This window comes from Bactrocera tryoni, chromosome 1 (assembly GCF_016617805.1).
Source record: "Bactrocera tryoni isolate S06 chromosome 1, CSIRO_BtryS06_freeze2, whole genome shotgun sequence".
NCBI classification, from domain to species: Eukaryota; Metazoa; Arthropoda; class Insecta; order Diptera; family Tephritidae; genus Bactrocera; species Bactrocera tryoni.
Window position 1 is genome coordinate 24,569,864 of NC_052499.1, and position 121,896 is coordinate 24,691,759.

The 121,896-nt window shown below is 34.7% G+C and overlaps 8 protein-coding genes across 19 annotated transcripts; 4 read left to right on the top strand and 4 right to left on the bottom strand.

Moving 5' to 3' along the window:
* Positions 1-8,743: 8,743 nt before the first annotated feature.
* Positions 8,744-14,912, top strand: LOC120775103 (cryptochrome-1). Its single transcript, XM_040105120.1, has 5 exons — positions 8,744-9,284; positions 13,126-13,478; positions 13,533-13,649; positions 13,706-14,508; positions 14,569-14,912. Exons 1-5 carry the CDS (start codon positions 9,146-9,148, stop codon positions 14,798-14,800), a joined length of 1,644 nt encoding a protein of 547 aa, XP_039961054.1. The 5' UTR covers positions 8,744-9,145; the 3' UTR covers positions 14,801-14,912.
* Positions 14,913-21,576: 6,664 nt separating this feature from the next.
* On the bottom strand, positions 21,577-58,355 carry LOC120775341 (phosphatidylinositol transfer protein alpha isoform). Of its 3 annotated transcripts, none has more exons than XM_040105496.1 (8): positions 34,776-34,813; positions 29,476-29,506; positions 27,972-28,083; positions 27,713-27,864; positions 25,165-25,242; positions 24,267-24,376; positions 23,787-23,966; positions 21,577-22,371 (listed from the first exon to the last, which is right to left on the bottom strand). In XM_040105496.1, the coding sequence occupies exons 1-8, from the start codon at positions 34,796-34,798 to the stop codon at positions 22,233-22,235; spliced, it is 825 nt and encodes a 274-aa protein (XP_039961430.1). In that variant the 5' UTR covers positions 34,799-34,813; the 3' UTR covers positions 21,577-22,232. The 3 variants fall into 3 exon arrangements, with proteins under 3 accessions (XP_039961430.1, XP_039961423.1, XP_039961441.1); XM_040105489.1 differs by lacking the exon at positions 25,165-25,242 and adding an exon at positions 26,071-26,151; XM_040105507.1 differs by lacking the exons at positions 25,165-25,242; positions 34,776-34,813 and adding exons at positions 26,071-26,151; positions 57,394-58,355 and having other exon boundaries at positions 22,233-22,371.
* A 2,263-nt stretch (positions 58,356-60,618) lies between these two features.
* LOC120769719 (phosphatidylinositol 4-kinase type 2-beta) lies at positions 60,619-79,304 on the bottom strand. Of its 3 annotated transcripts, XM_040096862.1 has the most exons (8): positions 78,554-79,304; positions 77,525-78,422; positions 63,672-63,790; positions 62,980-63,110; positions 62,647-62,842; positions 61,935-62,576; positions 61,712-61,851; positions 60,619-61,573 (listed from the first exon to the last, which is right to left on the bottom strand). In XM_040096862.1, the coding sequence occupies exons 1-8, from the start codon at positions 78,722-78,724 to the stop codon at positions 61,495-61,497; spliced, it is 2,376 nt and encodes a 791-aa protein (XP_039952796.1). In that variant the 5' UTR covers positions 78,725-79,304; the 3' UTR covers positions 60,619-61,494. The 3 variants fall into 3 exon arrangements, with proteins under 3 accessions (XP_039952796.1, XP_039952812.1, XP_039952804.1); XM_040096878.1 differs by lacking the exons at positions 77,525-78,422; positions 78,554-79,304 and adding an exon at positions 67,228-67,503; XM_040096870.1 differs by lacking the exons at positions 77,525-78,422; positions 78,554-79,304 and adding an exon at positions 63,887-64,004.
* A 399-nt stretch (positions 79,305-79,703) lies between these two features.
* LOC120781982 (N-acetylglucosaminyl-phosphatidylinositol de-N-acetylase) lies at positions 79,704-83,725 on the top strand. Of its 2 annotated transcripts, XM_040114157.1 has the most exons (5): positions 79,704-80,011; positions 80,128-80,609; positions 80,742-81,032; positions 81,228-81,321; positions 82,092-83,725. In XM_040114157.1, exons 2-5 carry the CDS (start codon positions 80,150-80,152, stop codon positions 82,273-82,275), a joined length of 1,029 nt encoding a protein of 342 aa, XP_039970091.1. In that variant the 5' UTR covers positions 79,704-80,011; positions 80,128-80,149; the 3' UTR covers positions 82,276-83,725. The 2 variants fall into 2 exon arrangements, with proteins under 2 accessions (XP_039970091.1, XP_039970088.1); XM_040114154.1 differs by having other exon boundaries at positions 79,704-80,609.
* Positions 83,726-84,847: 1,122 nt separating this feature from the next.
* Positions 84,848-90,715, top strand: LOC120782012 (protein spartin). 2 transcript variants are annotated; one of them, XM_040114178.1, is made up of 4 exons: positions 84,848-84,970; positions 86,883-87,512; positions 89,107-90,041; positions 90,098-90,715. In XM_040114178.1, exons 2-4 carry the CDS (start codon positions 86,892-86,894, stop codon positions 90,330-90,332), a joined length of 1,791 nt encoding a protein of 596 aa, XP_039970112.1. In that variant the 5' UTR covers positions 84,848-84,970; positions 86,883-86,891; the 3' UTR covers positions 90,333-90,715. The 2 variants fall into 2 exon arrangements, with proteins under 2 accessions (XP_039970112.1, XP_039970107.1); XM_040114173.1 differs by lacking the exon at positions 84,848-84,970 and adding an exon at positions 86,608-86,818.
* Positions 90,716-93,327: 2,612 nt separating this feature from the next.
* Positions 93,328-104,093, bottom strand: LOC120781996. 2 transcript variants are annotated; one of them, XM_040114164.1, is made up of 9 exons: positions 103,722-104,093; positions 101,795-102,058; positions 99,951-100,171; positions 99,806-99,870; positions 99,129-99,670; positions 95,165-99,065; positions 94,868-95,038; positions 94,678-94,802; positions 93,328-93,772 (listed from the first exon to the last, which is right to left on the bottom strand). In XM_040114164.1, the coding sequence occupies exons 3-9, from the start codon at positions 100,042-100,044 to the stop codon at positions 93,637-93,639; spliced, it is 5,034 nt and encodes a 1,677-aa protein (XP_039970098.1). In that variant the 5' UTR covers positions 100,045-100,171; positions 101,795-102,058; positions 103,722-104,093; the 3' UTR covers positions 93,328-93,636. The 2 variants fall into 2 exon arrangements, with proteins under 2 accessions (XP_039970098.1, XP_039970103.1); XM_040114169.1 differs by lacking the exons at positions 101,795-102,058; positions 103,722-104,093 and having other exon boundaries at positions 99,806-99,884; positions 99,951-100,008.
* Positions 104,094-104,588: 495 nt separating this feature from the next.
* On the top strand, positions 104,589-110,982 carry LOC120782481. Of its 4 annotated transcripts, none has more exons than XM_040114775.1 (2): positions 104,589-104,731; positions 109,777-110,982. In XM_040114775.1, exon 2 carries the CDS (start codon positions 109,878-109,880, stop codon positions 110,262-110,264), a length of 387 nt encoding a protein of 128 aa, XP_039970709.1. In that variant the 5' UTR covers positions 104,589-104,731; positions 109,777-109,877; the 3' UTR covers positions 110,265-110,982. The 4 variants fall into 4 exon arrangements, with proteins under 4 accessions (XP_039970709.1, XP_039970711.1, XP_039970712.1 ...); XM_040114777.1 differs by lacking the exon at positions 104,589-104,731 and adding an exon at positions 104,766-104,789; XM_040114778.1 differs by lacking the exon at positions 104,589-104,731 and adding an exon at positions 105,402-105,537.
* Positions 110,983-113,799: 2,817 nt separating this feature from the next.
* On the bottom strand, positions 113,800-121,379 carry LOC120777994 (mitochondrial pyruvate carrier 2-like). 2 transcript variants are annotated; one of them, XM_040109658.1, is made up of 5 exons: positions 121,362-121,379; positions 119,448-119,789; positions 119,338-119,378; positions 114,945-115,299; positions 113,800-114,871 (listed from the first exon to the last, which is right to left on the bottom strand). In XM_040109658.1, the coding sequence occupies exons 2-4, from the start codon at positions 119,608-119,610 to the stop codon at positions 115,042-115,044; spliced, it is 462 nt and encodes a 153-aa protein (XP_039965592.1). In that variant the 5' UTR covers positions 119,611-119,789; positions 121,362-121,379; the 3' UTR covers positions 113,800-114,871; positions 114,945-115,041. The 2 variants fall into 2 exon arrangements, with proteins under 2 accessions (XP_039965592.1, XP_039965582.1); XM_040109648.1 differs by lacking the exon at positions 121,362-121,379 and adding an exon at positions 121,283-121,300.
* Between the last annotated feature and the right edge of the window lie 517 nt (positions 121,380-121,896).

Consider the following 121,896-nt stretch of genomic DNA (forward strand, 5'->3'; position numbering starts at 1 on the left):
GATAATTTTACGCTTTGGGCCGGCGATTGGTCACAAAGATCCTGTGATATCGCACCAATAAACTTTTTTCTGTGGGGTTATGTAAAGTCTAAAGTCTTTGCGGACAATCCCGCTTCGATTCAGGCCTTGGGGCAAAACAACACGCATATCATTTGAAAGTTACCAGTCGAAATACTTGACCGAGTCCTCGAAAATTGGACTCAACGGATGGACCATCAGAGACGTGGCCGCGGCCAATATCGGAAAGAGATAAACTTCAAAAAATAAATGCCAAAGAATGTTCTTTCGAATGATAAAATATTTCCCAATAAAATTTGAAGTTTCTGTGTTTTTTTTTTTTTTTTAAGAAGTAGAAAACATTGAAATAGATCACCCTTTAGATATATAGAATTTCGTACCAATCGTATATTTTACAGCAATACTTTTATGACCAGAGTCAAAAAACGAGAAATTTTCATTACATTTGACTTTTTTGAATTACTTAGCAAATAAAACTCTACAGATTTTGCCGCTCCTATTATCATAACTGTACTCCTGTGCACCCTCTAGCGTTTAGGGCTTTGTCTGTTTTCAATTGATGAGCGCAAATCAAATATGCCATTGAAAAGGTAAATATTTACACAGGTATATATGTACTTGCATACATAATATATGTATGTATTTGTTTTTATATATTCTTACGCATACATATTAATTTGCACCCATACAGGTTTCGCACAAGTTTACACATACATATACACATCTCAGTTTGTATATGTGTGGAAGTGCATTCCTGTTTTTGTCATTCGTGCAACTGACATTTGTATACTTTAACTTGCATTTCATTATTTATTATCTTTTATTATATTGTAGTTGTTGTTGCATTCATATCCCATTACTGTATGCTCAAGAGATTAGCTTCTTCACAATGCCATACACACATACTTATGTATTTGTATTTGAAAAGTGGTTTAAGGGTTCGATATTATCCGACAATTAGGCAAACATTCATCAATTTATGTGTCCTATTAAAATAAAGGGTGTTATTCTTATCTCTAAGAATTTATGGTTTTTATCGTTAACAGCCGCAAATAATAATATTGGGTTTTGCGAGAGAGCTTAGAACACATTTCGAATGTCTCAAGGCTGTAGAAATCAAATCTAGAATTTAAATTTATAAAAAACAAAACAAAATCTAAGGATTCGGTGCAGGCAAATATGTCCTTTATTGGAGTGAACAATAAGCATAAGACTTTACTATGTTGATTTACCGTGCGATTCTGTACTGTGATACAGTCTCAAGTCTCTAAATTTGAGATTTTTGCTATTCTGTAAGTGACAGTCACAAAATCTATTACATTTCATTATTCAGAGATGTTTTTAAACTTGAAACAAAATAAATATGTTGATAACAAATATTAAATTTTCTATAACATAGTCGAAAAACCATAATTATCAATAAAAATAGAAATATATGTTGACTTTGTTTCATAATATTTACGAAATTTATGTAAAATTGATTTACTTTTAACCTTTTCGTGTTTGAGTTGCTTACAAAATATAAAAAAACGACAATCGATTAATGTCTCTATTCAGTATATTCAAAATGGCAGACAAGAGTTCTTTTTGGTTTTGTGACCTGCTAACTACCAGGTCTCAAATTTGAAGCAATATTTTGAGACTAACGCTAGAGACTGTTTAGTGAATAGTAACTAGTCACAAATTGAGATTTTACCTCAAAATCTCTCAAATAGACACTAGAGACTGGTTACAGAATCCCGCTATTAGAAGGGATCAGATTTCCATATATCTCAAAATAAGCACCGATGCATTTTTTTATGCAGTCTTCAAAAATTTAATAAGTTCACAATGGTATTTGTCTCGTTTCAGTTCTTTCTTAATAGAAATGCATTATTCCACAAGAATACTTTATAAATGATGTTCCATTTCGAGATTTCCTTCGTTTTTAAATAAAAAAACATAGAAACTTCGAATTTAGTGGGGAATCTTTATTATCATTCGAAAAAATATTATTTGGCATTTAGTTATCATTAGATTTTCTCTTCCAAACGTCGGCTCAGATGATCCATCCGTTGAGTACAATTTTCGATGACTCGTTCGAGCATTTCGAATGGTAACTGGTGAATGAAACGCATGATGTTTTGCTGCAAGGTCTGAATCGAAGCGGGATTGTCCGCATAGGCTTTAGACTTTACATATCCCTACTGGAAAAATCTAACGGTGTGATATCCCACGATCTTGGTGGCACAATCGACAGGCCCAAAACGTGGAATTATCTGCTCGCCGAAGTGTACTCTCAAGAAGTTCATTGATTGATGCGATGTGTAAGAAGTTGTGCCGTCACGATCACGAGCTTCAATTTCAGACATCAAATAGTGGGTTATGATGGTGCGATAACGGTCGGCATTCACTGTTACGTTCGCACCGGCATCATTAGTTGAACCTCACCAGTCCGTGGTGTTTTCTGGATGAAATGGCAGATAATGAATATCTTGAGGTTGCTCTTCATCCCAAATGTGGCAATTTTGCTGGTTTATATATCCATTGAGCCACAAATGGGCCTCATCGCTGTACAAAATTTGGCTCGAAAACGTCGGATCTTCCTACAACTTTTCAAGAGTCCATATAGCGAAATGATGTATCATGGGTAGGTCGAGCGGCTTCAGTTCTTGCACAAGCTATATTTTATACGCTTTCAATTCAAGATCTCGACGTAAAATACAAAAAGTCGTTCAATACTTCAGTCAATGTTGGTGCGAACAGCGTGGAGTCGTCACTTCCCGCATTCGTGGACATGATCTATTCAGTCGAATATTATCCAATAATGAATGCTGAGTCTAAAGACAGTTGATGGTGTTGCAAATAGTACATTCAGGAGACCGATTATATTGACCACAATTTGAGCAAAGCGTGCGAAACACATTCTTTACAGAACGTAAAATTTCGTAATAAAGTTGAACGAATTTTAAACGTTATTCAGACGTAAGACTTTCCATGATGAAATGTCAAATAATACTGAACAAAAATAACGTGACACCTTGCTATTGAAAAAAATACCTCAAATTGGATCACCCGTTATTTGAATTTCTCCGATCCTTCTAAATTAAACCGCTTTGCTTTGCTAAATAACAATGTTACAGTTAATGGAGGTATCTCAACGCGTTTTGGATAGACAATATAATATGGTCAGGTTATTTTAATGTTTTTTGTACACGTATGCTTTTTAATGGCAAATGTAATATTAGCATAATTTCTGTAAATATAAGTTTTTCTTTACTTCCCAATCTAATTGTTTCCTGTTTTTTCCTTAGTGTGACTTTAGTGTTTCCGTTATTATGCGTGTTTTTGCTATAGGATCTGCGTAGTTTCAAGAAATGGTATATCAAGCTTCTAAGTTCTTTCCATTTTCTTGACGATTTCCCTTGTATAAAGCAAGGACTCGTGACAAGCCTTACCGAACGGCCCCCAGCATTTCCTTGTGTCAGTTTAGCAGATCGAATAAAAATTGCTAAATCAAGGTTACACGTTACGGTATGTCACTATAAAAATTTAAAGTTACATTTTTCTCCAAAAAAATCAAACAGTGATCATATTTTGCTAAGTGAAATATGTTTTTTTTTTTTTTAATAAATTTCATAAAATGAATTTTTAATATTCTGGGTTAAATACGTCTTGAAACCGCAGATTAAATCAACATTTTTCTCCAGTGTAATAGTGCTTTAAAGACCAATGACTTCACTCACCCTTCAACTACATTCCTCACAACGCTTCGCTGCTCTAAAAACACAGAAACGGAAAACATATGCGACCGTTTCTAGGACGCACTTGTCACAACGTTCACGGTCAGTGTTACAAATAAGTTACAACTAAAGATTCACTGTGACACGTGACATACTTACATACGCATGAATACTTGCCATACTCGGAATTACGAATGAGTTTTGCTCATTGCAGAACAATTGACGTCAATTGTGAATGTTGCAGAATATAAGAAAAAAGCAACGAGAAAATTAAAAGTTATGAGCACAGAAAAATAGTCAAAGATAATAGAAGTATACATGTACCTTTCTATACACTAACAATGGAAGATGCAAAAGTTGTTAAGAATAAAATTATACCCAGAGGTATTGTTTAAAATAAGATTATAGTCAGAGCTAAGTATATTATAGTTATTCAATCTAATGCTCGCTAGCAACAAAGTATTCACACGTTATGTAGCACTCGTATTGTGTATAAATCACTGAAATTCGTAACGGAAAACTGTAAAAATATTTTAAAGAAGTTTATGCAAAATTGTATCTGTTTGTTTGAGTAATGAAATAATGCTCAACCCAAATAAATTCAGCTGGTACGCATTTATCACTCTTTAAAGATTAAACCGCGTTTGTCGCACCTCACTGAAACATATCCGATATTGAGGTCTTCTATTTCACAGAGTATTATTTCGTCGGTCGCTTACATAACAACTGAGCTAATTTAATTAAATACAAAGACTCTCATTTGCGGTAAGTTCTCCCTTTTTCTGAAAACCATCTAAATTGGCATAGACTAAGTTTGTATTTTTTTATTTGATTTTCTTTTTTTTTGACTTGCACTTCTGCTCTCTAAGAGAACTCATCATCACCTCGGTAAAAGGGAACTGTGGGACGGCATTTTTAGCTTTTTATATACAGCTGCAAACGAAGCTATTGGTTTTGGGAAAATGTAGCTGGAACTATGAGGAGTGTCGTGTCGCAGTGTTATAACCGAGGGTTGGGATAGATACCGAGAGTTCAAGAGGGAAGCGAAACGCATTTGCAGACAAAAAAGAGAGAGACCGGAATGCGTGAGTCCGAAGAGCAAGCAGACGTAATGATCGAAAATTCTACGAAAAGATACGGCGACTAACAGAAGGTTTCAGGACCAGAGAATACTCTTGTAGAACTCCCAGAGGTGATCTAGTAACGGATGCCCAGAGCATACTAAAATTATGGAGAGAATACTTCTCCAGTCTGTTGTATGGCAGTGAAAGCAAAACACCAGGGGCTGGTGAACCCGACTCCCCAGTAGATGACGATGGAGCGGACGTTCCACTGGCCGACCATGAAGAAGTTCGAATAGCAACTACCCCTTTGAAGAACAACAAAGCGGCGGGGGCAAATGGATTACCGGCGAAGAGTAGAAAGTTGACAGTCATAACTTCGAAGTCGTAGATAATTTCGTCTTTCTTGAAAAATCCAACGCAGACTCTTGCCAACAGGTGCTACTTCGAATTGAGTGGGCAACTGTGAAGTAAAGTCTTCTCTCGACGAACAAAGACTAAATTCCATAAGTCACTCATTATACCTGTCCTGCTATATGGTACAGAGGCATGAACGATGACAACATTTGATGCGTCGACGTTACGAGTTTTCGAAAAAAAGATACTACCGAAGATTTATGGTCTTTTGCGCATTAGCAACGGCGAATAACACATCCGATGGAACGATGAGCTGTACGAGTAATACGACGACTTTCACATACTTAGTTCAGTGAATTAAAAGATAGCGGCTACGCTGCCTGGTATGGATGAAAACACTTCAGCTCTGAAAGTATTCGGCGCAGTACCCGCCGTTGGAAGCAGAGGAATGCGAAAACGTCCACTTCGTTGGAATAGGACCTAGCTGCACTTGGTATCTCGAATTGGCGCCAAATTGCTAACAGAAGAAACAACTGGCGCAATGTTGTAAACTCAGCTATAATCACGTAAGCGGTGTCTACGCCAATAAAAGAGAAGAAGAGAGGGCACCAAAACTTATATGGATTGCTACTACGATCACTGCCGAGTGAGGTATAATCATATCTCATTAACAACCAATTGTTCCGTTATACAAATTTGCGATATAATCGTTTATAACCGCCAAATTGACCTCTGAAATAACCAGAAAATAACATGAAATTTTGTTTTACTTTTTGCCTCAAAATTAATAAACTGTATAATCAGTGGCATCATGATTAAATTGTCATAAAACATATATCCCATAAATCCATTTAGTCATATAACACATAATTCAAACTATATACTATATAATAATATTAATTATATTACACCACACTTATGAAAGATATACCATAAAGCTTTTAGTAGTGCGCTTATGACTTTGATTTCTGCTTATTTTCGCTGTAAAATTTTCCTCACTAACATTTCCTCCGAAGCAATACTATATGTACCGATAAAGAGGTTATTTGTAGGATTTCACATCATATCATAAATTCAAGTCAAAGCTCGGTAAATCTGCTGTCAAAAGTTACATGTGCAGTATTATTAATAATATTAGTGTGTGTATACTAGAATATAGTGGTAAGAGAAGAACGTAGCACTAACAGCTGTTGCTGCATATGCAATTACAAGCATTTATTTTCTTTTATACACATTCTTATACATAAGTATATATGTATAAACTTTCTCAAAAGTGCCTGCATTTAGATTTGCAACACCCTGTAAGAAATAATTCCTCTAACAAATTATTATTTTTCTTTTGTATTTGTCTGCTGTTGCCGCTTTTTTCACTTCTATTTGGCTTTACTGAGATCTTTTTATAATTCGCATATTTTTTAGACACTTATACCTACAAAATAATTTTTTTAGACGAAAATTCAATGTATAGGTTATGAATTTTTCATTTCGTTTGCTGCATATTTTTTGCAAAAATCTTAATAATTATAAATTGGTAAAATTGTGTAAGAATAAATGATGATGTATCTTCTATGCATAGGTACATATATAAAATATGCGGTACATACATATATATGTATATCAATGTCGACATGACAAGAATGAATATTTAAGGGATAATATTTTTCATAGACTTGATTAACTTACTGTGAAAAAAAAAAAGTGTATAGAATGAATTATAAAATCGAGTGAATGAATTATAAATAAAACCTTTCTTTCTCCTAGTAAATGTAAGGTTAGCATTGATATGTCTTTTCGAGTAATGTTTCTCTCTGGTAAAATTAGTTTAATTCTGCATCGGTATTTTTTGTATTCATATTCATAGCTTTTCGTTCATATTCAAGTGATTCACACCAAACCAAAACTACGCGTGGAAATATCGCAAAATCTCGAAAGTAAGTCGTTTACAAATTCTAACACTTGCAATGGAATTCCTAATGGGTAGGTGCACAGAGTTATTGTATGCAATGTGAATACAAATTGCATATCATAACGAAAAGTTTTGCAAATTTCGAATTTATACTCACTCTAAGCTACTCAAACTTAGAAACTAAATACAGTTTGAGAGGGTTCGCTCTCATACTTTATTCTCATGGATATACTATATGTATTCATGTATACGAATTCTCTTGAACTATGCATTAGATAAATTCAAGCATACCTACTTGTAGTATGAATATTAGATATGGAGTAGTCATTTTCAAGACCACATAACTCAAAGTAATGAATTTGTGAAAATAGAAATTTCGTAAACTACAACAAGTATTAACTATAAATTGCAATTGCAGCATGTTGTAAATATGTAAATAAAAGCCTATAGATATAGTTGGAAGCAATCTTCTTGCAAGATTTTTACATATTGACGAATTAAAAATAAATTTGAGTATTAGGGTGATACTATTACATAATTCCAGGTTAGCCTGATAGGTTTATATTAGGTATAAAAATTTACTGAATTATTGCTGTCAAAATAAAAACATCTGTGTGACTTCTACATTCAGTATACTTCGGCAAATTATGAAGGTTTGAAAATAATAGAAATTTCTTCATTTCTTTCTTTCTTCATTATTCCAACGATTTTTTTTCAGAGAGCCAACATGCCACCATGTAAAGCAATCACATACCCTGACGGCACCTACTCCGTGCTTCACTGTTTCTTTAACATGGTTCCTTTGGATGGTGTCCCCTAGGGCAATGCCAGCAATATTGAAGACTGAAAACGATTAAATTGGATTCCTTACTTCTGAATATGGAACCAACTTTACCGCAAATGATGATTGTCACAGGCAAATTGTTTTATGTTACTTACAAGTATTGTTGAACTATCACATTATTGAAGAAAACGTTTGCTAGAGAACATTAATAGGAAACGAAAAGCTAATCACTTGACATTAAGGATTATGCCGTATCAAAGGCTGAAGTATCTGCCTCCAAATTATTACTTCCAAACATAAGGAGCAGATAATTTGGCTATAGAGACGTTGAGTTTGACTTCCTCAAATATTAGTATCGTACAAGTTAGCGCATACAATTCTAGCTGCCTTCTGACTAAATAAATAGTAGTTTGTAAGTTTGTCTCCCAAATATACTCAAGAGGTTTTTAACAGCGTCTACGCTTCTGCGCTAACTTTTAGTACTAGTATGGTGAAAATCTAATTTAGACTTTGGTCCATTTTGAACAGTAGTACAAATTATGCTCGTATGTACCGCATATCGGAACATTTTCGCAATTTAACGTTACAATGCAAACAACATTTTTATTGCCATTCTATTCACACACGCCCACCCACCCACTCATACGCTCCAGTACATCTGGTATACAAGTTTTTCAAAATAATTTAATAGAAACACTCAACAACTGGAGAGGGTTGAGAAAAAACGTGCAAAAATAACACAATACAACACAATACAAAACTGCCAGCACTGAGGGTTAGAAGCAGAAGCTCTACAAATTAGAGGGTGACTGCGATGATATAGTTTGCGCAAAAAGTTTACAAACTGCGACGTCAGCACAACCACTATAAATGGGAAACATAGAAAACTTGCAGTGTGTCCAGCGCTAATTGCATTTGCCAACAAGTGGCTGACGCGAGAAGGTCGCCCTTGAGTGAGCGCACGATTGGCAAAAACGGAGCTGCAATTTCAGTTGAGAGCTAGTAAACCGAACTAAGAGTGCAACAGCTTATTATTATCAATACTCGACAGTAGTTGAGTGCGATTTGTATTGCTGATTACGGACAAGTGCAGTGGGAGAGCGCTGGAACAGCCAACAAAAGCGGAAAATGCAATAAAAGCGTGTTCAAAGCGAGATTAATAAAAAAAAACATAACAAATAAGTTATTATTTCATCGCTGTGCTGTAATATTTCATCGCTGTGCTGTAATATTTGTGTATATTGAGTAAGCGCAGTTGACGTGTGAGTGAGTGCAACAGCAGCGAAGCGTTGTGAAAATGGCGAAGCGAGCGAACGTCATGTGGTTCCGCCATGGGTTACGGTTGCACGACAATCCGGCGTTGCTGGAAGCCATTTCCGACAAAACTGAGGGTATTGCTTTGATACCGCTATTCATTTTTGATGGCGAAAGTGCTGGTAAGTGAGCTGGTGTAAGGAATAACAAGAACAGGTGAGAGTAAAAGATCTCGTGACTGATCTGACACAAACTCCAATGTGTACAGTGAGGGGCCCAAAAAGAGAGTAAGAGATCACGTGGCTGATCTGACACAAACTCCACACAAGACACAGAGTACAAGTTTGTGCTTCGTGTATTTATATCTGCATAACAATAGTTGTAGCAAAGAGAATTTAAAAAGTTTTTATCCACGAACATGAACTAAGAATGTTCAATTCGAAGCAAATTGGTTAATAATACAAAAAAAATAACAAATTCTAAATAAAATCTAATAAACTAAAACAACTTGCATGAAGTCGATTTTGTCCCATGCAAAACACTTTATTCAAGATTCAACAAATTCTGTACAAACACGTCCAGATTCGTTGAAGTCAATCGGTATTGTTCTAACCTTTTTTTGACGATTGACAACAAATTCTCAATCAGATTGAGATCAGTATTTTGGGTTGGTCACTGCATTAGTAAGAAACCAGCCAATACTTCACGATTGTGTTTGTTTGTTTTGGGTCGTCAACCTATTGAAATATGACTTCTGCTTTAAGACAAGCGCTCCTCTCCACAAAATCGGATATACATATGTATGGTTCTGCAAAATATGCAAATTATCTTCTTTCCTCTTTATTTCATAGATTGATTGTAGAGGTGCAACATGACACCATGTAAAGCAAACTCATACTCATTATATTAGTTTTATTTATTTTCTTCTTAGAATTTGGTATTTTATTTTACCCTGTTTTGTTGCGAGAAGTTCACTGGATAGTGATGCAACTCAACTAGTTCACTTTCTAAATGCATCTTTATGAAGGGGTCTCAATTATATGGTCGTCGGATTAATCTTCAATTCTTGTACAGTTAAACAAACAACACAGACTTTTTTGGCAAATTTTTAGTGAGTTATGCGACGCTCTTTAAACTTTACGATGCCAATGTCGCCGCACTATCATATTTGTCTTTCACTTCAAAATTGGGCTCGTTCTCGGCAATGCTGTTGTCGCTTAAAACATATACCCGGCACCCTAAGCCCTGGCACCGGCCATTTTTAGGTGAAAACACAAATTTGGTATGTAACATTGCTCTAACATTTTTATGTTACCTTGTGAAAATGGGCGGAATCGGACCCCAGCTACGCCTATTTCCCATGTAACAAAATTTTAAATTCCTTCTAATTCTTTCCTCTCGTGTGTACAAATCAAAAAGCAATTAATATAGCGGGATAAAACTTTGCAGAAATAATTCTTTTAGAATGGGAGGCATATTCTTGGCCAAAAATTGTCCAAAACCTACAGAAACTCTTGAAGCCCCCAAGTACCGATTACTTGGACCCCAGTAACCTCATTTTTTATCAAAAATATTGGTCAATGTGTGACATAAGTAATGCAAATTCGGAGATTATCCTTCCTTGACGATCGTATGCCTTTCCTTTGGCTCTCATATACCTAATATAAATATTTTTGAATTTCCGGGTGTAAAGGCCAATATGTGAGTTATCTTAATAAAATTGAAAGGGTATGTTTTTCTTATACGGTGCGTTCAGAGTGAATATAATCGGGTGAAAAGGCGCGCTAGCCTACATATAACTAAGAGGCCTCATGTACCTGAAGATACTTCCCTGGCTTTAATCTTTGCATGTTGCAGATGTATAACCCGATCTTAGCTCTACCTCATATACACGAATAATGAAAGTTTGAACCGATTTCATGGATTTATAGTACCAATTTAAATTATATTAACTGTAACATATGGTACTTAACTTAACTGCGAGGTGCGTTCCAAAGCAAACAGGACTTTTTGTATCTAGTGCCCCCTGTTGGCGCCATCTATGTATATGTCGACTGGTGCGTTAGATTTGCTATCTTTATCGATTGTCCAGTGAGAATTTTATGGCATTTCATTGATTGGAAGTGAAGTTATTGTGTTTTGTGAACGAGGGCAAGACGAAATATCTCCAAACATCAAACAATCAGTAATTTCGTCTATTTAGGAACCAGTATTAACACCACCAACAATGTCAGCCTGGAAATCCAACGCAGGATTGCTCTTGGCAACAGGTACTACTTCGGACTGAGTAGACAATTGAAAAGTAAATTCCTCTTTCGAAGAACAAAAGCTAAACTCTGTAAGTCGCTCATAATTCCCGTCCTGCTATATGGAGCAAAGGCTTGGGCGATGACAGCAACCGATGAGTCGACGTTACGAGTTTTCGAGAGAAAAATTCTGCGAAAGATTTATGGTCCTTTGCGCATTGGCCACGGCGAATATCGCATTCGATGGAACGATGAGCTGTACGAGATATACGATGACATCGACATAGTTCAGCGAGTTAAAAGACAGCGGCTACGCTGGCTAGGTCATGTTGTCCGGATGGATGAAAACACTCCAGCTCTGAAAGTATTCGACGCTGTACCCGCCGGGGGAAGCAGAGGAAGAGGAAGACCTCCACTCCGTTGGAAGGACCAGGTGGAGAAGGACCTGGCTACGCTTGGAATATCCAATTGGCGCCACGTAGCGAAAAGAAGAAACGACTGGCGCGCTGTTGTTAACTCGGCTATAATCGCGTAAGCGGTGTCTACGCCAATTAAGAAGAAGAATGAAAATAATTATTCCGTACATGCGGCCTAAGTTGACACTGTGATCAAAAAATAAAGTGAGATGATTATCGTTAAGTGGTACACTACAAAGTCTTTCTGCCAGTTCGAACTGGCCAAGCTATTCGCCTGAAACGACCGTAATTAAGGGTGAACAATTCCTACACTCATATCAAACGGTCATGAACATAGTTCTTCAATATTTTTTTGCCAAAAAATCGACTCATGTTATTCCACACCTGATTTGGCTCGGTGCGACTTTTCGCGAGGAGAAAAAAACCGAATAGAAAAAGGCCTTGAATGCTCTACTGATAAAGACCTTTCCAAATGTTTCAGGGGCTGAGAAAAGTGCTAGCAAAAGTGTGTTTTATCGAACGGAGATTACTTTGAAGGGAATGAAATTGAAATGAACAACGACGCTACTTATGTTTTCACTGGAGTAACGACTACGTCATGGTTGAAAAAATTTGCAGAAATGTTATGGATAGTATACATTTAGCACAAACATAAGTATTCGGTTGCGAAGTCATCGAAAACTTGCCTGATACGAGCTGTTTATCCACCATCCATCTGTTATTAACGACATCTTCAAAAAACTTAAAGAAACAGGGCTTGAAATAGTCGTGTGGGCATCCAAGAGATAGCAGAGGATCTCAATATTTCTTATGGATCGACACATTTTGTTTGACTATTGTGTCAGTGCCCGACTCGTACTTTCATTTTTTGCAAAAACTGTGTCGGAAAGAAATTGCAAATCAGATGCTAGACAGTTTAGCTGAGGTCTCAAATTCTTCAAAAGCGGCATTACTTGTGACGAGATGTGAGTTTATAATTACGACATCGAAAAGTCTAATCTAACGAATGGCGCTCCAAAAATAAGCCGAAATCAAAAAAGAACAAAATTCAAGGAAGGCACAGAAGGCCATCTCAACCGAGCCAATAACAAGTGTATGTAAAATTGGATTAATCTTTGGCGTGCTCTAATTGGCTAAATAGCCTATTTTGAAAAAAGATTTTTTTTTAAGTATTTGAAACGGTTTTTTGTCAATTCGGGTCAAATTTGATCAGATGTCTGTTATCTTTAATACAAGCAACCCTTATTTGAACTACATATTATTATTTGAGTAAACAATTTTCGTGTATCCGACTTTTAAACTAATTTAACAAAATTATATAAATTAATTATTATTAATATAAATATTCGTCCCTGCCTTAGGTACCAAAACAGTGGGGTATAATCGTATGAGCTTTCTTCTCAACTCTCTGGCTGAGATTGATAAACAGTTAAAAGGCATACGCGGCGCAAGTGATATTGCAGGCAAACTATACTTGTTCCAAGGCAATCCGACAACTGTATTCCGTCGTCTTAATGAGTACTATAGGTTAAATAAAATTTGCTTCGAACAGGATTGTGAACCAATTTGGAATCGACGTGATGACTCAGTACGTGCTTTGTGTAACGACTTGGATATTGAAGCAGTGGAGAAAGTCTCTCATACACTTTGGGATCCCCGGACTGTTATTAGTACGAATGGTGGAATTCCGCCACTGACCTATCAGATGTTTTTGGTAAGATGATGCATGGTATCGAGGGATTTTAACTTATAGCATATTTACCCTTAGCACACCGTGGAAATAATTGGTGCGCCACCGCGTCCAGTTGAAGATCCCGAATGGGATGGCGTTGAGTTTCTAAAGTTAACTGATAACATGCTGATGGAATTAAATGCATTCTGGCAGGTATGTATATGCGAACTGGAGTGTTATACTTATTTTAATTTATGCTCTCTCTATAGTTCCCTACTCCTGAGGACTTCAATATATTCCCGGACAATATAAGCTATGTGGCCAAGGTAAAATGGCGTGGTGGTGAACAACAAGCCTTATTACATCTAGCTGAGCGTCTGAAAGTCGAGGAGCGTGCTTTTAAAAACGGATACTATTTGCCAAATCAGGCAAATCCCAACATACTTGAATCTCCGAAATCGATGAGCGCTCATCTGCGCTTCGGTTGCTTGTCAGTACGTCGTTTCTATTGGAGCGTACATGATCTCTTCAAGCACGTGCAAATTGAGGCATTCTATCATCGCATACATATGGCCGGCGGAGAGCACATAACTGGTCAGCTCATTTGGCGTGAATACTTCTATACAATGTCCGTAAATAATCCTTATTACGATCGCATGGAAGGCAATGAAATCTGCTTGAACATTCCATGGGCTCCACCAAATCAGGAACAATTACAAAGTTGGCGCAGTGGTCAAACCGGATTTCCGTTGATTGATGCCGCAATGCGCCAATTGTTGGCCGAGGGCTGGTTGCATCACACGCTTCGCAATACAGTGGCTACATTCTTGACACGTGGCGCACTCTGGCAAAGTTGGGAGCATGGCTTGAGACACTTCCTCAAATATTTATTGGATGCTGATTGGTCCGTGTGTGCCGGTAATTGGATGTGGGTATCATCGTCTGCATTTGAACGTCTGCTGGATTCCTCTTTAGTCTCTTGTCCCATAGCTTTTTCGAAGCGTTTGGATCCGAAAGGTGAATATATCCGGCAGTATGTACCGGAATTGGCAAAAATACCTCAGGAGTATATGTAAGCATTTCATTATAACTCACACTGTATGCAAGTCACATAGTATTTTTTCAAATATAGTCATGAACCATGGCGCATGCCACAAGAGATGCAGGAAAACTACGAATGTGTCATTGGCGTGCAGTATCCCGAACGTATCGTCGACTTGGCCAAAGTATCGAAGCGTAATACACTTGCTATGCAAACACTCAGACAGTCATTGATCGCAGGTGGCGCACCTGATGAAGGACCACCACATTGTCGACCATCTAATGAAGAGGAGGTACATCAATTCTTTTGGTTGGTTGATTAAAGATTTTACTATAAAAAAAATTTAATGCGGAAAGTAAGAGAATAACCTATAAATTAGAAGCTATACACATTGATAAATAAATACATATGTATGTCAACTGATAAAAAATATATTCAAATATGTATCTATATAAAAATAACAAATATATTTTTTTCTCTCGCAACATGTTGTAACAGAATATAATAGTTGGTTAATCTAAGGGTTATTTGTAACACCCAGAACTAATCGAGATATATGTAGAACCACAGGATGATGAGACGAGTTGAATTTCGGGTAACTGTCTGTTCGTCCGTTCGTGCGAGGTGTAACACATAAAAACTAAGATATCACGATAAACTGAAAACAAATCCCTGATGTGTCCACAAAATGGCATTAAGCGAGAAGTAGTCTAAAAATATTTGCAAAGTATGCGTGACTCCACCCCCAAGTTTAATGTACATACATATTATAGAAACGTCTACAGTTACATCGAGCAAACTTACTTAGAACAAATATTTCCTTTCCTTCGTAAATTCTGTGAAAATGTTTGAAATCGAATAACAACCATTCCCAATCCTCATATAACAGTTGTGATGAATTTGAACCCGTGAATTCGCCATTACAATCTATCAGCCAATAAAATGGTCGACATAGCATCATAGCATGAGCCTTCTACAAGTATATACCAAATACATTATGTGGACCTGACTACCTATTGCTGACTTTTTATCGAAAATATCGGTCAGTCTGTGAGATATAACAATAAAATTTTGAGAACTTTTTTTTTGTAATCATTCGCTTTGGTGCAAGAAAGTCTAAGAATATTGGACACACTTTATTTAACTGTCAAAAATGTTGTTTTATACATTTTTATATTACATGTATTTCACTTGAGTTAACTAGGTTCGTTCTAGTACACTATATCATATACAGGTCTATAACCTTTATCATGAATTAATACTTAAACAGGATTTTGTGGAAGAAAGAATGTTCAATTCACAACATATTTTGATATAAAATTTTATTAAGACATGCAAATATTGCCCCGGCTTTGGTTCTTTTTTGCAACAGTCTTTTTTTTTTCAACGTCTTCTTTTACTTCGTCTTCTCTAGACACCGCTCACGCGGTTATAGCCGAGTTTACAACAGCACTTTTCTTGTCAATTGCCTACTCAGTCCGATGCAGCACCTGTAGGCAAGAATAATTTTGCGTTCGATTTAGAGGCTAACGTTGTTGTTGGTGCTAGTGCTGGTTCCAAAATAGACGAAATTATCTACGAATTCTAAGTTATGACTGTCAACAGTGACGTCCGAGCCAAGCTGCGAGTGCGACGAATATTTGTTTGGTGACAGGGCCGGAAAATCAAAACGGACCAGGTATTCACCGTGCGCCAAATCTTTGAAAAGACCCGTGAAAAAAGGATCGACATACATCACCACTTCGTCGATTTCAACGCTGCTTTCGACAGCGTCCTTTGCGCGTTGGACACGGCGAATATCGCATTCGATGGAACGATGAGCTGTATGAGATATACAACGACATTGCCATAGTCCAACGAGTTAAGAGACAGTGGCTACGCTGGCTAGGTCATTTCATCCGAAAGGAAGACCTCCACTCCGTTGGAAAGACCAGGTGGAGAAGGACCTGGCTTCGCTTGGAATCTCCAATTGGCGCCACATAGCAAGAAGGAGAAGCGACAGGCGCTCTACTGATAACTCGGCTATAACCGCGTAAGCGATGTCTACGCCAGTAAAGAAGAAGAAAGCCACACTGATAAGGTACAATCAATTTGTTGACGGTGAGCTTTCGGCTTTCACCACGGTAGTTGGCGCAGATTATGGGGTCTCCCCTTTTGGGCAGAGCATACTTAATTCCAATCGTCGGGCATGCTTTCGTCTGGCCATATTCTACAAAGAAGCTGATGCATGCTCTTTATTAGTTCTTCACCGCCATGTTTAAATAGCTCGGCCGGCAATCCATCGGCCCCCGCTGCTTTGTTGTTCTTCAGACGGGTAATTGCTATTCGAACTTTTTCATGGTCAGGCAATGGAACGTCTGAACGTCTGAATAGTCATCGATTGCGGAATCGGGTTCAACATCTCCTGGTGTTAAGCTTTCACTGCCATTCAGTAGATTGAAGAAGTGTTCCCTCCATAATTTTAGTATGCTCTGGACATCAGTCACTAGTTCACCTCTGGAGAGGAAATCTACAAGATTATCTCTGGTGTTGAAACCTTCTATTAGTCGCCACATCTTTTCGTAGAATTTTCGAGCACCTAATCGTACCCTGCACAGAGTCTTGGGAATACGCTCTTATTTTCCATATGACGATAGATCGATAAATTTCATTAAAAGAGAGTATGTTTTTTTGTTTTCTGAGTAACACTGCACTACATGTTAACTCAATCTCGATTCCTTCTTATGAAATATTCCCATCAAAAATGGCGATGTTGAAGATACTTATTCATAGTTACATGTAGACAGAATTTGCTGCATTGACGGTGATGTATCGTACACAGAAATACTCACACCGCAAATACCTAAAACCAATCACCACAATTTTTTATTGAAAATTTCCCTTCTACAAAACAAGCCACAATTGCCTTACCAAAAAAACCACATTCAAATAAAAAATTATACCACAATATATATTTTTTGTATTTTATTTTTTTGCATCTATATTCCATTATCACTTAATTAACTCGCCAAATTAATCAACTGTGTACAGTTGAGTTTTGTAAAATTTACGAGTAGACACGTGACCGGCGCGTTTTAATAGCTACTTTGTTACAATTTATGCACAAGTGTAAAAATAGATTAAACACGGTACGAGTAATACTTGATAAAAATTAAAACGCATGTATATGGTTCAGCTGTAAATATGTACGGTAAGTAAATATATGGTAAGTATATTTTTATACTTGTTCTAATAATTAATCGCACCAATCCCGAAATAATTGCTTCGCAAAATAAATTTAAAATTTTGCGGTTTATAAGGTTTCAAAGACATTTAGAGTTACAGTGAGCAAAATAGAATTTTTTTTCATGGGTTTCAATTAGTTTTTTATTATTTTTTATATATACACATTTTTATGATTCGCTGAGCACAAGCGTTTAATTATTTTTAATGACACATAAGGTTTAGCGATAACAATAGTTTCACCTTTGCATACAGTTGCAGTGTTTGTTTTAGTTCACACTTTTTAGTTTCAATTATAGTGTTTTTTTTGATTTTATTAAAATAATAAGTATTTGTGTTAAACTCTTCTTTTCTACTATATTTTATCGTTATTTATAAAACTATTATTTCTAAAGAACTTTAGCATTCGTTTTACATTGGGTTATGTGTGTATTAATCCAGGAGAGAGGAAGAGCTGTTTGCAGTGCCCAAATCTTGTTTATAAAAGTAGGCCTAATATAAAAAACCCTTAGTTTTACTTCATTAAGGACGATTTGTTAAAAGCTAGAGTCTAATATAGAGAAATTGGTCACAAAACTCTTCTTGAAGACGTAAAATAAGGACTAAGCATTATCTAATTACACTGATTTAGTGTCAATACTCCTTCACAGCATTGCGAAAATGTTACAATAAATGCACTCCACGCATTAAATTTTAGAAAACGAAATTGTTTATTATTTCGTATAAAGACGTCATCCTTAACGACTCCAACAGCTTAACATAAACCTTTGCTATATAAATAAGCCATTCGAAGTGAAGTGAAAAACGGTTTCATTCACAGACAAGAGTGTGTAAGAGACACGGAAAGATCTTGAAAACATCATTGGCAATGCAAGTTGTAAAATGAGTCAACAAGTTATAAAAAGAGATTCTGCCTAATATTCGATAACAGCTCACGAATATCTATCACACCACTCTAATGTTTGTCTAGGTGTATAAACGGTAACTTTTTTTCCATTATCGGGAAATTCTGCTTTTGTGCCATTACGCTCACACGAGCGACACGAGTCCGGCAACTTACTATATTCGCTTTTATATCAAATTCTTCAATTCTTGTACGCATCTTGTACATAAAAATAAGTATTTATCTAATTGTTATCCCTATTCGCCATTTTCTAAAATTTATTTATTATATTGCATAGAAAATTTAGATGAAAAAATTCCTTTTTCCCGAGCATGAAAAGGAATGCGAATTGCGTAGCAGCGTACTGTTACGAACACAAACACAAAGCGTTTACCGAGCACGATTCGTTTTTCCTCGTCACCAGCTATTTCTTCATAGACCTAAAGAAACTTTTCCAATATACATATGAACAATAGTTATACGATTCTCGTTTTATTGAGCTCTACATAAGATATGTAGATTTTTGGAACCATAAGTCACAAAGGATTAAACTTTTAACTGCATGCGTTATTTTGAGTATTGCATAGCAGTGAATGTTAGAGTTGTCAATATTTCGAAAACCTGCCAGAGATTTTACCTGTTCAAATTAAACGGGTGCTATACCATAAGTGTCGTTTGAACCACCTGTTTCTGCCACTATTGATCATTTTACACGAAATTGCTCCCGTTTTCGGATCTGACCTGGATTATTATCCGGGTAAGACCTACAACTCGGCAGAACTCTACTACAACAACATCGATAAAAAAATATAGTATTTAAGTAATGTAGTTGTTGTTGTAACGGGTACCTAAACAGAGCATGCAAAGAGGTGGTCAGTGTCATGTGGAGACCCATTGCGCGCTGGACATATTTTTGATATGTCTGGGTCTATTCTGGATAAGTAGGAGTTTAACCTGCTACAGTATCCAGAACGAAGCTGCGCAAAGATCAATCTCGTTTCTCGCGTACGTCTTAGCATAGATATTTAAATAATCATATTGTCCGTTCACATAGCGTAATCGTAACGTATCCTGATTTGTATTCGGCCAAGAATTGTCAAATGGCAGCATTCCTCCAAATACTTCAGAGATATTTTATGCCGTTACAAAAACCACATCGCCGAAACTACGTAATCAAAGTGATTTGGATGAGGCTTAGATATATTAAGGTTAAATACTTATTAAAAATTTCGCTATAATTACAACCACAACTCTATCAAAGTTGACGATTGTTTACCGTATGATTACAAGACGTTTCTTATCTTTATATTTTTTGTGATTAAAGTGCAAAAGTTTCAGAACTAATGAATATTTCGTCACCTGAAATGCAAAACAACGTAACAACATTTTCGGAAATTTACAGTTTCATGAATGAAACATGAAATAAAATGGAACAAGAGCGAAACGAAATTTTAATATTGGTTAAAACTGGTTTACATCTGATCGCAGAAACTGAAAATGTTGAACATATGTAATATTATGTATGTAATTTGAAGTAGTGAAGCGTAATCAATAAGACACTCAATTTCGAATTTTTTGATGATACGTTATTTTGCATTTGTATAACATAACATAACAAAACATAATTAGACAATTTATAAAATTCACTAGATTTTTAAAAATGCAGAAATGTATAATGTAAATATATGTACACACACTCTCTAAATTTCAATCGCTTCGCATACGCTATGCGCGAAACTGTCACATGTAAAATTTGCTGCCGGTTGGACCCAAATTAAGACTACCCTAATCCTCTGAAATCCAAGCTAAAATTTATGTATTTGATATCTTCCACTCTAGTTTGTAGTGTCGATAAAGGAATAATCATTCTAATGTAAATTGCGTGGAATTTATAAATAATATTTTTACGTTGTATGCTTATCATTGAATTATAATAATAAATAATAAGCATATCTAAACACTGGAATACACACGAACCTCCATTAATATATTTAATATATATAATTTAAACAAAATTGGCACTACTAAGCTAGATCTGGTGCAATTTTTTGGTGTAATTTGGAACTAATCTACATGTGTGTCTTATTCTAAACTATTTACGTGTGCTTGTTTTTTTACACTACTGTCGCCCTTCAATCCACCTACCTACCTGCCCTACCGTAAATACATATACACATTCCTTTGGTATTCATTTTTTATTTATTTATATTTTCACTTTTAGGCTTTTAATTATTTATATACTTTACTTTATCAACTGTTTCATTTAGCTTTTTACTATTTCTATATGTATATAAGTTTCTTTTATCGCAAATATAAGCATATGTTCGTACAATTAAATAACATTTTTTTAGATTTATCATTTCTTTTTTTGCATTAAATTTAAATGGAGTTCGAAGTAATTTAATGATTAATTTAAATTTAATTAAAAATTTATGTTTAAGACTTCCCTGCGGCCGTTGCTCATCATCTGCGGCTACTTCTACGCCTTATGCCATAGTAAAATATCCATTTCGGGAGCTCATTTACTTGTCTTTCTTGCGCTCCAACAAACATTTTCTTCTTTTATTTTCTTTTGTGTTTTTTTTTTTGTTTGCTATGATTCAATAGTTTTCAATTTATGCTATTATTTTACATCTTTGTGTTTGCAACAATAGTTAGATTGACATTATGTGCTGTTGAACTTGAAGTGGATGGATGGGAGAGAGAGGTGTCCGATTTGGTTTCTCATTGAAAATAGTGTGAAGTTACAGTAATTTCTAATATTTTCTTTATTCTCATTATTTCTATAACTTTAATCAATTTAATTTAAGTTGTTATAATTGTTTTAATTTTCTCTTGAAATACATACATGTATAGTATTTATATATAAACGCATTTAATTTGTGAATTATACTTATATATTATTTATTTAAAAATTAACTATTGCATTTTCTTTTAATTCTTTATAATAAGTTGCTTTGCTTTTTTTTATTTAAATGGTATTTCTTCTTAACTTGGTTTAGTCTATTGTTTTTTATTGATTCACATTTATTTAAACAGTGTATTTCTGTTGCTTGTGGTTGGTTTAATTATCAATACGTTTCTGTTGTATACTTAACTAAGCTAAATGTAATTTCAAAAGCAAATTATATATTAATATATGCTATTCTCACAGAACTTAAGAGTGCACATTAAATTTAAACTACTGCTTTAAGTTCATCATTAAATATGCGTTTCCTTTCAAATAACTTACGCCTGCTGAAGTTTCCGCTGTTAAGGAACGGCATGTGGCTGTGAGTATAGACAATATGTACACATATATGTATGTACTGCATGATAAAAAAAAATAACGGAACAACTACTGATGATGTCAAATTTGTAGCACTGCGCTTCCGGTTGGTTAAACAGCCAAGGGATGCACCATTTCGAAAATGCAACTTCGTTACTTCCGCTCTCTCGTCAGCTTTAAGCAGTCAAATAAGTTCAGGTTTTGAGTGGTGCATTCGGAACGATTGAGTAGGGAGTGAGTGGTTGCTTACGGAGGCGTTTAGTATCTACTATTTCTATTTGTTGTAGAGTTTGTTGTTTGCATTTGTTGTTGTTGTAGGTTTGGTGTTGTTATGTTGTGGTTGCTTTTGTCATAAATTTGTTTAAGCTTTGATTATTTCCTTTAATCACTATCAGCACGCATGCCCCGCACCTCGCCCACCTGACGCTGCCGATCAAGCTCCTCTTTGACCTTCTCCTCAATGGCGCGTATGTCCTCCATTGTCAGACCGTGCCAGCGATCCATCCAACAGAACACTTGACTGTAATATAGTGGAAAAAACGAGTGAAAATGTGTAATCTTAAGGTGCTTACTAATACACATTTTATTGTGATGAAAACTAACTTAATATGTTCAAGATATAAAATAATAGTGTTAGCATTTGACTACGACAAAATATGATATATTCACATATATATAATTTATTTTCATTAATATAAATAGTAAATAATAAATAATATTTGAAATAAATGGTTTCAAACCAAAATATTTGCCAACTCGTTTATTTTTTTCTTCCTGTTTATGGCTTCGACAGAATTGTAAAATATAACTTTTTACCGTTTGAATGGTTGGTTGAAAAACCTTTCGAAATAAATAATAATTTGCAGAATACAAGAAATTATTGAAGATTCTGCAATTTGTAAATATCGTATTAAACATATATACATATGATGCTAAATATTTTAAATTAGGTTATGTTAAAACAAATAAATCAAAAATATAAATTAATAAAAAAAAAAAAAAAAAAAAAAAAAAACAAGTTTACAACAACGTTTACTTCTGTGGCTACAATAGATTTCACAAATTCAAAAGATTATATAAAAAAGCTTGATTTTTGGTTTTGGTCGGTCAGTTTGTAGGCTAAAGCTATTAAAGTTCGATCCGAACGATTTATTCGGAAATTGTAACGATGTATAGAATACTAATCAATGCCAAATTTTTCTACACAAGGACATGATTTTGGTAGTTCAGTTTGTTTGGCAGATATATGGTTCCATATCAGCGGCTCCGACAAATGAGCAGCTTCTCGGAGAGAAAAAGACGTGTGCAAAATCTGAGATCGATATCTCATACACGGAAAGAATAGTACATATGGACGAACGGACGAATGGTCGGCACGCTAATCAGCTAAATATATAAAATATATATATACATACATTTCATTGGGTCTCCGAAGTTAACTTCAGGGTGTTACAAACTTCCTGCAAGCTTACTATATCCTATTTTGGGTGTAAATTTGAATCTTTAACGAAAAGTGATATGCTGGATGCTTAGATAGTAAATTTGGTGCAAATCATTCAGACCAACATATTTTTTCCCGGACATTTTTTCAAAATAATATAGATATAAGTATTGGGGCTATCTACATACCTACCGAATATTAAAATAACTTAATATGCGTATGATTTATTTGCTAACACGGAAAAGGTCTGAATAGTATAGATATCTCATTATTGTTCGGTTAATAAACGAGGTACAATAATCTGGTTAATTTAAACTTTCCGAAAATATTCGCAATACAAGTACTTCGCTATGTTTTCACGTTTTCTCAATTATACCGCATATTTTTAGCTTCGGCCCCAATATTGGAATATCTCCGTATTCGGATAGTTGAAATATGTTACTGTCTAAAAAATCTATACGCTTAAATATTATTATTTCAGACTAAATGCTTACCGATGGAAGTTTGTGAATAATCGTCGCTCTGACTTTTGTATAAAGTTTTCTATTCTTGTCTGCAATCCAAACCATTTAAATTCGCATGTCACCAATTTATAGCAAGTCATCACTGGATCGACGTTTTTCTTCCAATTTGGACCCACTAGCGGGCCACGACCAGTTTTCTCTGACTTGAATCTGTGGAAGATGAAGGGAATTGAATTAATTATAGTGCAAGTGCAGATTATTTATTATTTTATTTATATTCATAGCTTGGTAATATGGAGATGAAGTGGCATATTTTGAAACTAATTTATGAAAATGTGCAAAACCGACAGTAACTATTATCAGTAGCATTGAATAACAAATATATTTATATTTTAATTTTTTTTTATTGAATCGAATTTACTCTAAATATAAAAGAGCGTATTAGTTTGAATTTTAATTTAACAATACTCTTCATTGCTACAAATAGGCTTCAGCTGGAAATGTACTTACTTGGTTGGATCCTCAGTGGGTTTGTAATCGGCAGGCAAGACGGTATCATTCGCAATGTCGATGTGAACAACTTCGCGTGTTTTAAGTTTCTCAGGTGGCAGTTCATGCACCTAAATGTAGGCAACATAAGCGTTAAATTAGTAAAGCATATGCATAGATGTTTATATGTTTACTAAAAATGCTAATTTTTCAAGCCAAATAGAAGTGCAAAAAATATTTGAACTTAGTTTCAACATGCAAGATTTTATATTTCAATTAAATTTTGAAAACTATGTCAAACCCGCACTGAAAAGCAGTTGTATGGTTTGAAGTAATAAATTAAACTCAAAAGAAATGCGTAGGAATTAATTTATCTCTCTTTTCCAAACAAAATGTATACATATGTACTTATATAGTTATATAAAATGCTCAATAGACATAAATAAAAATAATATTAATATTGAATTATATACATATTTTAGTTTTATTAGCGCAATATTATAAAAAATAAGGATTAGTAAAGTTTTAGTTTTAGAAAAAAAAGCAACACTGGAAGATTAAGAAATAAATTTGATATTTAAGCCGAATTGACAGATAAGGAGTTTAAAAATCGGATTCTTAGTCCAACAAAAGCCGGTGAGAAGAGAAAACTATCAAACTAAAAAACGAAGAATATTTTTACATAAAATTACAAAGAATGACAAAGGGTCCTACATGCATGGTACAAAATTTCCATAGTTACAGCAAATAAAATCTACCAGGAAAAGAATTTGTTATAAAAGTAACAAATAGTAGTGATTTTAAAACTAAAAAAAGTGCGGGGATCATCTATATAGCAGCAACCAATAATTTGTGGTTCTCACTAATATATATTACATACATATGTGCACGCATGGTAGGTAAGGCAAAGCCCACTCACATTATTTTGATCTCCAATGTCACCGACATGAAGCGATTCAATGCAAATTACGAAATTCTCTTTCATATAACCGGGATTCTGAATTCATTTTCCCCAGATGCATTGCGCATAGAAGTATTTATTTACAGCAAACGTGCATACATATGCATGTGCGGTTCGGTAAAATTGTTGGATTTGCATTGCATTATTTTTAGTTTTATTTTTATGCATTCAAAGTGTCGATTGCCATTTTATGTTTCAATAGAATTTAAAATTTGATTGTTAGAGATGCACACAAAACAAACGAGCAGTCACAATTGTTTATACACACATACATACAACCACACACACGACACACAGTTAGCATTCAACAGGCAATCATTCATAGAGCATTCAGCATTTTCAGTTGAATCGTTTAAATTTATTTATTATTGAGTTTTATTTTAAATCCACATTTATTGTTGTCGTTATTTCGAACTCATATTTCATCGATTGTTGGTTGTTAATATGATACCATCAAAAACAACGGCGCAAAAGAGTGTGTGCAACCGATGGCGAGACGTCGAATGTCGAACCAGCAGCATCGGCGTTTATTATGCGTTAGCATTTTGTTGTTATTGTTAGTTGTGTTAACGACGAGTTTAAAAAGCAAACACCATACATATTCGCACACCATCACCAGTGCAATGCGAAATTGCAATTTTATGCGTTACAAAACGACAGTAAGCGACATTTATTAATTCACCATCACCAAATGACCAATCAATCAGCCACATGACCCCAACATTTTGTCGCATTCGATAGTGTAATAAAACAATTCACATAAAACGTATATATTAAATACACCATACGCCGCATGAGTTTGCAGGAAAAGAGAGAGAAAAAGGAAAAACGCATTAGTTAGTTTAAGTCAGGAGGAGAACTTACATTTGGTATATTGCCCGCATCATCTCGCACGTGCATCGAATCTATGGTAATTCTAAAACCATCTTTCATAAATTTGGGATTCTAAAGTGGATTTGCAAAGGAATTAGGTTATGTTTTAAATAAAAATGATAATAATATACAAATAAAAATTATTATTAAAAGAATATATTATAAAATATCTGTCACAGTTTAGAAATTAGCTTACGTAGTACGTCATACTCGATACGTGTAAAATGTCAGTAATTCACATAGAAATTCCCCCATTACTTGTGTTAAATCCGAAGCTCTAAAATATATATAAGGATAAATATATATGGAAATAGACAGTTCCAGAGAAAGACTTTGTACGTTTAATCGTTTTGGCGTATGAGGAATTCCCCATTACTCTGCTTAAGCTAACCTATTCTTTCAAATAAGCACATTCAAAACTCAAAACCAGGTTTGCGAAAATTAAAGTTTTAATCCAACATCTTGATTTATGAAATTAAGTTAGGAGATTTTCACCAAGCTGCTTTGATATTAATATTAAATATTTTAATCCAAGCTGTTTAGGATTATATATTAAAAATTTTATTTTATTTTTATTTTTTAATTTACTAGTAAAAATTAAGAATTGTAAATTTAATTTTTAATATTAATATCTTGGTCTAAAAGTTGAGAAATATAAATAAAAATAGCTAAATTTTGTTACCATTTCATTAAAAATAAGCTTTTCTTTTCAAAAGTTATCCAAAAAGAACACGAAGTACGCAATTAAAATATTTAATATTAATATCTTGGTCTAAAAGTTGAGAAATATAAATAAAAATAGCTAAATTTTGTTACCATTTCATTAAAAATAAGCTTTTCTTTTCAAAAGTTATCCAAAAAGAACACGAAGTACGCAAACCCGAAAAATGTAAATTTTAAAATTTTAATTTTTTATAATAAGCTCAGGATTATTTTTTTTTAATCTAGTATTTAGAATTAAAAATTATTTTTATTTTTTTTAACTTTCAATCTAGTATTTGGGATTAATAATTATTTTTAATGAAGATTTTCCGGATTATAAAATAAAAAAAGAAAATTTGTTCTTATTTTTTTAATACATTAGTTGCAACCCGGCTCAAAACATTTTTGAACTTATTTAAATAGTCGAAACCGGATTTTATATGAATATGAGAAGAGCCTATATACCTATGACTGACCTTGTAAAGAAAATATCGGTCAACTTGCGAAACCACTTAGGGAAGTTATGTAAGCATATTTTACTGAAGCTAACTTTGAGTGGAAAATGGATAAAATTGACTAAGTTCCCTATATACCGTATAACTTAGTGAGCGATACATTTTTAATAAAATAGCAAATATGAATGTAATCGAGTCATAATTTGGTCTAATAACAAATGTTAAAATTAAAAAAAAAAAAAACAAATCTTTGTGACACGCCTTTAATTCTTAGTAGCTGCAAGAGTATATAATGTTCAGCTGCACTAGGATTTAGTTTTTTTAACATGGACTCTGTGGGCATTAGCACATATTAAAAGTCATAACTGCATTCGCTTAAGTCAACATTGCATAAATTTAACTCGTGCGAACTCTCCTCGCAATGGCTGTGTTAACTCATCAGTGTCTACGCATACATTATGAAATTATGTACATACCGTTATGACCGTTCGACAATACGGATAGGCATTCCATGCCTCTTCATGTATTTCTAAGGAACCCTTCGGTGCCAACAGTCTTATAAATGCTGGAACTTTTGATGCCAAATGATAGATTTTATATGTATACTGACCGGCATTGTATTTACCACCTGCAAGGCATTAATTAAAATATTAAACGACAGTAAATACATGCTACATGATTCTACGTACTTATATGCTGTAATTGTCGCATTCAGCACACAAAATATATACTTACCCAATAGGGGATAATTATCGAATGGTTCGTTTTTTAGCACTTCAATGCCTTCGCCGCCGCCGGTCTCATTCTTCGATGCCTCAGCAACTGAATAAAGTTGTGCAACTTGATACTGAAAGAAGCAACACAGTATTTAAATAAGTATGCAAAGGAATTAATGGGCAAACGATGTAATGGAATTTATTAAAAAGGATAACGTCGTCGACGCCTTGGCTAATTTTTTATGACTCAGGTTTTTACACAGTCGTAACTACTTGGAGAGTTTTTTATGCTTATATAACAACCATATTTTGATAAGAGTTATTTACATATGTAGTATTGTTACTAAAAATCGAAAAACGATATAAAGTAGAAACAATAGGATCTATGTACCGGACCATACGTAAATGTATGTATATGCGGCTAAGGACTGTTCGATTTTGTTAGATTTTTCTTCTGCCACCCATAGACGCCAGTTATTATGACGGAACAGGAATATAAGGAAAGCGATGTTATATGAACAGATTAGAAGCGATATACAAAGTGGTGTTACTGTTACGCCGAATAACCTTGCAGTCGTAAAGATGCAACTCAAGCTCTTTGCCTCCTTTAGATGGTCGTTGGACCTCCCAGGGCATAAATCCCGAATAGAGGAGGTAAGAAGATATCTATTGATCCATAGTACATGATACTCAGAGCCTCTTTAAAGGAAACTAAGGAGAATGTCAAAACTCGTCAGTGAATTTTACGAAGTCATTCTCTCCTGAGAAGCAATTTTACTTCAATAAAATACCTGCAGGGGTATTTTTTTTTTTATTAAAGCTATTTGGTTAATTTTTAGCGTCACTGCGAGTAATAATATTTTGGCATGGCCCTGCAACCCGAACTTAATGCTATTCGTTTTCTGAAACACTCAGGATGCTACAGAGCACGCAGAAGCATTTTCGTCGTTGAGGCATTTTAAAAAGAGCGAACCCTAAGAATGGGTAATTTGTCTTCGAAAACGTGTTCGAATTTCTGGACAAGACAGATGCCAACAAACTTTACAGTCTCCAACTTAAACTGCTTTTGTTGGGGCTGTTCGTAACCCCATGTAGACAGTTTCCAGCACCTAAAACCGCATTTTGAGGGTATACAATCAGGGAATATTAATTTTCCGAAAGTAAATAACGCTCACAGCAGAATATCAAATTAATTTCGTACGCTTGTTGTCAAGCACATCATTGACGCGCCACACTGGCTCCTTCATTTTCTTATTTTATTTTTGTTTTATTTTGTTGCATTATCAGTGTGCTTGCAAATGACATCAAATATCAGCAGAAGATATGTAAATAAGGAGGAAAATGTAAAAACAGCAACGGATATTATAATGCAGAAAGAAAAAAAATAGCTGAGAATGAGCGATTGGCGATTGGATAAATTGTTAGTGATTGCCTGCGTCACAAATAGCACTTTATTGTTAACGTATATGTGTGCGTGTGGCGTCACTGGGACTGAGCGCGTTTTTTTCTTCCTGTTTACTCACCTCTTCCACAGTTAATGGCAAGGTAACGCGGCTGCAATGGAAAAGAGGTAAATATAGCTGATTAGTAAAAGCACATATGTAGTTGTTGGTATGAATATATGTATGTATTTGCAAATATTTAAATAGCTAACCTTATCTGCATTTGCATATACATAAATAATGTTGCAAAAACAATTTCTTGAAATACTGTTAATTCGTTACTGTTATTCCTCACGGATAATTGCGCACTTAAATGAGTGTCACTTCACTCTTTAAGCGGATTATATTAAACACACCACATTATATATATATAGTTTCAATGCTGCTGAACGCCTATACATATGCAATGAAATATATATATTTTTTAAATTTAGGTTTTAAATTTCTTTCATAATTAGATAGATCTGTATGGATGAATAATTGTTACCATTGTAACCCTGTAACGAAAGGTCCCCGCTGTTATCGCGGTTCTTTCAAACTAGTAATTAAAGTAAGCATTTACCAAAGTAAGTCGGATCAACCTACCTCAGACTAGCTTGTACCAAAGAATATTCTGACGGACCTGAAAGTGAGTTTTGAATTTTTCGCCGCTTTATTGATGATATTGGCAAAATTCATATAAATCGCGCAAATGTTTTTGCCGTAAAAGTTAAGAATGCCTTGAGCAATGCTATAAACATGATATCCATCGATACTAAGTAAAATCAACTTTCCCTGAGGAGCTTTAAATAACTACTATGATGCAATCAAAAGCAATGTAATCAAAAAAGAAAGTTTGCACTAAATACAGGACTCAAATGCGGCTCGAATATGTTGTACAGAGAAATAGCAATGTTTATTAAGGTTGATTTTGAAATTTCTAAAGCATTTACTAAAAATACTCGGAAAGTTATTCTAAGATATTTTCTCAAAGCCAAACTGCTTTTTGAGGAACGAAAAACCCCGCCTTCGGTATTTTGGTTGACAAATGAATCCTGAAAGTGAAAATCACATTTTTCAGTAATAAAACAAATTCTTTATTTGGATGGTGTTTATGTGAAACAATAATATAGGGAAATATATATTATATATGTACTTCCAAAATCTATAAACTTTGACTTAATTTTGCTGAGGGAGCAAAACTCTTTAATAGCACTGATGCCAAGAATAAAATCTAAGTAGCAAGATGCTAGCTTAAGTAAACCTAACACACAGACTTTACAGATGTCGACTAGTTTCGGTGGGGTGTTACGTAAATGAAATTGTATTAAGTTAAAAATAATAATAATAAATAATAATAAATATTAAAAATATAAAAATATTGTTCAATTAGAACAATAGACATGTCAAACATCGACCTTTGATGAACTTGAACTTTTAAATTTCTCAAAATTTATTAAATAATCGTTTAAATTACTTTCACCATTTCTATTGCTCTCCTGCGGTTAAAACACAAGTTGTGTGATATAAACAATTAATTGAATTTGTTTCTTATCAACTTGTCGCCTTTAATTACACCTGCAAGCGTGTCATATACATATACATATGTATATACATATGTATGCATGGATCGGTATGAATTTTTGTATGACTGTGCTTTCACCGTTGCATGTATGTATACGCAGAAGACGATGTACATACATATATTGTTGTTACTTTTCAATTAACTTTACCAAGAAGCAGCAAAAGCAGAAACGAAACGAAAAATTCTAAAACAATTACAAGAACAATTGAAACAATAAGACTTTCACCACATCAACTACAAATACTACTACGAGCAAAAAATAGTAAGACTTGGTCACAATTATAAAATTCTTTATTTATTCTTCAAAGGGGGACGACGCCCCTCAAAGTAATCTCCTTGGACCCAACACACTTATACCAATGTTTTTTCTAATCCTCGAGGCAGTTCTTATAGTCAATTTCTGGAAAGCTTTCATCAATGTGCTTAGCGATTCACGTTCAATGTCTTCATTTGACTCAAAACGATTTCTGCGGAGCGGTCGTTTGAGTTCGCTGAATAGCAAGAAGTAACACGGCGCTAAATCAGGCGAATATGGTGTTTGCGTCACGACATTGGTTGAAAAAATGGCGAAAAAATTATTGAGGAATCAATGCAGTACGCGACGGTGCATTGTCGTGGTGAAAAAAAAACCAAGAGTTGTCGGTCATAATTCCGACCTCTTTTTCGAATAGCTTCGCGTCAACGTCGCATAATACACAAATACATAGTATAGTATTCTTTGTTGACAGTTTGGCCGGTCGGAAGGAATTCGGAGTGCACCACACCTCGATAACCGAAGAAAACTATCAACATAACCTCGATTTTTGACCTCCTTTGTCGGTTTTTTTTCGGCATTAACCTATTTTTGCCACAATATGCGGTCTATTGATCATTTGTCGTAAAAAAAAATTGCCGCATTTGGGACGAAGAGCAACCTAATGAGATTCAAAAGCTGCCAATTCATCCAGAAAAAACAAACGGTTTGGTGAGGTTTGTGGGCCGGTTGAATCATAGTTCAGAGAGAATCATTTTCTGACAATAGTAATTTTGTGCATCAAAAATGGGTTGAATCGGGCCAATACCTCCCTGAGCCCCTATATACCTAATATAAAGACTTTCGAACTTCCGGGTGACTTTGTAGCGCATATATCGGCCAATATTTCAGTTATCTCAATGAAAATTGCAGAACTTGTTTAACTCATAACAGTATATCTTTTGTGCTTTGATCTCGCCCCCATATAACTATTACCAGGATTTAAGTTTGCTCCATATGTTAGGTGATTGTATGTACTTATGAAACCCATGGAACATATTTTTAGTATGTGGCATGATCGGGTCGATTTTACCCCAACTCCCATATACTACATATAATGATTTCGTTGTTTCACCTTATGCCGAATATGTCGGTCAGTGTATGAATCCTCTGGTTGACGTTTTTCACCTTAGGATTCTTGCAAGTTGTAAGAGTATGAAATGTTCGGTTGCACCCAGACTTGGCGCTTCCTTAATTGTTATTTTTATGTGTATACATTACGATGCTATTTTTATTTTAATTTATGATTTTTGAATGCATAAAAATGCATAAACGTATAAAATAATTTGTTTATGTTTTGTATGTTATGTACGCTTTGTGCTGCCTCAGTATTATCAATGATGTTGCATGATCAAAGATATAACAGTTTATATGCCAAATAAATTCTAGTATTCAGCTCAGACGGTCGAATCGATTACACTTAATCAGCATTGATAATTTCTTTTGAAATTTTTTCAGAAAAAGTTAAAGTTTTGCAGTCCGTGCAGAAGGATCTATCCATTTAATATATTTCAAAATTATGATATGACCATGCGTGACGGATATATTATAGTTTAGGTAATAATTCCTACTTAGCACTTAAGTATAGTAGAGGCGTATTTTTTTGAAGTTTCCTTAGATATATAGTAAATATTCTTCTTCTCGTAACCGGATAATTTCTTAAAAACTATGAGTCTGTCTGTTTTCCCTTCAACGAAACTAATTTAAAACAATTTTTTTGGCATTTCTTGATATACAAGGTCTGTCGCAACAAAAAATTAATATTTTTCAAAAGTTATATTTTTTTATTCAAAGTAGTTTCCTTGTGCTTCGATACAGCGTTTAGCCCGGTCAATTAGCATTTCAAATGAGTGTTTAAGGTCATTTTTCGGAATGCTCTTGAGAATATCGGTCGTCGCCTCTTGGATAGCTGAAATGTCCTGAAATCAGTGTCCTTTCATGGGCAAATGAAGTTTTCCAAATAGGTAAAAATCACAGGGTGCCAGATCAGGTGAGTAGGGTGCGTGATTAATGGTTAATATGGAGTTTTTTGTCAAAAAATCAGTGACAAGCGTCGACCGATGACACGGCGCATTATCGTGCAACAGGCGCTAGGACCCTGCCTCATGGTATTGTGGTCGAGCACGACGAATGCGTGACAAAAGACACTTCATAACACCAAGGTAAAACAAAGCATTAATCGTTTGGCCAGGTGGGATGAACTCTCGGGGTACAATACCATCGGAATCGTAAAAACAAATCAGCATTGTCTTTATTTTTCACTGCTGAAGACGACCGACTTCTGATCGTCACAGCGGTCCTCACTACCTTCTTGGAATCACTTAAACCACCCATGCACATTACTACGGGATAGGCACTGATCACTATAAACTTTTTTCATCATTAGAAATGTTTCAGGAAACGTTTTCCCAAGTTTAAAACAAAATTTAATATTTGCTCTTTGCATTTTACGACCGATGAATAAAAGCTGCTGTCACTTTTTGATCGATAACATCGATTGTAGTTATCCAATTGTCTTAAAATTTTTACGAAATGTCAACAAGAGATCAAACTTTTTATTTCATATACCCAACAATAGGTGGCGCCACACCTTGTAGAAACAGATACAAATAACCACGCCTATTCTCCATACAAAAATTATGTCCAAATTATTAGAATTTCGTTAACTAACGAAAAACATCAGAAGAGTCATATTTAATTAAGTTAAGAGAGCAGATTAGCATGTGAATCGGTATAAAAAAATGATAATAGAGCATTATCTTGACATGTTTACTTATTTATGGGGTAAATCTGCGTTTTGAAAATGCATAAATTTTAATTTTTGGCATCACTTTAAACTCTTCATCATTTTGTATTTTTATTACCGGTTCCGCCTACGAAATGCAGTATTTCCCTCACTTTAAACCATGCTTTAAGTAATTAATTATTCTTTCCTTTTCGATATCTTTGCTATCTACAACTATAGTTGTCTTCTTGTACATATGTATATGGCCCTGGAGCAGCAGAAAAAAATTGTTATTCGGTGCCATTGTACTCTTATTTTTTTGTTTTTGCTCCGAATTTTCAAACACTTTTTCTCATCTTTTCATTTTTATTTTGCTCAGTTTCAATTTGTAACCTAATTTCGAAATCTCTAACTGTAGCAAAAACTGCTCACAAGTACATCTACACATGTATATGCATATATACGATAAATATATATACATATGTACATATATGCATATATACATAAGTGCATATGAACAATGTACACTTATCTTGAACCACATGCGAGGCAATCGAATTTTACCACAAACTACAGACGGCACGTTCACTGCGAAGTGGCGTTACTGTTTGACTTGTTGCCAGATGGAATAAAAATAAAATTGCTATATTTGGTTCCTTTGTTTGTAAACGATTTTCAACCGCTTTCTTAGAAAATTCGCACAATTTAAAAAATTGAATTTAATTAGCACAACACACCAGCGACGCCAACTAATAACTTGATTGCAAAACATGCGCTTCCATAAATATTGATGCATTTACCCAACAGACGTCACATCGGCCATCCTTCGAACGGCATTAAATTCGTTAACAATGCACCACTTGTCCTCCATCTAAGTCGTCTGAGTGGCGGCAAGCAACTTGCTCTGCCGTAAAATCTACTCCAGCGCTACCAGCGCCAACTTCCACCCACTTCCAGCCATCCATTAGGCTGCTATGCACAAGACATCGTTCGATGTGAGCCCAACATGACTGTCAATGCGTATAAGTATTGTAAATGTTTGCTTATGTAAGTAAGTTCAATTGATGTTCAGCTATTGCCTTCTGGGTCAATAAGCTGCTTGCACTTCTCTTTGCTTTCTTTTTCATTGCAATCAGCAGACATCATCGGCATGCTCGGCAAAGTAAGAGCGAAAGTTACATACACTTTGGAAGCACATACAAACACTCTTGTATGTGTAGTTGTTTAGTTTGGATGTCAAGCTTTAAGCTTCCATCTTCTTCTCGTTTTCAAAATTAGTTAAATAAGTACTTATGCACTCAATTATTTGCTTAATTTTATTGAGTAAGCTTTAATTGTCTCATTGACTAAGGTAATCGGCTCACTTCATTAAATGCTTGTGCAGAGTCTCCAGCAAATATTCACCACATGTACCCAGTGGGAAATTGCGTAAGGACTCGTTTGTTTTGTTTTCAAAAGTCTTTTGGAAAAATAACAAATTATTAAAAAGTTGAGAAAGAAAAAGAAGAGTAAAGTTTTTGGTTTTTTAATAAAAACGAAATCCCAAACAATACGAACTTGATAATCGGTAAAACTGCGCTTTATATTCCACCAAAGCCACCTCGGCAAAAAATTTATTTAAGCTAGGAATTTAGTTGGGTTTTTTGTCACTATATTCACCATATATTTTTATACCCAAGACAGCTTGCTTATAATAGATTTGCACCCAGTAGCAGCAAGAAAGAGACGTCGGTGACCCTATTTTCTCCAAATTTCAATAATAATATATCCCGTAGGTTGACCGATATTTTCGGCAAGAAGAAGTTTTTTATCCTTTTAGAAAAGGGCAAGGTTATAATCTGATTTCATTGCTTTTTTCACTGTGGGTAGAGTATTTTACCCCAAAACCAATGTCGTTATTGTAGATTTAGTGGTTTAGCAGATATATACATTAAACCTCTTAGAAGGACTTGGTACCTTGGTACTGCCATCATCTGTACCAAATGACAGCTTTGTATCATAATTTAATGCTTTATAATGACACTTTATAGGTTACGTTTAATGGCGTGTTGTAGGTGTAGCAAAGCTCCCACTACGCCCATCTACGAACTAATCTCCCTTTTTGCAAAGAAACCCGTGTAACAAGTTTCATTACGATATCTTTAATTTTACTCAAGTTACATCTTCCATGTACAAACAGACAGTCCACAAGATTTCAACTTTCCTCGTCATCCTGATTATTTATATGTATTTAAGGTGTTTTTCATTAGGGACGCTACAAAAGTAGACCGCTAGGAGTAGCAAACGGCGCCATATTTTTTCCGCTCTTTTGACATTTCTCTTCAGTAAGGTATACCATATCATCATGGTAAGATATATGCACGATTCAACAACTAGTCGAAATCATTAAAATGTACTACCGATATTCGGAGTCAGTGGTCTCAACTCTAGGAGCGGGTTTTTCCATAAGAGCGCTACAAAAGTTTTTTTTTTTAATAAAACAAAAAAGGTTTGGGATATCAATGAAATTCTTTATTCCTGTGAAAGTACACACATTCGTGCGTACTCCATGAGTCGCCACTGCATCCCAAAAATATTACGGTCTGGTGCGGTATATGGGCCGGCGGCGTCATTGGTCCGTACTTCTTACGTGGTGATCAACAGAGGCACCTTACTGTGAATGGGAATCGCTACCGCTTAATGATAACCGAATATTTTTGGCCCGAATTGGATGATATGGACTTGGACAATATATGGTTCCAACAGTACGGTGTCACAAGCCACACAGCGAATATCACAATCGACTTATTGAATACCAAGTTTGGTGAACGTATTATCTCACGAAATGGCCCAGTGAATTAACCGCCTCGGTCGTGCGATTTGACGAGGTTAGACTGTTTCCAGTAGGATTACCTCAAGTCTATGGTATTTGCAAACAAGCCAGCGACGATTGATAAACTTCGTACGAATATCGAACGTGAAATTGCAGCTGTTTCGGCCGATTTATGCTCGAAAATCGTCGAAAATTGGGTTCAGCGTCTGGACTTCTGCAAGCGAGCCCGTGGTGACCATGCGTTTTTGCTTTATTTAAATCACTTTTGTAGCGCTCTTATTGAAAAACCTGTTATTTATAACTCCGAGCAAGCTATTCCACTCTGTAGCAACATGTTGCAAGAGTATAAAAATGATTAGCATGACGAGCTGTAGTAAGCTTGTGTAGAAACTTTTTTAGTTTTGAAGGGTATTACAGCATAGATGAAATCGAAGTTAGCGTTTTTTTTTTAAATAAGACATAGACATTGCTTCATCATAAACGATATTGAATGAGGACAGGAACCACTAGAATATCAGCGATTTAATCTTATTTCTCTTTAATATTTAACCAAGAAAATTTCAAAATTTTGATTCACACTGATGAAAGTTTTACAATGATGAAATAATGTCGCTAGCGGAAAAATGGCAAAACGTGGTTGTTTATTTATTTATTTATTATTATAAATATAAAAAAATTAGTTAAGATTTGATTAGAAATACGAAAAGACTTTTTCGACTACCCAATATAATAAATGGTTTACTCAGTAACTAAAATTAGGTTCTAACTGATAGTTAGTTAATTAATAGTTTTCTTTCTCTACTTTCACCGTCTTCATAATGAATATATTGAAGAATTTAGTATTTATGTTGGTATATACCGTATGTATAATCCGTGATCGTGACAGATTGCTAGTGAGCAGCAGAAGATCTTCATAGAGTTCAAAAACTCCATGCATAGTTCGGACTCACTTATAGACTCCTGTAAGCAATCAATAAACTGCCCTCTTGCCGACTTAACCACCATGAATGGATTAAGGACAATCAAACTTACTTACATCACAGCATGCCTTCGTTCAAATTGGCGACAGTGATTTTCTTTATTTTTTCGAACAAAAGAACATTGCGGACAAACAGCCACCCACCGACATAGCCACGGTGGCAACAAACCAACCGCATAGCAACATTGCAAATACAAATGTTTGATAAAGCAGTATACAAATAAGTGGTAGAATTGAATTGCTGTCAAAGGCAAACTCTTTTCAAAAACAATTCGCTTGTGTTGGCGTCGACTTTGCGGCTGACATGATTGCCAACGACGTTAACATTCAGTTAATTTACACAAAAACAAAAACAAAAGTTATAAAGATAAATTAAAAGGCATACCGCAGCTGAGAAAAATACGAGTGCAGAGCAAGAAGCGAGGAGTGTGATACATCAATATGTGCAAAGATGAGGCAAAAACGCAAGAAAAAATATATAATTAAACCTACGGAGATTCAAAGTTTAGCTTTCTTTTTATGAAAGAGGCACTTTAGCATACATATAAGTATCAATGTAGAAATATTAATGAGTCGTAGCCAACAGACAAATAAATGATGATGATCATTTTAAAAATCGTAAAACTATAAACCGCAAGGTAATTATTATAAATTTCAGCAGCATCCAAAATATTAAGTAACGATAATATGAAATGACGTGTACAGAATAGCATACATATTTTTTATAGTGTTATAGTTATTTTGTAGTGTAAACGAACTGATATTCTTTATTTTCATAATGAAGAACTTTTTTCGATTACAAACGTATTTTTTTAGTCGTATAAGTACTAAAAATGAGCAATGTGAAATTGAGAATTCAAAACATGTTAGACCTCATTTTCATTCTGAAAAACTATATGAATCCGAATACGGAATGCGTCGGTAGACCTTATGCTTTTTCGCTTTCCAAAAAAAACCATATGCCGCTATTCAAAACGTTCATAATTTATTTCATTTTTATTTGTATTTAGTGATTTTTTTGATTATACCAATTGTTAGTTCGATTCGATACCCTCGACAAACAATCAGTTGTTCAAAAATGTTTAATCTTTTGATTGCAAGTTAATTTCTCTGTTGTTGTCAGTACAATTTATGTAATATGTGCCTACCAGAAGGTTTCGTAGTTTCCAATCAAATGTTTACCGAATGGGTCCATCGTTTTATCAGCAGATATCGCTTAGTCTTAACTTGGTAAAAGTGTTTTGCTGATTAGTTAGTTATTTATTGAGCTTATCACTTTTCTGTATTGCCCTTTTTATTGTTTCGTTAAATGATTGTAATCATTTTTAGTACATTTCAAACACTGCAATGACTACTTATTATCAAACATACGTAGAGCAGTTAAAATCTGTACCTATAAATGGTTTAACTTGGTTGATGATTCGAAAACACAAGCCAATTGACGCACCTTTGATTCACAGGGAATTCGATATTTGGTATATTTCGAAAAAAAAAGATTTAACACTTGTATTGCTGTCTTTTTATACTCTCGCAACAAAGTTGCTAAGGAGAGTATTATAGTTTTGTTCACATAACGGTTGTTTGTAAGTCCTAAAACTAAAAGAGTCAGATATAGGGTTATATATACCAATATATGTATACATATGTATATATAAATGATCAGGGTGACGAGTCGAGTTGAAATCCGGATGTCTGTCTGTCCGTCCGTCCGTCCGTGCAAGCTGTAACTTGAGTAAAAATTGAGATATCATGATGAAAGTTGGTACACGTATTTCTTGGCTCCATAAGAAGGTTAAGGCGTGGCCTCGCCCACTTACGGACCAAAAACCATATCTCAGGAACTACTCTACCGATTTCAATAAAATTCGGTATATAATATTTTCTTAACACCCTGATGACATGTTCGAAATATGGGTGAAATCGGTTCACAACCACGCCTTCTTCCAAAATAACGCTATTTTGAATTCCATCTGATGCCTTCTCTGTATAATATATACATTAGGAACCAATGATGATAGCGGAATAAAACTTTACACAAATACGGTATTTAAAAAATATGTAAATGACGTATAATGAAATTTCGATTATCACTTTATCATGCGAGAGTATAAAATGTTCGGTGACACCCGAACTTAGCGCTTCCTTACTTGTTTAAGGTATACTCATTTCCAGGAACGTTTCATAAAGGTTCATAGCAAATGTGTTTCTGTCTTTTCTTAAATATTCCGTCAGTAAAGTTTGTGCTTGTGAGGATTTCGCTTCTCTGCAGCCTTCTGCTCTCAAATAAAATGTAAGAATATGCCTTAATATGACAAATTTTTGAAATACATATGCTTTTAAGTATTAAATATGCAAAGTGCATATGCAATCTGAGCAAATATTCGCTTTGGTTATATCTCTAGTAGAGAACATTTTTGGAGCTACTTTAACTATTTAGTATGTCGGCATTTCTACTCGAACTACATACATATGTAGCTTAACGAACACTATGCAAGTCCCAACAGTGAGGTTATGAATTCTGTCTGGCGATATGTCATGCTGGAACCACTTTGACTGCCATTAGTTGGTAACGAATGCCAGTCCAGTCCAAGTCTAAATTCATCCCTAAACTGGGAAAAGTTTCATTAGTAAAATACTTCGGGGAAATCACTTATTATTACTGTCGTTGAATTTTTAGAATAGCGATACTGAAATTTCCGAACATATCCAAATGTATAATATGTATGTATGTATGTATGTATTTATACGTGTTTAATGGCCCGCGAACTGATCGTGTGGGACAGAATAACACATAGATATGTATTATGTATGTGACATGACATGCAAATATTTCCATTTAACTAATTGAAGCATATAAAATTTGTTTCGCACGCATATGGATGCCGATATACATTCCTGATAAAAAAAATTGTAGAGTTGCCGCATCATATTAATGGCATTATACTTTTCTTTCGTTAATAAAGAAATATTTCTTTTTAGTGTTAAAATAAAAATTTAAATGCTTTTTGCGTAATTTTTAAGAATTCAGGGTTTAAGAGCAGAGTTCTTCACTATTTCTAAGCAGTCCTCTCAGAAACAATCCAGCATGCATATGTACATATATGTATGTACATACACATAATGCCTGAACCTCCTCGTTTATTTGCGATATCTTTTCTGGAGGAGAAGAAGCTCGGCCATAACATTTTTCGATAAAAACAAATGTAATCGGTTGTCCGACTATTCATGTGTATTTCCACATTACGCATTCAATTAATTTAAAAACAGTTTTATCTTTCCATATTTTGTCTAGAAGTCTTTCGGTGCAATTTACGTGTTCGCCACTGTACATACTTGCATGCTTAAGGCAGTACATACTCACAAGCATATGTATTATCTAAATATGGATACTTTGTACGTTGCACTTTGAATAACTAATAATCAAAAACTAAAAAAATAAACTGCTTTAAATAATGAAATATAAAATGAAGAGAAATTATTAATTAAAACAGCTGAAAGTCAGTGTAACTCATTAATTACATACTTGTTACTTGATATATCAAACATAGAGATTATGAATTCCTTTTTTCATAACTTATGGTCAAAAGATTTTTACTATTTTTGAATAGACAGCGAAAATCGTATTTATTTTAATTTGAAGTTCTTATCTTATAACTCAACAAACATATCCTTTTAACTCCATATTGTAAAAAAACTCATGGCAACCCTGTTGGATATTTTCAATTAATAAATGATTACAATATATGACATCAAAATTGATTAATGCACACTGGCAAATTGTGATTTCACCCTATACATACGAACATATATTTAAATATGTAAACAAAGGGTGATCCATTTCGGGGTTCTCTACTTTTTATCCTCTCAATAAATGCCAAACAATACTGAACAAAAATAACATGACAGTTTGACACGAGTCACGCGTGATCTGTCAAAAACAGGCCATTGAAAAAAGCAGCTTCTCTTGGATCACCCGTTATATAGGAACATACGTGGATTAATTGTAAATGAGTAATTAATATATAATTACTCTTTGGTAAAATTTTATTTGTTAAAAAAATATTCTAAACAAACTCAAATTTATCATACGTACGTACATATGTACATACATATGTACACTAGAGTCGATCGAGTTTTTTTAGTAAAATCGCGTATGCGGGAATGTTCTGCGCATAATTTTGAAGAACTTTGCCTAAGACACTAATAGCCTTGACAGACGGCAGCGTTAATCCGGATTAACTGCGCACTTAATCAGATCCAAATTTGTAGGTGACAGACGGCAGCTATGCGAGTTTGAAACTCTCATAAACAGCTCATTGTCCTTTTTATAATATTTTCAATGAAAATTGATAGAAGATAAACATTACGGTTGTTAGCCGACCAATTTTTACCAAACCATTTTTTATTACAAAAACATATCAACACATTATTTTTAAAACTGCATCATAACATAGAAGTTTTATTGATATTATATTGAGAATTTGATAAACAGCTGTCAGGGTTGCTTGTATTTCATTCACAATAGATGAAATTGGCCATTTTTAACAATGTTGCCAACGAAAATCTCACAAACTCCCTAAAATTTTGAGAGTTATTTTTGGATTCAGCAACGGAGTTAGCTGTGGTAACTCCTGAATTAATCCCGAAAAATGCAATTAATCTGGTTTAACGCTGCCGTCTGTCAATGCTATAAGGGTTTCAAATCAGTGAATATAATAACAAAATGCATCTTCTTTATAGTCCCTAAAAAGCTTCGCCTTAAGGCTTAGTAGGCTTGAAACGGGACTCAGACTCATAGTCTATTAGGCAAAGATGCACATGCGCGATTTTTCGTTTTTGGCTCCCTGTAAATCAATCCGCTCTAATCTACACATATGGAGTTTCCGGAATTAAAAATATATGTGCACTCCACAAAATAGGTATAGTATACAAGAATCCATAATGGGATTTTTTGGTAATTTATCAACCAATTATTATTATTTTTTGTTAATACGTTGATATAAAAAAGCACCCGGAAAATGTAATTAAATTCCACGGGTGAACGATATTCCAAAATAATGTATTTTGCTAAGTTAGTAGGACTGTCCTTAATACTAAGCGAGATCTGTCAACCAGTTTGTTTACAGCTGCTGCTTAAGGAGCGAGTCTGCTTTAGAAGCTTCAAAAAATTACACCTCAGTAGTGCGTTGCGATTTTTACAATGGATTAAAATATCGAACAAATAATTTGTCTCAAATTGTGTATTTCTGACCAAATTTTCTGTGCGGAATCGTTGCTAATGTTGGAAAAGACTTAGGGTAATTCAAAAACACAAGTCTACGGTGATGCACAGCCTTCAAAGACGGTCGAGAGATCGTTGAAGACATGCCTCGTTCTGGACGACCTTCGACCCCTTACGATTGTGACCGAATTTATAGCTGAAAACGTAATGAATACCCTCGAGCAACCACGTTTTCACCAGATTTGGCTCCATGAGATGGATTTTTTCTTGTTGCCCAAACTGAAATTGCCGCTCCGTGAAACCCGTTTTAAGTCGACCGAAGAGTTAAAATAAAATTAGCTGTAGGAGCTGAAGGCCATCGCAAAAAGTGTTTGTTTTGAGGACCAGAAAAATCGTTGGCATAAGTGTATTACATCTGGTCGGGATTACTTTAAAGGCGACAAAAAATATTTTGATGAATAATTTTCTTTTTCCGCTTTATTTATAATTTCCGGGTACTTTTTTGTCACAATGTATATCTTTATTTATTGAATCTGAATGTTAAAACTAGACAAGCTCAAGGTTGTAGCTCAGCCTATTTGGTGATATGTACTTCTTTCCTAACCATGGGAATACCAAAATCTTTGTAAATATTTTCATTGCGGATATGCCATGGTGAACCCGTTATCGTTCAAAGTATTTTTTCTGGAACCTCCGCATTATATTAATATAATTTGCTTTACTCCGATGTATAACAGAACTTTGTTATTAAGGCCAAGGTTAGAGTTTTTATTTAACAGCCAGTTTAAATTTGCTGCTCCTAACTTTATGTTAGTCACTGGGCAAATATTTTCTACAAGTAAGCCTTTTGATCAAGTGAATGTCAAGATAAAACATTATGGTACTAAGAGGTTATTTATTCTAATCGGCTGGCACTTTTTTGGCCTTAGTGAAAATATAACATGCTTACACTTTTAGTCATTTACATTTACATGCCAATTGGGTAGCCATTCTTCGACCATTGACGGCCTGATGGGTCGTTTATTACGTCATATTAGTGCTATGTCATTCGCAAAAATGGATATCAATAAATTATTACCGGTAAGAATATCTCTGCATATAAGATGTATACATAGTGTTGAGCCTAGCACAGTTTCCAGAGGTATTGAGGTAGAGGGCTGACCTTATCTGTCATTCAGCAGATATGAAATTATCAAGTTTATGCAGTAAATTTTCCATTTTTTAAATAAGACCAACTTATAGGCAATTTTATGTGCCTAAGTAGGTTATTAATAAGTGATTGTATTCGTATATCGAATCAAGAGTACTTCCAGATACCGTTATCTTTATTTATTTGGAAATAACTAAACCGTACAAAGTGGATGGAACATTTTATAAGAATTAGTTTATGTGGTAAAATTAATTTAAATTGTTTTTGATAATTTTCAAAAAATTTTATAAATACACAAGAAGAGAGTTGTTCGTTTTGTATAATCCATATAAATATGGAACTACAAAAAGAAGAGGACGTACTCCAAAGGTGGATGAAAGTGCAAATTGGCAGCTGAAGCGGTAGATCTCGCAGTGTCTACAAGAAGAGTTCAACAAAATTTAAGTTCGCATAATAACCTTGAATACATAAATCCTGCTCCTCAATATAGGTTACTATAGCTACAATACAATCGAAACCGATAGTTTACCATTCGCAGAAAAGTATAATTTTTGGACGAGTTGTAGAGGTACGTCGTTTTTAGCGAAGAGAACAAATCTAATTTGAACGGTTGCGATGGTCCTCAAAAATTTTGGAGCGATATTCGACGAAAACGAGAATTTCTCATTTCAAAAACTTATAAGGAACATGGGATTTAATGGACCCTCCCAAATATGCTTCATTAGCTATAAAATGAAGCCAGCAACTCACATTGAATTACTACAAACTGTTTTAATTAAGGAAATGTGGATGTTAAAAAAAAACGAAAAATATTTTATGAAATCGGTCCATGGAAAATTTTGTTCAATTTTTTTAGCATTAAAACGAGTATCATTACTTAAAGGTTTTACGAATCTATTTTATTCGAATTGGACAATAAAATCAATTGTTAATTATACAAAAAAATTATAAGATTTAAAAAAAGAGTAAACGTTGAAAAAAAACTAAGATCGAATGTGCGAAGTCTAAAGCATTTAAATACATAGATAAATAGCTTCTGGAAGTCTACCTTGAAAAGTTCAAATTTCATAATTTCATTAAAAAAAAATAAACACAAAGCAAAATCAAAACAATAACCTCGTACTTATTAACTGTTACTATTGAATATACTATGCACGAGTAGTTTCGAAGTTGGCAAAAACTTTTCGATACACTTAATTAACAACACCCGGTTTAGATACATCCGTTCACATTTCATGCAAATTATGTGTGTGTATCTGTTCTCATGTTTTTTATTATCTTTATAAAAAAATTCTGTTAAAAATTTGATTCGCAATATTGGTGCAATCGTACTTGCTTTCCGCCGACTTAAGTGTTTTCTGTGCTCAGAGCAAACGTTTATGCATGCATACAGAATATCAAAAAACTATTAGGCTGTTTACGGTAAGGTGGTTATCGGGTTATGTGATTATTAAATTAAAAATAACCTCTGTGCTCCGTGAACATCCTTGTATGGTTATTTGCTTATTTTTACATAAAAGCTGTTCATTGTTTACAATTCTAGTTCAATGAAATTCCTACTTATAAAATGCCTAAACAAAGTTTAAAAGGCAAAATAATCGAATTTAAAATAAGTTCTGCTATTCAGGAAATGGACTTTATTGAAGGTATGTGCTTATTAAGTAATCCGAATTTTAAGGGTTCAAATAATTCTTTGTATAAATAATAATTTTTGATAAATATTGATGCTTTGTGATGCTTTTCGATGCTTTTTATTTCGGTTTTAATTTGCTGATTGTAATCAAAAAACAGCTGTTAATAGCAGATTTTCCAATAAGAAAATCTAAATGGAAATGCCATTCGCTTAGTTTTATTTATTTTTTGTGCTGCCATTTAGTAAAATTCCAACGACTTTCTAACACTGGAAATAAGCAAACAACCACATAATCTGTAAACAAGGGTCTAGGTTTGTTGTTGTTTACTTAATCACATAACCACATAACCCGATAACCACCTTATCGTGAACAGCCTATATGTACATATGTATACCTAATGAATAGACATTGTACTTTTATTACCTTTTTATGTATTGAGTATCAACCGTAGTTCACACAACACTTAATGTTATGGAGATCCATTGATTTCAAAGGTGTTACAAATTAACAGTTGAATCTTGAAGGGTTTGCATGTTTAAAGCTTTTTTGTAAATGCCAATGTTTTGTGAAAACAATTAAAATGTCAACTAGCAGAAGATATTATTAGAGAATAAATCTGCCAATTTTGTTCCTACACTTACATGTACATATGTATCTATGTATGTATATTAGGGTGAGTAAATAAAACGATTTTTTTCTTCGGTTGGTCGTCTGAAAAATAGATTCTTAGCCACCTCTGAGAAAGTTTCTATGAGCTCTTAATTGTAACGGTAAGGTCCTCCGCCTTACAGTTGTCCATTTTTTTCTTATTATCAGATAGAAAAATTTGAACATTTGTAATTTAACATTAATAAACTTATAAAATAAGCCTCCTAGATGCATTTTTTATAGCATAAACGGCTATAAATAGATCGTTTTTTTATGAGTTTGATCGTTCAGTGTGTATGACAAATGAACCGCTTCTTGTGAAGACAAGGACGTGTGTAGAATTTTATATCGATATCTCGCAAACTGAGGGACTAGTTCGCATATAGCTCATCATGCTGATCATTTATATATGTACATATTTTGTAGAGTCTCCGACATTTCGTTCGTTACAAACTTTGTGACAAAATTAATATACCCTGTTCAGGGTATAAAAATACATATGCGTACACAAATTTCTGTAAAGTACTGCACACACGCGATAATATGCAAAAACCAGTATTTATCAGCACACTTATTCAATTGAATAATATATGCATAAGTATGTATCTAAAACAACAAAAACAATACAGCCACATGTGATAGAGCAAAGGTGTCGAGCGGCAATAACAATGTGCCAAAGTAGGAAATAATTAACGCGATTTATCGAAATGTTCTTGCGATGAGATACTTATGTCCTCATAGAAACCGTCACATTTGACTAATTTCAATCTGGATTGAAAGCATTAGTGAGAAACCCAATTTAAAACGTGTTTGAAACGTAAAAGCTGACGTAACCAATGGACTGTCAAATTATTTTAATCTGATAACTTTTGTTTAGTTCAATATGCCAAATTAACTGCTAATCCCATCTGGAATTTTGTGATTTTTTACTGCTTAATAGTATACAACTTCCAATCAAAATTTAGAAAGAATGAGATAAGCTGGACCCACAATTCCACTGCGAGCGCTATGCAACGGGTTTTTCAGAAGGAACGCTGCAAAATTAGATCCAACAACGAGTCCAAATTATTAAAATTTACTACCGAAATTCGGAGTCAGTGGCTTCAACTTTAAGAGCGGGTTTTTCTAAAAGAACACTACAAAAGCTTTTTTTTTAATGTACCATAAAACAAACAGGGATTGGAAATTTGAAATTCTTTATTCCTGTGAAAGTACATTCGTACGTCCTCCATGAGTCACCATTGCACCCCAATAAAATTACGACTCAGTGCGGTTTATGGGCCGGCGGCGTCAATGGGGCGTACTTCTTACGTGGTGATCAACACCGGCACGTTAGTGTGAATGAGAATCGCTACCACTCAATGATAAACGAATATTATTTGGATGATTTGGACTTGGATATTATGTGGTTCCAAAAGGACGGTCGCAAGCCACACATCGAATGTCACAATCGACTTATTGAAAACCAAGAAAATGTTATCCCACGAAATGGCCCCGTCAATTGGCCACGTCGGTCGTGCGATTTGACGCCATTAGACTCTTTTCTGTGGGGCTATAAGTCTATGGTCTATGCCAACAAGCCAGCGGCGATTGATGAACTTCGTACGAATATCGAACGTGAAATTACAGCTGTTTCGGCCGATTTATGCTTGAAAATCGTCGAAAATTGGCTTCAGCGTCTGGACTTTTGCAAGAGTGGTGGCCATGCAAAAGAAATTGAGTTCCATACATAATGGCATGGAATGTATAGTATTTTCACAGGAATAAAGAATTTTATTGATATCACAAACCGTTTTTGTAGCGCTCTTATTGAAAACCCCTCTATTTGAAACACTCGCTCACACATACATTCATATGTAAACAAATAACTCAAGTATGCGTCATAAATATTTTTAATAACATGTAAATGTTTATATGTTTGCTATAATTGTATATGTGAGTGTTTGCAAGCAATATTGGTAAAAAGCAAGCTGAACCTCAATTAAAAAACTTTTCGGCGCTTTGTAAATGTTTACATTTTTTGTTTCTGCTCAATTTAATATTGAAAATACAATATTTAAATTATAAGTATGTCTGTATTGAAGCTTCATCAAAAGTGTATGTGTCATATTTTAGCGCTGAATTTGCAAAAGTGTGCATAAATCAACTTAAACAAACTAAAACAACAACGAGGAGTAAGTGAAATCGTCGCTTGTGGTCACACTCGCAAATATTCGAGGAATATCAAAATGAGTTAAAATGATTTCAGCTGATGCACACTTCCTACGTGTGTATATTTGTATATTTACATCAAAGTACACTTAGAGAAAAAAAAACCCACGCATTGGAAAATATAATGAAATACTTATGTACATATTCCATTTTTAAACTGTCACTATTCGCTCAAAATCAATTGTGTTATTTGGCTGTTTTTGTTAAGTGACTGCATTAGTTTATCGTAATTTCTGTAACGGTTACTCTTTGCACGTGTTTATTTGAGTGCTTGCGGTATTTTCTTTTGAGTAAGTTGCGAAAACAAGTTAAACTTGGTGTTGCCAATTAAAAAGAAGACAGAAATTGCAGCTTTATTTAAAAATAAATTATCCAAACGTGAAATAGCTCGTGAAATGTGCATGTGTTATTGTAATGTGCGCAATATAATTAAAAATTAAAGGAATTTTAATTCATCAACTTTTAAAAAGGGCAGTGAGCGTCCAAAAGTAAAACCTCATCACGAACGACAAATTTAACGAATGCACATTACTGATCGTTTTCAACGTGCTGAAACAATCATTTGAAGATTTTACGAAACTACTGGGGTAAAAATAACTACTCGTTCTATGCACAATATTCCAAATAATGCTGTATTACGATCACGACATCCAGCCAAACAACTACTTCTCATTACCCGTATGAAGAAACAGCGGGTAGAGTGTGCAAGACCACACAAAACTTGGACTACAACAGACTGAGGATTATTATTTTTTCCGACGAATTCAAATTTGATTTGTTTGGATCCGACGGAAAAGCTACAGTGCGTCGTAGGAAGGAAGAGCATTTTTTTAATAGCCATTGTTTGCCGACCGTAAAGAATTCAACTAATTAACGGTTTTGGGGGGCTATAACCAAGTTTGGTGATCTGTGAATGCCGAAAAATACATTGGAATTTTGAAAGAAGGCGTTTTGCCAACTATAGAACAGCAGTTCTAACACACCAAAAACGTTTGTTTCAGGATGATTAAGCCCCTTGTCATAAAGCCAAAACGGTTTATGAGCAAAAGGATAAGCAGCCAAAAAGTCCAGAAGATTTGGAGCAAATTATTGAAGCTGTGTGGAATGAAAAAATTAACAAAAACAAGAAAAACCGTTAACTTCGGCTGCACCGAAGCTGATATACCCTTCACAGATGCATTTCTTTTAGTAACTATGTGTTCAGTTTATATTGAAGCTATATGCTTAGTAATCCGATCTGAACAATTTCTTCGGGGATTACATTGTTGCCTTAAAAAATAATCTATACCAAATTTCGTGAATATATCTTGTCAAATGAAAAAGTTTACCATACAAGAACTTTTTTCCGATCGTTCAGTTTGTATGGCAGCTATATGCTATAGTAAGCCGATCTGAACAATTCCTTCGGAGCTTACATTGTTGCCCTAAAAAATAACCTGTGCCAACTTTTGTGAAGATACATTGTCAAATATGAAAGCTTCCCATACAAGAACTTGATTCCGATCGTTCAGTTTGTATGACAGCTATATGTTATAGTGGTCCGATATCGACAGTTCCGAAAAATGAGCAGCTTCTTGAAGAGAAAATAACGTTTGCAAAATTTCAAAACGATATCTTAAAAACTGAAAGACTAGTTCGTATATAAGTATACAGACGGACAGACAGGCAGACGGACATGGCTAAATCGACTCAGCTCAACATACTGATCATTTATATATGTATATACTTTATAGGGTGACTAACTTAATATACCCTGTTCAGGGTATAATTATCCTTAACGTTTGCCTAAACGAAAAGCGAGGTTATTAGTAGGTGAGGGTGTTCATGCGTACATTCATACAAATTTAAATATGTATGGCCAATCATTCACCTACTTTCCGTCTACACTTACCATGAATCAGTACACAATTTCGGAGATATTCAAATCTAATGAAGCAGAAAATACAACAATTGCAAACTAATGGCGACGAATTGGCCCGCCAAGCTAACGATTGAGGTCACAGCAAGGGCAACAACGCTAAGCGACTTAAATCAGCAGAACGTTATTCGATATGAGAATTTTGAAAAATTACTTTTGCGGTCATTTTTTTGTGTTATTATGGAATATGACCTATCAATTAGAAAGAGGGTTACAGAAGAGGGACTGACTTTATCAAAAAAAAATAGTTGAATTAATATAACTAGTGTTCGCTTAAAAGCGAAAGTATGTATAATTATAAATCTGATGTAATGCATATGTATGTATAATTTATTTAATTTATATAAAATGTATATCATTTATATTATAATGCTATTTATGTATATTTAGATCGACCGACCGTCAAAATGTTTCTATTCTTCCAACGCCCTTAAACGTTCTGCTCATTTATTGTTGTTGTTGCGCGGCCAAAAACATCATCAAAATAATGTTCTGCTGTGTTGACAATCGTTGGTCGGATAAAAATCCGATTCCGTCCAGTTACGTACTGACGTGACATCGGTAAAAGGTTCAACACAGCCACCTTGAGTTCAACACCGAAAAAAAGCAAATTTATCAGCAAAAATTACGAAAAACCCGAAGCAAATCGTTCATACATATGTATATATACTTATGTAAGTATGTGGTATGTACATATATGTAAGTAAATATTTCATAGGGAAGAAGTTTCTCTGGATGTTACAATATACCGATAACGACAGCAAACGGCGCCATATTCTCTGCTCTTTGACATTTCTCTTCAGTAAGGTTTGCCAAATCATCATGGAAAGAAATACGATCGGAGAACGAGTCGAAATTATTAAAATTTACTAGAATAATTCGGAGTCAGTGGCCTCAACTTTACGAGCGCTACGTCTAATTTATGGTCGACATAATCGTCCTGTCAGATCAACAATTGAGCGTCTAGTGGAAAATTTTGAATCCACAGGCAGAGTACAAAATATTCCAGTTCTAGTGAGACAAAGAAGTGCCCGTAGTGTCGAGAATTTGCCGTCTTGGTGAACGTGTTATCTCACGAGATCGCCCAGTCAATTCACCGCCTCGATCGTGCGATTTGACGCCGTTATGCTATTTCCTGTAGGGCTACGTCTAGTCTATGGTATTTGCAAACCAGCGACGATTTATTGGCAGAATATTGGGTGCAGCGTCTGGACTTCTGTAAGCGTGCCCATGGTGGCCATGCAAAAGAAATCGAGTTCCACACATAATGACATCGGATGCACTTTCACAGGAATAAAGAATTTCATTGATATTGTAAACGGTTCTTGTTTTCTTAAAAAAAGCTTTTGAAAACCCCGTTACCTCGGCTCAGGGTATAACTAAAAGGCTTTATACGAAAATTAAACAAATTCATTCCAAAATTGTTTACGAATCTACTTTGAAATATAAAATCCGGAATGCGTTAAGAAAATATGTAATTTGTATAGGGTACTGTGATTAATTTGAGCAAAATTATAACAACAACACTCAACAACATCAAACTCATACATACTGATGAACTCATATTCCGGCCATCTTGTTAGCAAATTTTTAATAATTTCAGTTTTACTGTCTGAATCGTTACATAAATTGAGTCGAATTGTCATAAGTGTGCGTGTAAGGCCGTTCGCCCTTCGGCTCCGGCACCAATGTCTACTGACGAGTTCAACAAATTTCCGCAATCAATTGCAACGCCATAAAGAATAGTTAACTGATAATTTAATCAAAATTCCAAACAGAAAAACTGCAAACTCTGAAAAAAAGTGAAAGAAGGAGAGAGAAGCGAAAAGGCAAAGTGTCGCATGGTGATACGCATAAATTTTGAGATTATAAAAAGCACAAAAGCATGCAATGGCAATTGGCGTGGCTGATATAATAGCAGTTAAAATAGTGCAGCGTGGCATCAACAACAACAAAAGTTGAAGGAATGATTCAATCTTCAGACGGCCGCCAATTTTGAGCATTTTTGCTATAGTTCATGGATTAGGTTCATCTGTGCATACGAAAAATGTAGTACACCAAATTATTTCCCAAATGTGCTCGAAGGTAACGCACAATTCCTAAAAGTCATTTGATGGCCGAAATGGGTATGGAAATGTTTAGATAAAATCGCATTAGGGTGTACTTTTTTTAATTTAGAATTTCTTACAATGTGCCAGTTATAGATTAGTCAATGCCTAGTGAATATATAATGTACAATATACAATTTAATAATATTCCATTATCATTAGATTTTATTTATATATAGTAACATTTTTTTAATTGCTCCCACTTTAAAAACGATAATTTTATTATAATTATTTTTCATTAGTCTGCACAGAATGGTTCCTTTTCGAGCATTAATAAATTCACAAAAATTTTTTAGAGAAGAAAGGAGAAATCAACTTGCTAAATAATGCTCACCCTAATTTATAACCATGCATACAAATGCGCTTTGAATGTTCAATTGTAAAGTTATTGGTTGGCTTTTATTTTTTATAATTGATTGATAAACCGTCTGCTCCACCAAGCGCTATCGATATGTGGAGAGTGTTGTGAAACGTTTGCTTGGCTCACTTTTATTCATCTCAATTAACGGGGTTAAAAGGCAAAAATAATATTAAATCGAGATGATCTAAAATGCTTTTTTAATGAATATTAAAGAATCTTTTTCACAAAAAAAAAAAACTGAATGCCCAACATTATTAATTAACTATTACATATGTATGTATGTTTCAGAAGTCACATTATTATTGTTGTTATAACGATTATTAAGGCCCGATATTAATGTGCTTAACCGCCTTTTTGTACATAATATGTTCGCCCATCTGAAGACGAAACAAATGAAAATAAAAGAGTTTTCAACAAACCGCAAAGTTGACTGAAATTTTCATAACTTTTGAGGAAACAAAAAAATTCGAATTCATTATTTCATTAAATTTCCATTTTTGTAGAAATAGATATACCATATTTTCTTTAAAATAGGACACATTCATGCCATCATTTTTGAAAACTTGTGTTACTTAAAATTCTATATTTCTCCAATAAATTGTCCGAGAGCTATTTGATGTATAACCTGCTCTTTTCAAGTTTATCTGTGAAACAAGTTGTTAAATTCTAATGTCGTCTAATAATGGAAATTATACTTACTTTTCAGCCTACCTGATATTTATTTAAAAAAGTAATGATACTTGTGAGTAGTGATGACTATCTAAATATTAATATTTTAAAAACGTAACTGTAACAATTTTGCTAAACACATTAATATGGGCAAAATAAGGGCACGATTCCGATTACTTTGGCGGCGGGGTAAAAAAAACGAATTTCCATATAAATGGGGTATGTGCGGATAGGGTAGTTTCTCCAGAGGAGGAATATCCGAAAATAATGTAAAAATAACTAATATTTTTTGAAATATTCACGTTTAAAAATTCAAAAATTTGCACTAAGAAAACATGTTATTTCTCTATGTTTCTCTAAATTTTTCACATTTTTCTCTTGCTATATTTAAATATACACTTTAAAGATTGAAATAAGTTCACATTTCACTTTTATTTTGTAATATTTTACCTATATTTATTAATTTAAAAATCACTTAGAACACTCATCGTTGCAAAGGCTAGATTGTTTACAATTATGAGGAAAACGAGCGTTGCCACATCTCAAACACCAAATTTGTAGGATTCTTAACGATTTTTCTTTATATACATATATACTATACATATGTATGTATATGTATAATATGCGATTTATGTTTAATAAAAATAAATAAGTAAAAATCTATAATAATATTGTAAAATTTATATCATATCGGGGTGACTGAAGTACTTTCGCGTAGTACTCCTTTCTGCGTTGGCGGCCTTCGGCCGCGTTTTAAAAAAATAACCCTGGTCGGGCGAATGCCCGGGGTGACTGAAGTACTTTCGCGTGGTACTCCTTTCTGCATTGGCGGCCTTCGGCCACGCTTTAAAAAAAAATAACCCTGGTCGAGCGAATACCCTGGGTGACTGAAGTACTTTCGCATAGTACTCCTTTCTGCGTTGGCGGCCTTCGGCCGCGCTTTAAAAAAATAACCCTGGTCGAGCGAATACCCGGGGTGACTGTAGTACTTTTGCGTAGTACTCCTTTCTACGTTGGCGGCCTTCGGCCGCGTTTTAAAAAAATAACCCTGGTCGAGCGAATACCCGGGGTGGCTGAAGTACTTTTGCGTAATACTCCTTTCTGCGTTGGCGGCCTTCGGCCGCGCTTTAAAAAAATAACCCTGGTCGAGCGAATACCCGGGGTCACTGAAGTACTTTCGCATAGTACTCCTTTCTGCGTTAAAATAAAAAAAATATATTGAGTTTCGTTATAAAGTGGTTATATTTTTGGTTATCTTGCACTAATATTCAAACAAAGTTTGAGTTTTCATTACAAAATGGTTAAATATTATTATATAATATTATTATATAATATTAGTATATAATATTATATATTTGTTTATTAAATTAAATAAAGAACATATCCATATGAATGGATAGAGGAATTTTTGGGAAAAAAGGCATTTCAGCGAATTTATATTATTATCACATGGCAGCGCTCCATTTCGTCGTAATTTTTGCACACACATGATGTTCACTACGAGTGTAAAATGTAATTTTTAAAATAAAGATTTCTTCGGTAAAAAAACTGTTAAAAGTGTAAAATGTGGATTTATTTAAAAGTTTATAGTTTAAATTAATTAATTTGAAGTGAAAAATGTGAGTAAAGTGTGTTTAATGCGGTAAAATAGCTTGTTGAAATGCTCGAATTTTGGGAATTTTTGAAACTTTAAGGTCGAATATCTCCTAAACTAAGCGTTTGCGGTACCTATAACCTTATATATTTTTTAATCAGGAGGACTTCCTCTTTCCAACGGTACCTTCAAATCGCGGCGCCAAAGAAATCGGAATTGTGCCAAAATAAGTTTTGAAAAACCTTGATTGAAAAATGGCAAGAAATCAGCTGATTAAGCTTAATAAAAGCCATCAATAAAGCGCATCAATAAAATATGATTAATGCAATAAGCGAAGATATTATGACCAACCACATTACGCCTGCAGGCCAATAAAAAATATTGAGTACACGCGGCGGATAAGATGAAGCGTAGCTAAACCCATAATGAGTTGGAGGGTACATCTACGATTTATATGATTAATTAAAAAAAAAAAAGTGGAGCTGTGCAGCGAATATTTAAATAGCAAACAGTTAACCAAAACGATTTCGAATAAGTGTGATATTGTCAAAAACAAGTAAATATGTACATATGTATGTATATAACTAAAACACCGGCTTTAATACTGACTCAGGAATAAAGTGATTGAGTAATACTATATTATATTATATTATGGTATTTGCAGTTTTGATAAGTTTTTCCTGCTTTAACTGTACGAGTATGTATGAATATGAATCATACTCCGGATGTTTAATCTATGTGCATACATTTTCTCAACAAATAATTAATAATCAATTAGAATTTTATTTATAATTTTGTAGCATTTATTATAAAGAAATTACATCTTTATTCTATATTTCAATTACTAGTTCTCAATTAAAAACGTAAATAAAATAATAAATAAAAATAGGGCTATGCGATTTCTTTAAACATAACTGTTCTATTAAATATACTACATTTGGTTCCAAAGTTTTAAATGCAGGCCAACGGACTGATTAGCACTGCCAAATCATTGCGTTTCATCAACTTGTAACACTGATTGTATATTGATTATTTAACCGTTAGGGGAAACTCTTGTATAATGTGTTACAATAAAATAAGAATTTCGGCTAAGAAACGCAATAGCTATTATATCATATTATTTAGTAACAAGACATAACGTTTTAACAGCCAAATATTTCCTTTCTATAGGAAACGTTTTGTTTGTTTTTCTAACTTGTTGTTTAAGGAAAATTTTGTTTAAGATATCAGTAATATTAGCTATAAGTTATAGTGGAGATCGTGTTATGTCATTCGTGAATATAATTTGTTTAGTATGTAAATAAGTTTTCCCTACAAGAACTTGATTTTGATCGGCCAATTTGCATGGCAGCGATATGTTATACTGGTCTGATTTTTATCCGGTCATGGACTGTCAACTCGACAGATCTCTACCGCTACAACAACAACAGTGGTGTGATATCTTTGGTTCTTGCTTTCTTGGGGAGAAGAAGGTTATGTTCAGAATTTCATTTGGACATCTCAGAAAGTGTGAAACTACTTCGTATGTATACAGATAGAACAACATCGCAAAATCGATTTTATAAAGTACTACATGAAGCTTTGTTCAGGATATAGAAATATAACTTTGAAAAGTTAAAATTATTGAATTATTACTTTGCTTTTATATTTTGATTCCATAAAAACTCGTAACAGAACCGAAAACAAAACTGTCAAAACCTCTGTCACCAACGACAGCAGATTCTTGCTGCGCAGCAACTACATACATATCCGCTACTAATTGAGCAGCGCCGCAAACGTTCTTTATAAGTGCGGGGTAAAAATCGATTTGTCACATTCTGTTTGGCGGTTGTAGTAAAAGTGCTTTATTTCAAATATTAACTGGGTCCTAATTTACTAAGGACATAGTTAACTACTACTACACCAATCAACTCTGGAGGCGCTGACATTGATGGTGCCGCGGAATGACTTTTTCATGGTCAAATTTCCATGTATTTATTTAAAGGAGGGGGCGTGAGTATACATTAGACACTCTTAACTCATGCCGCTATAATATCCAGTCAACAAAAAAGCTTATATTTTACACAACAATATCATAACTCATCCTAGAAAAGGTTAAATTTTAGATACTTACTATTCTTTGATCAGCATTTTCGTTTATTTTCGTATATCGTTGTTCAATCTCCTGTTGTAATTTTATATTTTACTAGTTAGTCAATGTAACTTACTGATTTTCTTATAATTGTTAACACTTAAGAATTAATATTCTTCAACACTTGTATTAATACTTTTTTTTACTTAAAAGGTTTTGTTTTGTTTCTTCGTCAACTATTCCCGAAAGTAAAGGGAGAACACAGCCGCTTGCGCCAACTAGATAGTCGTACGCGAGAATGATTTTTATCGTGGAGAACTATCGTTGTCAGCCGGCGTAGCAGTTAACTTTGGCATTGGCGCTGGCAGATCATACGGGAATTCTCACAATATCACAATTTTTCCGATTTATTTTGCTCTCCTCACAAACAATTTGCACTGTATTTTCCTTTTATAAGATTTTCTTATATTGCACTACTGTTCCGATTATGAATCTCGCAATACGAAATTCTATTGAATGAAAATTTTCCACAGACGGACTTGAGATATTTTATTTGACTACTTTCGGACACGCGTGTAAATCTTTGGATGAATTATGCACTTTTCTAAGCTTTTGCGTCAAACGAGTATACAGGGTAGAAGCAAAAACGTCAGATAAAAACGAGAGAATCTGCAAAGATTGATAAGTCTAAAATTTCACTTTCGCTCCACCTTCGCACCTTATTTCTTCTGAGGAGTTAGTTGAAGACTGGACAGCGCTGATAAATGATTTGCTGAGTGACACGTGAATGTGTTGTATGCGAATGTAACAACCACTAACAGCAATTATAACACGTATATTTTCGAATAAATTTGATTGATTTGATATAAATCACACTTTTTATCAATAATAAATCGATTCAAAGGGATAGCTAAATCACTTCTTTAAGTTCAGGGAACAGTTTGACAATTGAATAGTTCCAATAAGAAAAGAGCAAATCTGTCGGGGTGTTTTTTCTATTGTCATGCCAGCTGCCGAAATATTCAATATGCCAGATTAATGCAGTTATCTCTTTTCCACTCACAAGTTAGAAAGTTTGTGTGAAGAGTACCAAAAATGTTGGCAACTCAATATTTAGCAAAATGATTCTAGCCTGAAGTTAGCTGTGCTTCTGCAACAAATACCAGTGATGGATAATGGCTAAAATTATGTGATGAAAAAATCAGTAAAAAAAATATTTATGTTCTCTTGAGACCTTTATGGCCAATTCACATCGCTTTGCGTCAGACATTTGTTTTGACAGAAAAGTTCAATGTATGAGTAGACACTAGACTACACTAGAGATGAGCGATATTTCACTACCGGTTATTTTTTCACTGTAGCCTTGTAAAATTGCGATTTTTAACAGTAAAGTTTAATGGGGTTACTTGCTATCGCAATAGCAGAATAATAGAAAAGCCAAATTCTAAAATTTTGAAATGCAAAAATTAAAAACATGTCTTAATTAGTTATATAAGATTTAAGAATTAACTAGAAGTTAGAACTGCCTAAAGAATAGGTATTTTAATATAATTTAATTCTATCTTTAATTTTATTTATTGTTAAAATAAAATTTGAAAGGGTATGTGATGAATTTAAAGGATTAATATAGAGTACAAATTTTTCCATATATTCGGTTTTTTAGTTCGCAAAAGCAATATAAAATCTCAATGATTTAAGAATCACTGAAATCACAGATATGAACAAATCGCTCAACACGAGCATTCTTATAAAAAATTGTTGACGCGAAGCTAAGGAAAATGTGGAGCAACTCTCTTAATTTTATGCTTTGCCAAACAGCAGCCGCTACTTTTATTAAAGAGAAACACTGAAAGCAAATCGTTCATTGTGTTTGTTTTCTGCGTATCGTTGTTTCAGTATGGACTTCCACGCAAAGTGACCGGAAACGGAAACGCTTTAGGGGTTATATTTTTTCATCACAGAAACTCGTTTAAAATTTTAACATTCGATATTTCCAATAGAATTAGCGCTGCAGATAAAAGGTTTTGCAGCAAGGTTGAGCTAATATATCAATTTTAATATACCTTCAAGTCTGAGTGGGAGTTTTCTGTGAAGGTTTTATACCTCTTAACTTCTGTGAAACAGAGATTAAACCTTGGCCGTCTGAAAGTCCATATTTTAATCCCATGGCCTACAGTTTGGGGTCAGATTTGGAGAACATGGCCTGTCCAATATCCCAAATAAATTTGAAATGTCTAAAACAATCTTTGGTTCGAGCAGCGTCGTCAATATCAATAGAAGCTGTGCATGTTGCTATTGATCAATGGTCATCAATCAAAAAAATGAAGGAATTGTGTGGAAACAAAGTAATCATTTCGAGTAAAATTTTTTACATCGCTCATTTAGTATATGCATTACTAAATACAATTAATTTTATTAATACTCATAATTTCATAAGCACGTCTAAGTCCATGTTATGCAATTAAGTGGTTGATTATCTGTAGGACTTTGAGCATATTTTTGTGAATCTTTGTTATTGTGGCGTATTCAACGTGAGTTACTAATTACAGCAGTATAGTAGCTTCCAATATTCAAGAAAACACGATTGCACCCAAATAGCTGGCAAGTTATGAAATGCAAAAGAAATCTATTGATCCATCTAGCCGTAAGTAAAACTCAGATATTTACCGGTTTCGATTTAATTATACTTGTTCATTTAGAGATGGACATGCTCACACATAAAATTAGGCAAAGTCTAAATGTATGTATTTAGGTGTTTCTCAAGGCTAATTTATGTTGTTGATAATTAAAATTAACCATTCCTCATTTTATATAAATTCCTTAACGGATGAAAAGTTAAACGACATGTATTTGTACATATGCATAGTAGTTACGCATGCATACAGTACAACTAATAAGTAGACGTGTTGTGAATGAATTGGGATTATATTACAAAAAAGCAAAAACAAAATTCATTTCTATATGTGCTCGTAATAGAGATGCGTGTGTGAATGCTTTGTGGTTTATAATGATTCCATTTTAATTTTTTTTAATTTGCACAGAGTGCTAAATAAAATTATACATTTTTATTTATATTTATATAAATAAGTATTTCTCCTACCTAAGTTCATTATCTTCAACTGCAGCATTAAACATCGTAAACGTATCGGTGTACTCGATTACATCATTGAATAGATTAAATTGTTTCACTTAACAATGACATTACTGTATATTATTAAATTTATTTATGTATGTATATATATATATATGTATCTCTGTATGTCAGTTCGTACTATGAAATGGTGGATATGAAGGAGTGCGATTGATAGATTATAATTCATAGACTTTAGCGTCTCTAAATCATAGAAGGACGCCAGTTCCCGCTGATAACTAAGAGGAATCACGACATTTCAAGCAAATATTTATTTCTTTTTACATAAAATAAAATTTTGCAATACCTGCTTTAAACTTTGATTTTTATTACTATTGGAATGGCAATGCATAAAACAAGCAGACATATTATAGCTCTCGGTGCAAATCAATTCACTTCAAAAGGGAGTTTTTGAAAAAAAATCAACTTTGAAGTGAAAATAGCACAATGAATTAAATAATATGGCCGCATGTATTTATACGTACACAGTAAGTATTTATGTGTGGATGTATATATCTATTTATATATGAATAAACGAAAGCTTTTCTTTGTTTAATAAGTAAATAACATTATGCAATGTACATCCTAACTTCTTTCAGCTAAAGTGATAACAATTTCAAATTAAAATTAAGCAAATATGAAAATATACAAAAATTTTCATAAAAATAGTACTTCGCTTTACACATATTCTCATATTTAGTATATATGTATGTATGTACAATATTAGAACTAAAAAAAACAAACAGTAAGTACGTGGGTATGTACTTCAAAGAGCTGTGTATATGTGTGTAAGCCTATCAAAAGTATCACTAAATGGCAAAGCATCTTAGTGAGTAAGAACACAGTCAGTCCTCGATTATTCAGACACACATAGTGAAATAATTCAACCATTTAAAGTTGTTATTTCGATTTTAAGCCGGCAACTTTTGAAGCGCTTCGCAAGTTTAATCCATTTTTTCATTGTTTCGCCAACTTTTAAAATGAGTGCATGGTTTGCTGCTGTTACGCTCATGTTAGCACCATGAGAAGAAAGGACTCTTATTTTGAAAGCGTTGCGTGAACGAAAAGAACCGACTATTTTGACCGCGAGATCTGAAAACAGAATAACAAAGTTTAAATAATAGTAAATTAATGAAATGTTTGTATCCATAAGGGATTATAGCCAGAATGACAAAAATTGAGATGACCATCTCAAAGCAATCGCCCTTAAAAATAGGTTATTTTACATACCTTTCCACCACTACTGCTGGCATTTGCACCAACTGCACTGGCGATTTACCATCCTTAAGCGCTTGAGTTAAATTCAATATCTGACCACGCATCACAGACATTTGACGTTCGAAGAGACGCTTGTCAAAACCTTTATCTTGCTGTCAGCACATCATGCGAAACATAAATTATAAATAAATATTTATTTATAAAAATAACACTCATATATCTTATATACACATACCTGAAATAAATAAAATAATTCTGTACAAATTTCCTCGACATAATTCATATCGGACAATAATGGCAGCACATGGTTTTTCGTCTCTTCACTAAATGGCACTTTCGCTTGTGGCAACCATGCCCAGTGATACGGATAGGCACGCCACGAATCGGGGTGTTTGAATGGGAAAGCCAGCCCATTATCGATTGCCGCAATTGTAATCGCGCCTTCTGTTGTCGCATCAGCTGATTGACTAGTAGTCGGTTTATTTGCACTGGCTACATCAAAATTGGGAGTGGTAGGCTCGGAATCTTGCTTCTGTGCCGTTGAGTCTAATTTATTGACATCCGACTTGTTAGCATTTTGTGGTGTCTGATCGCCTTCCTGTTTCTGTGGTGTTTGTTCGGACACGTTGATGGATTTCTCACGCAATCCTCCACCGTTAGCGGAAATCTTTGCAGTGCCTGTAGGTCGTACATAGCGTATTAACCAATTGTCATTGCCACGATCCGTATTACGTATAATGTAATCGAGTACAACGAGACGTTCAAATTGAAGCTGAAAGGAGTTGGCGAGTTTTGCGGTGAGTGGCTCTTGTTCGAAGCGACGTAACCAAAAATCGGCATCCTTATAACCTTCAACGAACAGCTGAAAGGAACCAGTCTGTGGGGAAGAAAATTTCATTTATTAATTTATAATAACTAGGTATATAGTACAAGTGTATGCTTTCTACCTTAAGTGGCAGACTCATGCGATTGAAATGTGCCGAAGGATAGTGTTCTTTGATGCGTCGCTTTAGTTTTGCCTTCTGCCGATCTATGCGTGCGTAGTTGAAAGTTTCGGCCACCAGCCGTACAACACGGGTCTTTGGTACAATATTTAGATGCAATTTACGATCTACCAAGCTGGCACCAGCCTCTGATAAGTAACTGAAATGAATGAGACATTAATTTACTTCTTTTTTAACTTTAATTTACCTGTATTGTTGGCAAATTATTTATAAACGAAATTAATTTTGTTTTCTTTTTAAATCAATTTTACTCCTTATATTGAAAGTCTATATTACCCTTGATTCGGTATCAGACAGGCGCGTCCAAAGCAGCAGGGACAACACAACTTATGCATCCATTTGGTCCATTTAGGATTTAATCGTCCGTAGGGCTCCTCATCCTTTGGTTTGAACACACCTAAGATTTTCTGGAAATGTTAAAATAAAATTTATTTGTCTTTACACATACATATATAAATAATACAAGAAAGTAATTTACAGATTAAAATTTTGGAACATGTTTAATACTGTTTGATTTTACTACCAAAAATTCGCACAAAAGTTAACTTAATCGTCGAATTTCCCCGTAAAGAATTCATTTAATGTAGCGACAGCTGACGAAAGCAGTTGAAATGTCGGCAAGACTGTCAAATCTATCTAACAGCCAAACGGACAATCAGACGCCATATACATATAATGAGGTAAACAAAAATTACTAATTAAGAAGGGATTCAAGAGGTTGAGCAAGACTATAATTTGAATTTGAAAATAAAAATTAATTACGGTGGAGCATATTCGGGTATTAATCTTTTTATAAATAGAATTCTTTTTGGCAAGTGTAATCAAAATGTTTTGTTTTCTTGAAAACTTCTTGCCTTCCTAAGGCTAGTATTTTGTTATTTTGTCTATAGCCGAGCTTTAGAGCAATTGTAATCAATATACATTTTGCGTTTAAGTTAAGTATTTAAAAAATTAATTATTTCACTTACACCTTCTGCGTTCTTTACAAAATACGACCCACTGCTGCCCTGATAGATGCGCTCTGGCATAACACCGGCAGTAATGGCCGTTTCCACTTGCAATACAACTTCATTGAATGCGGGATCATCTGTAAATAAACAAAGAAATATTGCATTAGTTAACACAAATATATTTATTTAAAATATATATGTACACATAAAAAATGTAAAAAGTCATTATTTACAAATTAAATTGGTACGCAAAACCATAATGCGGCAAACGTGAAAACGCTGCTTGCGTCTGCAAGGTGGCAAATGTGCGGTAGAAAGTGGACATTGCCACAAATGTTGCCACCACAATTGCCAACCGTTACATCTGAGCCAATGTTCACGGGCACTCATTAATTTGGACTAACGAAAAGCAGAGCAATAAAAAATCAAAACAGTGGAAAGTCGTCAGCTCCTCTACCGTGGTCGTCAGTCAGACGAGAGCTACGCTCAGACATACCATTGTGCTACATAGGCAATAATTTCGTACACAAAACACTTAACTGAAATTTCTACCGTCAGCTCGTCAATTTTATTGAACTGTTCATAAATTATGCAGCCATTTTTAAAGTTTTGCTATTTTTACCGACCGGCTTTTCAAAGACAGGTGGAAAAAATTGCCGTTATTGGATATCAATTTACATTTACAATTACAGTGTGCTCCAACAACATAGCTACAAAGGGAACTTCGAAAGTGTTGAAGCTATTAAGTAGCCGGAGAAAGGGTTTACAGAACATAAAAATTCCTATATTCTCGTACAAAGTAAAGTCAATGTGAGGAATTTATCTGTAACCAAATTTTTTAATACATACATTAAATTTCGTTTATTTTATTTATGATTTTTGATATAAAATGTTGCCACGGGAAAGCAATTTTTCCATAAGTAAATGCGTATTTGTGAGGACATTGTGACTAGTTTTTCGTTAAGGTTTTGATTTTTTTTGGTAAACTCTTACCATAAATATAAGCATATATATTTTTTTCTTTAATGTGCAAATACAATAACAGATGTAGAAGGAGCTATTATGAAACTTTTTTTATTTTAGAAAACTTACAACTCATCTTTAATATATAAATGTTTGCATTAGTACAACAATCACAATTTTTGAACAGTGCTTCGAAAGTCTTTATTAATGGAAGATATTTCAAACGAAGTATATTGCAATTCTTGTGAAACTCAAATAGTTCTCCAATGGTATTTATCTTAATATAAAGTTTATTTAAAAAAGTAAAACTCCTGGACTTGTCAATGATATATTGATAGGCTACTCGTAGACTCATTTCCATTTAGTTGATACGCTTAGGTTAAGATTTCACGACTGTTTCTGAGCATTGCTTCAAACAAAAAACTTTACAACAAGTAAGGAAGGGCTAAGTTCGGGTGTCACCGAAGATTTTATACTCTCGCATGATAAAGTGATAATCGAGATTTCATTATACGTCATTTACATATTTTTCAAATACCGTATTTGTGTAAAGTTTTATTCCGCTATCATCATTGGTTCCTAATGTATACTATACAGAGAAGGCATCAGATGGAATTCAAAATAACGTTATATTGGAAGAAGGCGTGGTTGTGAACCGATTTCACCCATATTTCGTACATGTCATCAGGGTGTTAAGAAAATATTATATACCGAATTTCATTGAAATCGGTCAAGTAGTTCCTGAGATATGGTTTTTGGTCCATAAGTGGGCGACGCCACGCCCATTTTCAATTTAAAAAAAAGCCTGGGTGCAGCTTCCTTCTGCCATTTCTTCCGTAAAATTTAGTGTTTCTGACGTTTTTTGTTAGTCGGTTAACGCACTTTTAGTGATTTTCAACATAACCTTTGTATGGGAGGTGGGCGTGGTTATTATCCGATTTTTTCCATTTTTGAACTGTATATGGAAATACCTGAAGGAAACGACTCTATAGAGTTTGGTTGACATAGCTTTAGTAGTTTCCGAGATATGTACAAAAAACTTAGTAGGGGGCGGGGCCACGCCCACTTTTCCAAAAAAATTACGTCCAAATATGCCCCTCCCTAATGCGATCCCTTGTGTAAAATTTCACTTTAATATCTATATTTATGGCTTAGTTATGACACTTTACAGGTTTTCGGTTTTCGGCATTTTGTGGGCGTGGCAGTGGGCCAAACTTAACCTTCTTATGGAGCCAAGAAATACGTGTACCAAGTTTCATCATGATATCATCAATTTTTACTCAAGTTACAGCTTGCACGGACGGACGGACAGACAGACATCCGGATTTCAACTCTACTCGTCACCCTGATCACTTTGGTATATACAACCCCATATCTGACTCTTTAGTTTTAGGACTTACAAACAACCGTTATGTGAACAAAACTATAATACTCTCGTTAGCAACTTTGTTGCGAGAGTATAAAAATTATTGATTATTTTCCAGTCATTTCATTTCAATCCACCAGAACAGTTTTGTAATTTTAACTAAATTTCGTGTGCGTGTTGCGAATGTTGGAAAAGACTTACAGTGGTTCAAAAACGCAAGCCCACGCGAGTGGTACAAAGCCTTCAAGGACGGTCGAGACATCGTTAAAGACATGTCTCGTTCTGGACGACCTTCGACTACTTCATCTGATAAAAATATAAAAAAAGCGAAGGTTATGGTGTTTGAAAATCAGGCAAGTGTTAGAGAGATGGCAAGAGAGCTCGACACCTTTCGCGTGTTCGTGGAAATGTTTTTGGTGTATATTTTTGGTATGAAACCCGTTCTTGCTCGACTCATCCCAATAAAGCTGATTTTTTTTCAAAAAAAAAATATCGTAAACAGATCGCTTTGAACATGTTTGATTGTGTAAATTCCGATCTCACATTCATGGAAAGCATTATAACTGCCGATGAGACATGGGTTTACGAGTTTGACATACAAACAAGTCAACAATCATCGGAATGGAACCCATTTTCAGTCGACCGAAGAGATAAAACAAAATTCGTTGAAGACCATCCCAAAAGGAGCTTATTAAAAGTGTTTCGAGGACTGGAAAAATCGTTGGCATAAGTGTACTACATCTGATGGGGATTATTTGGGGATTTGAGGGCGACAAAATAAATATTTATTAATAATTAAAAATGTTATGTTTTATTTACAATTTCCGGGAGCTTTTTTGTCACAATTGATTTCAAGCATGCACAGGTTCTTTTTTACTCAAGAAGTTACTCATTTGTTGGAATCACAGATATCGGACCACTATAACATATAGCTGCCATATGAACTGAACGATCAGTTATGTTTTTGTATGTTTTTTTTTTATTGGACAATATATCTTCACAAAATTTGGCACGGATTATTGTATCATAATTTGGGATAATTTTTATAAGAGAGTATTGACAATATAAGTATTATCATGTGTCATTTATTATTATTTCTTTTTTACTATGAAAACCATCGGTGGAGCGATAATCACACTTTTCACATTACACAAACATATTGCAAGAAATCTAAAGCAGTACATAAAAATTGCAGCACTTAAAATGCATACAAATGTTTTTATGAGTTATTTTTCCACTAATTACCCCTTAATCTCAATATATTCCAATGCACTGTCAAAGCAAAGTCCTCAAACAGCGTGTAACTCTGCGAAGACGAGCACATTTAGTCGGTATTATTTGATTTTTCAAATTCACTTGATTATAATATTATTAAACCAAAACGTATTCGCGTAAATATTTAATTAGAACACATTTAATGACCGTGAAAGGCTGGCAAGCGGCCCACATATGTACGTTGCCATACGTGAAGCAACTCGAAAGCTCGGAAGATAATACGAACGCCTCCTGCTTCAGAACACCAAAATGCGACACAAAACATTTTATTTAATTTTCAAGTTTTCGCTATCGCTTTTCACGTAGCTAAAGCAAAGCAAAGAGTGCAAAAAGGTAAAAATAAAAACAACAAAAAACGAAGTGAGAAAAACACTGCTGACACAATTCTGCGACGCATTTCGGTATCTATAAAATGCAGCGATGAACACACGAATGTCTGTAAATGTACTTTACATATATGTATATATATGTACAGTGCGCGAACTTTGGTTAGCCGCACATGCTTTTTGGTGGTTTAACATAAGAGTTATTGTCAAAAGTAACTGAATTTAGAATTTTTCAAAATATATCTTTATTGGGAAAGAGAAGAAAAAATATTTTTACATTTCAAATGTATTACAGAAACAAAAAAGTTTAAATATTGAAAATACAACGTAACTATACGCGAACTTTACTTAGCCGCATTACAAAAAAATTAGATAATTAAGAGGTTTTCACAAAATTTTAGCAAATTTTGCGCTCTTAGTACGAAGTTGCACCCCCATTCTTATTAATTACTTGGAAAATTCTGGCTGGGATCGAGTCAATTAACTTTTGCAGTGTACCTCTATCCAGATCCAGCCACGCCTGCAAAATTGCTGTTTTTAGCTCCTGCGCGGCTAAGTACTGACGCCCATTCGCATACACAGTCCTTGCAATTATGCCCCAAACATTTTCAATGGGGTTTAAATCCGGACTTCGGGCTGGCCATTCTAGCAACGGTATAGAGCGCGAAGCAAAAAATTCTTTTGCCTTCTTGGAAACGTGGATGCTGGCATTGTCCTGCTGAATGGTAAACGTAACTTCGACGTTATCCTCCAAATACTCAATGAGCACATCATCCAACATTTCAATATATTTTTCCGAATCCATTTTCGTCGTAATAAAACATAGTTTGAGCTTTCCATGGTAGGAGAACCCACCCCATACCATCACAGATCCACCCCCGAAATTACGGCTCATTCTGGGAGGATTATTTTCGCGCAGATCATGCCAGTAATAACTGAACCCATCAGGTCCGTCTAAATTAAACTTTTTTTCATCAGAAAAAATAACATCGTGCCAGTAATCGGTCCAACTCATATGCTCCTTCGCAAATTTAAGTCTGGCTACTTTATGGACATGCGTAAGTTGTGGTTTTTTTAATTGCTTTTTCCACTTAATGTATCTGTCTGCAGCTAAAATCTTCTGAACTCTTCTTTTTCCAATTGGGAGATTTAATTTTGCTACTATTTTAGAGGCACTCAAGCGATTTTTAGTAGCTTCTTCTTTAATAATATTAACTTGCCGGCGAGTTATCTTGGTATTCCTCCTTGAATTTTTATTGGATATGCCATATTTATCTCCTAACCTCAGAAAATTTCTCACGACTTTCTCTGATCTTTTGATTTGCCGGCTAATTGCTCTGTTAGAAAGACCATTTTCCTTCAAAATTTTAATTTGTCCCTTTTCCACATCATTTAAAAACTTTTGTCTAGCCATTTCAATCACACTGTTGTAAACTGAATATAATCAAATAGAATAAATGTAAGTGTTAACAAAACTTCACAGAAAAATATTAAAAACACAGAGAACTTACCGCAAAAACGATAAAAATATGACTGCGGCTAACCAAAGTTCGCACCAATTGTCAGACAATATTCAGATTTTGCTATTTTAGTACCGTTATGCTCTTGTTTTTATATGCATGCTTACTTTATATGTATATTACCTAGCAACTATTGTTTACAAAAACAAAAATATTAAAACTGTCGCGTGTACAGTTATTTTCTTTATAATTCAAGAGTGCGGCTAACCAAAATTCGCGCACTGTATGTATGTATTGGGCACAGGAGGTTGCAGTGCGTGGGTGCAATCTAACCCATATAACGTCCAATGGCGAACAACGGTGTAACACAGCAGCGATAGGAAACAGGCACATTTACACTTACACAGAAATTTTAACGGACAGTTGACACATCCACAAGTGGCAGCGACAATCTCGTAGGAAGAATCACTACTTTCTTCGCCATCATTGGTTCCTTCAGCCTTTATCCGTTCAATATGAGTAATAATGTCCTCTTCACTCTCTCTTTCCAAATATTGCGAAAACTCATTCTCACATTTTTTTTGTCGACAATGGCAACGGTAATTTACCGATTTCCTTTCGTCTACTGTCGCTTGAGAAGCTACTTTTCGAAAGGACATTAATGCAGTTGCTGTTTTTCCGCCGTATTTTGGTTGTTTACAAGATTTCAACTAATCGCAATGACGGCTCACGTCACCCACTGTTTGCTATTTTCTCAATTCTTTTACTACTGTGTTTTCATTTAAGTTATTTTGACACTGACAATTTTTGAAAAACAAAGCATTTTGGCTAAATGAAAGTACACAGTTTTGATAAAATTCGAAAATAAATCCAAATGAATTCAAAAAGCCACAAAGCGTTCACAATAAACTGAATTTATGTATTAAATCATTTTTATTATAGATTTATTTTACCCATTTACAGTTAAAATTTTGGAAAGTGAGCCCTTCACTATTCTTGTATTTACTTGTACTTAAGCGCAAGCCGCCAAGGTAACATATAGTAAATAAATTTACTTAAAATGCGCGCACAAATCGAATCGAATAATCTGGAATAATCTACTTTCAACATTGGAAAAAAGTTCTTCCTCTCTTGGAACCTTACAAAAGTTTTAAAAAAGAAATACTCATACATTCCAACGTTGAAAGATAACACAATCTGTTACAGTACTGCTAAAGAAAAATGTGCGATTCTTAGTCAAATTTTTATTAGAAATCACACTGCATCTGCTCATTTCAGCGATCCTACTACCAAAGCTGAATTGGTTAATTTTATCTCTTCACTTAAGGGGTCAGTAGGATAATCTGGCCTGTTTTTTGTTTGTTTTAAGGGAACAGAAAATGCAAAAAAAAATAATTAAAAAAGATTAACCTACTGATCCCTTAACACTGACTTTCTGACATAACACATACTAAAAAAAATTTCTCTGGGTTTCATAAAGTACCTCATATATAGCACAATCACCAATCATATGGAGTAAAGTCAGGCGGATGTTTGAAAATCCTGATATTAGTTATAGAGGGCTAGGTTTTCGCCCATTTCTATCAATTTTAGGCATAAAGATACACTGATAACTAACATATTGGCCGATACATGAGGTATAAAGTCACCCGAAAGTACGATTGTCTTTATATTAGGTATATGCAAGCTAAGGGAAGTACTGATCCGATTCAACTCATTTTTGATACACATAGATATTGTTATCAGGAAAGAATTCTCTATGAATTTCAATTATATACCACACACATTGAGCGATATTTTCTGTCAAACTTTCTGTCAACTATAGGTACTGGAGATCGCATATAATACCATACCTACATAAGAGCTTGAAAAGTTTTTAGTCATAAGGCCATTATCCGTGCAAAGTTGTATCCCGTTATATTATTTGCTGTTTGATTTGTGTACTGGAAAGTGAAAGAATCAAATAGAATTTAAAATTGTGCTATATGAGAAGTAGGCGTGGTTGTAGTGCGATTTCGCCCATTTTCTCACTGTGACATAGGAAGAATGCCGCGGACCAAATTTAGTCGAAATCGGATCCCAAGATATGCGATTTCAACTAAAAATGGGCGGTGCCACGACCATCGTCCAATTTTTACACCGACTCTCATAAAGCTATCCTATACCACACCTCGAGTGTAAAATTGTATGTCCGGCATACTTAGTCATCGAAACAGTATTTGAAAATCGTCGTGTTGGCATCAGAGAAATAGTAGAGGTTCTCAACATCTCTTATGAATAAACTCAACGTATTTTGGTTGTTTTGTGTATGACACGCGCGAAGTTTTAAGAACCGATGCAACCCATTTTATCAAAATATATATATTTCTTAGGTTTCATGGAAAGACAAAACGGTGGACGGACGAGGAGATATCCGAAATTTAGAAAAAGAACATTTGGTACAAGAAGATAGAGGGCGGATAAACTGACCGAAATTGTATTGAATTAGTTAGAACGCACAATTATTAGCTTTCAGAATGTTGAAGGCTAGTGAAATCATAATATTAGTATAAGGACAATCAGAAAACATTTGTAATATCCCAATTGATAAGCCAACAACAAAATATAGCCTGTCGGTGAAATCGGATTACAACACCGCCCACTCCCCATATACAGTCATGGACAGAGAAATAGCACACTTTCAAAATAAGTTTTCAGTTTTATCAAGTAAGTGAATCTTAACAATTTTCCGAAGTTTGGTTGGACAATAAAATAGCACACTTTTAGTTATTTGTACAAATACTCATTATTAATTAGCAACCGTGCAAAAAACTACGCTGTTTTAACTATAACTAAAAAAAATTAACATATTTTCAAAATGGGCAGAAATATGCATTGTACTCTGGAAAAAAGGATAATAATATTTGGTTCTTACAAAAAGGCAAAAGTCCAACTCAGATTGCCGAAATTATGAGTGGTTCGAGGAAAATGGTATACAACGCCATCAATTTTGTTAAAAGGGATCCGAATTTGCTCAAAAATAAAAAAATCCACGAAGCTTCTGGGCGTAAAACAACGGAAAAAGCTAGGGTGATCCTTTTAAATCATCCCGAGAGATTATGGCGGATATAACCAACGAATTTGGGTTTAACGTATCCAGTAGATTTGGGCGAAAACGTCTGCATATGTATGTATATGATGATCTGTTGTTTGGACGAATGAGTCGAAAAAAACCACACCTGGCAAAAAAAAAAACAAACATAAGAGCACGGCTGGACTTTGCTAAAGAACATTTAGAAAAGGACGTCAAATTTTGCTAAAGGGTTCTGTGGAGCGATGAAACTAAGGTGAACCGTTTCGGATAGGATGGAAAACCATTTCTCCTTCGTCCCAGGTGTCAGGCGTATAACTCCAGATACACTACAAAAACTGTTAAGCACGGCGGAGGTAGCCGACTTTAAGCTACAGATTGCCAAGAAAAATTTCAAAAAATTCGAAAGAACTTTGTACTGAATGCAAGGAGGCATGGTACGCAATCCCACAAACGAGGTGTCAGATATTAGTGGAGAGCACGCCCAGACGATGCCAAGCAATTTTAAAAAATTGTGGGCACTCAACAAAATATTAACGTTGTAAGCGCTTAAACGCTATAATACTTATTAGATTTCGAATAAATTTATTTGATTTCCGCAGAATCGGCCTGCTGTGCTATTTCTGTGTCCAGACCTAAACAAGCAATGGGAAACTTAATCATTTTTTTTAAAGAAGTATTGAATACAACTTTTTAATTTTTTTGTAAATAGCTCACTTATTTCTTACTTTATGTGATGCTAATGAAAAAATTAAATTTGTTTTCTGTTTATATTGAAAATACACATCTTTTTATTACATTCTCAAAGTGTGCTATTACTCTGTCCATGACTGTAACTACTGTTAAAAACTACTAAAAGCGCGATAAAGCAATAACTAAATACGCCTGAGACATAAAATTTTAAGCCCGAGATGGTAGGAGAGGGCTTTATACGAGCCGGTGTAAAAATTGGACGATAGGTGTACACCGCCCACTATCAAATAGATAAAATCGGCTCGATACTACCCCTAACCTTCACATACTACATACTCATATATTTGGTATACTAATTTTACTTTTTCTAACAAACCAAATGTCGAATATATCGGCCAGTGTATGTAATAAGTACCCGGAAATTGTAATTTAAATTCTCCGGGTAAATGATATTTCAAAAAAATGTATTTTGCTAAGTTGGTAGGACTGAGCTTAATTTCTATGCCAAATATGAGTCTGACATCTATTTTGTTTACCGCAGCTGCTTAAGTGGGGTACACTTCAGTTGTGCCTTCCGATTTTCACAATGGCTAAAAATATCGAACAAAGAATTTGTCTCACAGTTTGTATTTCTAACAAAATTTCGTGTGCGGAATCGTTGGGAAAGTTGAAAAAGGCAAGCCCACAAGTTGTACAAACTTTCAAAGACGGTCGAGACATCGTTAAAGACATGTCTCATTCTGGACGACCTTCGACTTCTTCCTCTGATAAAAATATTAAAAAAGTGAATCAGGCAAGTGTTAGAGAGCTGGCAAGAGAGCTCGACAAAACGCGCGCGTCCGTTCGAATGATTTTGGTGAATATTTTGAATATGAAACGCGTTCTTGCTCTAATCGTCCCGATAAAGCTGACTTTTTTTCAAAAAGAGTACCGTAAACACGTCTCTTCGGAAATGCTTTATCGTGCGAATTCCGATCCCACATTCATGGATAGCATTATAACTGCCAATGAGACATGTCTTTACGAGTTTTACATGAAAACAAATTGCATTTTATTTATAATTTCCGGTTACTTTTTTGTCACAATGTATATATAATTGCTTGGATTCCGATCCTCTGGTAAACGCTTTGCACCTTAATGTATTTCCCTGGCTTTGATTCTGCATGTTCCAAGAGTACAACATTTTCGGTTGCACCCGAACTTAGCCATTCCTTACTTGTTCTTTTCATTTTTGTTATTTTATCCTTCGTTTCCAATGGGTTTCAACCAACTAAAGTTTTTTTTTTTTATTATCTACGCTGGGTCTAATTAAGATAGTTAATAAAAAATATATAGTATATGCAGATATTCGTCTATATCGTAATATCCAAAACAAGTTCAGTTAAATTGATGAGCAAGTGAGAACTGCTATTTTTGTGAACATAACGGTATATACATGTTTCGTATATGGGGATTAGTTTTAGCAGTTACAAACAACCATTGGGTGAACAATTCTCTTTTGAACTGTACAACAAATATGGAAATAAAATATCTACTGATAGTTAAAGTCTGGAGATAACCCTCGTTAAATACCAAAAAGAGATAATTGCAAATATACATTTATAAATTTAAAGATAATAGGTATAAACGTCTTGATAACGAAGCGGATTTACGAACATGTGGCTAAATTAATTGTTAACTTCACGGTGAATCCTATATACTACATATGTTCATTAAGATCATTGTTGTTAAAAAAAACTTACGATTTTTCTGCAGGGTTAAGATTTAAAAGCCGCGACAATAAAAAAAAGTTGAAATTATACATATTAGATAACCTTACATACTCTTGTTCTTTCAAATACTAATTAAACTTTAAAATGTCCAAAACAGCAAACAGTAGATATAACACAAAATATGTTGTCCATGAGCAACGCCTACAATTAAGGGTAAATAGATTTGGTGAAGCTATCATAAATGATAAAATTGCACGCAAAGCGAAAAATGGTGTTTCTTATTGGTAGATTTATTTTTGGTGTCAACAAAAGTAACGCACATTGATATGAAATACAATTACAAATAAATGACTGACACGTATTTCTTATCGTCTGTTTAAATTTAGGCAATTGCTAATGTCGTCCACGAATGTATATTAATAGCTACATATGTATTTACACTTCGACCATTATATTTACATACAACATGAGAGGCATAACTCAAATTAGAAAGAGGGTAGTGACTGCTTTCAATTTTACTTTTTACACCAAACAACGAACTTCTTGTACCAGCAGAATATAACACAACGATTTTAGGTATCAAACACAATAAAAAATATACCCAGAAAACACCTTTAAAAGTTTTCTGCAGACTTTTTTTAAACTAAATTTAGCTTTTATCTCTGTTATGCACCGATTTACATATGTACATACATATAAAACATGCATATGTGCATATAAATTGTAATTGTTTATTTATATTTGCACAATCTCGTTTCATAAAATCAACACGCCGAGCATGACGAGATTAAACGAATTGTATGGTTTGTTTTTCTACATGCACAATGTATTCCGATCCTCACTTTTATACTTATGGATATACAGTTTCCAGTGCAACAATATGTGGCACTGTTGTGTTGATTTGAATAAATGCATAATTATATAAAAAAGTCAGACATTCCCTGTGATATACATATTTCTCAAATAACATCAAAAAAAGAGGTAGTCTTCTGTTACACCGAAGCTTTTATACCCTTCATAGGTATATTTCTTATAGTGCAACTACATATATGTACGTAAATACATAAGTAGGTATGTATACCAACATTTCAAAACATTGTTTGATATAAAAAAACCTTCAAATAAAATTAAGGTAATCAGATATTTTATGTCGATTTTTAACCAGACTATAAAGATAAAGATGTTGGAGAAGCAGGAGAATGGAAAGTTAGAACATGCCATTGGAATTTCATGAAGGACATACAAAATAATAGCCATGTCCGTCTCTGTGTCCGTGTGTACATACGCGAACTACCTAAGTTTTTGAGCTGAAGGTCTGTCAAACCGGCACCGTTCCTCGAAATTACTACAGAACTGTTTTCTGCCGCTACAACAACCTATCAAAACTGTTTTATTTGTGAAGCTTATTACAGCTTCGGTGCAGCCGAAGTTAATGTTTTTTTCTACTTTTAAATGTCATAAGAACCAAATGTCCCAAAAGTGCATATATAAAGCAACTTAAAAGCGGATGACATTTTAGTTAACACAATTAAAAATATACATACACATTCCTGTATTGAGGAAATTCTCTACTATACTTTTTTACTGTGATGGTAGAATGTATGGGACTGAGTTTGAAAGTGTAATTATACTAATAATAAATATTAGTACCATATATGTATGTGTTTGTGTGTATGTACTAAACATACGGTGATTCATAATAAACTGCTTGCACTAAGCAAATAATACTTCAAATAACAATATAATTCATTATACATATACATATGTATGTGTGTACAGCTATGAACAGAAAAATAGCACACTTTGAGCATGTATTAAATGACAGAAAACAATTTGAATTTTTTCATTAGCATGGCATTGACAAATGGTTTGCCATCTTCGTTCTATTGCTGTAAAGTACTCTTTTTCAAAATTTGACACCGTTTTCTAAATGTTCTTTAGCAAAGTTTAGCCGTGCTCTAATGTTCCTTTTGAACAACAATGTTTTTTCGACTCATTCGTCCAAACAACTGAGCATCATTGAAACGCTTTTGTATAAGTCTATTACAGATGCTAAACTCAAATTCATGTTGTTGTTGTAGCGGCAGAATTATGCCAAGTTGACAGTTCTAGGTCGGATAAAAATTCATTATTTATTTCAGTCATATTCTCTGGGACATATGATGGCTCCAACAGCATGTTCCGTTGTTTTACGGGCAGGAGATTTACGATTTTTTTTTCAGCATTTACCGATCACTTTTAACCAAATGTATGGCGTTAAATGCCATTTTTCTTAAACAATTCATAATTTTGGCAATCTCAGTTAGATTTTAGATTTCTACCCAATTTTTAAATATTTAAATTTTTTAACAGCTTCAGTTAAAACATTTTTTTCCACAACTGCCAATTAATAATTAATATTTGTACAAATAACCAAATGTGTGCTTCTTCCTTACCATTATAAGTTGTGGATGTCAAGAAATACACTAACGTAGGAAATTATTGCGATGTACTATTTAATAAAACTAAAAAAATTATTTGAATCATTTTTTTTTTAAGTGTGCTAATTTTCGGTCCGTGGCTGTTTATATACATACATATTTTTTGATTATGACTCGTTTGCAACACAAATTTACACATGTAGCACATACTACTTAATTGTGACTTTTATATTTGCTAGAGCAAAAAATTGCAATTGAGACGAGAAATACACTTTAACGTTAGGAAGCCATAAAAGTCTAGTCATTTGTGGACAAGTTTCTCTTCAAACTTTTGTAAGTGCGGAATCTATTGTAGGTCAAAACAAAACCAAAACCGCAAACACAATAAATTATGAGGATTTACGTTATGAGTATTATATGATAAATCTATGACGACATTAGCACAAAATGCACACTGTGTTGCCTTCTACCCCCACAACGTTAAAAATACTATTTAGAAACTTTTGCGAATTTCACAATTGTACACACAACATTTTTCATTTGTTTGCTTTATATCTTTCCGTATTCTTTTTCCCATAACACTCACCCATAAAGGTATTGACCGTCAGTTCATTGCGATCGCGACCTCCGCTACTGCTACTGTATCCATGTCCACCGAGCAATGGCTGCGATTCCCGATTATCACTTCCTGCATCCATTATGGAAGCGCCCTCGTAATCTACCTCTGGCACCAGACAGATCTCGTCACCGTCGTCAGCACTGTCGTAATGACGATGTAGAGTCGACGATACCAGCTGATTACTTTTCGTTTGAAAATTATGCGATGTCGCTGTCACTGAAGGTAATGTTGGCGACAACAATGGCGATACACGCTGATTTACATCAGCTTGATGTGTTGGAGATGTTTCTCCACTGCCATATTGTGGGGAAATGTGAGCAATATTATTACTCCCGCTCACGCTACTTGTACTGCTGCTACTACTGAATATACCATTTTGACTACCACTACTACTAGCACGCTGATGCTGAGCTGTAGTGGTAACAACTAGTCCATTATTTGAAACTGGCGATGTATTAGATGAGAGCGAAAAGAAATTGCTTGTGTTGCTATTATTGTGCGCTGGGTTTTCTTCTAAAAACAAAAGTTGTTGCGTTGTATGCTGTTGTTGTTTTTTTGGTTGATGAATACGATGCGACTGTCCGTTGAGCGAGTTGAAAAATTCACTCTCATCGGTAGCAGTGCCGTTACCGATGGTAACTACCTTATCATTTTCATCCACATCGCCGTATAAATTGGCAAAATTGCCACCAATATCACTAATATGACCGTTGGTCTTTCCACCGTTTACGTCTACGTCATAGACATCAACTTCTTCATCATCATCCGAATCATCGTCGACTGATAACAATATATGCTCTCGCCGTGACTTTTTCCTTGATTTTTTCTTTTTCTTCTTTGTTTTGTTCAGTCCGATTGTATTTATCTGAAAATGTAAAAAAAAAACAGTCATTGTATATGTATTTGCAAGTGCAGATTTTACACAATAAATAAAACGTAATACTAAGTGAATATTTAAAACAGCTAGCATCCTAAAATTTTTTTATTTTCGCTCACCTCTACTTGTGTTACAAGCTGTGTTCCATTCATTGAACCTACAGAGGCGCCTGATCCCGGCGCGACTGACACGGAAGCAGCTGCTGCTGCAGCGACAGCTTCATCTTCAGATAGTGTGCTGATTAAATCGACATTTTCTATATTTACCAACGGTTGATTAGTAGACGACATTGAAGGAAGTGTCAGTGGGGTCGACGACAATGCAGCGTAATATTTTTAAAAACAAATAATTGCTCGACTGGTCTATATTGAGTTGCCTTTTAACCGTCTTTAAAAATTTGAACACTTTACACTGGCAAATTATATGTCTGTCTTATCTATATACACGTGTTAACATATGTGAAAGATATTAATTTGGGACACCCAGTGTAGCTGGATATAGCATGAACTTTATCGCCTTTCACATTTACATCAATATTTATTTTTAATAGATGATCACCATTTTATTTTGTCTAGTCAATTTTATTGATTTCTTATTTCCTTTAATCTGCGAATTCTTTCTTTGTTTTCCCCATCAGTGATATCGGAGCAGCTGGGATTTTGTTGCCGTTTCTTGCTATACTCTTTTCCGCAAACTTTTATATCTTAATTATTTTTATAACGATATAACTATAATTATATTTGATCTGGGCTCGCAACCCAAATTCACAGTGTAATATAAATTCGTTGAAAATAAAGATAAAGATTTTTTTACGGAAAAAATATAACAGTAAAATACAAAATCACTTAGAAAAGTTCCTCCCTTCCTGACAAAAGTAGACAAAAACGTAGAAAAAAATTTGCACCAATTACAAAGAGTGACAGCAGTTGTCAATGGCAATTCGTTAATACAAAAAACGAATTGCCATGTCGGAAAATAATTTGAATACTATATTGCTTCATGCCATTATACTTTAACAAGCTAATGTTATCAAACTTAATAAAATTAAAATTAAAATTTGAAGGGGAAAATGAAAAATAATGGGAAACTTATATTCACAAATAAATAACATACAACATAATTTAGTCAAAATATGAAGTTGTGACATCCGTTGTTGCTGTGAAAGTAATATCGACAGATTGCTTGTTTTCAATTTAATTGTTGGACATAGCGATTATTATTTTAGTTAATTTTGGTTTTGTGGTAACTGTGGCAGCACTGACGGTAAAATTTCAGAACAGCTGCTTGCTGTCTGTGCCATTTGCCAAAGGAACCGACCGACCACCAAAAATATAGGAAACAAATGTGGACTCTCAGGTGCGCGCCAGAGGCAAAACAAAACTTCAGTTTTTATAACTCTTAAACAAAATATTTGAAATCTTATTCCGATATGAAAGAATTGGACTTATTAAATAGTGTCTAAGCTGAAAACTCTAACGAAAAACGATAAAAAGAACTACCAATCATTAATACCATAATTGGAAACATTTGTCTTGGCTTACCCACCGGAAAAATTAAACAAGCTATCAATTATAAATGTATGTATTTAAATAATAGCTTTACTTTGATGTAATAAATTACCTATAAATTCGGAAAAATAATTATTCAAACTAATTTAACGATTAAACCATTTTGCCTCGAAAACTTTGATCAGTGTGCGCTGCATTTGAAATGAAATGAAATTGTCTTGGCTTAATCAAGTGTTCGAATTGATTAGTGCGAGTACATTGCAATTGTACGAGGATAGTGGTCGGTTCCTGCATCAGTTTGTTGGCAATCAGACGCAAGCGTTGATTTTGTTACAAGAAACGTGGCGTGCTAACGTTCTGCACTGGGCGACTCTATCGTATCGACGCTTCAGTTCGACAGCAATCGAAGCCCTGGAGCATATTATTTACGTGTGTCTGGTGTACTTGCTAGTATGCCTGGGCATTTTTTATACAACACGCAGCAACAGCCCATTGTGGCGTTGGTGCAAGCTGATCAACAATGTACGCTTTCCAAGACAACACAAATTGGATCGTGTTTTACTGGTGACTTCACATCCGGACGATGAATGCATGTTCTTTGGCCCACTAATATACACATTAACACATCGTTCCAGCTGCCAAGTGTACGTGTTATGTCTGTCCAACGGTGAGTATGATTAATATCTTTAATTTACAAATGTGATTGAATGAATCCACATCCGGTATACATATTAACACATTTTTTATATTATAGTAAAGTATTTGATTACAAGACAATAACTTGTTTAACTATTAATAGGTAATTATGAGAAACAAGCGCAATTACGACGTGAAGAATTATGGCGTTCATGTGAAATGTTGGGTGTTCCAGCAGCGAATATTATAATGGTGAACGCAACAAACCTTCCAGATGACCCTAATGTTGAATGGAAAGCACCAGTTGTTGCTAATTTAATACTACACACCGTTGAAAGTCTAGATATTCAAGCGATCTGTACATTCGATCGAGATGGTGTGAGTCAACATCCTAATCACAGCGCAGTTTATTTCGCAGCAGCGTCGCTCTGCTTAGCTAATTTGTTACCAAAAGGTAAGTACATAAATAGCGATCAGCTTCATCAATTTTATTCCTGAGGTATACTATTGAGATAGCGTCATATCTGCCAGAGTTTCGAAACGCGTGTAATTGACATTTGTCGTGTTGAGAACGTGCGATAAATATATAATTAACTTGCGTTATGACTAATACATATCTGCTACAACTTTTATTTTGTAATTTTCACAGAATGCAAATTTTATACGCTGGACTCCATAAATATTTTAAGGAAATATATTTCGATTTTCGATTTGCTTTGTACATGCTGCATTTCGTCATACTGGTGAGTTCACATCAAATTCAAACAATTAATTAATAATTTGCTAGTCATCTAAGTTAATATTATATGATAAGATATGGTGTGAAAGTTTCTGATAGCTAACTCTAAAACAAGCACACTCATGACATGCCATAGTTTCTGAAGTTTATTACAACATTTCATTTGTTATCATTAAAATATTAGGATTGTGAGCTTCGTTTCACGTTCTACAATATTTTAATGTGAAGTTAATTTTTATTAGTAGCTTTGGCCAATATTTTTCATTGTTAAAGTAAACATTGTTGCAATCAGTTCCTATATATGTGAATGTATGCCTACACCTAACGTATGTACATACACAAAAATGTTTGTAAACAAAATAGTTTTAATGCCTTTCATGTATATTCTTGTTGTTTAAAATTTAATATCTTGCGAAGTACATTTATAGAGAAAAAAGTGTAATTCCTAAAAGTAGGTCAGCACTTGTAAATTTTCTATAATATTTTTTTGTTTTTACTATGACGAAAGGTCATTATTTATGATCATTTTTATATATGTATGTATATGTACATATAATAATAAAAAATATGTTTACATTAAAAATTTAAATGTTAACCAATTTTACATTTTAATTCTACAACTAAAAATCAAAATGAAAAATATATATTTAGATATATTAAAGAAAACAGATTGATTGATCCATATATATTGTATATGTTTATAAATATTTACTTAATAAGACGTTTAATTTTAACAACTATTGCTAACTTATATTCTAAAAATATTCTTTAAAGGTGTATATTGGGATGGGATGAGGCTGCACAAATACGTCGCGCTATGCGTGAGCATAAATCCCAAATGAAATGGTTTCGTTGGTTGTATATTTACTTTTCACGATATATGTTCATAAATTCGATGCGTGAGGTGAATCTTTCGGACATCGAATTGGAGATGCAAATTGACGATAATGCCTTTTGATTTGCATCAACTTACATTAGCTTTAAACAATGCCGCATACAGTCAGCCAGCCAATAGTAAAAACTGAATTAAATCTAAAAATAAAATCAGACAAACCAGACGTACCACGTTGTAATAAAAATCTATGTATGAGTATGTGTAGCAGCAAACACCGAAAATGCTCCAACAACACAAAACTTAAAAGACAACACATAGCGCCAGCAACAACAACCATTGCAGCTGAATAAAAACATAAATAAAAAAGCTTACAAGAACTATTTCCACATTTATGAAAAGGTATAACGGCATGCTGCCTACGCCGGCTAAAAGCAAAAACCGATAAAACATTAAACAATGTAAAAAAAAAATAATTATTACGTGCAATAGATGGCCGGTGCAAAAATACATTAAATGCCTAACTGCAATAATAATTTTGGTGCTGCTACAACAATGGCAATAATAATGATGAAAAAGAAGTTTAATGACGATGGTGTTGTCGGCAGAGTGCAACGAATGTTCAGTGTCTGGCGCCGAAAACTTTTAGAAACAGAAAACCAAAACCTAGGGTAACAAAGGGAATGTGAAGTCATTTGACGGCGTGTGAAAACGCTTTGCCAACAATAATTGATCAACATGTGAACCTCTACATACTATTCGTACATCTAAACAATGTAATATATGCGCGTAAATTTTAAGTATTGGGTACATGAAAAGCCAAAAACACATATCTGAACCCATTTTGTTTTGGTGTTCCCCACTTAAGTTGCTTTTCGTACTATTATTTATGCACTCTTAGTAAATCTAATACTTATTGCAAATGGAGAACTTTTATTCTCGGTAATTGTGATTATGAGATGTTAATAATGACGTTAAGTTTAGTGTAATAAATGAACAGCGATCGGTGTAGCGTGGTAGTTATTATTTTATTCGTTTAATATAATTCAATGAGCAAAGCCAGTTCTTCACACAATAATAAATGTAATCAATATCATAGCACATTCATACGTAAATGTTTACACGAATTGTGTATGTATTTTTACCTAATTGTATAATCTATAATTTTTAGCTTAAGACAGTTAATAGGCTTTGATTTTCCTAGATTTGAGTTAGTTTGTTTAAAGCTAAATTAAGTTGGAGAAATAATTTTATTTGTTTGTATGTCTGTACATAATGTAATACATAAAACACATAGTTGTAACAACAGCGAAGCATATACATACCATAAAAATATATAGTTATTACAGATATACATTATATATTATATAGTGTGTATATTCATTAAATATATTTCTTAAAGTTTGTAATTTTTTTTGTTAATTTGGTTATTGTTATATAATATTACCATACTTCTCACATATTTAGCACGAATATACACAGCGAAGCAATATGTTTAATTAATTTTCTTTGCATTAAATTAAGCACTGATAAAGCTTTTTGCAATACCAAAACGTTAAATGAAAAGTTTTGCCTATAATAATTTAAGATTTGTTTGTGCCGAACAAAATCAAAATCTAATGAATCAATTAATACTGTAAAATAAATAATACCAAAACAATTTTAATTTATAAAAACAATGTGTGCAAAAACTCTGTGTTTGAAATTTATTTTTATAACTTTTGAATGAGATTTTTTCACATTTGTATTATTATATTAACGTGGTACTAAATTCCCATTCTTAATTTTGTCTGCATTCCCTGTAAGCCAACTATCGGTTAAATTACTGATTCATTACCCACCAGCGATACCATAGATTTCTGATAAAGTTTCTTAAATTTAACCGAAACTCTTGCGTTCGTGTGATGGTTCATCCTTTTCTTACACATTGGATTTATTAGTTGCACGGTGTGTATATGTCAGTTTCTACGTTAAATCTTTCAACGTGTTAGAGCTCTCGTAATCATGACTTGCTGGGTTGTGACTCATTAAAATTAATTTCATAAATCACTCATACGCCACGTTGTCAATTTTAATTTGGAATCTGCAGTCGCACTCTGGTTTAGTTGTTAGAGGATCACACTGTCAATACTCATAACAAGGGCTTTATCTCATTTTCGACGAAATTAAAACAAGTTTTAGCTAATAGCGGTCATTTCGGCAAACAATGACAAACTTCCAAGCGAACCTAAATCCATATCCGACCGAGGACTTTCACCTCGACAGCAACCCCTAAAATGATTTTGTAATAGACATGTTTGGTTTGAAAAATTAGAAGAAATATAAACCTATATGTAGTGTACATAATAAAGTCAAGTACAAAGTCTTACAACAATCAGCTGTTTTATACTAACTTAAATTTTCTCGGCACAGACTACAAATGAAATGTCAAAGACTCTTTCTAGCGGTAATTTTTAAGGTGATCAATTACAATTGGACCGACTTTTCTGATATTATGTAAAAATTTGCTTCCAAGCCGGAAGCAAATACAAATCTTAAACCCCATTTTAAGGGATTTAAATATTAAAACTACGCACCTGGTTTTTTCTATCAAAAAATCTGGCCACACTAATTAAGATACAGCTGATAATAATATGCGAAATTGAATAAAGTGATAAACGAAGTGTTTTTTGTTTCAAGGTATTTGTTGACAAAATGGTGAAGTAAATTGTTTCATGATATTTAATACTTATATTTTCAAAAAACGTTGAACTTTTAATAAAGAGGAAGCAGGAAAGGGTCAAATAAAGAACATATAGTATAAGGTTCCGGTGGAAAAAGCGTAAGTGCTGATATACTAAAATTTACATTTACTAAAGGGTAGACTTACAACGTACATATGTATGTCAAGATTTAGTTGCATATTTAAGCAGTTAATAAGGCCCTAATTATGAGCTACATGCATACATATGTATGTACATATGCAAACTCTTTTCGAAAAACTTTAAGCTTAAATGTGATCCATTATCTGATTACACAAGTTTGCTTGTGCTGCTGTGTATTTACCCTAGCCAATTTACAAGTGGACACGTCGTTTTTATACCCTGAACCGAGGTATATTAAGTTTGCCACTAAGTTTATATCACTAAGAGGAAAACATCGATAAACCCAGAAAATCTATATATGCATATAGAAATGATCAGCATGACGATTTCAGTGGATTTAGCCATGTCCATCTCTCCATATCTCTATATATACGCAAACTAGTTCTATTAAGTTTAGGAAATTAAATACTGCGCACATCCTTTTCTCCACAAGAAGCTATTAATTTTTTTGTTAATGCAGTTTTTAAATTAAAAACGTGTCCCTTCATATTCAAGATATGACATCATACATACATATGTACATATGTATATAAGTAGTTATTTGTAATGTTTCACAGCTGATGCGTAGCATTACGTTTATTAATTAGAAAAAAGTAAACAAATATTAGGAAAGATAATATAAAAAACAACAACAACGAAGCGATGACAATTAACTAAAACTGCAGCTTCTCGTCTCTTCATTTCACTTATACTCTGCACTTTGCGTCATCAAATGTTATATTCGTGTAATATTTTTATACTCTCGCAACATATTGCTATAGAGTATAAAGTTTTGTTCACCTAACGGTTGGTTGTTTCACACAAAACTGATGGAGATAGATAAATATGTATGTATGTGACTGGCTGTCCGCCCGTCGGTTCACCCAAGTGACAGTTTTATGAAACACAGGTTCCTTGGCACCGGATGGGTTAAATCGGACCAATGGCCCGCCTTCGTCGAATTTTAAAGGTGGGTGTACCCCCGCCCCTTAATATAGGTTTAAACTACATACTTGTGTATCTCTGTATCTCACAAACAAGTAAAGCTAGATATAACCAACCCAACTTGCTCTGAACCAATTTTTGCCACCTCCTCAAATAGCGTGAGATTGTAAACGAAGGATATCCCCGCCTATATAACGGTATGTTCTAAACTGCTGAGAGTGAGGTAGCTAACTAAATAAATATAAACAAATTAATAATCCAGAAAAGTGTATATGAAAATGTTCTCGTATATAAAGATTTCCGATTTAGCCATTTGGGTTGAGTTTACATCACTTCTCGTGTTTGTTAATTATTATTTTTATATTCATATCAAATTTATGGCTATATTCTCATAAAAATTTGAGAGTCTGTGACCTGTAGTATAATTTAAGAAGATACTTTCGTCAAATGTTAAATTCTTCCGCACCATTTTTTAACATTATGTTAAGTTTTCCAAAACCCGGAATACTTCGCCGCTCGTGATCATTGCAAATTGCGAGAGTATAAAATGTCCTGTTACACGCGAACTTAGGCTTCCTTACTTTTTCATAGATAAAATTGGCTGAAATTCAATTCATAAGTCAACCCTTCGCCCGTCGGTGTCTCTAAACCTTGACAGCAGCAGCTGAGAGCCTTACATTTCTGTTCTAACGAGATTGCTGAGTAATTTTTAATTTCGTAATTGCATAAAAATCACATTTTGTGAATTGTTGCATTGGTGGTTAAAGTTTTCTTTAGTTGTCGTGAACCTTTGGTTGAGGATAGTCCATTTCCTCGTAAAAATATTTTTATAACAAAAGATACGAATAAGCAAAATGAATGTCAACTTGGATTTAAATAAAGTACACATTAAATTTTAATTATTACTAATACACAAACAATACTTACCTTAAAATATACTTACAGTTGCTTATCATGTCAACAGAAGCGGAATTTCTTGGCGCTTATGAGCGCATTAAAGCTTCGAACAAACGTATTTTTGCCTGCATTGATGAAGCCATTAAACATGAAGAAGAAGAGCGGCCTTTCGAGGCTATTACGGCTTACCAGTCATGTTTGCAACAAATTGACGAAACGTTTGCTATATCTGTGGGACTGCCGGACAATGTTGATGCTGTAGCGGTTGAGTGGAGTGACGCTTGTGCAATTGTACAAAAGCTAAAGGGAGCCAAAATGGAAGTAAGCTACCGTCTAAAAGTCTTACGTAGCCAGCATGCAAGTGTTGACAACACTGCCGCGGAAGGAAAAGAAGAGGATGCAGATTATCTGCCCGGTGACGCTGCAGCACTAATTGGAGAAGCAATTGATGGACCTACACCAAAGAAAAGATCTCTTTTACTTGAAAACCCTGTTGTTTATAAAGGTGATAGCGCTGCAAATAGTGCGACTAGTGCAGCAGCTCATTATCGCAAAGTTTTGACCGATTTACGTCGTGTTATCGGTGATCCTTCTGATGTGGGCATACTTTTTGACACACTTTTTACGTCGCAGACGAAATTGTACAAAATTCAACCTGAAGGCGTTGTTGTGACAATGGTTGGTATTATTTTTTTATTTTCATCAGTTTACTCATACGCCATGTACATATATTATGTATGACGAAGGGATAACGCTCATATCGGCAAGTCATACTTAAGCATTGATAAGTACATTTCAAGCACACCATATTCTTTGGCATATTTGTAAAAACATCTATTTATATAACATGAACAGGGTATTTCAAGTTTGCCACGAAGTTTGTAACACCCAGAAAGAAACGTCGTAATGCATGACGAGTTGAGTCGATTTAGCCATGTCCGCCTGTCTGTACATACATATGTGCATGAACTATTCCCTCAGCTTTTGAAATATCGATCTGAAATTTCATGCACGTCCCTGTTTCCCCAAGAAGCTGCACATTTGTCGGAACCAACGATATAAGACCAACGTAGCATGTAGTTTTCATACAAACTGAACGATCAAAATACAGTCCTTGAATGGAAAACTTTTTTTGTTAGCTGATATCTTCAAAAATTTTGGTATGGATAAGGAAATTGTTGTTGTTGTAGAGGCAGAATACTTTCCTTGAATAATTAGAGGAATGGTAACGAGTTGACAGTCCTTGGCCTGATGAAAATCCGGGTACATAGACCCGACTGTCGTGGGAACGGGAATGGATAATTGTCCCAGTAGAATCCCCGAAGAAATTGTTCAGATCAGGCCCCTATAGCATATACATATATGTGTATGATTAATAGTCCCACCCAACGGTACAATCTCCGCTACGCTCCGATTGAGGATATAAAAACTGCATCGAAGGAAGAGCTAAACAAGAACACAAAAAATTTATTTTTAAAAGCTTTGAGGATTGGAAAAAACGCTTCCAAAAGTGCAATATATCTATGGGTGACTACTTTGAAGAGGATAAAACAGATATTCATGAACAAATAAACATTTTCTTAAGGAATACAAAATTCGTGATACTTTTTGAACAAACCCTAAGGCCCCTATTACGGTTTTTAACCTAAGTGCATTTTGGTGGAAGTTTTGAAATTTGGTATTATGATTTTCAATTCAACGCGTCGGTTGAGGTGTTGTCAAACTTTAACTTTGTTTGGGATTATGGTTTTTAACTCTGTACCAGAAGTAAAAATATTAATGGAAAATGGAAAAGGGGTAAAAGGAACTATTTTATTTATAATTTCAAACTACAGTCATTATGTAAAAATCCATAAAATGGTGAAACATTTCTTAAGCTCGTGGAGTAAAATCGGGAAACTGGACGAGACAAGCTTGAAGCTGAAAACATTAAAATAAAATTAGGGGACCGAAGAATGTGTTTTGAACATAAATTCGATACACTATTGGAATATATTTTTTGAGTAAAATTAATTTTATAAGCGTTTCGCTCCTCTTCAGTCATTGGAATTTTATTCACAGCGTATATACATATATAGTATATATGTATGTATGTATATATCCATAGATATCGTAGGTTTTTTGTTGACATCAAACAAAATTTTATCCATGTATGGAAAAATATTAATTTTTAGTTTTAATCATTTTTATTAAACTTAAATAGTATTATTATTATCTAAAATATTGTTTTAAAAAATTATAGTTTTCATTTTATACATTTTTTTCTGCGTAGGGCGAAACCTACATGTCTCTAGTTATGTGCACCACACCCTGTGACGACCAATGGAAGCATTTAAACGGTGTCTCATTTATACAGTGTACAATTCCAACAGATAAGGCATCTCACAGCAATACTGATCATATTGAAGTACCCACAAAGGAGTCGCCACAAATGATTTGGCTGTATGCCCTACTACCAACGATAACCAATTGTTATAGAACTAATTACGGCGCATTTATTTTGCCTGATTTGGAAGTCGATGAGCCAGGCCATGCATTTGGTCTAATGCTTATCGACAGCGAAAGCACTGTTGATGGCGCTGAGCAAGCTGCTGCACAGCCAGAGGAACAAGAAGAACTAAGCGATTTGCAGCAATTCTTTTTGGATCTGCTCGAGGCGGTACTCTCTGGTCGTGTTGAACTTTTACAACAGCCAACAGTGGGACCACGCGTGTCGCGCGATACTAGCGAACAGGTCTCGCGCCATATCGTCACGGCAGCCGATTTCATAGCGCGCAATCTGGTGCGTGGCGCAGAGAAGACGGGTGAGTTAATGGTGAAAACCACGCCGTACATCATTTCAAAAATGAGGCCAGCGCCACCGGATGCGCCGCCAGTCTCGTCGACCGTGCAAACCTCAGTGGCGGTGGCGCGCGATGTGACGCATGCGGCAGCGGGCGTCACTGGTTGGATAGCCGGCAAAGTGGGCTCCGCCTCGATGGCTATCGGCCGCTACCTAGCGCCACATGTGCAAAACGCTGGCTCCGCATTGTTGCAGAAAGGCTTTGGCTATGACACCAGTGAAGCAAACAGTAAAATGGAGGGCGCTATGACAATTGCTGCCGGAGCGGTGGAGGGCTTTAGCACCGTTTACAATGGTCTCGAGACGTCAGCGAAGATACTGGGTACAAATTTGAGCGAAAATTCAGTGAAAATAATTGAGCATAAGTAAGTGCATTCGAGCCCAAAATATATTTTAACTGAGTTGAATAATTTTTTTTCAGATATGGCTCGTCAGCCGGCGGTGTTGCAGCCGGCACCTTCGATACTCTCGGCAACGCTTTCAATGTCAGTCAGAATGTGAACTACATTACGCCTAAGGGTTTGGCGAAAAAGATGGCCAAGAATACGGGCAAAGCAGTCATCGATGATTATAAAACCAAATTACGGCATTCGGACACACACTTCGTGCCAGCGGGCACACTCTATCCAGATTTGCGTACGTTAAAGGAGAAATAGACAGTCTGAATAAAACATTTCAATAACTCCGAAAAATATAGGATATTTTAGCTTTCTTTCTACATATCTTTCATATTTAAATATTCGAATATTGTTAATGAATCTCATAAACATTAGCTTAAGGCAAAGGGATTTTAATGCTTTCCATTTGCAAGCTTATACTTGCATATCGTTATTGTAACTGGATAAAGTGTGATTTTCGAGCGAGGTATAAGGTAGCGCGAACATTCGCTTTACATTGCTTAATACAGATTTTTTACCAATGTAAGATACTCAAGGAAGCTTTTATTAACTTCATCTCTAAAGACCGAATATATTTTATTGTTGTTATTATAATTGGTTTATGGAAAAAAATAACTACCAATAAATATATTTATGTAATATTGAACTTTTGCTTATTTTATAATACTGATAGTCAGCTTATCATTTCTATTAAGGGTTAGCATTTGATCCATTCCCAGGGGAGAATTTTTTTAAATCAGCATCATTATCACAGCAGTGGAATCTGCGTTTGTTAAGGCTTTTAGAAACGAACAAATGGAGCTTTAAAAGGTCACAATCAGACAATGTTGAAATCAGAATATAACTCTCGGATTATTTAGACGAAAGTTCGAAAACGTAAAGTAACTTCAATCCACAATATTGGTTTTATTTCAACATTTCAATTTACCATTATAACTAGATTGAGTAAATACTAGTAGTGAGTTTTAGATAAACGAAATGAGAATTAGGCACTAAACAAAGATTGCAATTTTCCAGTTTATGCTTACAATTAGACCGGTAAGACTTTCAATAAACATTACAAAATAGAAAACATTTCAATTTTAATTAAGAAGAAAATTTTACACATAATTCCACTTTCCAACATACACACACATTGATTGATAAAAATGTATGTGTATCATTGTATATTAAACATTTATTATAAGTTCCTTTATTCATATTTAAGTTTTACAGTTGTAAAAGCTAAGCGATTTCACGAGTAACACTTTCAATTAACAATATGCGCACCGGCTGAATGTGTGGCTTGCATCGTTTTTTCCTTTATTATATTATTGGAAGAGCTTATTTAAAGAAATTTGTTATATCAACTTATTTACTGAGATAGACATAAGTTGGTATGAGTTTATATAATTAATCCAATCTGGCAATAGTGCAATATCTCTATTTTATTTTTCATATATATTTATTTTAACATATTTCTAGTATATATGACAATATAATATATATAATTTTTGGGACAGTATTCAATATATCTATATATAAACATTGCTTAATGAAAAAATTTAATAGAAATTATTTACAAAAATTCACAATAATTGATTTGCCGCAATTTGCTTGGAGGAACTCTGTTTTTATACAAATTGCTGAGTGATTTGAGGTCTTTCGAATCGTACTATGACTACCGAATTTTATTTTGTGTTTGTGGCATATCCAATTTATACCATCTCTTTTTGGTTTTATATACAATATGCTATGGCACAGCGTTGCTACTAGTAGTTGTATGGTTATGATATTGTTTTGCTTGGGAGCGCAAACTAAAGCTAAGTGTTTGAGACTGAGACAAGTGCATGCAACTGAATTTCTATTTGTATGTGTGAATGAAAATGACGTTATATTTACATATTTTCAAACCGATTGTATGAAAGTAATATGGAAATTATTGATTTATATTATTTATATGTACATATGTATTCTTATTTTTCATGAGTGATTCATTTCATTTATTTTTTAAATAATTTATGTTTAGTATTTTGAAGTAACGAGCTGTAACGAAGGCGCTATAAAGTTACACTTTTATAACTGAATATTATATGACGTACATATCTGTTTCGAAATAATGTAATGAATCGCTAAGTAATAAAATAACAATTCCAATTCACAATTTCTCTCATATTATTAAAGTACTAAGTTTTCAAGTGACCAAAAAGTGTAACTGTGGCAATATTATATTTATGTAAGAACAATTTAATTTCAGTTTCACGAACTTAACAATGAAAGCATAATTGAGTGACAAAATATGTGGCATATAATTCAGTAGAAAACTATATCACCATACCAAATGTGAGTATGTGTATTTACATGATATATCATGCACATGTATGTATTTATGTATATTTATGTATAATACACCTCTCTTTAATCTTTTACAACAAAAAGTGTAATTTTATAATTTTTTTTAAATTTTTGCAATAAAAGCTTATCACATTCATGTTGCAGAGCTTTGACTGCAATTCCAATAATATTTATTACTAACAAATAATATGTAAAAATAATTCGTTTTATATAAATAAACATAAGTGTTGTAAAGGACAATTATTTGTGTTATTTGGAGCAAAACAAAGAACAAATCAGTAAAGAGATAAAGTTACGCAAAACTAACAATGGAAAAATGCAGACAAACAGCAATTTAGTTTTTTATGAGTTTTGTAAATTAATTTACTTAGTAAAAAATTATTGTATATACACATTAGACATTACACACATGTATACTAGATTTAAAATCACCCTTAAGATCATTTTCCAAAACTTAGTTTTGTATTACTTCAATGAGTTTATAAATATTTATTCCATGAAATAGTAATTCTCAATATAATCAACAGTATTCCAAATATGCTCAAACAATATACAGTATTATTATGCAAATAATCGTGCATAAAAATAAATTTTTTTTTAATTTTACTCAATTTTTTTGAAAGATATACATATACAATATTTGTACACTTTTGGAATATGTGTGTTTTATTAACAATGAAATTCCAATAGCAAAATGAAAATAAAAAAATTACAAAAAGGTTTCAATTTATGTTAATGAACGAGCCCTTACTTTTTAAGGTTATTGAACAATTTAATATGTTTGCTTTCCACAAGTTCTTTCTGGCGTTTTCTACTTAACACATCATGCCATTTACAACACCATATAATATAAACATAAATAATCAAAAAATGGAAAAGTGGTTCTTCACAAAAAATATTTACATATAAAAAATAAATATTTACAAAAATTAGGAAATAGCTTAAAGCTATTAATTCATTTCTTCATATGCATTATACTGTATATAATAATAATATATATATTTTACATGTTTTTTCTTTTGGCTTTTAAATAACTTATAACTAGGGATTCTGCTTTTAATTGCGATCAAAGTTTTTTGTATGACAATTAATATCAGGCTATGTTTTTGTATGGTTTCCATCTGATTTCTTGCTTCTTTTGAACGCAGCAGATATTAGTTTTACTATTCTCTCTCCTGCCCGCTCACTTCTCCTCACTTTACATAAGCAGTCCCGTGGTGGATGAGTGTCATAAAGCACTAGTGGTGGTCGCATCTTTGGTTAAATGTGTCTCAATGTCCACACGACAGATGGGACAATGCTTATTTGTGACCAGCCATTGATCGACGCAATCAGTATGGAAGAGATGCATGCATGGCAAACGACTGTAAAGTATATAAAAAGATGCCAAATAAAACTAAGCAAAGAAAGATTTTCTAAAATAAAGACCGATGACTTTTCTTTTTATATGCGATAGCAGAAGGTAACAAAGAAACTTCTAATGTTTGGTTAGTTGCCATTTGTAAGTTAAGTTCTGGTTGAAAAGAAACGTAAAATACACAAGAAAATACATAAATGATCAGCGTGACGAGTTGAGTCGATTTAGCCCGGAATTAGTCGAATTTTTGAGATATCCACCTGAAATTTTGCAGGCGTCCTTTTCTCATCAAGAAGCCGGTGTCGGACCACTGTAGCATATAGCTGATATCTTCACGAAATTGGCCACAAATTGTTACCCAAGGCATCGGCACAGTCTTCGAACAAATTATAGCATATAGCTGCCACTTAAACTGACCGATCAAAATCAAGATAAAGATATGTTTATACCCTTCTACGCACCAGTAAAGGGCATTATAGTTTCGGAGGAACCGATGCTAACGTATTTTATTGTTTTTTTTTTTTTTTAAACAGTTTTCAGTTTAATTAAAACAGATACTAACTTTGGGGAGGGAATTAAAACTGAATTACTTTAAAATAGGAAAAAAATTTAAGTCGGTTGACTTCTCTAATTAAAACTTTACACTCACTATGCAACGAAGAGATAGCGACTACTATTCTCACGAGGGTCGATTATACGGGTATGTTACAACAACAAAAACAATTTATGTGGAACTCATTAGGGTTCATTTTCAATAAACGCCTTAGTTAAGACCAGAACTGTCACCTCGCAGCATACCCCAATGTTATTTGAGGATTCATGCAAACAGCCACAACAATAACAATAATTAGGTGAATTTTATATGACATTTCTATTAGCAGACAATTAAAAATAAATGTTTAATTCACTCACCGCACATCATTCTCAATTTCAAATAATGACAAACAAATGGCACACTTCTCAGCATCTTCGTCAGATTCGCTTGGGCGGCGAACACGTTTGTATTTATGTGGCAATGTGTTGCGTTCAATAATTTCCTAATATAACAGTTATTATTTCGAATCAATAAACGATATTTGTTTCCAATGAAGTGTATATTTACCAGAGTGGCGCCACGATTCGGTCTTATGGCAGAACCAATTAAAATATGCGGTCCTATGTGTGAAAGCGGTGTAGAAAGTCCAATTTCCAGATGCACCGGTGAGTAATGATGAAACATGTGGTGATGCACGGCCGACCGGCGACGTTGCTGTGCTTCATAAGGATAGTACGCCTAAAAGAGGGCATGTACATAGGGCATATAGTAAGAATATTATGTATAGCAAAAAGTGTTTTTTATTCTTTTATTGGCGAACGAGATTACGCAATGTCACTTATTTCCAATTTTGGTATAACTTACCGGATCTAAACTGGACACCGGTCCATTGCTGGCATGCACACACGAGCATGTATTCGGTAGCTGTGAACGCCAACGGAAACTATTTGTTAGATTCAGTGGATTCGAGGACAAATCAATGGGTGTGGGTGTCATGTGGCGACGATGTATTTCTTGTATGTGTTGTTGGCGATACCAAAGATTTTGATGCACGGGATACGGCGGTGCTGCACCACCATGACGAGCACCACTATGATGGCCAGCACTACCTGAAGGGCCGCCAATACCACTACCACTTGGTTGCAGGCGACCCATCAGCGTAGGGAGTGGGGCACGTGCTCTCGCATTTACCGCAAATGTTGGATAAGGCAGCATGCCACTGACACGTTCATCGCTGCCTACGCTACTACCACCACCACCGCTATTACTCGAATGTCCAACAGCGGTCAGTGTTGAAGCAGCGTCGGGCGGTGGACCCGGTGGGTGTACTGCAGGAGCTGTGGCAGAAGACACGTAGTTAGGTGCTGTTGGCGATACGCCTTGCATGTGTCCTGCGCTGATATCGGTATGGGGGTACGCCCGTGCAGCTACTGCTGCGGCCGCTAATGCCGCACCGGCTAATGTCGTACGACTGCGGCCGAACGAACATGAGGGAATGAGGGTGGGCTCTTGTTGTGAATGAATGGTTCGTTGAAGTGGCGGCACTTCATCATCGGCGCGCCGACAGTGTAAATAAAATGGCGCTATTTGCGGTATGGGTGGACTACTATTATTGTTGTTGTTGTTATCACCAACTGACGTATTTGAATATGAACCGCTGCTGCCAACAGCAATATTTGAACTGTCAGCAGCGTCAACGCTGTCGCTAAGGCTAACAGCAGGTATACCCCTGGGAAAGCGTGAAGGGCCAGGAGGGCGTGTTGAGTAGAGAAGATTGTTTCCTTCGTTGCGACTCTGATGTGGGTGCATAGGTACATGAGCCCCCGGTACACGACCCCCAAATAAATCTTGTAAAGACACCTCTTCAATGGTGGGTATAGAAATAATGGCGCCATCCGCATTTGGTGCTGTTGCTGTGGCACCGCTGCGTAAAACTGGTAACGCCGAGCGGCCCATTGTGGCGGCCGCCGTCGGCATACTTAATTGCGGTGAACGTCGCAGACGCCGCATTTCCGGACATAGACCATGCAGCTCATGCATCATGGGTCGTTGGTGTTGTGCCTGATGAGCTTGTTGTGGTTCGTAAAATGGATTTGGAGCCGGTATATACTTGTAATAACGATTACGCAGCAATGAGGAGAATCGCTGGTGTTGCGGTTGATGCGCCTGTTGCGGCTGATAAACGGCATGCCTCATACATTCGTGATGGTGTTGCGGATGTGCTAGGGGTTCATCAGTTTCAATATTGGAAGACGCTTGTTGCTGATTATTTGAACCGGCTACATCCCACTGTTGATAACCTGGCGGAACAACTGCATATGGATGCAGTAATGGACCGCCTGCTGCCACATCTCTAAATTGTGGATTCAACCGGAAATAATTCGATTGTGCGCTTTCCATCCCTTCTATTGTCGCTCCATTAGAATCTGCAGCGGTACCGTCATCACCGCTTACATTTTGTACTGGGGCAGGCGTGTCCTCATCAGTGGTAAGATCAATCGATAGTATGGGTTCACGAGTGGAATGAACGAATACAACATCATCGTCGTCACCTGTGGAATCCGATAACCAATCCAATTGCAAATCAGGAGCAGTTAATACAGCTGTACCATCACCACTTCTATTGGATATGTCCATGGAAGCTGGACTTTTTGTGGCTATCGAACTGTTTTTATTTGCTCCACTGGCGGATGTAGAAGCTTCAATAGAGTTAGTAGCTACGGCTCCAGAAAAAGTTGGCTGCTCGTCATCGATGTAGGGCTGAATTACCGTAGGCGATGACACCGCCGTCACCTCTGTAGGTAAAGTTACTGATGCGCCTACCTCGCCCGCATCAGACGTAGATCCCACTGAATACCCAGTGGTATAAATATGGGGATGCTCCTCTAAATCACTGTCCTCTAAAAGCACTACACTGTTGTCTGTTGAATGACCAACACTATGCCCAGCATATGTGATCACGTATGAGCCCCGTTCGACTGCCGCACCATTGTCCGATGGAGCTGTACTACTAGGTGGGGTCAAAGGCCGAGTGACCTCCGGCATATTTTGAGTAGATGGTGGTTGTGGTACCTCATCTACCTCGCTGGATTCATGAACATTCAGCATGCGCCACATTATACGACGCGCAGTCCGTCTATCGGCGGAATCACTGGAGTTAGTAGCAACATTATCTACAGATATAATACCACAGCTAGCATTATCAGTATTAGACCGCACAAGGCTGCTGCTTATACGTGGAATTTTGGCGGCCCTTGGGGTTCCATCTGCTGGTCGACAGCTACTCGATCTTTCTTGTGAATAGTTTTCTCGTCGATCCGTTTCATCTTCCCTTGAATCGCGCAACCACTCATTAGTAACCCCACCTCTCCTAAACTGTTGCTGCTCGCGATCTTTAATGCGTTGACGTTCACGTTCCCTCCAACGCAGAAATTCATGCGGATTTGGCCTAACATGTTGTGCTCCTCCGGGGGTGCTAGTATTACTATGAACGCGCGGCTTATGCAAATTCCAAATAATCTCATCATCATCATCGCCACCATCATCATCTGCCTGATGCGTAGCTCGACTGTGATCGCTATTGAATAAAGCAAATGCTGAGCTGCCAACGGAGCGAAAATTAGTCGCTGAATGCGCTTCATCACTAAAGCCGTTAGGTGTAGCACAGTTGTTGTTTGAAGCTCCACTAAAGCTGGGTAATGCATCCATGTCAACTAAATCGTCTACGTTGCCCACCGACCCACGATTACTGATCGAACTGCTAACGCTGCTTCTACCGTCAGCACCACCAGCATTATTACTACCGTTTCCATTGCCGCCACTAGAGCCTACTGCATTCGCAGGTTTACTTTGCTTCTTTATAGCATATGTTGTTGTAGTCGTGTTGGTGGTGCATGTGTCGGCAAAATGAGCGCGTTCCGTGTCAGATGCAGAGGTCACCTCGTCGCTGTTATTAAGTGATATTGGAGATGTATGAAAGGTATCGTTTGTATGCGCTAACGCCTCCCTAGATTCCGTAGGTAACTGCAAATTTTCATCACTATCTCTCTCAAAAGCAGTTGCGCTCGTCGACAGATCTAACCTGTTACTCCTACTATCACCTGTTAACTCTCTGTTACCTTCCGACTCGTCATTTCCGTCATGGTTTGCTGCGGTCGTGGTTGATGCTACCATCATTTCATCATCCAGCGAGTCGACGGATGCATTACCATCCGCGATAGCCGAGGATCCACCTGCCATAGCACTACTGGTTATGGTAGACACTGCAGCATAATGAGGCGTACGGACAGTATTGTTGTGTGTTAAAAGCCTATGATTTTCGGAATCAAAGGCGGTGGTATTTAGAGCAGTCCCCCTCGTTGCGTTTGCATCGCCCATTTGGGTGGAATTGGCAAGCATTTGTTTGCATTTAATATCAGTCTTTTGAGTATCAACAGTAGTAGTAGCATGTGGCAAAGTTAGGGCGGTTCCATCACTTGAACGATCTGAAGGTGTCCAATAACTATCTAAAGCATAATCGTGTTCATCATTAACAGCGTCAGCTGTTCCGACTTCTTCAGTATCGTGCAATTGCATAATTGCATTGGAACTAGTAGCTATATTTTCATTCGCCTCATCAGGTACCACACTAATATCCATATGATTAACCCTTGGCAATTCATTTGTAATAAGATTAGCTGTCAATGTTTCTTGCTGTTGCTGTTCATGCTGTGCAGTATGCATATGGTCTGCCCCATGTACAGAGTCGTAAGATGAGTGGTTGAGCCTGAAAGTTATAAGTTAATTTAGAAGTCAAAATCAAATACAAATATTATATGAAAAATCCTACCCGCCGGAGGTTCTATGTGCGCAGTGGCATGTGTCAGACAAACATTTGTTGCACACGAAATAAGGGTCACGTCTTATCAAACAAGCATCATAACCGCAACGTTCACTTGGAATATCACCATCCATTTGTACGGTGGATGTTGCTGAGTGGATATTCTGATGTTGATGTTGGATTTGGTGCTGATGCTGTTGCACATGGGGATGAATGTGTGAATGTACTGTATGGTGGGGTCGATGTGTCAGAGCATGTCGATGGGAATGTACGTGATTGTAATGATGCAGATGGTGTCGCACCGGTGGATACATTTGTACTCCAATAGAACCAACCATTGGTTGTGTAGACACGGAAGGCGATGGTGCATTCACAGCGGGATCATAGGATATCGTTGTGGTGACACCTTCATAGTGTGTTGTTGCATTTGGGGGTGTAGTTGGTGTGAGTACAGGTGGCGGATAGCTGGGTAAGTTGTGATAGTTTGTTACCGCGGCTGTAGCTGCAGCAGATTCGGCGGATGTGCCCATATAGAATGTTAATGGACTTTGCTAAAAGAATATAAATATATCAATATAATAACTACTTATATGTGCGGAAAGTAAGTGTGAGCGACTAAGCTGCTGCTTGCAATGTACAGCTCTCAACTGTCGATCCACCACCAGGTAGATGTGTTATTTACATACTTCGAGTGACAATCCCAAAGTCGATGTGCGGTCGCCACGATCGTAGACCAGACCATAGGAGTCGGCTAGAAAATAAAAACTTGATTCAAAGATATATACATAATGACGTAAACAGGGTTGATTAAAAAAGTGTATTATATCTTACGTCCATCGTCGTTGATTTCCATTTCATGATGATAGGCTGGAACTTCAATTTCATGACGTATATGGCGCCGCATTTCGTCTCCATTGTTCTCCATTATGCTGCTTCTTAGACTTTCACAGTTATCTTCAGGAGCTAGATTTAAACGTATTACTGCATTTTATTAGTGCAAATTTGCAAGTCTATACATGACACAATTTTAAATGTTTTTTTTGTCGTGTCAGCTGAAAATCAAAAATTACATTAACATAAGCATTTAAGTCAAAAAGGTGATCATTTATTAACAATTAATCAAACAAGAAATATGCACATACATATATATATGTATATATATATATTTACTAATTCTGACGTGTGTATACATTCGAATTAATTTTATGAGCCACCTATTTTGACAACATGATCACTAAAACAAACTCAAGAGTTGTTAAAAATACAAAATTCATGAGCTAAAATAACAAAAACATAAAGTTGTCTACCATTCTTACTACAATACAGCAAAATAAATTAACAAATCAAATATACATACCTAGCTCAATAGTTAATTAATCAGAAAAAGAAACTAATATGTATATCTTTTCAAGTTTTCGTATAGCCGAAATTATATCTGTAAACTTAAACCCCTATTACGGTTTCCAACTCAATTAACTCAGCCAAAAAATTATAGTTTTTAACTCTGTGCAAGTGGGGTTGACAAGAATTTCATAAAATTACAACGGCTACCTAGTTCTTAAACACTACTGTGGAATAATATTAATAGAAAATGGAAAACTGTAAATAAACAGTTTAAAATAATTTTACATTATTTTTAATAAGTTATTTTGTTTTTGTATAAATACATATAAATTTGAAATCTTGTTGAGCTCGTGGTGAAAAATCCCGAAATTGGACGAGGCAAGCCACAATAAATATAAAAGAAAGAGATTACATCTAACATCTAATATTTCTAAAAACGTTCTAAATAAATTTTATCAGTAAAAATTGATCATTTTAATATGTATTCCTTTTGTAAGCAATAATTGAATAGAAAGGGTTAAATTTCTCGTTTCATCTGAAGTTAAGATGCTTTAACTTCAATTCAACGGAATGGGGTGGCATATCGTAACAGTGATACATACATATCTAGTACAAACAAGCTATTGGGAACCGGCAAATGTACATATACATTATCCAATTGTAACAAGTTAAAATTTTGACAGTAATTTTTATGTTTACTGGTACAATATACGTAACTAAACTTCTAAAAAGTTTTAACCATGCCAAATATAAACAACGAAAACGCTCATTAATATTTGATTATATATTTATGGGCAAGCGAATCACATGTGACAAAATTGTAAAAGACCGCAAATCATAGGAGGAGTAATCTATTTTTACACATAAATTAAAAAAATTCACCGAAAGGAAGTATGTTATCGAGATAAATCCGCCGTTATTGCGCTACACAAATACCGCTCAAGAAATATAAAAAATCTTGGTTGCACCGAGGAAGCAAACTTCTATTAGAATTTTGTGTCTTACACTCAATGAAAATTTAAACTTTCTGTGTGTTTTCATGTCCCGCGTATGTATGTAAAAAGTTACATGGATAGTGCCATATTATGAAGTAGTGTCGGAAATCTCGAATGTCAGCAACAAAAACAGCTGCGCTCTCAGCTGTATTCGTCTCTGCTTTTTGTATTCCTTTTCAGTTAATTTTATTTTTAGCCTATTCTTCTACCACTTGCACGTTTATATAAACATACATATGTATGCATATAAGCGTTTACTTTATTTGTTTTCTTCTATGTATTGTAAAACGAAACATGACAAACATCACCCTTCGCAAGTCTAAAAAGCGTACTTACGTCTTTCAATATGACGATTTGGTAACGTCAAGTATTTACAATCCTATAAAACTGCATTTATCTATCCATAGATTGTATGTTTATGCCAAAAAAAATAATTATGTTCCAGTTCTGCCGTAGACAATTCCGTTGTATTTAACACTACCTCGATTGATAAAGAGCACCCACCACCTCCTCTTCCGAACGATCAACACTTTTATTTTTCCGTTTTTTTTCTATTTACTTCTTTCTTGTTTCACTCGTCTCCCATTCCAACCTAGAAAACTTCACAATTTTCTTTCATTATAACTTGTCTCTGTCTAAATTTACACTTCAAAGGTTTCTTATTTAACAGTCTATAACAATTATTCATTTATTAGCTACATATTTAGTTTATTCATTATTTCCGAAAAATCATTTTAAATATTCACTCCAATAATCACAAAATTAAATCTTATATTTGCCAAAGCCCAGACAAATTATGAAAATTATATCAGAAACGCAATGAGACTGGAACATTATATCGTTGCCACGTGAAAAATTAAAAAGTTTATGTAAATATGTAAATTATAATTTACAAATACTATTATTATCAGTTTTTTGTATTAAAATTTTTTCCGACTAATTCCATTTACAACTAATTTTAGCAAGCTTGCTTATTTGACTATTTGTTACAATTATTACAATAAACTCGCAAAAACAAATCATACAACAAGAAACTTATTTGAACGATCAAGGTAAAAATCACTAGAAATATATCAACATCTTCAATTTGGCTTAATAACTCATACAAAAATGATGAAAATGAAGTCAATCGATCTGTTGCTACCCCGCCGAGTAGACTATAGGTTAGATAGTAAATAATAAGGTTATATAACTAGTTAATTATACTAGAGAGCTACCTAGAGCTTTTTTTGAAACAAATTTCTCGATAAATCGTCTACCTCGATCACTGGTTTGTTAAATGAAAATCCCTATTTTAATGTTAAATATAGTTATGTTTATTTATAATTTCAACAACTTAACGATTAACTACTCATATTCGAATGAACAACCTCGTATTTATCTCGTCACCCACTTGTTGATGAATACATCCACTAGTGACTCAGCCTTTCGATTAAGAATTGGGCATACTTGAGTATAAAAACATGTCGATTTCCTAATTTATTGGTGGGAGTTGAACCATCTACATCTACGCCAATTCGCTCAAATGGCGAACACGCTTTGTGTTGCTTTATCTGATCATGAATTCTGGACCTAGACCCTTTAGCTGCAATGCTTTAAGGGAGTATTCTTGTCTAGGATTTTGAAAAAATCGAATTTAGACTTTCAAAGATATGACCTTGGAAGGATTTTTCAAAATTCGACTTATTTTCGGAGATACAGCCGATTTTGTGACGTGGCGTCCGTGTTCACTAGAATTTTCTCCTAAACTTTAAACGCGTTTTTCTCAAAACTGACTTTTTCGGAACGATACCCACCATTTCTCAGGTTCTACTAGACCGATTTACTTGAAATTTTTATCGAGTCTTCTTTGTAGGCTTGTCTATGGTTGGAACTAGCCCCATCCCCAAATTTTTATTTTTATTATTTTTAAAAAAATCGAAATAGTCAGAAAAAGTGATCCAAAAAACTTTTTTTCAGGCAGTCGCCATTTTGTGAAAAAAATGTTTTCCCACTTTTCCGTAGTTCCGGCCATTGCGACATTATTCTAGATTAATAATCATTTTTTTTTTGGTTTCAGATAACTAGGAGGGTTGAAATCATGGGTATGGTCACGTGGAAATTTTTAGAGACCCCCCACTTCGTCAGCTCATAATTTTTGAAATTTTTTACTTATTTTTGTTTTTAATATTTTTCTGTACTCTTCTAAAATTAACAAATAACTAATAAAAAAATGGATACTAAAAATATTAATTGCCTTTTTTTACGACACTTTAAAAATTACCTGAAATTCATGCTTCTAGACTAGAAACCCCTTAATTTCTCTAAGATCGGCAATTAGCCTTCATTTGGTACTTAGTCCAGCTCGATTGGAACTTCAGGACTTCTAACCTTCGGAACAATAATAAGTACTCGGAAGTTTTGCCCATCTTCGGATTTCATACTCGATGCAAGCAGCCACACATAAACTTTAAACTGCTCTGCTCTGCTCAAATTGCTTAGTGACTCGGTTTACTGCAGCTATTTCTCCTCTCGTTGTACATTTGATCACCTCCACTTCCCAAACCACGTTGCTCAAGCTCCTTTTTCAGTTGTGGAATCTTCAGATCGTTAAACTTTGCCATTTTCGAATAATTTTCTCCTTGGGAATTTGTGAGAAAATTCCACTTCTGACACCAATTTTATCGGATTTCTCGATAAATTGTCTACCTTGTAACTCCCTCTTGAGTTCGATCACTGGGTTGTTAAACAATTTCAAGGGGGAAACATCCATATTCGTAAAATACTGTACACTACCTTCTATGAATTCGCCGTGGGCCGAATGATATGATTTTATCGATAACATTTGGTAATCCGCTTTCAGTGTTGCTTTAAGAGCATTATCTAACACAATACTTTGGTCAGAATTCAAATATTTAAAATATTTTCTTTACCACTTATTATCAATTAAATAGTCTAATATAATATATAAAATAACATTATTTTTTTGTCTTGTATTTCAAAACAAAAAAATTCAAAAACATGCAATATTAAAGTTTGAGATAAAAAGTTCCGTTTTTAAGAAGTAGGAGTAGAATTGCGGTGTCCTATCGCATAGCTGTCTTTTGGACCGAAATTTAAAATTTGGTTTTACCACCCAGTCAAAAGCCGAATTTGTATACTCCATTCGAATTTTGTAAATTCCTTTGTTGGATTTTATTATTAACGGAAATTAACACGCGAAAACATCTTCTAAATTGGTGTTATTTAGTGCGCTATTTGAGTGGTGGAAACAAATAATAAGGAAATTTACAGGTAAATAAAAAGCCTGATTTTATGACAGTGAATGTAATTAATTAAATAAAATAGTGAGGTAGGTTGAAAATAAGTATTTATAATATTTGCGAAAAATCGATTATACCTGAATTGTGGTAGAGAAAGTTTGAATTGCATACCACAAGTTGAGGTTTGGTTCATCATTAATTGGGTTAGGGGGAATGCACAGACATATGCATAAAATGCATCCAAAATGGCTCCCGTTGAGTTTTTGTAGTTTGAAATTAGCAAAGTAAAAATAGCTGCGAGCTGTGACGGTGCTTGCAAGTTGAGCAAGTAAGGCGACATTTGGTTGTTCCACAAGCGTACCGAAGATGTCCAAAATACCAGCGGATTTTTTATTTGCTCGTTTGTGTGCGTATGTTATCATGCTTCGACTATGCCGTTTTTGGTGCACTTCCATTTTTGTCGGCTTGTTTGGTAGCCCCTCAGACTGTTGCCTTTTTTTCGTAATGTTCTCCAGCTGTCATTTACGATAGCAGCTGCAAAATTAATATAGGGAGTATCATTTACTGTGGTTCGAGTTTCTTCAGTCAGTCAATCAGTTGTAGCTTTGACGAAGCTTTTTTTTGTTCGCCTGGTTCAAAACCAGATATAATCGGTTCGGTCAAGTTTTACAATAAACGTATGGAAGAACTTCAATTCGATTTGAATTGGCACATACTGTGTATTTGTAATCAAGTACAACAACTATGTTAGTAGCCTGTAGCGTTGGTAAGAGGTAATGCAAAGTCATAGAACGGAAACCGGGGCAAAGTGAATAATTTTTATTATTTTTGGCTCAGGTACGTAAATATTGTCTGATTCATCGTTCAAAATATTACTAGCACATAAGTACGTAAAAGCTGAGTATAGTTTATAGAAAAGAGTTACATTTGAAAATAGTCTTACAACAGTTACATAAATAACTTGATGAATTCCGCTACAGTGACAATTTACGTGTTAAGATAAATTTTCAAATAATCCAATTTTTGTAAAATATGCATAGAGATATGTTCATAAAAGCAAAACGGCTGAAAAATTTTTGACTAGTAGCAATATTTTCAAGTAATTAAAGCATTAATATGTATTTATATCAAATCAGAAATCTTTTCATAGGATTTAGGAAAAGGCTGAGTATATACATACATAATTAACAATTCTGTAATAACTAACTATTTGGAAATTACAGGTAAAGACATTCTCATTGGCTACTTCTTACAGTACCAATATTTTATATAAACGCTTTCAAAATGCGTTACCTATCGTTAGAATTCATTGACGGGACAAATGATTGTGTGCTTTGTTTTGTGTTTGTGACTTTTAAATAAATTGGCTTGTACATGTCGTTCTCAAGTACTGGTCTTTTTTCTATCTCCGTAATGTTGATCTGGAACTGACCGCCAGGATAAGCGAATCCCTGTTCCAAATATGACTTTAATAGCTACATATGTATACCTACCATGTATCGTGATTTAGTGGAAGCCTTAGGTGTTAGGGAAATAAAGTGATGTAGTTATCGCTGTCGTATCGTAATATTATACTTATATTTAGATTATTTTTTTTTACATATCTGAGGGATAAAGATAAATTGTCAGTTATAAAACTTTTAATTTTGGGAAACACTATTTAGTACAAACTCTATAAACCAACTTTTAATATTAGCATTTGAGAATATACACAAACGTATATACATAGATGTATTTACTTCACATACATATGTATGTTATATACATACATATGTGTAACAAAAGTACATATTTTCATAAATACCATCGAATTACGAGGTTTTCGCACTCGCATGAGTTCATTGTTTTCCTGTAAATCATTGCTTCCTCTATACATACAGTCATGGACAGGGAAATAGCATACTTTGAGCATGAAATAAACCTACGTTTATTATTAATATAAACAGAAAACAAGTTGATTTTTTTTCATTAGCAAAGCATAAATTTATGAATAAGTAAGTTTGTACAAAAAACTAAAAAGATTTTTCAGTAGGTCTTTTAAAATAATTTATTGAGTCTGCAATTGCGTCTTTATCTTCGGACATAGAAATAACACAGTAGGAGTAGGAAGTGGTATTGCTTTTAAGCATTCACAACGTTAAAACTTTGTAGTGTGTTCACAAAACTAAAAACTGCAATTGGCCTAACACTGTTTTCTTCATAACTGTAATGTTGCAGCAATAAAGTTGCATGAAATGTTGCCAGCGGGTTTACATTTATCTTTTGAGAGAGGACTTGTCATGACAAACAATACACTTGTAATATTATCCAGAGCTACCGACTAGTCGCCAGCAATCCTCCACCGCCCATAAATGATGTCACTCTACATGTGTCTAGCATATAACTAAGTAGTAGGGGGAACTTCCATCTTTATCTCTAAGTATACATTTACATTTACGTATATATATTTTGGATGTTTGTGTTTTATATATTGTTAAGTACATATAAATCCGAACGAGAGTTGGTAGTATGTTCTGCATCGGTGTATGAAATGCGTATTTTGTGCATAAGGTACATAAATGCAGTATCGGACAAAAAAATAAGGACACAATAAAGTAATATTCGATTGCAAATTATTTCGTTTCTGCAAAAAAAAATACAAACGGCTAGTAACTTCGCAACCAAATCGGTTTTTGGGAATACCCCGAATACTCTAATTTGAAGCGTGTGAATGGGAAAAATAAAATAAGAATAACTTTATTTCGTGTCAATTACAGCCAGGTGCATATAATTTCACACTTTACCTAAAGAAAAATGGGTTGGGCGAAGCATTGCTACACGAAAGAGATGCAAATAGTAAAAACACTGAGAAAAGAAGGTCAAAGTATTCGGCAGATTGCAAGACTTATTGAAGATTTTCTACATTTCTGCACCAAGCCCTAAACCTCACTGCAAAAGGAGTAGGTGCAAGCGCAGACGATAATTTCATTAGAACTGCATCGTTGCGAGATCCATTAAACTCAGCTGTTGCAATTAGGGAGGAGACTGGACCTTACATTTGTGTTCAATTAGGAGACGCCTAGTTGAATATAAGCTTTATAGAAGATCAGCCTGCAAAGTGTCGTTATTGACACAGAGACATCGAGTTCGCTAAAACTTATGTCGAATGGAATGGTCCAATAAATGTAAAAATTGTCGTAACGTACTATGGACAGACGAAAGCATGGTCAATTTAGTTGGAAGTGATGGTAATCATTGGTTAAGATGTCCTAAAAATGCAAAATTTCACCGCAAGGGTCTTTTGTATTGAATAAAACAAAAGATAAACAGATCTATTTACGTCATATTCAATGAAGTTATGCTCCCTTTTGCAGAATGGAGTGGAGAATTGTCAAATAAAAGATTGGAAGCGTTAGATCGAAACAAAAGAGGAATGGTGGAGGGCAATCCAATAAACTTAGTATTTCATACCCCACAGTACTTGTAGTGCCCTAGTGGGCTCAATGTTAAAAGTGTGCCAAGCTGGGTTAAAAAAACAAAGTCTTTTTAACAAAATATTGAATAAGCACATAATTTTTCCTTCCGTTTTAATCATATTTATTAATTATTTGAAGTTTTCAGTTTCAGGATAACATTTAATAATAAATTTTTATATTCTTGCAACATATTGCTACAGAGTACTACTATGAGGAAAAAATAGTAAGACTTTGTTAAAATTTAAAAATTTTTCATTTATTCTTTAATGTATGGGACATACAATTGAAATTCAAAGAGAATCCTTTCCTGATAATTGTAACTTTGTGTATCAAAAATGAGTCAGTACTTCCCTGAGCCCCCTTATAGTTAATATAAAGACTTTCGAACTTCCTGGTGACTTTATACTGCATATGCGAGCCAATATGTTAGTTATCTTAATAAAATTGAGAGAGCGTATATAAATGCTGACTTTGTGCTTAAAAATGGATGCATTTGGACAAAAACTTCACCTAGTTCACATACAAATAATGTCATGCACCAGTTTTTAGTATGTGGCATAATAGTTAATAGATACCTTCAGGTATTTACCTGGCTTTGATTCTTGCAAGTTGCAAGAATATAAGCGATTTGAGAATTTTGTTGGGTCTCACAGTTTCAGTAAGATGGACTGATACGTCGGAGATCACTGCTAGTGTACTATTTTGAAATGCCATATCAGTTCTAGACTACTCACTCTAAATTACCTGTATATTGCCTTTTATTCTTAATATTACATTTAATATGAATGTACTATGTCGAAATCAAGACACTTAAATATTACCTAAGCAACATCATAATTATGAGACCTTATTTATTTGTTTTTATTACCCTTAGAAAAGTTATTAGGTTGCTCTATATAACCGTTTTTTATTTTCATTCGTTTTAATTTTTTTTCCATTTTTTATATTTTAAAGTAGTTTTTATTCGGTTGAGCTGATAGTATACCTTAACCCACCAATTTCTTGGTTGTTCTACTATATTAGTGAATCACTGTGATGCTGATGAATGTTTATGTATAATGTATAAGTATATGTATATGTTAATATACATACAATATGCACACGTATGTATGTACTAGTGTTGCGATTGGCAGTGAGTGGCCAATTTTATTTTGGCACAGACACAAGAGAGAACATTGAAAATAAAAACAACAAAAAGTGTTGTGAAAGTTTTCGCTGTTGATTTTGCTTTGTTATTATTGTATTCACTGGTTTACTATTACCATCATTGTCATTGTTACTAATGTTGTTAACATTGTTGTTGGTGTGGTTACTTTAGATGCGCCGCTGCGGCAACTAACTGTATACGCTTGAGTGCGGCTAGCAGCGCGCCAGTCAGTCAGCCAGACAGTGAGAGTCATTTGTCGGGCCTGCCGTTGCCTGGGGTGTTGTCTATGATTCAGTTAGTTTATGTCAGTCTACCAGTCGTGCTGTTTCGCTTAACTTGGCCAGTTATTTCGGTATAAGCGTTTGTGATTCAATTAGCTTAATTTAATACTTTTTACACCGATTATTTGTATATACAAAATGCGTGTAGATATTTTTATTAAAAATTATATCTTTGTTTCCATTGTTTTTGCAGACTCACAACATCTACTGTGTTCATTAAAGCCTGTATCTGCTGCAGTGTATCATCTTTCGCATAAGAGCAAATTATCTCACCTTTAAAAGGACAATTAATCAATGAATATGACTTCCACCGAAACTCGTTGCGGCCTTACTTGCAGCACTCGTCCATCCAGCCGTGTTCTAAAGCCACCTGGCGGCGGTCACTCCAATATCTTTTCTGAGCCCGAGGTCGCCGTTAATGCGCCACGTCCGAAATACAATCAACAAAACTCTTCCAACATGAATGCTTGTATGAATTCGACAGATCCAAATCAAAAGGTGGAGAAACTACGCGAAGAGATCACACACAATAAACAAGTCCAATCGGAGCCTGAAACACAAAAGGCCAGCACGGCTGCCACCACACCTACTGGCGGTCCGGCTAGTCAGACTGGCGGCAATGAACAACAGTCACGCGGCCGTGTGCCTCCCGGCGGTTTCTCTTCTGGTGGCTTCTGGTAAAGGGCCGGCAGTTGAGTAGAGTGTGGTGATGCGATAGTAGCACTTCACGAACAAAATAATATAAAATATTTAACAATATTATTTGTACGCATCGTACAAATTGCAACAACAATAACAATCGCATTTACTTCGACTATTCGCTCCTCTCTACACAAACAACTAAATAATTGCTTGTTACAGCGTCTCTCAGCTGCAGCAATGGAAAATTAAAGAAATTCACAAATTTCAAATATACTTCCTTCCTAATCTATATGTATTGCCTTTGTGTGACAAAAATTATTATAATTATAAATAACTTAATTAAAGATAAAAGCCAATTACTATCCCTTAAACCAAAGTGCAGTGGGCGTGTGCGTGTGTCAGTTGAACGAAGTTATTTTTGCATTAAAAATGAAAAAAAAATTAAATTTTTTCGTAGTACTTTGTTCTCTTTGTCTGTTTTTGACTAATAGCGCTATGACGCGCTTGCCATGACATTTGTAGAACTATTTACTGCCTGCGCGCGCTCACATTCTCGGCTCTTTTGTACTTATAATTATATTTAATTTATATGTATATTCTGTATGTTATATATACGTGAACAAACCAGTTTCTATATAAATTGGATACTTATGCATTTTCGGCTGACCGTAAGAAAATTATGGAAAATACACTTTACAAAGTATTTATGCTTTGAAGTTATTTACATTTTTTCAAAAGATAAAAAATATATACAAGAGCAAATATACATAAGTTTGATTTTCGTATCCCAAAAAAAAAGAGTTTTTTTTATTTTTCTAACACTCTTAGAATGTTCAAGTTTCAAGTTAATTATTTTGATTCGACGGGTTCGGACTTGGTTTCATGGGCAATGCAATGAGGTGATTAAAGTCATGCGGAAGCTCAATGCGGTAACGTATAGGTTTCATATGTTCCCATTGGTATGGAGAGGTTGGTGCTTCTGCTGGGATACGTTCATGCTTATTCAGAACTGACCCTGAAGTTCTGAATAAGCATGAACGTATCCCAGCAGAAGCACTAACCTCTCCATACCAATGGGATAGTGCACTCTGTAAAATCCCTAATCCCATGTTGTGTAAATGGTTTTTCAGCTTGCAGTGGCCAGTGTAAAATGCGACCAGTAACCTGAGTTTATTTATCCATAGGGAGGTTAATAGCAGATTTGAAGCTGCTGAGATTGTAAGCGGAAGGACTAGTGCGCGTATATATACACAAGCAGACGGGTATGACTAAACCGACTCAGCTCGTCACGTATAGGGTGTACGACGTTTCATTTCTTGTGGGTGTTACAATGTTAATGATATTCCTTGATAATTTCAACAAAAGTACTTTAATATCAGATAGTTATGTAATGCTAAATCATGAAAAGCTTAGAATAATTAAGTGGAGTTGACGAATAAGTGTTGATTGACTGAACTTTATTAAATAATTCTGAAGGTCATAGCTTCATTTAGTTTCATTATAATAATTTGCCTGAATTAAAGCTGAAAATGAGTGAAGGAAATCGGTCTAGATCCTGGTCTAAACCCCATATCTGTAATATAATGATTTCTGATTGAGTAGTTGGTTGGTTGTTCATGGCCGGCGTGGTTATCACAGGAGCTTTTAAGAGTATGACATGGATACAATCGATGCTTATTAAGAGAAGGATTATAGCATCAAATGAGTTAGCGATACCAACAAGCTGTAGACAGAGGGACCCCTCAATGAGGTGTATTTTCCCGGTTCAATGGGTGGTGGTTAACGAAATACTACTTCAACTCAAAGAAGAAGGAGCGGAAGCTATAGCACGTACTGATGACCTGGTGTTAATGGTATAACGGCTGTAAGAAAAGATTAAAAAAGCTTATATGGTGTATTACACGTTCCAGAAAATATTCAGGAGCTGGGGTCTAAAACCTAATAAGTCATATGGATATATAAGGACGTCATTAGACCAATTTTTACATATGGAGGCACTGGTTTGGTGATCAGCATTGAAGAAACAATACAATATAAGAAAAATAAATGGAATACAGAGAGCAGCCTGTGCCGGAGAATATATTTAGTAGGGCAGGAGGATACTAACTCAATCTATACTGAGGGGTTCAAAATAGGCTGCGCAGTAAGGACGCGGGTACACTTTGATATTTCTCTATCCATTTACGAAACTCAGCTATCACACTCTAAGCGGAATTCCTGTGGAGTTTTACTGAATAACTATAAGGGGATACAGAAAGTTACCGTATACACAGGTATCCTGGCTACCTTTGCCATTGCTAGTCAACAAAAGAAGGAAAGCTTTGAGCTCCCTGACAGGTCAACCCCGTTTGGCCATAACTTGGGTCCCAGGTCACAGACATATTTTCGGCAATGAAAAAGCGGACGATTTGATCAAGTTAGAAGCTCTGAATCAGAGATAATACTGTGCTCGCTAGGAATGATCAAGAGGGAGCTCAATTTCACAGCTGCTTTTGACAGCACGAAAAGGAGCAACCTTAATGCCGCTATGTCTGAATTTGGTATCCCCGCAAAACTAACACGGCTGTGGAAACTGACGTTGAGCAATACCAAAAGCTCCGTCAGAATCGGGAAGGACCTCTCTGTGCCGTTCGATACCAAACGAGGTTTCATACAAGACGACTCCCTATCGTGCGACTTCTTCAGTCTGCTGCTGGAGAAAATAATTCGAGCTTCAGAACTTAATCGAGCAGGTACAATGTTCTATAAGAGTGTACAGCTGCTGGCGTATGCCGATGATATTGATATCATGATCCTCAACACCCGCGCCGTTAGTTCTACCTTCTCCAGACTAGGTCTGGCAGTGAACGAAGGCAAGAAGAAATATCTTCTGTCATCAAACAGTCGTAGCAATCGCGTCTAGGCTTCCACGTCACTGTTGACAGACATCACTTCGAAGTTGTAGATAATTTCATCTATCTTGGAACCAGCATTAACAGCAACAACCACGTCAGCCTCGAAATTCAACGCAAAATAACGTTTGCCAACAGGTGCTACTTTGGACTGAGATATACGACGACATTGACATAGTTCAGCGAATTAAGAGACAGCGGCTGCGCGGGCTAGGTTATGTCGTACGTATAGCCGAAAACACTCCAGCTCTGAAAGTATTCGACGCAGTACCCGCCGGGAGAAGCAGAGGAAGAGGAAGACCTACACTCCGTTGGAAAGGCTAGGTGGAGAAGGATCTGGCTTCGCTTCTAATCTCCAATTGGCGTCACCTTGTAAAACAAAGAAACGACTGGCGCGCTGTTGTTATGTACATATGTATATCTGTATCGGAACGGTGTTTTTTATGTATACCTTCAGTGAGAGGCCTTTAAGATTGACAACAATGTACTAAGATGACCAGTCAAAGTCCCAGCAACCATTCACTCGATTTGGGATTACATTCATTCGGGGCAGTAAACTTCATTCTTTTGTTTCGCTCTGCACTATTCTCAATATACATACGTATTTATTGTATGTATGTGTAACTATGTAGAATAGTAAATGGGGTTAATAACCACAAATCGCAGAAATAATACACATTATACACGTAAACTCGTTTCGTTCGTTTCTTTATTGAGACTTAAAGTACACATGCAAAAAGTTTTTTTTTTAACTTTTACTCGTAATTCTACAAACAAAAGTTCTCATTGCCTAAAATACATATGTATGTACATATAATTAACACATTTATCTACATATGGCTGTTTCCATGTTAGATGCTAATTGGGTACTTTGCTATGCTATGTAATTTGTGCAGCCTCTTACGACTTATGTACATATGTACATAAATATTAGTATGTAAATGTCATATGTATCTTTTTCGTTTTTTCTTTTGCTCAAACCAGTTCTTTATTATTGATGGAAACACAAACTTTAAACTCTTTGGCATGTGTGTTAAGGTCTGCATTGACAAATTGATTAAACGAGAAAAAAATTGCTATTTAATATGCAATAGTTTGATGTTATTAACAAAAGATTAAAAGAAAGAAAAAACAATTTCACTTTCATTGGGAAGCTTTTGTACAAATTGTGTTTTATACCTTTTTATTTGCATATTTTGTGCTGTTTTGTGATGGTCTTTTTGATTAACTTTCTTAACTTAGTTATAGTTTAAATTCAAAATTAATTCAGCTTCAGTATAATCGAACATGATAATATTATTTAATTTACAATTCACTACTTAATTATATCACCAGTTTTTGTAGTACTATTATATAATAATAAATGACTGCTTCGGCATATTGAGCACTTTTACTGGCCAATGGTTTTGTTGTTTGGCTAAGTCATTTACATATGTAAGTATGTGTGTATATTTTTGTGAATGAGTGGAGTCAAGTGAATGTTGCGGCATTGACATTGACATTTTGCATTCAAGTGCAATTAGTAACTTGCTTATGCACGTGGGTATACAAATATACATACATACATACAAATGTATAATATACATATATATGTAAGAGCTTTGCGCTTGCTCTATTTATTTTTATTTTATTACCGCCACCGCCTGATGTGTTTTTTGGCCGTAATTACCTTTTTATCACTCATATATGTATGTAAAGTGGATTGTATACATATTCATAAATAGTATGTAAGAACAGAAAATATTGAAAAGTGATCTGAAATTAACAAATAACGCAAATCGATATTAATCACCTTTCTAGATCTTAATGGCGTGTGTACATCACTTACCGCATAATTAATGTAGGTAGCATGCGTCTCATTAACATTATATACATGTGTATATACAAACATTTGAATATTATATACAAATCGAAATTAAAGCCATTTACAATTCGTTCTTCTTCGCAGGTTGTTCACCAGCCAGTTTGTTCTGTTCCATTTGGTAATTGTATGCGCGGCCCAGTTGAACGACTTGTGTCAAACCGACAAATAAATTGACGGCGAACAGACTGTAGTTTTTGGGAATGATAACCAAGGAGTAACGTGACCAAATGATACCGGTGGCGGCGAGTGCTGCACACTGGGGCACCGAAAGAGTTTCAGCCGGACGCGCCAAGTCGCTGAGACCAGCTATGACAAGAGACTGCAAAACGAAGAAATCAAATGTTAATTGTTAAAATTATTAATATTTAATAACAAAAAAAATGCATACTTATTAGATAAATGTGCTAACTTAAATTATTTATAACATTCTAACATCCTTAATATTTGACGGAACAATGTTTTTATAGCAATCACTTTTTGAGAAAAATATGATATTTTAAATTATATTATAATTATTTAAAATTATGAAAGATGAAAAAAGTTCATAATTAGTAATCAGTACATTTTTTTCAACATCGATATTATCACCCAACCTAAACTTAGGTGCCATAATCAGAGTAACATGCTCTATAAACAATTTTCTGTCTTTTAGAACGCAATTGAAACAAGAAAAAAGTTAACTTCGGCTGCACCGAAGCTAATATACCCTTCATAGGTGCATTTCTTTTAGTTACCAGTTTGTATGGAAGCTATATGCTATAGTAATCTGATCTGAACATTTTTTTCGGAGATTATTTCACTACCTTAAGCAGTAATCCATGTCAAATTTTGTGAAGATACATTGTCAAATGTGAAAGTTTTCTATACAAGCCCTTTATTCCGATCGTTCGGTTTGTATGGCAGCTATATGTTATAGTGGTCCGATATCGGCAGTTCCGACAAATGAGCAGAGTCTTGAAGATAAAATGATGTTTGCAAAATTTCAAAACGATATCTTAAAAACTGAGAGACTAGTTCGTATATATACAGACAGACGGACAGACGGACTGACATACAGACGGACATGGCTGAATCGACTCAGCTCAACATACTGATCATTTATATATATACTTTATAGGGTCTCCGCCGCTTCCTTCTGGGTGTTACAAACTTCGTGGCAAACTTATTACACTCTGTTCAGGGTATAAATGTTGGTATTAAAAATAGGTTGTTTTTCTGAAGGGGTGCAACTGATCCCTTACCACGCCTGCAAATGAAGTTATTTGTTCAGAGCTACAAATACTACCAAATATTTATATATACAAAATACATTTATACAAAAAAAAACATTAAAAAAATTATAATAAAAAATAGGTGCGCTAAAGCTCACAATTGCTTGAAGACATTTCATCAGTTTGTTATAAATTGTTGCTGTGTAGATTCAGTAAAAGAAACACAGATTCGAAATCTATCTATAACTATTATTCTAAATGTGTCATCAAAAGCTTTGCTGGCACGAGGACTCTTTTGTTGGTCAAACCGCTTTTTATTGACTAAGGGACGATGAAAAAAGACGAAGGGTCCGTAGCGCTCTAGCTGTTGTTGTTATAGCGATTATCCAGACACTGCTTGAAAGAAAGCAATAAGTTTACTGGCATCGAAGTCCCGGTAGGCCCAGGAAACGAGCTGTTATTACGGGTTCGGATCATAGGGGCTTAACTTGGCACAATACCCAGTACGAATTTGTGCTAGTGTCACTCGAGCTTTTATTTTGCTATGGGTACGCCATTTACTGGGATGGAGTCTATGAAGGTGTTAATGGTTTCACTATGAGTAGCGCTCTGTGCCTGTTGGAAATTGGTCGCGTCCGAAATTTGGTCGATATATTGTTCCAGTTAGTCGACGTCTTGACGGAATGCTATCCTGATGTTCCAGGGAGACGGCTCCTCTTCAAGCACGTGACTGCAGAGCTGGTTTCAGCGAATACACCCGAGCAGAAACTGCTTGGAGAGAAGTATGTTATGCTCCTTTACAGGCGGCTTGCGGGCCTCACTGTGCAGATGCTCGATGGAAGACATCAGAGAACATCCCATTATAGTCCGGAATGCGGTGTTTTGGCAGACCTGTATCTTTTCAACTGCGTCCTTTTGTATCTGCTACCCTTTCTGTTCTTGTCCTTAACAGTTCACTGTCATGCATCGCCGATATTTTTTCTACTTTTTGTATGTAAAATGCAAATATGCATAATACTATATAATATAAATGTTTTAGAAAAGAAAAAAAATTAGATAATTAAAAATAGTATTTAGTATGCACCATGCATACATGAAGCGTACATGATTTTGAAAAAGAAAAAAATCCTCGTGTGAACACAGTCTAATTACTAATAAAAAAGCTTGTCCGTTAATAAGTAGTATGTTATTCATTTTTGAACAGGTTTTATGAACATTTTCTACTATTATTTTTGTTATACATATATTACATATACATAAAAATTGTCTTATCTACAGGCATTTACTAAACTTTTCCCGCGCTTGCATTACATATTTAGGGTTTTGACAAGTATCATAAAGTTATAAGTTATAACGATTCGAAAACATAGCATTGAGAATTGTAAATGTGTAAACTCATTTTTGTATGAAATCCAACAACAATTTTTTTATACAAGTGTAAAAATTTATAATTTTACGATTTTGCGATGCTTTACGACGTGTTGTGAGTACCCCAATTATATAATAAATTTTGATGAGTTAGCATACTTCAAAACTGATAACAAAATGATATCCAGATTAATTGTACTCGTATGAGGTAGATCGGAGTTAGGTTTATAGGGGATGTTGTGTTCTTATATCGTTCAAGTTAACTTTTTAAATATATAAAAGGCATTTTTTAATGATTAGTCGGTCCTTGGCAAGCAATTAACTAATGGTAGTATAGTTAATTAAATGCTATAGCATTTCCTACAGACACATACTTGCATTATTACATTATTTCGATGTGCAAAACGTCAAACGAAGGATATGAGGTTTGGACCAAAGTCTAAACCAATTCGGAATTAAACTATGGTATATTCAATATTATACGTTCTACAGTATAAAGGGATGGTATTAACCCGACTTTTTCTATTCTTGACATTACTTTTGACTCTCTCAGTTTCATTGAGGTACCTCACATACCAGCAACAATATATAAGGAGTAAAGTCAACTAGATGCTTGAAAAACCTGATATAAGTATTGACCGATATATTCGGTATAAAGTAAGCCGGAAGTTTGAAAATCTTTCTATTGGGCTTAATGGGGCTAAGGAAATTATTAATATTTTTGATATACGAGCATATTCTTTTGAGAAAAGGATTTTCTTCGAATTTCAATTATAACTCTCACAGATTGACGGATAAATTCGGTAAAAAGTTTGCAATAGAAACAGGGATCCACATATTCAGTACCTGAGGGCTTAAATAGTTTTGGTTCGATTTGAACAACTTTTAGTCCAAGGCACCATTCGTGCAAAGTTTTATCCGGACGCATTGATTGCTTCTCGATTTGTATACTGGAATATATATGTATATTATATGGGTTTGACTGATTTCACCCGTTTTATCAGGATAATAAATCTACTGGGCGGGGTTATAACCCCATCACACATTTTTACAGAGGACTTTTTGACTAATGGCGCTTTGTAAGGGTGGCAAGTCCAATTCCGCCCATCTGCAATACCAAGAAACATGTTTACCAAGTTTCATCAAGTTTCAACTCTGTCTGTCCGTATATAACTCCATATCTATTTCGATTAGTGATACAAGCAACCGTTAAGTGAACAAAACTATTAAACTCTGTAGCAACATGTTGGAAGAGTATAAAAATTGGCATACGTCTTAAGCGACATTTACAGTTGCTCCTTTAGTTTATTATACACGACGCGTGCAATTTCATTGCCAATCAGGCTGCTCTGTATGCTAATTTAATTATCACTTCCTTATCTGTTGGGTGAATGAAAATGACTGGGCGAAAATCACCAGATCATTGGCGCACTTAAATGCATACGTAAAATAAATTTATATACACAGAATGTACATTTGTATTGCCAGTCGCGCTATACATATGTAGTTGTGGAGATTACTCTTATCTAACGCCACACTTTCAGTTGTTTTAGTCACTACCCACTCATAATAAGAATTTTACGGTAGACAATATTGTTCAATGTATTTGAGGATGAGCTGATAATGTGAATTAATACTTCATGTTGGTGCGAGTGTAAACTGTCTCCATACAGATACGTATGTAATTATGCTTATTTCGTTTTTTCGCTGATTATGTAAGACTTTTATAAAATTGTTGTTTGCAAAACACTAAATCAATATTTGCCTAAAACGCTTACCCATTTGAAAAGTGGTGCCCAGAAGAAAACAGTTTTTGGTCCTGCAAGGAATAAAATATCAAATGTCTAATTCTTATTGAACTGCTTTGGTGTATAACAATAACACTTACCTGCTGGATGCTGCCACAATGGTCGCAACTTTTCGGGCACATGTTTGTCCACTGAGCCAATAAGAGCATTGTAAATTTTGTTGGGAAATCCTTTGCCAGCGGTAGTGGCTGATGGCGGAGGTGGTGGTGGTGGTGCTGCTGCTGGAGGTGCTGAGGAAGCCATTTTATTGTTGTTTTCTAAGCACTTATTTCAGATTTTTGTTTCGTTTGAGATTAGATATTTTGTACTAGTTTCTCGTATTTACAATTTTCTAACTTTATTCTAAAGGCAAGGTATACAAGGTACCTTACTTGAACAATTACTGGTGTTGACTTCCTCACCGTTTGCTAGATAGTGAAGAACTGAAATATATATACGGAGTATAGAAATATGAAAATTAAAAGCAAAAGGCAAAAATAGAAAAGAAATGTACTGGTTTATATGTGTAGAAACATGTAAACATAGGTGAATACAAGAGAAATGTGTGACCGCTAGTGAGAGGCTCGTCACTCGGAATATGCGTGACAGTGACGCGCTTTCAGAGAGTGAAAAGCTAACACATTTGTTCAAAGGGATGAGAGCGCTCAGTTGCTCAGTACTAGTGGGTGGTTGATAACAGTGTGCCAAAGTTTTTCACTGTCAAATTATAAACAAATTCATGTACATATGTATGTTAATGTGTAAGTAAATTTCTACAAGAGTGAGCGAGCTGTGGAAATGAACGAGTCGAGGCCGTTCGTTGCTTCCTTCGTTATGTAAACACAACTGTTCAGAAATGCAAATTTCTTTGCTGCCCATTACAAAATTTGCATACTGTTTAGCATACTTAAAACAATATATACCCTACAAGTATGTTCATATGTAATAGTGATTAGTATTTTTTTATGAGAATGTTTAGAAATTCAGCAAAGAAACCAACGGTATCCTCGTCTAGACTCGGTCTAGACAGCGTCTAGTTATTATATTAGAATGAATGTAATATTTGTCTGATATGATAACCTCCGCTAAATTTGAAAATCCACAGTTATAATATACTAGATTTGATTTATTTCTTTTTAATGTACACCATTATTTTTCTTATAGAAATTAACCAACGACAACACTTCTTATAATATTCATATGTCTTGCGAATTTAACTTTAATAACCCAATTTAGTGTGTAAGGCTAAAGCACATTCCATAAATGGAAGAGTTTGTATATTTCTATTTTTTTACACCAGCGCAGGATATATTTATCGAGAATTTTCGGCAAAAAATATATCCGTAGAATACAAATGTATATCATACACTGTGTAGGGTACGAATAATTTAATAGGTATGCACATACATATACAGTATATGAGATAGTATGTATGCATATGTACATATATTTATATATCTATTTAAAACACTACTTCGAAACATTTCCGTTGATGCACAATTAAACTACCGGAAAGCACAACATTCATTTTGACGTCACATGCACAACGTTGACCTTGATGGCCAACTAGTGTTGGTGTAATGTCTTAAGAAAGCGACAGAGTGCAGTCACTTGCTTGGCTGCATGACACAAAGCGTAAAAAAATAGTGCACAATGCATCATTAGAAAAACACACACCCAATTGTTGGCTGCTGCCAATTTCCGCGAGTAAAAATAAAAAAGCAAAAAAAGTGCAAACAGCTGCAACGCCACCAGTTGAGTAAAATTTTACAGCAATAATAAATTGAAAAGCGCGCGGTACGGAAATAAAATTTGTTTGTCACTTATGAATTATAAATTGAGAGAGCATCGATCTATTAACAAATGTGAAATATATAAACTATAATTCACATGTTGTATTTTCTTTTAAAATAACCAAAAATTGAACAAACTTTACTTTTTCACTTTTAACAATAAAAAAATCCGCCTTAATCACCATACCACATGTACTTTGTAGACATCTAACATTTACTTACATTCCAGCACAACATCCAAATACTAACTGAATTAGCGAATATCAAAATTAACCTCTCTCATTGCCACCAAATAGAATTCTCAGCGAGTTATAGAGTTTACACTAAAAAAGTTGCTAGCGTCAGCAAATTTCGCTAATAAAAATCAAACAGAAAAAACTTAGCAAATGAGTACGATTAATACAAAATTGTTTTTATAATTAGAAAAAAGTCCATAATCTACGCAAAAAACTCATTCACTCTCCTAGCAGCCAGCGAAAACACATACACAATTCGCTATTGAATTGCAAAGCAGCAATCGCGGCACTGTAGAAAACAACACTTCGCTTGTATATGCTAGTATATATGTATGCGCATATGTATGTAAATAGTCGTTTGAGCAGTCGTAGCTACCGACGTACTTACCTGTCAGATAACTACATAGTTTTGCTCGTTGAGCTTTTATGATTCGAGGATTATCTGATAAAGAATTCAAGTGGGGATTTTTACACCGAATCTTTTAGTGTTGTACTCTGTAAACTTTTAAATTAGCATACAC

Bases quoted from the DNA above. Each gene is read 5' to 3' on its own strand.
- LOC120777994 (XM_040109658.1), bottom strand. From the start codon at position 119,610: ATGGCTTCCTCAGCACCTCCAGCAGCAGCACCACCACCACCACCTCCG. The intron at 119,379-119,447 runs GTAAGTGTTATT...TATTCCTTGCAG, and splicing joins ATTGTGGCAGCATCCAGCAG to GACCAAAAACTGTTTTCTTC. The intron at 115,300-119,337 runs GTAAGCGTTTTA...TTCGTTTTGCAG, and splicing joins GGGCACCACTTTTCAAATGG to TCTCTTGTCATAGCTGGTCT.
- LOC120775103 (XM_040105120.1), top strand. From the start codon at position 9,146: ATGGCGAAGCGAGCGAACGTCATGTGGTTCCGCCATGGGTTACGGTTG. The intron at 9,285-13,125 runs GTAAGTGAGCTG...TCCCTGCCTTAG, and splicing joins TTTTGATGGCGAAAGTGCTG to GTACCAAAACAGTGGGGTAT. The intron at 14,509-14,568 runs GTAAGCATTTCA...TTTCAAATATAG, and splicing joins AAAATACCTCAGGAGTATAT to TCATGAACCATGGCGCATGC.
- LOC120782012 (XM_040114173.1), top strand. From the start codon at position 86,792: ATGAATGTCAACTTGGATTTAAATAAA. The intron at 87,513-89,106 runs GTTGGTATTATT...TTTTCTGCGTAG, and splicing joins AAGGCGTTGTTGTGACAATG to GGCGAAACCTACATGTCTCT. The intron at 90,042-90,097 runs GTAAGTGCATTC...ATTTTTTTTCAG, and splicing joins GTGAAAATAATTGAGCATAA to ATATGGCTCGTCAGCCGGCG.
- LOC120782481 (XM_040114775.1), top strand. From the start codon at position 109,878: ATGAATATGACTTCCACCGAAACTCGTTGCGGCCTTACTTGCAGCACT.
- LOC120775341 (XM_040105489.1), bottom strand. From the start codon at position 34,798: ATGGCCGATGTGACGTCTGTTGG. The intron at 29,507-34,775 runs GTAAATGCATCA...TTTCCATTGCAG, and splicing joins GCCGATGTGACGTCTGTTGG to CCGCGTTACCTTGCCATTAA. The intron at 23,967-24,266 runs GTAAGTACATTT...CATCTTCCACAG, and splicing joins CCCACTGAGGATCCAACCAA to ATTCAAGTCAGAGAAAACTG.
- LOC120781982 (XM_040114154.1), top strand. From the start codon at position 80,150: ATGAAATTGTCTTGGCTTAATCAAGTGTTCGAATTGATTAGTGCGAGT. The intron at 81,033-81,227 runs GTAAGTACATAA...TAATTTTCACAG, and splicing joins AGCTAATTTGTTACCAAAAG to AATGCAAATTTTATACGCTG. The intron at 81,322-82,091 runs GTGAGTTCACAT...TATTCTTTAAAG, and splicing joins TGCTGCATTTCGTCATACTG to GTGTATATTGGGATGGGATG.
- LOC120781996 (XM_040114164.1), bottom strand. From the start codon at position 100,044: ATGGAGAACAATGGAGACGAAATGCGGCGCCATATACGTCATGAAATT. The intron at 99,066-99,128 runs GTAGGATTTTTC...TATAACTTTCAG, and splicing joins GCACATAGAACCTCCGGCGG to GCTCAACCACTCATCTTACG. The intron at 95,039-95,164 runs GTAAGTTATACC...GCCCTCTTTTAG, and splicing joins CGGTGTCCAGTTTAGATCCG to GCGTACTATCCTTATGAAGC.
- LOC120769719 (XM_040096862.1), bottom strand. From the start codon at position 78,724: ATGTCGTCTACTAATCAACCGTTGGTAAATATAGAAAATGTCGATTTA. The intron at 63,111-63,671 runs GTAAGTGAAATA...TAACATTTCCAG, and splicing joins TTGTAAAGAACGCAGAAGGT to AAAATCTTAGGTGTGTTCAA. The intron at 61,574-61,711 runs GTATGTAAAATA...TTCTGTTTTCAG, and splicing joins CCAGCAGTAGTGGTGGAAAG to ATCTCGCGGTCAAAATAGTC.